This window comes from Haliotis rufescens, unplaced genomic scaffold, assembly GCF_023055435.1.
Source record: "Haliotis rufescens isolate VD_foot unplaced genomic scaffold, xgHalRufe1.0.p SCAF_1, whole genome shotgun sequence".
Taxonomy (NCBI): Eukaryota; Metazoa; Mollusca; class Gastropoda; order Lepetellida; family Haliotidae; genus Haliotis; species Haliotis rufescens.
Window position 1 is genome coordinate 35,306,827 of NW_025963779.1, and position 144,179 is coordinate 35,451,005.

The window sequence follows — 144,179 nt, forward strand, 5'->3', positions numbered from 1 at the left end:
CAGTTAATGTGGAAGGGAAGCACAAAGTTATGCTGGTCTAAGACATAAACCACTTTGGTGAGCATGGGTATGATGCCAACAAACCAAGAATCTGGGATTTGAACCAACGATCATGGGATTCTGGCATGCTACTCTGTACAGCAAATTGAGGCTCCTAAGAGAACTGGGCCACCTGTGTTACTCTCGAGCCATTGAACACCATCCCAGATTTGCAAAACAGTACAACTGATTGGAATTTTAGTTTGGGTTTGGGGTTTAACGTCGCGTCCAAGGCTACTTCACTTACATAGTGACCTGCAGTATAGTACAGTACAGTACAGTATACTGACTCCTAGCCGACCAGTCTTGTTTTTGCCCCTTAATGCCGAGCACCAGGCTGGGTAACAATAAGTACCATCTTTTAATGTCTTTTGGTATGACACGGCCGGGGATCGAACACCCGACCTTCCGCTCTCTGGACAGACACTCTACCACTAGACCACGGAGGTGGTCCAAAGATACTTCTAAAAGAGATGGCAGTCACTTCCTGAGTGAAGCTGTGGAAGTAAATGGGTCCAGGGTATTTATCATAATGGAAAGGCGATCAAATGCACTGGATGATCAAGGAAAATAACTGCTTCCCCAAACCGCAAAACAATGCCCTGAAACATCAGAAAGACTATTGTTTCAGACAAGGCACAATGTGCAATGTTTGTCTGGAGTGTAACTACCTACATTGTTCATCAATCTATCTCCTTCAGTACATGTGGCCATTGTCACTTGCCTTAGGTCATTGATCCTTTAGTACATCTGGCAGAGGAGATTTGGGATGTTTGCTCTCAAAATGTTGCTTATACGTCTTAGGGTCTGGCATCTGGGACTAGAAATAAAAGAAGACATCTCAATCAGTTTGTTTCCTCATTGCAGAGCTCTACATGAAGGGGTGGGTTTGTGGATGGAGGTTAAGTCACTGATAAACTATGGCAACATCATCAGGTCTGGACCAGGATGATGGAAGTCAACAAACTTGTTCAACACTGCCTTGAACTATTTTTCGATTATACAATGTATCACAGCATGTCAGTTTGACATGGGAGGAAAACCTCAAAGTGAGCAGTAGAAATTGGCACTAGTCCTGTAGTCCTTGCCAAACTGCCAAATAGTTAAGGTATCATAAGGACTACCGGTAGTAGAAATTTGCCATTTTTAAGGGTTTTGCTTTATGTTATCATTATACAAATGTTATAAGGATTAGTGGACTAAAACTGTTAGTTTCTACCGTTGTACATCTTACATATCCACGAGCACTGGTATGGTGCTGATAAACTTAGAAACATGATCGGGGCAAACAAGGATTTGAATCCATGATGTAAAGGCTTCCGGCATGACTAAGTGATGCAACTTGGCATTGCAACGCCTTAGACAACAAGGTCACCAATGAATCCCATAACAGTCGTATACTCTGGTCTGAGCTGAAAGCAACAGTGCCACATTTCAGATGGTATGTGTCAATGCATTGCAAATTTACACCTGACCATATCATACACATTACGTCAAGTCGTCAACCCATGTAGCGATCCTGGTATTCATTCTGTACCAATTTTCCTCAGTAATATTCACAAAGTTTTGCAATAACCCAGCCTTGTAACTACTTAGGGTAGTTCCCCGTGAAGATAGGTCCTCAGCAACCCATGCTTGCCATAAGAGGCAACGAACAGGAGCGGATGTTCAGGCTCCCTGACTTGGTTGATGCATGTCATTGTATCTCAATTGCATAGATCGATGCTCATGTCAATCACTGAACTGTCTGATCCAGATTCCATGGTGTATTCCATTGTGTCACTCACACAGACCCTCCCTTCTGTGGTGTTACACATAAACAGACCTTCCATTCTATGGTGTATTCCATTGTGTCACTCACACAGACCCTCCCTTCTGTGGTGTTACACATAAACAGACCTTCCATTCTATGGTGTATTCCATTGTGTCACTCACACAGACCCTCCCTTCTGTGGTGTTACACATAAACAGACCTTCCATTCCATGGTGTATTCCATTGTGTCACTTACACAGACCCTCCCTTCTGCATGTTCTGTGGTGCTAATTATAAACAGACCCTCCATTCTGTGGTGTTACTCATAAACAGACCCTCCATTCTGTGGTGTTACATATAAACAGACCTTCCATCTTTGTTGTTGCTCATTAACAGACCCTCCCTTCTGTGGTGTTACTCATAAACAGATCCTCCATTCTGTGGTGTTACTCATAAACAGATCCTCCATTCTGTGGTGTTACTCATAAACAGACCTTTCATCTATGTTGTTTTTCATTAATAGACCCTCCCTTCTGTGGTGTTACATATAAACAGACCTTTCATCTATGTTGTTTTTCATTAATAGACCCTCCCTTCTGTGGTGTTACATATAAACAGACCTTCCATCTTTGTTGTTGCTCATTAACAGACCCTCCCTTCTGTGGTGTTACTCATAAACAGATCCTCCATTCTGTGGTGTTACTCATAAACAGATCCTCCATTCTGTGGTGTTACTCATAAACAGACCTTCCATCTTTGTTGTTGCTCATTAACAGACCCTCCCTTCTGTGGTGTTACACATAAACAGACCTTTCATCTATGTTGTTTTTCATTAATAGACCCTCCCTTCTGTGGTGTTACATATAAACAGACCTTCCATCTTTGTTGTTGCTCATTAACAGACCCTCCCTTCTGTGGTGTTACTCATAAACAGATCCTCCATTCTGTGGTGTTTCTCATAAACAGATCCTCCATTCTGTGGTGTTACACATAAACAGACCTTTCATCTATGTTGTTGTTCATTAATAGACCCTCCCTTCTGTGGTGTTACATATAAACAGACCTTCCATCTTTGTTGTTGCTCATTAACAGACCTCCCTTCTGTGGTGTTACTCATAAACAGATCCTCCCTTCTGTGGTGTGACTCATAAACACATCCTCCATTCTGTGGTGTTTCTCATAAACAGACCCGCCATTCTGTGGTGTTACACATAAACAGACCTTTCATCTATGTTGTGGTTCATTAATAGACCCTCCCTTCTGTGGTGTTACTCATAAACAGACCCTCCATTCTGTGGTGTTACTCATTAACAGACCCTCCATTCTGTGGTGTTGCTTAAACAGACCCTCCATCTATGTTGTTGCTAATTAACAGACCCTCCCTTCTGTGGTGTTACTCATAAACATATCCTCCCTTCTGTGGTGTGACTCATAAACAGATCCTCCATTCTGTGGTGTTACATATAAACAGACCTTCCATCTTTGTTGTTGCTAATTAACAGACCCTCCCTTCTGTGGTGTTACTCATAAACATATCCTCCCTTCTGTGGTGTTACTCATAAACAGACCCTCCATTCTGTGGTGTTACACATAAACATATCCTCCATTCTGTGGTGTTACTCATAAACAGACCCTCCATTCTGTGCTGTTACTCATAAACAGTCCCTCCATTCTGTGGTGTTGCTTAAACAGACCCTCCATTTTGAAACACATCCTCCCTCCACCCATGCGAAATGTTAAACTAACCTCCTCTACCCCCGAAGAAATAATAAATTACCCCCTCCACAATAGAAGAAATGCTAACTTGACCCAATCCCCCATATGGAAATGCTACCCCTTCACCCTTGTGGAAATGGCAAACTGATGCCATCTATGTTGGTTGTATCCCCCACCCGACAGTCACAGTACCACCCACCTTACACACTGTGCATGTGTGCACCAACGCCTTCATGGCAGCCTTCTTCTGATCAACACTTCCCTTTTTGGCATCCTGTATCTTCTTGGCATTCTTCTGCTGAGACTGAATCTTCTGCTGACCACGAGCCATGGTTCCTCAAATTGACTGTGCCTGAAACATTATGTTGCAGCAGCATTAGAAACATGTTTAGTCCACTAGTCCTTATAAATGGTAACTTAGAGCAAAACCCATAAAAATGGCAAATATCCACTAGTCCTAACAATACCTTAACTGTTGGTCAGTTTGGCAAGGACTACAGGACTAATGCCAATTTCTAACGCTGTGCAGTGACAAATTTCAACAATGAAATCATCTTAATACCTTAACGTATGCACTTTTGATTTGTATTTAAATGTTGATTAGGCTTTTATCACTCATCAGTCATCTAGCAGTGATCAGTTTTTGCACACATGATGTTTGTTAGTTCTTTTGCCACACCACAACAGTCCATCAATTTGAAGGTGTACTGTAAATAGGTCTAAACAGAAACAACAGTGATTGATATCATGTGCAATGTTCTGTTCAACCGGGGATGGATCAACAACACTATCAACCAAGTCACCAAGTCTAACCAACTGATTTATTAACTCACTTCGTACAACAAGCATAGGTTTCAGGGTATCTATTCCAATGTGGAATTCCCACAGGGTGAAAACAAGCAACGTGTTCTTTTAATGACATCTAGGCTGCAAGTGTGCCTTACCCTCCTTTACAGCCATATATGAGAGCTCAGCAACATTGAACATGTTCAAGTAGCATCGATTGCATGTTATTATCTTGCCTCTCAAAGAGCTGCCTACTCATATCACTTTAGAAATATTCACAAGTTAACTCTGAAATTTTCAACTGGTAGAATATAACATCTCATCCTACACGTCCTACAAAATCAATAATAACATTAACAAGTGTAATTATATCATTGATATTACACCTGTTATCAAAACACAAAAGAAAAGAAACTGCATTGTGGCAAAGATCAATAAGCTTAGAAAGCTTCTGAACAACATGTACAATGATTCTCTGAAACAAGGTGAGGTCATGGAAGTAAGTGAGTGAGTGAGTATGGTTTTACGCCGCTTTTAGCAATATTCCAGCAATACCGGTATCATGGCAGGGGGCACCAGAAATGGGCTTCACACATTGTACCCATGTCGGGAATCAACCCTGGTCTTTGGCGTGATGAGCGAACACTTTAACCACTAGGCTACCCAACCACCCTCATGGAAGTAAGGTTAGGTTTGACACATAAGTTAAAAATGCTAAACATTGTCATTAGACAGTAACAAACAAGCTACAATATGATCATCTGTTACATTTGTGAATGAATCCTTGACATCCTAATGCCTAAGCTAGTGGCAAGGGACTTAAAGCATCCAAATCTAATCATCTGCATGATCTGTAATTCAAAGTTTCGAGTACTTGATCCCATATATTACCCAGTATCATCATAAATGTCTGAAATGTCAAACCTACAAGAGACAGAATACATGTTATTTAAGGAGAACGGGTGATCCAATAGATACTAACATGTCCAAATATAACAAAAGTTTATTTAATACTCATATTTACACATGAACAATATGTAAAACATGTTTTAATGCTACTTCAAAAATATTTGTCATAGCACTGATCTCTGCAATGAGCATGAGCATGAACATGGCCTTGTTCTGGTGCTCGTAGATGGTGTCTTTCATCGGGCATTTTGTCAGAGGTCAATTCCCTTGGTTACCATGATGGACTGGCTCACTTCTGCTTGTCCAACCTGCCATGTTTCATTGTGTCACGTCATGGTGATGCACAAATTTATTTAATAAAGGCATCAATCTACACATTTAAAGTTCTGTCATGAGAAAACTGAAGTGTAGGTTCAGCAACACCAGCATTAATTGACAAATAGCATGAGAGTATTGAGAATATATATTTCATATTAAACAAAAGTGTGTGAGACTGTATAACATATGTAACAATTGACCAAATCACTGCAATGTACACTATCTCAATAAAAATTATGTTATCACATCTTATTATCATGGTTTTAAGTGAGTGAGTTGGGTTTAACGCTGCTTTTAACAGTATTCCAGTTATATCGCGGCATGTCAGCTTAATGTGGGAGGAAAGCCCGAAGTGATGCAGGTCTCAGACGTTTACCACTTCAGTGAAACCCATGAGCATGGGTATGGTGCTGACAAACCTAGAAACATAATTGGGGCGAGCCGGGATTCGAACCCACAATCATAGGTTTCTGGCGTGCCCAAGGGATGCAACTCTTCACAGCGAATCGCTGGGCCTTAGACGACTGCGCCACCTGTGCCCCCCATGGTTTTAAGAACAGAATGCCTTTAAAAACCTATTCATTCACAACATTTTGTGAAATAAAGTGACATATGTATGAAATTTAATGAACGTTTGATAGTATGGTGATATGATTTTTATGATCATGATAATTGTTGCAAATATATTTGATTTATAACGAAAATACAACACAAAACTTGCAACAATGATTTTATACATAAGACATATTCAAGATAATACATACATAAGAAAGTTTGGTGTAAGGGATATCTCACTGTATATATGAATGTAAATGCTATTGGTACATGTAAATGACTGAGCATCAGCCATGCCCAGCTGAGGATCAACTTGCCTTGCACAACTGACAACCTTCCCAAGCATTGGTTAACATAGGCAAATTGACTACATGTACCTCACTTTTGTGTACCTGGCCAAGCATCGGTCAGGCCCAAGCTGTTGGGATCAATTGTCAAGAGTGATACAGAGAATTACTGTTTCGATAATTGACTACACATCTATCATTCTAGGGTTAGAACGCATTCGATGATAAATACATGGAGGTCAAGCATGACCTATGTTCTGACAACAGGCATCAATGCATCCTATCCCAAATTATGACTGCAGGGGGTCATCATACGTAACCCAATACAAATAAGTGAATACTTCAGGGTGAATCCAGAAGCATGAAATAAATGTAAAACAAGGATATACATGGACAGGGGTAGGTGATGGAGGTGGGATTGCTTGTCATTGTCTACAAACCATGTGCAAGATGGCTGACATTGAAACACTGCTGCGCATGCTCGTACCTAGGCATGCTGGGAAGTTGCCTTAACTATGTTACTTTAAATAGCATCACACATGATATACGGATGTATTACTGACAGTTTTGCCTTACTATAGATACTCTATAATATGTAACTTGATGGTTAGTGTTACAATTATCCGCTAAGAAACAGCAAGAAGATTGCCTTCTCGTTAATCATGTTAATACTGAACTCAAGTTAAAATAATCATGAAACAACAAAAATATGCTAATTGACGTGCTGGTATACAAAACGATGATGGAATTAATCCAACATATACATACCGTATTCGACATAATAAGCGCCCTGCTCTAATAAGCACCCACGGCAATATTTGCATATATATTGGCTAGTGAACAATCCAAATTAGCACCCCTTCCGATTGATCAATGTACACAAGACTCATTTATTCGGGTCTAATACACACTCGTGTGTTATATGCCCCCTTTATTATGGGCAATTAAATTCTGAAAAATATATCTGTCCTGTATAATACTTTATATAACACAGACTTTTCTTTTGTAGCATTTCAGGCTGTCAGCAAAAACCACGAAATTCACGATCATTCAACTGGGGTTTTTTTCAACCAAAATAATATTCTAATAAGAACCTACTATTTCTAATTTTGAGAGCACCCTTAGCGCTTATTACGTCGAATACGGTAATACTCAAATGCCAAAAATTAGAAACCTGTATATAAGAAAATGACAAACATAGCAGAATACTTTTTTATTATGAACTCACTCAAAATACATTGAGCAGCAAAAACATATAACATAAAGACAGAACTGTACAGTGTTGCTTGTGCTGTCTTCCTTGTGTATTGTTTGATCCTTGGACATTTTTTCAGAGGGTGCAACAAATAGAGAACATTTTCGTTCTTTGGGATTATCACTCATGAGCAATTTTATCTATAAATAATAGGTGCTCGGATGACAGGAAGATTAAGTTATCAAGGTGTCTATATATGTGATATGATTCAACTAACATCAAGGGCGCTACTTCATTATGATACTGCTTTCGCAATGTACATTTAATTTACAAATTTATTGCTAATAGGGGTGAAAAGTGAGTTCACAAAAGTTCTTGCAAGTTTATGAAACCATCACTTTCATGCAAAGTAATGCATCATTATGTTTCTGGATATGGAGACGAAACATAGAAATGCTAGGCATTAGATTTTCATCAGTGTGATATAGGAGCATGTAAAGAGATAACATTGTGGAAATGCATCCCAAAGTGCTCCCTGCCCTGATGCTTGGGTCCAGTTTCAGCCAGGGCCCCCACAGATCATTACCTACTAAGAAATTCACTACTGTTCCGGTGACATAAGTTTACTTGGTTTGTGATGCCCGGAATCATGTGAAAAATGATCTGAACAAATGCAGACGAATGAGATCACTTTGTTTCAACTGACCTATCAGCATCAGATCGGAGAGCCACTAAAATACTACTAATTCAGAGACTTTAAAAATATTACTGGATATTTCAACCTTCATATGTTATATTCAAGTTCTATGAAGCAGACAAGTAACTCCCAAATCGTCTATTTCCTTAACCGTAAGTGTTATTAAGTGTTAAGACACATGATTTCAACACAATTATGCAATCAAATTGTAAACAAAACGCTGAAGTAATCAAATAATTTATCTTACAAATATAATTCTTATGTCACTTTGTTCATGTTGTTATTCTTAGTCTTAGGTGGCATGTGCAAGAGAATAATTTCATTGTAAAATATTCCTCTCATGTGACACTTTAGATATGGAAGAATTTCATTTAAAAAAAGCTTAATTTCTGAGAACCTTCAGAACACTATGACTATACATTATCATAATACTTGTTCTAGTGACAAGTCAGATTTAATGTACATAATGTATTGAATATATAAATTATTGATTTTGTCTTAATGTTGAATCAGAAGTAGTTACTCAGTAAAGAAACGAAAACATCACATAATTATCAACATTGTGAAAATGATCTTATCATGCTTATATGTTACTCATGTGCATTTTGCCGAATTAAAAACAAACTGTTGGTGAAAACAATCTGAGGTGATTTCACTTCTTTGAAACTTAATAGGAAGAGCTAATCATTGTAAGCCATGTATCCTCATGGTTAGGGAGGTTTGTAAGCAAAGCCATATTATTACTCCAGAGCAACAACGTGATTGTTGTGGGATTTGTACAGGTGGTTCTGGTGGTATATAAAATAGTTGTATATCATCTGATCATAAAACTCACACGCAAGTGGTTGAAGATTAGCTTCTCACGTCGTTGTTAGAACGGCAATGACGTTTGTCGATAAAAATAACACTTAACCTGAACGGCATGTGCGACCAACAATGTAGCCTATCATGCAAGCCACTGCCGGAATAACACATACAATCAATGACGAATTTTTTGTAAGACACGTCATGATGACTGTACCATATGTCACAAAGTAAAATTAATGATTGGATATATTATTAAATTGGAAAAATTCTCATATTTCAAGGCTTACCCAAACAACTCTCAGATATCCCTGTTGCCCAACTGGTTGAAAATACCGGAAGCTGCACAGCAATTTGCACACGACACGACGCGGCTAGGTTTGAACAGTCGACTGGGCAATTTATCTTGTCTGCGCTTTCGCGATTTTGCCCAAAACGATGATATTGGAGACTTCAAGCATCTGTGTAAGATTGTTTTACTGGACATGTTTATGTTACTGATAGGTAGTATATAATTCTATTCGTATTCATATGATACACAAATGATATCGTACTATGAATATGAGGGAGTCTCTATTAAATCGTATATAGACTTACTCAAAGGCAGTCTTTGATAGGGACGAGAATTCATGGATGTCAACTTCTTTATTGTGAGGAACACAACTATTCGGAGTATATACTGACTCCTTCATTGGGTGAAATCATTTGGCATCCATAAATTCGAAATGCCTTTCAAAGATTCTTTGACAGGCATTTAGAAGTTGTCGGAACATGAATACATGACCCTTTTTTTATGGATAGCAACTTCTTTTATTCTTTGTACGACGTTTCAGAGCTACTTCCTGCTCCTCCACCGTGTCTATTCACTTAAAGGGGCACTGATCTAACGGACTGGTTGTTGCCTTTGTTATTGTTTTTCCCCCGTGAGTACCCGGATGATACGCAACGCAACTGAGCGTGACCAGAGACTGGGGTACCGTCTGCAAGGACAGCTAAATAAACTTGGAGGCTGGAGGCAATATTTGTTTTACGCATTTTTGAACACTGATTGGTTAACTGTGATCTATAAAGATTTCGACAAAGGGCGCATGTTAATTCATTTCTTCAGCCTAAACAAACAGAAAAAAAGAACAAGGGAGCTCATGGGATGTCGTCATTTGGAAATACCCCAGATGGTTATAGTTTATACTAAAAACAGTATCCATGCAGTGAAAGCATTTTCGGATTTCGGCTTGCGTCGATAATACGATTACTACTCCCTTGTTGTCATCCACGTTTTCTCGTATAACCCTACACTTGTGTATTTGTCGTCATTCACTTGATGCTCAGTTAATGAATTTATTACAGGTACAATTAGTGGTAGCACCACTTATATTACCTGACAAAGGTTCCCATTTGGCATTTATTGTGTCTGGGGTAATTATTCAATCTAAATCCAGGTTTGAAGTGAGGTGAAATGTGTGTTATGTAATATGCACGTGGCAGCCCAGCAAGAGATGAATGATCAGTTGATTTACTTTTTTTGTAAATCAACGGATCGTTCTAGTCATCAAAGGATTAACAGAAAATACGTTGATTGATTAATCACTGTTATCTTGCACAGTGGATATGTCAAGAGTGAGTGTTTACATGTCTAGGTTTACTAAAACAAAGGGAATACACTCATATCATGGCGCGAAGTGCCGATGTAAAAACAACATACTTTGTTCAAAGGGTTAACTGATAATACGTTGATTGATTGATCATTGTTATCACGTTATCATTGTCACGTGGGCTTTCTCAGCCGACCACTGAGACTTGACACCTATGTAAAACACCTGAAACAATCCAAGCGATCAGTTGAGAAACGAACACGGGTTATAACATCCCGAAACGATAAATATCTTTTAAAATATTTGATTGTTACTGAGACACGTGGCATCGAATAAGTTTCTTTGTACAGCTGCAGACGAGTGGGATATTGTTCCTTTGTGTGGATATTCACGGATACATTCCTCGAACAAGGAAGCTGTCTAAAACTTATACACATAAATTTGGTAGGTTGTAATTATGATATCTGCATTTTGTTTTCCTTCATTTGAACCGATTCGTTCTTGTTTCTCTACGTCTTGGTTGGGAAATTCTTCAATGCGCGATAGACGTTGTTGTCACAGGTCTTTTCCTTTGTAAGCGTGTAAATATTACAGTCAGTTTGTAAAATGTGATTCTCTCAGGCAATTTATAAAATGTGTAAATATTTCAGTCATTTTGACTAAAAAATCTGTCCAGATTGATCAAGACGATCAAAAGGGCCTACAAACATCACAACAGATTATTATGTAGGATTAAAAGCCAAACAACTTAGAAATGTACTTTTCAACGTTACATTTTCAGTCTCTTGGTGATGACATTAAACATCAAAATGTTTGGAATTCGTTGTCATAATAATAAAGATGGAAATGTTTTTCAGTCACTTTGTAAAATAACTGAATATTTAGACGTTTAATAAATTTGTTACACATTTGACAGTAAAAAAATATACACACTATAAAAAAGCATATGCTCAGTAGAAATATATACTTTGTGTTGCAAGTCAAAATAGTGTAAACGAAAATCGCAAAATTACCAAGCAAGTGACTTATCAAATCTTCGACACCATTACCGATGCTATTCACAAAGATACCTACATTTCCTTATTATCTCGAAAACTGTATTTGATTATGTTGATCAATGTGACCATACGCCCTAATTACTACCCATAAAAGTGACTAATGCGCTTACGAATGGCGCAGCAGAGGTCGCGAACTAGTCTAGATTTCTGCTATACATCCGGGTACTCACTGGGAAAAAACAATAACAAAGGCAACAACCAGTCCCGGGGAATTGCGTTAGATCAGTGCCCCTTTAAGGCGTACATCTATGTACGTTACATCCGGGACTCACTGGATACTAATCCTGTCTGTTTGAATTTTTGACAGGTATCACTAATTCTACCTAAATCTAAATAAATGATTTCGTTTTACTTCAACTGGTCCTCTTCGTACCAAATAAGTGCTACTAACCACAGAGCAAATGACTTTTATTCCGTCCATGATTTAATTTATTCATTTCTGATCTACAGATATGTAGCTAGTTTTATGTTGTAGGCTACATAACCCTGATTGTTTGTTTGAGGTTAACACAGCACTCATCAATATTCTAGCTATATGACCGTGGGTTGTAAATAATCGAGTCTGGACCAGACAAGCCAATAATTGATATCATGAGCATCGATCTACAGAATTATGATACGATGACATCCATCAACAAAGTCTGCGAGCCTGGCCACCCGATCCCGTTAGTCAGCTCTTACGACAAGCATGGGTTGCTGAAGACCAATTCTAACCTGGATTCTCAAACTGACAAAACGTCACCGTGTTCAAACTTCACCAACAAAGTTTGGCTGGCACCATATTAGCTTAAACGGCAGTATATTTCGTTACTAAACCACAGTGAGTGAATGGGTTTAACGCCGTTTTGAACTGTAGTCTGTATAGCCAACTTTAACGTGTGAGGCAGGTCACAGAGATTTACCACTTTTGTGAAACCCACGAGCATGGTATGGAGCTGACAAACTTAGAAACATATTCGGGATGAATAAGGATTCGAACCTACAATCAAAGGTTTCTGACGTGCCCAAGGGACGCTACTCTGCACACCATATGGCAGCACCCTAGGCGACTGGACCAATATCATTAAAATCAGATCTTAGTTCTCGCTATCGCTAAACTTTGTTTAGATCTAATTTTAATGAGATTGGCGGCTGGACCACCCAGCCCATAGTACACCACAGGTATAGAAGCTCATCTATTACATAGTTCAATCCTTGAGTGAAGATGTAATGAAGAAGTTTGTTATAAATCATTGTGTCTCAAGTTTAGATCATCTCAACAGTACATTCCAGCTATATATTGTGTGTCTGCATGAAAGGGTAGACACTAGTCTGTCTTACAGACCCTGATACAAATATATCAACTACAGCCCATGCAAGTCTATAATGTTTGGCAAGTCTAGATTACTGCAGTATCGGAGAGAATCACTGGGCTCCCTTTTTATTATATTTTTATTAAGATAGCTGAACAACTGTTTTTTCTGTACGATATGTTCATTTCAGAGACTATATGTTAGTCTAGGTAGACACGTGTGGTAAAACCTATGAGCATGACAATATTGCTGAAACGCCGTTGATCATAGTTAACGTGAATCAGGGATGATACCCGCGTCTGAACCCTTTCAGTAATTCATTTTCAAGGCTGGTTCCTCGATTTTACAAGACGGTGAAAAGCAAATACGTTTGGCATGGAATGTGTGCTTTGAGACAACCATTATCTTTCACAGCTTGTGGCCGGTCCATTTGTCTTCTGACAATGACATATGTTTAACTAAAAGAAAAATAGTTAATAATCATGATAATTGTATCCAACCAGCTGTCGGAACAGACTTTGCGGTCTGGGAAGGAGGAGATGTTAGATGTCACCACTGCTTTGACTGTTGTTTAGTCTTTGGCTGATTGCGATGAACCCAAGACTCCCACGGTTACAAATTGCTCAACAAATCCATCTGGGTCTGCTTTAAAACGAAGTAAATTATCACGAGAGATGGAGAACCTGGAGCATTCTCGCCAGGAATCGGAAGCCTTGGACCACAGCGCTCTGAAACCTTGTTCATTCGTGATTGTCCTCAACTGTCATGAGAGATGCCTACTGTGTTGGCCATGAAACGTGTGGTGAGTGATCGAACATCCATAGTCATATCATGTATTTTATAAACATATTCCACAGTGGTTGATCTTCCTGATCTTGGATCACCTTCGAGGCTGCTCTCACACCCACCCAGCCCCTCCCCTTGAACTCCGCTGCCCACCTCTTTACAGTGGCAAAGGTGGGAGCACCATCCCCTAAATTTGACACCGTGTCCGCATGGTTGACTTTTGTGGTTAGCTCTCATCAGTTGGAGATACTTGATGACAGCTCGCTAGCCACTTTTGTCCATTTCCGTCAACAGAGAATATGTAGCCTGAAGAAATATGCCGCCTGCATGTCTCGTATATCTGGTTCAAATGCAGCAGTGAAGCATGGAAGGCATTGTACTTAATACATACAAACTCTTAAGGGGGCACCTTCGTATAGTTAGGCTGAGAACCCCTCGTAACAGGATATTGGAGATAAGTGATATTATGGGATTGTCTTGGGACAGCCTCGCTAACATGTCATGAATTCAACACGCTAAAGAATGTACTTGTAATGATAAGCAATTTAACTGTTATAACAATTGCTTTTGTCTCCTTTTTATACATTATTGAGTTACAACCTAAATAATTTACATCTTTAAAGCTAAATTTAAAAAACAACATTGTTGATGTTTGGAGACAATTATAAAGTCTCCACATTATAAGGGTGTACGAATGGCGCCATAAGTCATTGTGCAGTTGCTATGATCATATGGTCAAGGCGACCAGTCCTTGTTGTATCCCCTCAAAACCGAGCGCCAGGCAGGGTAACAACAAGTACCATCTCTTGACACGTTTTGGTATGACTTGGCCAGGGGATCGAACCACCAACCTTCCACAATCCGGGCAGACACTACCCACTACCCGACAGAGGCAGTCGTATTGTGAATGACAAAATAGCTGAGAGCTCTATAGCTGACAACAGTATATTCCAACTGCCGTACATCAACAGCCAAAGATCCTTACACACAGGAACTCGATGACAGCGTGTACAGCATAATATATTCGTATAGAAAAATATAACACCTATCTATACATATAGACAAGGCGTGACACCCGCCATCTTGGTCCTTATTCAAGATTTCGTACTCGGTTCGAATCACAGCTCGATATCGCATGAAATAATGAATGTCACTTGTTTCAACCTACTGGCCCTTGCTAAACAAACCATAGGCTACACAATCGTGTTCCTCTGCGGTCACCTTACCTCGTATTTATTTTAAAACAAACATCAAATCTCAGCTCTAAGCTTCGCCGCCAAGGTAAACAAGAAAAAGGTGGCCGGAAATTACGGCACTTCACGGGCAAACTTCAGTTCAGCAAACGTTTCTGATTGGTAGAGGGGCGTGATTTTTGTTCCTGTGACCTTACACTTACGCATAACCATCCACTCTTCATTTTCATTGTACTGCACAGAACCTCTCACACAAACCGAGACCCGTGAAGATCCGGGGTAGAATAGGCCTTCAGCAACCCATGCTGGCCGTAAAAGGTGACCATGCTTGTCGTAAGAGGCGACTAACGGGATCGGGTGGTCAGGCTCGCTGACTTCGTTGATGCATGTCATCGTATCCCAATTGCGCAGATCGATGCCCATGATGTCAATCACTAGATTGTCTGGTCCAGACTCGGTTATTTACAGACCGCCGTCATATAGCTGGAATATTGCTGAGTGCGGCGTTAAACAACAAACAAACACAAAACCGACATCATTCATGCATGTATGCTTTTTGTCGTTTAAGTTCAAGTAAATTCATTTACAGTTCTACCTTCAATAGATAAATCCTGAATACAGTGCAGTAAAAAAATATATTCAAAAGGTGGTTCAGACTTCAATGAGCAGTGTCCAGAATACCTGCCTGTCTAGATTACATTGTGAGAAGTATCTTGGTTGGACCATAGAAATTTAATATATTCAAGTCGCCCACATCCCAGTCTATATTGACACATTTCCAACTTGTTCTACGTTGAGTATGGCAATATTCCGAATTTCTAACTTCATCATAAGCACAACATAGAGTGATACAATCACGTGAGCCCATAGAAATATCTCCACTGTCATGACAGCATGCCAACAATGTGTGTTTGTGTCCTCTGGACCATGTTAGTGTTAGGGTCCTAGTGAGACATACGAGGATCCAGCCAGACTACACAACTACATGTTAAACAATATTAAATTCGTGTAAGCGATGACTTAATAAAGTTCATGTATGGATGATGTAGAATATTGAAACCCACGCAAAAAAACGGACAGTGCTTTTTATTTTTTATTATTACTGTTGTCTCGGAGATCTTGGCTACAGGATGGAGAGCAGTGCAGGCACATAGTAGTCTGTCTCAATATTAACAGACCTATAGAAACGTTGATTTTCAAATGTGCAACATGACATGCTTTAATATGTCTAGGTGTTTCCTTTGCAATTTACTTGTAGACAGAATTGGACATCTAACTGAGTACAAACACCATCTTTCAGAGCACTATGCCATTTTCATCTTTATTTTCAAAATCAAAACCGTTAAAACATCATTGTAATGAATGATCTCATGAACATTCTCTAAGGGAGAGAAACTATGCCATGTACCACACGGAAAGACAATATTTACTTATTGCTGTCCATATAACAACATATTACGTAATTCTCCCAAATTTCTCACTGTCGAACCAGAGTTTTATAATAGTGACAAATTTCTATAAATGGCTAGCCAAAATGTTTTTTTGTGTGTGCTTTTTTCGACCATTGAATCAAATCTACATGATCCCGAGATCTCTTAACTCATTCACGATGAGAAAATCTCAACCCACAAGTTCTTGTTATTATAAAAAAATGGGTCTTTAAGGTTGAGATTCCAAAGAAAAAAACCGTATCTTAATTGTGTCATATATAATACATACAGATACGGATAACGTTTAGAGACGGAACCAAGTTATATTGTTTGTATGCATGTTATAAAATATGGACGGAAAATGATTTTCAAAAGCGAAACATGATTAATTCAATATTGCGAGTAATGCGGATATGGAATGATTAGTGTTTATTTTGACGTCACAAAATGGTATTTGTACATATTAAATCGGGGCGTGTAGGTAAATTACCATGAATCTTACAAATACTTTATTGTACTTTCGCGTTCTTTCGCCCTTTTGTCTTTTAAGTTAAACCCAAGATGTCAGCCCCCTGACCCATTGACTGAATGGAAAGATCAACACGTTCCAGTCAAGTTTATTAGAGTTTAAAAAAACTAAGGTATTTCATAATTTGGCAACAATGCAGTTTACCGGGCGCAGACCGAGCTCTACCATCCGCTCAATTACCGCGCTATAGTGCCACCGCTGTTTCGTTATACGGTTACCGTGCCTCATGCTCTGGTGACTCTCGCTTCACGATCCAACACCCGTTTTCGGTCATAGGGAAACTTACACATCTTTACAATCAAACACCCGTTCTCGGTCTTAGGGAAACTTACACATCTTTACGATCAAACACCCGTTCTAGGTCTTAGGGAAACTTACACAACTTTACGATCCAACACCCGTTTTTCGGTCTTAGGGAAACTTACACGTCTTTACGATCCAACACCCGTTTTCGGTCTTAGGGAAACTTACACGTCTTTACGATCCAAAACCCCTTTTCGGTCATTAGGGTCAGTGGGTTTGGGCAAGGGTTAGCCATAAATTCTTACCTTTTCAAGCGTTAATCCAGTTAATCCCATTGGCCGGTCATGTTGACATAAACAATTGCGGGTGTGGTTTCAAGAAAAGATGAATGGGAGAGCGGGCATGACGTCACACGCATGCGCAATTCATTGTTTACTGAATTACGCATGCATGTCAATGGGGATTCTAATGACCTGTTAAACGAGCACTGATTACATGTGATAGCGCCTGTGGTCCAGTGGTAGAGCTTAGGGTAATTAACGCATTAATTAGCAGAGCCGGTGAGCCGGCGAAGCGCGTTCGAGCCCCCACAGCGCTAATTGGATCTGAAAAAGTGCACCCGGTAAAGTGCACTACTCCCCATAATTTTGAATTTTGTGCATGTAAACTTAATGGCACAGATCTGCATTTATATATGTTTTATGATTGATGACAACGCCGTTTCATGTACTAAGTTGGAATTTAACATCGAATGGAAGTTGCCGGGTGTGCTTCCTGCCTGATCCATTTTCCAAGATTCTTGCGACGGCAACACATCTTGTTTCTCAGCCTGGGATGCACATATCACACTCCACCTTCTATGTACGTATTGCTCCAAATATTGTGTGTTTTCAAGTGAAAGTAATATTTTTTAAACAGTAACCACTGTCAGTGTAGTTTTGACGAGCAAGAAACATTTCAAGTTCTTTGATTCCCTACTTATAATCTGTATATGGTGATGACTGGTCTTTTGGTTTGACCTAAAAAGATGCATCAACATATGTTTTTTTTGTTTGCTATTTTAGACAATCTCATATGAAGGCAAAATGTAGTTGTCTTCAGTATTAATATGTCCCTTTCACAGATATTCTAAATGTTCTGTAGAGTGATGTCAAGCTGCACTCAACAAGCCCAGATATAGCCTTACAATGTTCTCCTGAACGTACAAATTGTCTATGCAGGTTGTGTGATGGGTCACACAACCTGCATAGACAATTTGTACGTTCATTTTGGGGAAAGCTGTTTAGTTACCTGCTCCTGGTTACAAAGCCTGAAAATGAAAAAAAACCTGACATGGATGGTTCAAAAGTGGCAAAAGAGAAATTTGTTTTGTTTTTTTACTTTTGGCTCACATCATGCCATTCATAATGTGTCAGATTCACAGGGGATTAAAATAGCTGTAGCCATGGCCTATGGCTCTTCATACTTCAAGACGCAAGATGTGTGTCCAAAAGAAACAATGTGGTACGTTATAATCAAGTTCAATTTGACAGATTTGTGACCTACCAAAAAGTAAGATATAAAAATAAATGTTCTGTACAAGTCTGTATTGAAAATTTTTTGAGAAACAAAAAAAAATTTTAATCGCCCTTACCGAAAAATGGTTTGCTTTCAGGATGAACATGCTGAACATGAACACAAAGCCTTTTGTGTGTGAAATCTGCAACAAAGCTTTCACTGTGAAGTCTAGTCTCACAGTTCACCATCGTGTGCACACTGGGGAACGCCCAGTCCAGTGTGAAGTCTGTCGGGGGGAACCTTTTTGACTCTCCCGGGTTGCATAAACACATGAAGATTCATACAGGGGAGAAAAACCATCATTGTGGGATCTGCCTGAAGAGTTTTGCATTGCGATGTAGCCTAAAGGAGCACCGTCAGTGCCACACCGCTGAGAAGAAATTTAGACAGAAAAGTTTTACACTTCACTTTACTACCCATTTCGAAACAGCTGATAAGAAACTCCATGACTGCAAAAAATGTGGTAAAGTTCTTTCATCGATATATGCATTGAGGGATCATGCTAGAATTCATTCTCAAGAGATAATATTTCAGTGCATGGTTTGTTCTAAGCAGTTCAGAACTTCTAATGAACGGTCAAAGCATAAACTGACCTATTCCATGAATAAACCATTCACCTGCCAGATCTGCAAGAAGCAGTTTGCTCGAAAAAGAGATTTACAATCACATACCCATACCCACAGCACAGAGAGAACGTTCAAGTGCAGTTTGTGTGCTAAAGGCTTTGCCCAATATGATTACTTGAAAAGACACATGAAAAGTCATCAAAAGGAAGACAAAACTTCACCATTAACAGATCAAAATGCAAAACCATACAAATGTGATCAATGTTGGAAACATGTTTTTTCAAAGAACTCACAATCAGAAGGCACATTCTTGTGATATTTCTTCTAAAAACATTTGATGCTGTTGGAAAACTAAATCTGCTTATGGAGTTGCGCTCATTATGTTTATCAGAGTCAAATGTCAGTGGTCTGATGAGCTGCTCAGCCCTGAGAATGTTATTTAAAAAGATTGTGTGAAATAAAGTGTGGACTGATTACATGCAAATACTCCATGTTTTATAGAATGTCATTAATGAGCATTTCACTCTGATCCAGAAACTTGATGGTGATTTGTAATTGAAACGCTTCAGTTTCTATAAAATGTTACTAATTAGAACGACAAAGAACAAGGCATTATGAGGCATTAAGGGCCCTCGCCCACAGAGTTTGTATATTTTAGGAAGTGGGTGTAGCAGGGCGTGGAGTCATCCCACAGATGACATCCTTACCTTGTGGGGCCCCCGTTGGGCGCCAATGTAGCGGCCATTAAGTTTTTGAGTCCTGTGATGGCATTCGAACCACGGACCTTCTGATCCGAGGTTGGACGCCTTGTCCACATGACAAAAGAGGTTAACCCTGTCATCAAGCTGACAAGGTAAGGATGTCATCTATGGGATGACTCCACGCCCTGCTACATGGGCAAAAGAGAATGTCATAAAATTAATGATTTATCCGATGTGTTCATCATTTTCATATGATTAATAATGAGAAGTGTACTTGTTCATTTTTACCCTGGCAAGGTTTTGGACTTAAAAGCCACTGAATGTTCAGATAGACTATGCCAAAAGGTTTTGACAGGTTTTCAGGAAGTGTTTTGTGATATTTATTCACAAGTAAGTTCACTGATCATAGATGCATTAGGAGATGTAGATAAAGACAGTGGAAATGTAAAATCAGCGAGTCATCTTGGATCACAGACTTGGTCATAGTTCATGTTGATACATGTACTCATAAAGTTTGGCCATACTCACGTAATTGATTATGTCCGTACTCAAAGAATTGTACAGTTAAGAAAGACTATTTGGCAGCATGTTGTACATCATCTTCCTGAGGCAAGAGAGTTAACTGAGTATAAAAGTCCATGATTGTACATGTCTGATAATCTTGATGTTGACAGTTCAAAGTTATCCATGACTTGAAGATTTGATTTTTCCAGTGGACCAATATGTTATAATTCAACATCTGTGAACATACAACTGTCGAATATATTAAATGTTCGCAATCATTTCCCTACATGTTGTGTTTGATATTATTTGCCTGTTCATTCAGATCAATGATCATGATCAGAAATTGATCTGCTACAGTGTTGTCATCTAACGAATGGTAGAAGTGGTAGTCCACAATTAAATATCATTCATACTTCCTGAAACTTATTACTAGTCTCAGACTAACAGGCTCATGTTAATTTGGAACTGGTTACCAGATCATCACGCCATGAATACACTTGAGTCTGTGTTAAAGGAGGACAATCTGACTCTCTGGTGAGCAGATCATCACTGCCATAATGAGACTCAAGTCCGTGGTAAAAGAAGACTATGCTCCACATCCTGGTGACCAAGTCTGATTGTTGTAAATGCTGCCTTGTGTGGAACTGACAAATTGCCTCTGAGTAGTCAGGCTCCACATTCTCCCTTGGAGATTCCATGTTAGAATTGGTCTCCAGATCTAGGCTTGGGCAAACTGTAGTCCTTGTTGGTTTGAACTTGGTGTCATTCAAACAACACATTTCTTGTTTGCACCCAACACAATAGAGCCTTGTTCATGCTGTCCTTGTGGCAACCCCTTCTTTGCCTAGGCCACATATAGCTGGAATATTGCTGACTGCTGCATAAAACAACATTCACGCACGGAGCATATGCTGAAATAGGTAGTTAAAATGTCAAGAAATCAACGTAATGTCCAAAGCAAATGAACACTCCTGTTGGACACATATTAATTGAAGTGTGTTTCTTATTTTGACTGACCGCCTCTGTGGTCTTGTGGATATAACATCTACCGAGCAGATGGTTGGTGGTTCAATCATTCCTAAAGATGTTAAAATTGGTACTTTTTTTTTACCCTGCCTGGTTCTCCACTCTAAGGTAAAGAAGCAAGAACTAGGGGGCACAGAGTACTCACTCATGGATGCATGCAAGTTGTTGTATGACTGCAATAATCTTTAACATGACGGTACACCCCATTTCTCCTTATTCTGACTATCTTTTTACATACTAGTAGGTCCAGGGTAGATAGGTCTTCAGCAAACCATGCTTGCTGTAAAAGGCAACTATGCTTGTCGTAAGAGGCGACTAACAGGATCGGGTGGTCAAGCTCGTTGACTTGGTTGAAGCGTGTCATCGATCCCAATTGCGTGGATCGATGCTCATGATATCAATCACTGGATTGTCTTGTCCAGACTCGATCATCTACAGACCGCCGTCATATAGCTGGAATATTACTGAGTGCGGGATTAACAACAAACAAACAATAAGGGTTATGTAGCCTACAACATAAAACTAGCTACGTATCTGTAGATCAGAAATGAATAAACTAAATCATTGTTAGCAGTTTGCTTAAAGACCAGGTTGAGCCATGTCAGCTAGCTGCATTTTTATTGATTCACAATCTTTAGCAAACATTAACTAGTAACTAGAATTCTAGAACTACCCACATATTCTTTTATCAATACATATATATATGATTCATAGTGTGGTATAACATGGTATAAGGGGAGGTAACTTTGTTACCATATATGTATGGGCAGTGTAAGGGGGATAACCCTAAAAGGATGTAAGTGGGTGCATGGTAAGAATAGAATGAAGGAGAGGGCAGTTAGACCCTTAGGACAGTTGAATTAGTACAGTAATGAAATAAAGACGTGTGTTGATTGTAGCAGCGACTTGCATGTGGTCTCTGGAAAAGTTTAATGATAACAATATATCACAGACACAACAGAAAGATCTCCGATTTGCTGGAGGAACAATGCAACAAGTACAAGTCACTTGTCTGTTTTCAGTCTTGAAGGGCAGGGCTCAGTCACTGTACATGCTGTATGTTAAGGCACAATAAATTAGTTATTAGAAATTGGGAGGCAGGATTCATTTTATTTTGTTTACATTATTGTTTAATTATGCATAGCATCTGTGTACATTCTTCGATGGATGTGAGGGGCGGTCGGGTTGCCTAGTGGTTAAAGCGTTCGCTCGTCACGCCGTAGACCCGGGTTCGATTCCCGACATGGGTACAATGTGTGAAGCCCATTTCTGGTGTCCCCCGCCGTGATATTGCTGGAATATTGCTAAAAGCGGCGTAAAACCATACTCACTCACTCGATGGATGTGATTGTCATGATCAGTGTATATGGTGCATTTCATCAAGTAACAAAGAATAGAACTTGCATAGGAATTTCATTACCCAATACACCTATTGCTGTTATTCTAGAACCATCTCCATAGTCTAGTGGTAGAGCGTCTGCCCGGAGAGTGGAAGGACTGCTTGCTTAGAAAAGAGCTTGGGCCTGTTTTGTTAAATAACATTTTGAACTCATGACTCAGATAGTGTCAACAGTGTGAACTGTGAATATGTCACTCAGGTGTTGGTGACTCAGATGAGGAACCTCTGATGATAGAGTTGCCCCAATTACGATTCTGTGCCTGTCAGCACTATGGTTGTGGTCACTGGAGCTGTCTAGGGGAGAAACAACACATGTGCACGAGTGCATTGTGAGTTTTCATGCAGTGATTCGATACACGATGCATTTAGTCTGTGTCGATGCATTTGCTAATATAAATTACTTTTTGTTTCATGACACACACCCCCAGCATTTTTGTCAGTCAAATATCGCAAAATGTATTGTAATTAGTTTTCTAGTTCATTTCTAAAATAACCACTATGAACATGTGTACCGCTAGCTTTTCCTTTTGAACCTTCTCTGAAATACTTATAGTCAAGAAGTTTCCAAGCAATTTGACCTAAACATCATGATACCTATCATATCGTGACCTTGCTGTATCGTTTCACCGCTAGAGTTGACACACCATGATGAACTAAGATAGTGTTTAACGCTAGACTCACACATTCACAATTTGGAATAAATGATCTGATATGAAGCAGATATACATGCCTAACCCAGTCTGGTACTAGAGGTAGGTACAGGCATAAGGTGAGTGAGTGAATGTTGTGTTACGCCACGTGGTGGCACGTGGTCCTGTGCACACCGCACAGATCGCAAATCAGGTGAAGTTAAGCAACGTCTGTCTCGTAGAGTAGTTGGATGGGTGACCACGTTCAGCAGCTTGACTCCTGAGAGTTTCTAGGGCATCGGTCCTGCCCCACACTGAAGCACATGTACCACATGTGCTGTCTCCTTAGGCAAGTGACTTTGTTGGAAATGTGCCTCTGTTCACCTACCAGTGAGTGGGTACCCGGTAGGATGTGATGGTAGGATGTAGCTGTTAACCTTCTAGCGCCTCACAGGCAGCTTGGGTTGTATACTCCCCAGGGAGCTGAGAATGAAAATCGAGTGCTCACTGATCCATTGACCGGGGTAATAATAGTGTAGCGCTATGAGCATCCACTTGGTGAATGGAATCTGGTGCATTATAAATGCACTTATTATTATTATTGAGACAGCAATGTTCCAGCAGTGTCATAGTAGCTGTTACTATCCAGGTTAAAATTGGTCTTCAGCAACCATGCTTGCAGTATGGGGTGACACATGAGATCTGGTAGTCAGACTTGCTGACTTGGTTGATGCATGTCATCGTATCCCAACTGTGAAGATGGATGCTCATGATATCAATCACTTGATGTCTGGACCAGACCGGATTATCTAGTTTCAAGTCTTACATACAAACAATGTAAATGTCTCAAAGCACATTCATTGAATGTAAGATCGATTAAAGACATGACAAAATTCTAAACTACGCACTGTACACAAGCGACCTTCAAGTTCCACCCAGCTACATGAGTGGAAGAAATATTTGAGATGGAAATGAAATTCTACATTTCTGCTGCCCAAAGATTGTGTGTTAAGGTCTGTCATTGTAAGCCTAGAGCGACACCGGGCTGGCAGTTTCATAGTCTTCAGAGAGTGACAGCAATGCTTACAGTGTCAACAATACTTTATAGCCCTACACAGTATTTATAAGCTGAGTGTGAGGGTAATTAAACTCACATAGATACGGAAGTTGGAATTAACTATTTATGATAATAATTGCTATATTAGTCTCAGAAAGTCTTGTGACCATAGTAACTAATATAATTTCTCCAATTTCTAGATTATCATTGATTTCTAAGGTTTTGGTAGAAAAGAATCTCACTAGGATAATGAACAACTTATTGACAAAACCAGACATTTGTTGAGGATCAGTATAGCTTGGTATACAGACCATACGTACCAGCGAGAAATGCAATGTCAGTTCTTTTTCCATAGGTAACCTCCATCTAATGCTGCTGGTTCTAAATGAAATTCCCAGGCATCAAATACTCAATGAAACCCGCAAATCTGAAAAACCTGTTTATCTCCTAAATGCAAGTACATGTATATATCTCTTCAGGGAAAAGTTTCTTCACTTTTGAGATATACCCCTAAACCATTGCACCCCCACCCCATCTATGGAATCTGTTGTGTTAGAATGAAGAGGAACTATCAATGTTTTATTTATTTTGTTCAGAATGGCTCGTGTAGTGCAGAAGTTTCTATCCCGTCATCCAGACTTGATCTCCCAGCATGCACTAGTGATGACTTGCTGTCGCCGCAAAGGAACATGGAAACAGAAGATATTGAAGCGCGAGGACAAGAAGGATCGGGTGGTTCAGTATGCTGCAGAGAATGCTAGACAAGCGGAACGTGTGTATGTGTGGGGATGTGCTACTACTGGGGCGCTCGGTATGTTTTATTTCTATGATAATGATTCTGTAGCAACTTGATTTCCAAATTGAAAATAGAGGTTTTTCCAGAAATCAGTTTGCACAGAAATAAATTGTGAAATCAGTAAATGACCACACAAGATCAATGATTTATATTTAGACACAGTTTTAGGTTTACAGTAAATAAAGACAATACAATGTTTGCTGCTGTGGACTGTAATTCAAATTAAGCCACTTGGTATATTTTACTAACATTTCAAAAAAATTCTGCCACTGACAATTGCTACTAATATATTCACACAAACATTACCTCCACAAAACAAAACTGTTATATCTCCATCTGGCATTACATTACTCAGCACAACAACAAATGCTCTTTCTGGTTCTTTACTCCATTTTAACTGTAATACAACTGACACTCATCCACTGACACTCATCCACTGACACTCATCCACAGACACTCATCCACAGACACTCATCCACAGACACTCATCCACTGACGGGGGCACAGGTGGCCCAGTCGTATAAGGTGCAGCGATTCGCTGAGCAGAGTTGCGTCCCCTGGACACACCAGAAACCTATGATTGTGGGTTCGAATCCCGGTTCACCCTGATTATGTTTCTAGGTTTGTCAGCACCATACCCATGCTCGTGGGTTTTACCAAAGTGGTAAACGTCTGAGACCTGCATCACTTCGGGCTTTCCTCCCACATTAAGCTGACATGCCGTGATATGACTGGAATAATGTTAAAAGCGTCATTAAATCAAACTCACTCACTCACTCACTCATCCACTGACAACCCTGTTACATTTTAATTCACATCCCTGTATGCTGCTATCTTTGTTGTTGTCTCCTAACTCAATTCTTTCAGCTCCAAAATTCACATGACTCCAGCCATACAATAGTATTGTCCATCAAGATATTATCATTCTACAGGCTCTGTGGTCTAGTGGTAGAGCATCCACCTGGAGAGTGGAAGGTCCGGATTTCGATCTCCGGCTACGTCATATCAAAAGACGTTACAGGGTGGTACTTGTTGTTACCCTGCCTTTGCTCGGCATTAGGGGCTAAACGGTATACTGTGTCTGAGTGGGGTATTCATGTTAAACTGCGGCATGGTATCTCAGTGGGCTATCATTATAAAATCGGCATTATTCCAGACTAGTACAAGCAGCCACACACACACGTTTGCACGTCGTTATATAAGTGCAATAATCTTGAACATGACTTTAAACCCCATTTCACCTCACCTCTTTCTGCAGTTTCTGTGTTTTGAACATAGAATATGTAATCATGGTAATAATCAGAGATAATGGAGGCCCTAATTGACCACAATAAGGCCATGTTATATTTTTGTGTTTCTTTTTGCCCTTTTATATATATCAACTATAGTTGATCAGGAATTCCATGGATGTTGAACACGTGTGTCTTCTGTAGGGATCAATATTGTCATCATGCTGCCTTCATTAAGTTAGCTTAATGATGTTCTTGACTCCAGGAATTCAGACATACATGAGGCCAGACAACAGACAGGCTGCTATACCAAGACAGAAGAGACCTGCAAGATTAAAGTTCACAGACATCCACAACATCAAGGTACTGCCCTGCCCTGCCCTGCCCTGCCCTGCCCTGCCCTGCCCTGCCCTGCCCTGCAACACCCTGGTCCTTCCATCCCCTACTACAGCAATAGCTGTAAAACAACAACAACACACAACACCAATATTCCATCACGCTCCAAAGTGACAGGATTTATTATATTTCCATGACATATACAAATATAACACTGTCTTTATTTTTTTCCATTCAGAACTACCGGTTTATGTTTGTTTTCTGAATTACCCATTTAGATTACTTCGATTACTTGTACTGATAAATTAGAAACTTCAATGCCAATGGGCGATAAGAACGCTCGCCTGACACAACGTGTGAAGGGCATCAGATGTTAATGCAGAGAGGTATCCTATGAGATTAAAACATGTAAATGAGAATGAGCTGCAATGCTTCTGCAAGTGACAAACAACATCATTCTAACTCACTATTAGTGAGATGGACTCTCTCTCTCTGCATGTCTGCTGCATGTCTCTCTGCATGTCTGCTGCATGTCTCTGCACGTCTGCTGCATGTCTCTCTGCATGTCTCTCTGCATGTCTGCTGCATGTCTCTCTGCATGTCTGCTGCATGTCTCTCTGCATGTCTGCTGCATGTCTCTGCACGTCTGCTGCATGTCTCTCTGCATGTCTGCTGCATGTCTGCTGCATGTCTCTCTGCATGTCTGCTGCATGTCTCTCTGCATGTCTGCTGCATGTCCCTCTGCATGTCTGCTGCATGTCTCTCTGCATGTCTCTCTGCATGTCTGCTGCATGTCTCTCTGCATGTCTCTTTGCATGTCTCTTTGCAAGTCTGCTGCATGTCTCTCTGCATGTCTGCTGCATGTCTGCTGCATGTCTCTCTGCATGTCTCTTTGCATGTCTCTTTGCAAGTCTGCTGCATGTCTCTCTGCATCTCTCTTTGCATGTCTCTCTGCATGTCTCTTTGCATGTCTCTTTGCAAGTCTGCTGCATGTCTCTCTGCATGTCTCTTTGCATGTCTCTCTGCATGTCTGCTTCATGTCTCTCTGCATGTCTCTCTGCATGTCTGCTGCATGTCTCTCTGCATGTCTGCTGCATGTCTCTCTGCATGTCTGCTGCAAGTCTGTCAGTTTGTGCAGAACATCTTTAGGTTCATTCAAGTTGTTTCGCAAATGTAATTCTCAATGTGCCCAAGTTACAGTGAGACTCTGCCTGTACAGGTGCAGAGTGTGGCGTGTGGGTACGGCTTCACAGTGTTCGCAGCCAGGACACCGAGTGGACACAAGCTGTTCGGGACGGGAATCAACACAGACTCACAGCTGGGGTACCATGAATATCCACGAGGTTCAGGTGATTGTTTGCTTCTGAAAAGTTCACTGTTTTTTGTTTAGATAACTGCTTTTCAGCTAGATGTTTACCAATGGGAGTTAATGTGGCTTACTTATGCATTTGCAACGCTCATACACTCTTTACACAATGATTGTTTAACAAGTGGTCCAGTGATCTAAGGCACTGCTGTGGAGAGTTGACTCCCTTGGTTGTTCCAGGATCCCCTGAGCATTGGCACAAGTCACAGATTTGACCTGATTACTGTCCTAGATTTGTCTACGCCATGCCCATACATGTATGTTTCACCAAAGTGATAGGCATTTATGAGCTGCATCACTTCAGGTTTTTTTTCCCACATTAAGCAGTTACACACTGTTAAGAGCAGTGTTAAACCAACCTTAACTCACTTTGACTTTGTCTGATTGTTATAACAGATTACTGAGATGGCCATACCCAAACAACATTTGATTTAGCTCATAAATCAATCTCATTAAAAGCAGATCTTAGTTCTCGCTACCTCCAAACAAAGATCTGAGGACATCCGCTTACAGGTCAGGTCAGAGCGGCCATTCATCTGACCAATCTGAGCGTCGCTTACCAGATCATGAAAGTGACAGTCAGAATGTGTTTTCTAATCATTCACCCTTGAAATATTTAACATTGAATATTCCGAACGACAGTTCTGGGCTTTATAACTGAATCCATACAATGTAGGCCATCTATTAGCCATTCCAGAATGTTCTTTTGTTCTGTTTTCAAATTTGTAATCAAGAATTTGTCACAATATGTTTCTAAGTGTAGTTGCCAGTTTGAAACTAGCCCCATAAAACACAAGATAGCTGCTTTCTGATTGGCTAATGTTGACTTCCTGTCAGTCGTTCCATTGGTCAGTCAAAGTTCGCAAAAGGTCGTTCTGACGTGACCTGTAATAGGATTTCCTCAGATCTCATGTTTAGTGGTAGCGAAAATTAAGATCTGATTTTAATTAGATTGCTCATTAAGCTAACCTCTGATTTGTCAGGCCCAGAATCAATTATTCACAGGCCACAATGATATGCTCCTAGTGCTGGAATAGCACTGACTGGGACCACCACAAACAATCTCTCATTTACTCTCACTCGTGAAGTGAATGTTATTTTGCACAGACCTGTTACTTTCAAACTGCTTTGTTTCAGGCCGAGTGCTTGACATCATAGTAGAACCTGTCCCTATTTCTCTCCCCTTGTTGTCCCCGGACACCACCAGGGTGCGGGACGTGTCATGTGGTCGCTCCCACACTGTTGTCATCACAGACAAGGAGGGAGGTATGACATTCTGTTCAAAATACAGTCAAACAATGTTGTTTCAAACTTTGATGTGTCAAAACTACAGCTTTCTCGAAGTAATAGCTTGGTACTTCTTCTTTATTCATAATTATTTGACCTCTGATATGTCTGATCAGATGTGTTGAAGGTAAGGTTGTCTTGAAGTCATTTTCCAATCTCAAGCATTTACTTCCATCCCAGTTTTACTTAATATTAGTCGACATTTATTTAATTTCCTCATTGTTAGTTGTCATTCAATTGTCATGCCAGTTGGTAAATGTATGCCAAGTTATAACTTGAATTGTTTACGTAGGTCCCCTTCACTTCGTCACAACAGTGTTTGACTGTAAGTTGCTTTTAGTATCGTGTACTGGAAGAGCCGACCCAGAGTTTTTTAGAAATGTATGTAGTGGCTGTGTTTTAGCTGGTGACTAAATATCCAGGTGAGCTACAGTGCCCTAGCACTAAGTAACAACAATTTGAAAAATTAAAAAAATTCTACCATCAGCATTATTTGATATTCTTTTTAAAACACAAACAGCCTGAAATTCGTCTAGACCTTTGATATTAGAAGAGCTGCAGAATAGGTTCATAGTCAAAGCTTTTTTACTGTAATAATGCATAGTGTTAATCGAATACTGGAGTGAAAGGTTGGTCACTGTACTGGAGTGAAAGGATGGTCAGATACTGGAGTGAAAGGATGGTCAGATACTGGAATGAAAGGATGGTCACTGTACTGGAGTGAAAAGATTGTCAGATACTGGAGTGAAAGGATGGTCAGATACTGGAATGAAAGGATGGTCAGATACTGGAGTGAAAGGTTGGTCAGATACTGGAGTGAAATGATGGTCAGGTTCTGGAGGGGAAGGTTTGTCAGGTTCTGGAGTGAAAGGTTGGTCGGGGTTCAGGAGTGAAAGGTTGGTCGGGTTCTGGGGTCAAATGTTGGTCAGGTTCTGGAGTGAAAGGTTGGTCAGATACTGAAGTTAAAGGTTGGTCGGGTTCTGGAGTGAAAGGATGGTCGGGTTCTGGAGTGAAAGGTTGGTCAGATACTGAAGTTAAAGGTTGGTCGGGTTCTGGAGTGAAAGGATGGTCAGATACTGGAGTGAAAGGATGGTCAGATACTGCAGTGAAAGGTTTGCTAGATACTGGAGTGAAAGGATGGTCAGATATTGCAGTGAAAGGTTTGCCACATACTGGAGTGAAAGGTTTGTCAGATACTGCAGTGAAAGGTTTGTCAGATACTGGAGTGAAAGGATGGTCAGATACTGGAGTGAAAGGTTTGTCAGATACTGGAGTGAAAGGTTGGTCAGGTTCTGGAGTGAAAGGATGGTCAGATACTGCAGTGAAAGGTTTGCCAGATACTGGAGTGAAAGAATGGTCAGATACTGGAGTGAAAGGTTTGCCAGATACTGGAGTGAAAGGATGGTCAGATACTGGAGTGAACGGTTTGTCAGATACTGGAGTGAAAGGATGGTCAGATACTGGAGTGAAAGGTTGGTCAGGTTCTGGAGTGAAAGGTTTGCCAGATACTGGAGTGAAAGGATGGTCAGATACTGCAGTGAAAGATTTGCCAGATACTGGAGTGAAAGGTTTGTCAGATACTGGAGTGAAAGGTTGTCAGATACTGGAGTGAAAGGATGGTCAGATACTGGAGTGAAAGGTTGGTCAGGTTCTGGAGTGAAAGGATGGTCAGATACTGAAGTGAAAGGTTGGTCGGGTTCTGGAGTGAAAGGATGGTCGGGTTCTGGAGTGAAAGGATGGTCAGATACTGGAGTGAAAGGATGGTCAGATACTGGAGTGAAAGGATGGTCAGATACTGCAGTGAAAGGTTTGCTAGATACTGGAGTGAAAGGATGGTCAGATATTGCAGTGAAAGGTTTTCCACATACTGGAGTGAAAGGTTTGTCAGATACTGGAGTGAAAGGTTTGTCAGATACTGGAGTGAAAGGATGGTCAGATACTGGAGTGAAAGGTTTGTCAGATACTGGAGTGAAAGGTTGGTCAGGTTCTGGAGTGAAAGGATGGTCAGATACTGCAGTGAAAGGTTTGCCAGATACTGGAGTGAAAGGATGGTCAGATACTGGAGTGAAAGGTTTGTCAGATACTGGAGTGAAAGGATGGTCAGATACTGGAGTGAAAGGTTGGTCAGGTTCTGGAGTGAAAGGTTTGCCAGATACTGGAGTGAAAGGATGGTCAGATACTGCAGTGAAAGGTTTGCCAGATACTGGAGTGAAAGGTTTGTCAGATACTGGAGTGAAAGGTTGTCAGATACTGGAGTGAAAGGATGGTCAGATAATGGAGTGAAAGGTTGGTCAGGTTCTGGAGTGAAAGTATGGCCAGATACTGGAGTGAAATGATGGTCAGGATCTGGAGTGAAAGGATGGTCAGATACTGAAGTGATGGGTTGGTCAGGTTCTGGAGTGAAAGGTTGGTCACTGTACTGGAGTGAAAGGTTGGTCAGATACTCGAGTGAAAGGATGGTCAGATACTGGAGTGAAAGGATGGTCAGATACTGGAGTGAAAGGAAGATCAGATACTGCAGTGAAAGGTTTGCCAGATACTTGAGTGAAAGAATGGTCAGATACTGGAGTGAAAACAGAACCTGACCAACCTTTCACTCCAGTATCTGACCATCCTTTCACTCCAGTATCTGACAAACCGTTCACTCCAGTATCTGACCATCCTTTCACTCCAGTATCTGGCAAACCTTTCACTCCAGTATCTGACCATTCTTTCACTCCAGTATCTGGCAAACCTTTCACTGCAGTATCTGACAAACCTTTCACTCCAGTATGTGGCAAACCTTTCACTGCAATATCTGACCATCCTTTCACTCCAGTATCTAGCAAACCTTTCACTGCAGTATCTGACCATCCTTTCACTCCAGTATCTGACCATCCTTTCACTCCAGTATCTGACCATCCTTTCACTCCAGAACCCGACCATCCTTTCACTCCAGAACCCGACCAACCTTTCACTTCAGTATCTGACCAACCTTTCACTCCAGAACCTGACCAACATTTGACCCCAGAACCCGACCAACCTTTCACTCCTGAACCCCGACCAACCTTTCACTCCAGAACCTGACAAACCTTCCCCTCCAGAACCTGACCATCATTTCACTCCAGTATCTGACCAACCTTTCACTCCAGTATCTGACCATCCTTTCATTCCAGTATCTGACCATCCTTTCACTCCAGTATCTGACAATCTTTTCACTCCAGTACAGTGACCATCCTTTCATTCCAGTATCTGACCATCCTTTCACTCCAGTATCTGACCATCCTTTCACTCCAGTACAGTGACCAACCTTTCACTCCAGTATTCGATTAACACTATGCATTATTACAGTAAAAAAGCTTTGACTATGAACCTATTCTGCAGCTCTTCTAATATCAAAGGTCTAGACGAATTTCAGGCTGTTTGTGTTTTAAAAAGAATATCAAATAATGCTGATGGTAGAATTTTTTTAATTTTTCAAATTGTTGTTACTTAGTGCTAGGGCACTGTAGCTCACCTGGATATTTAGTCACCAGCTAAAACACAGCCACTACATACATTTCTACAGCCCACAGCTGTACACTTGACCAGTGTCCGTCAGGAACAAGGTGTGGTCCTGGCCACACACCACCTGGACAAACCAACACAGGGACTGTGTCAGATACTCGAGTGAAAGGATGGTCAGATACTGGAGTGAAAGGATGGTCAGATACTGGAGTGAAAGGAAGATCAGATACTGCAGTGAAAGGTTTGCCAGATACTTGAGTGAAAGAATGGTCAGATACTGGAGTGAAAACAGAACCTGACCAACCTTTCACTCCAGTATCTGACCATCCTTTCACTCCAGTATCTGACAAACCGTTCACTCCAGTATCTGACCATCCTTTCACTCCAGTATCTGGCAAACCTTTCACTCCAGTATCTGACCATTCTTTCACTCCAGTATCTGGCAAACCTTTCACTGCAGTATCTGACAAACCTTTCACTCCAGTATGTGGCAAACCTTTCACTGCAATATCTGACCATCCTTTCACTCCAGTATCTAGCAAACCTTTCACTGCAGTATCTGACCATCCTTTCACTCCAGTATCTGACCATCCTTTCACTCCAGTATCTGACCATCCTTTCACTCCAGAACCCGACCATCCTTTCACTCCAGAACCCGACCAACCTTTCACTTCAGTATCTGACCAACCTTTCACTCCAGAACCTGACCAACATTTGACCCCAGAACCCGACCAACCTTTCACTCCTGAACCCCGACCAACCTTTCACTCCAGAACCTGACAAACCTTCCCCTCCAGAACCTGACCATCATTTCACTCCAGTATCTGACCAACCTTTCACTCCAGTATCTGACCATCCTTTCATTCCAGTATCTGACCATCCTTTCACTCCAGTATCTGACAATCTTTTCACTCCAGTACAGTGACCATCCTTTCATTCCAGTATCTGACCATCCTTTCACTCCAGTATCTGACCATCCTTTCACTCCAGTACAGTGACCAACCTTTCACTCCAGTATTCGATTAACACTATGCATTATTACAGTAAAAAAGCTTTGACTATGAACCTATTCTGCAGCTCTTCTAATATCAAAGGTCTAGACGAATTTCAGGCTGTTTGTGTTTTAAAAAGAATATCAAATAATGCTGATGGTAGAATTTTTTTAATTTTTCAAATTGTTGTTACTTAGTGCTAGGGCACTGTAGCTCACCTGGATATTTAGTCACCAGCTAAAACACAGCCACTACATACATTTCTACAGCCCACAGCTGTACACTTGACCAGTGTCCGTCAGGAACAAGGTGTGGTCCTGGCCACACACCACCTGGACAAACCAACACAGGGACTGTGTCAGATACTGGAGTGAAAGGTTTGTCAGATACTGGAGTGAAAGGATGGTCAGATACTGGAGTGAAAGGTTGGTCAGGTTCTGGAGTGAAAGGTTTGCCAGATACTGGAGTGAAAGGATGGTCAGATACTGCAGTGAAAGGTTTGCCAGATACTGGAGTGAAAGGTTTGTCAGATACTGGAGTGAAAGGTTGTCAGATACTGGAGTGAAAGGATGGTCAGATAATGGAGTGAAAGGTTGGTCAGGTTCTGGAGTGAAAGTATGGCCAGATACTGGAGTGAAATGATGGTCAGGATCTGGAGTGAAAGGATGGTCAGATACTGAAGTGATGGGTTGGTCAGGTTCTGGAGTGAAAGGTTGGTCACTGTACTGGAGTGAAAGGTTGGTCAGATACTCGAGTGAAAGGATGGTCAGATACTGGAGTGAAAGGATGGTCAGATACTGGAGTGAAAGGAAGATCAGATACTGCAGTGAAAGGTTTGCCAGATACTTGAGTGAAAGAATGGTCAGATACTGGAGTGAAAGGTTTGTCGGATACTGGAGTGAAATGATGGTCAGATACTGGAGTGAAAGGTTTGTCAGATACTGGAGTGAAAGGATGGTCAGATACTGGAGTGAAAGGTTGGTCAGAAACTGGAGTGAAAGGATGGTCAGATACTGGAGTGAAAGGTTGGTCAGATACTGGAATGAAAGGTTGGTCATGTTCTGGAGTGAAAGGATGGTCAGGTTCTGGAAAGAAAGGTTGGTCCTTCTTGACATTGTCTGTATCTAGTTTTCAGCCTGGGCAACAACTCGTGTGGTCAGTGTGGGCGGTCAGTGGTGGAGGACGAGGTGTATGCCAAGAACCCAAACATCAACAAGATTCACGATCTTCCAGACAATGTTGTGAAAGTAAGGAGGCATGTTGAGAAGTGGCTGTGGATGTTCTTGCCAGTTTACTGTTATCAATACATATCAGGTCTCCAGATAGGAATCCAGTTGCATACTCCTCATTAATATCTAGCTATTCATCATTTTCTTGTGCAGTAAATCTTTCTGTAAATCTTTGGTATTCGGATAGTTATTATTTTGTGAGAAGTATGGGACATATCTACTGCTGTACCAAAGGCATAAAAAAACATATTTATCAATGGATGTATGCAGCATGATAAAAGAGATCAAAGTTAAACATCTCTCATGACATAGAAGTGTAACATATTTGTGTCCAGATATTTAGTGTGTCATCAATAAAGTGTATAAGATACATTATTTTCTTGGGTGTAATGATTCATCCATCCATCAGTGCATTGTAAACCCTACTATCAATTCATGTTTTTATTCTCTATCAGTTTTCAAAAAGTAAAATTTACATTTATGCAATATTCCAGCCCAATAACAGTTAATTTCTAAGGCTAGTCTTATAATTTTACTGTCTTTTGCAAAACATAACGCTGAATCAATATGATTGCATAATACTATTAGAAAGGGCCTATATTAATCAGTTATTAAACAACAACCTTGTGTCAGAAGGGCTATATTGAACATGGAGACTTTTACGAAACTGAGCATATTGTATTGGGACTGAATTAATACAATATGTTTTCGATACATGAGGCTGACATAATGTGACAGGCCTATAATTTCTCTGCCTGAGACCAGTCCCTGTGTTGGTTTGTCCAGGTGGTGTGTGGCCAGGACCACACCTTGTTCCTGACGGACACTGGTCAAGTGTACAGCTGTGGGCTGGGTGCGGATGGGCAGACAGGTCAGTGACTCCATGACTTGTCAACCTTTTCTGCTCATTTGTTCAAATATTCATTTCAGGCAGGTGGCGAGGTGATTGTGATCTTAATGATTCTACAGGACATCTGGCATGATTTTGTGTTCACATCAAAACATGGGATAGGTTTTATCAAAGATATCAGTCAAACCGTCAAATATACAGCATTTTGTATCAAACAGGTCCCATATTGCTATGGCAACAGTACATATGAATAGTGGCTCAGCATTCTTCAAACTGTGACATCACTGCATTGTAACTTCACTGCATCATAGCACAGTACATTCAAAGATAATATGATCTACAGACATTATGATGTTTCTCTTAGGATAAAGAATGTGTCTATATGTGGCTCAGTTATGTTGGTTGGTTTGTTGTTTAACGCCACACTCAGCAATATTCCAGCTATATGATGGCGATCTGTAAATAGTCGAGTCTGGACAAGACAATCCAGTGATAGATATCATGAGCAACGATCCACGCAATTGGGATCGATGACATGCATCAACAAATTCAGCACCTCAATTATGTAATTATTAATTATGCTTTTATGCAAAAGTGTTAACAGAGTGAGTGATTTCCCTATGTGCCTCTGTGGTAAAGTCTCAATCTGATGCAGTATATAATAAGCACACCTAGCACAATAGAATGCACATAAACCCCCTCATTTTTTCAATTGGAAACTTGATTAAAAAATACTTATCTTGGAAAAAGATAAAGACTCTCCACATGGACCAGGGGACATCATTCAGGTACTATGATCAGCCATGTTATTTATTACTTGTTGGTTAGAAATAACCGAGTCCATAAACATTGTATGTACGCTTCACGTGCACCAGAGTCTTGTTTACATCATCCCAACGGCATTGTTGACGCCATTCTAATCTTAATGTGATGTAAGGTCCGAATGATGTCACACTAAAAACAATGTCACAGCTGAAGATTATTGATGGCACTTGACAATTGCTGTTTTCTAAGACACCAGTCGTGATCAGTGCATCTTTCTAAAGGGGAGCTCAAAAGCATTAAGCTCTAATGGGTGATAAAGAAATTATTATTTCTCGCCAGGGAGTTACAAGAATTCTGACACTTGTTTTATACAATCAGTATGACAGACGTGCTCATATAAAAATCTCTGTACATGTATGTGCAATTATGGTCAGATGTTATTAAGAAAACAATGAATGTCCCTATTAAAGGTTATGACATGAATACAAAATAAAGAAGTTTGAATTAATAAATAAACAGCATAAACAAACATACAAGGCATACAAAAGAATTATTGGGCATCAAATGCAAACCGTGAAAATGCTCAAATTAAAGATGGAATTGTATTTTGTGCAGGTTTGATCAGCTTACAATGTTGCATATATGATCAATGCATGCACAACACTAGGGTACATTCATGCATTGATTGAATCCATATGCACATGTCTGTGTGTTATCATATCCTGACTGGTTTATCATAGGCTCTCACTAAAATGTGCATCAGGTGTTAGGTGATGACAATGTGCCACATGTCCGTGTGTCACATGTCTGTGTGTCATCATATCCTGACTGGTTTATCATAGGCTCTCACTAAAATGTGCATCAGGTGTTAGGTGATGACAATGTGCCACATGTCCGTGTGTCACATGTCTGTGTGTCATCATATCCTGACTGGTTTATCATAGGCTCTCACTAAAATGTGCATCAGGTGTTAGGTGATGACAATGTGCCACATGTCCGTGCGTCACATGTCTGTGTGTCATCATATCCTGACTGGTTTATCATAGGCTCTCACTAAAATGTGCATCAGGTGTTAGGTGATGACAATGTGCCACATGTCCGTGTGTCACATGTCTGTGTGTCATCATATCCTGACTGGTTTATCATAGGCTCTCACTAAAATGTGCATCAGGTGTTAGGTGATGACAATGTGCCACATGTCCGTGCGTCACATGTCTGTGTGTTATCATATCCTGACTGGTTTATCATAGGCTCTCACTAAAATGTGCATCAGGTGTTAGGTGATGACAATGTGCCACATGTCCGTGTGTCACATGTCTGTGTGTCATCATATCCTGACTGGTTTATCATAGGCTCTCACTAAAATGTGCATCAGGTGTCAGGTGATGACAATGTGTCACATGTCCGTGTGTCATCATATCCTGACTGGTTTATCATAGGCTCTCACTAAAATGTGCATCAGGTGTCAGGTGATGACAATGTGTCACATGTCCGTGTGTCATCATATCCTGATTGGTTTATCATAGGCTCTCACTAAAATGTGCATCAGGTGTCAGGTGATGACAATGTGTCACATGTCCGTGTGTCATCATATCCTGATTGGTTTATCATAGGCTCTCACTAAAATGTGCATCAGGTGTCAGGTGATGACAATGTGCCACATGTCCATGTGTCATCATATCCTGATTGGTTTATCATAGGCTCTCACTAAAATGTGCATCAGGTGTCAGGTGATGACAATGTGTCACATGTCCGTGTGTCATCATATCCTGATTGGTTTATCATAGGCTCTCACTAAAATGTGCATCAGGTGTCAGGTGATCATATCCTGACAGCAAGGGAAGATGGTCATGCTATCAGTCACTAGTAAATTTAGTCCAGACTTAGTTGTTTCCACACTACCATGACATAGATGGAATAATGCTGAATGTGGTGTTAAAAAACATTCACTCACTTAATCATTTAAGTGATTGTCGTGTAAGGCACCGCGATTCGTGGTTTGTCAGCACCAAACCTGCGCTCCTGAGTTTCACCGAAGTGGTAAACGTCCGACACCTGCATCACTTTGGGCTTTCCTCCCACATTACTCTGACATGCCGTGATATAACTGAAATACTGTTAAAAGCAGTGTTTTACCCAACACACTCACTCACTTTAGTGATAAGGGGCCCAAAGAAACCTTTGAATTATGCTGGAGGTGAGTAGGGTTGAAATGGGGTTTCACCTTGCATTCAATAATATTGCACTTACATAGTATCTTTGAATGTCTTTTGATATGATGCAGCAAGGGAAACACACCACATTCTTCCACTATCCACTCTCTCCACAAGACCTTTGGAACACTTCTGTTTCACATCCTGACTTGTCTGTGGAATACGTCTGACTGTAGCAGCTTTGTGATGTTGGTCATACGGTCTCTGTTTCAGGATTGGGAAGTTACAAGAACGTGTCAGTGCCGACCCTGGTAGGCGGGGATATCAAGAATGAGAGGATTGTGAATATAGCGTCTACTGCCGACTGTGTGCTGGCTGTCTCAGGTGGGTGCACAACTGATTTTAGGCTTTGTTAGGCTAAACAAACTTTTGCTGTTTGCTCAAAAAGCACCTGGATAAAAAGTATATTATGTCTGTTTTCGGATAGAAACACCAAAGTAACACTGACACAAATCTGCTGTTTTTTGGCCCCACCTTTTTGTTAATCATCCTCCCAAGCAATCAGTTGGGCAGTGATGTGAGGTGCTGCTGAGTCGATGAAAATCTGATGATTAATTTAACCAAACTCCATATCAGTTTGTCATTGTTTCAGACAAGGGAGATGTATTTGGATGGGGGAACTCTGAATACAACCAGCTCTCCATGGTAACAGACCATGCTCAGGTTTCTGAACCTAAACATCTTCCTGTGAGGAATTGTGGGAAAATTATCAAAGGTGTTGCAGCCGGCTCTGCATGTGCTATACTCAACGGTGAGTGGCAACATGTCTTTGTATCTCATACTTTGTACCTTGTGAACCACCCACAGAGAACCCCCTGTTTGAGGGCAAGCGAGTGAGTGTGTTTGGTTTAATGCACCTTTGAATTGTATTTCAGTTTTGTCACAGTGATGCAAATTCTTAGACATTTACTGCTTCGGTGAAAACCCTAAGTGCTTGGTGCTGCTGCAAACCTAGATTAATTATACCTGTCAAATCTATGAAACAAAGCCACCACTGTCAGATTCTAGATTCAGTTTGAGATGGGAGGAAAGCCCAGAGTTGTGCATATGGGTGGAAAGCCCAGAGCTGTGCATATGGGTGGAAAGACCAGAGTTGTGCATATGGGTGGAAAGACCAGAGTTGTGCATGTGGGTGGAAAGACCAGAGTTGTGCATATGGGTGGAAAGACCAGAGTTGTGCATATGGGTGGAAAGACCAGAGTTGTGCATATGGGTGGAAAGCCCAGAGTTGTGCATGTTGGTGGAAAGCCCAGAGTTTTGCATATGGGTGGAAAGCCCAGAGTTGTGCATGTGGGTGGAAAGCCCAGAGTTTGCAGATGTTAGACCGTTACCACTTTGATAAAACCCATGTGCACAGATATTGTGTTGACAAACAAAAAGACATAATCAGGGAGAACCAGTTTTTAACCAGTGATCATAGGCTTCTGGCATAATTAAGGGATGCACCTCTGCACAGCAAATTGCAGCTATTGTGATGACTAGTCCATCTGTGCTACCAGTGACTAAAGGAAGACGAATTGTCAATACACTGGTTTGATATTGGTTTGATGTGATATGGATATACGCACCTCAGTAAATATGCTAAGCGGTGAGGCAAAAGAAAGAATTGAAACATTTTCATTGTCTCATTAAAAGATATTTTCAAACTGAAACATAAAAGGGATCGGTCATTTATTACAGGAGTGGATGGTTCAGAGGTTTTTGATGCACTGATGTACTGAAAATAATGCTTTACATATTTTGGGACAATCCTTCCCATGACCTTGTGCATTGTTTTGATGACTCTCCCTGAAAAGACAATAGCAAAATAACTTTATGTTTCATTTAAGATGTTTATTCATCATGACCCTCCCCAAATATGTGTATTATTTTGTATGCCCCTCCATTAGAGACAGTCATATTTTTTGGTGACCCTCCCTGATTCGCTCTAAGCAACCCCATCCTATGATAAATAACTGTTCCCTCATGCAATAACTCATCAATAACTCATCATATGCACCAACCCTTCCACCCCCCTCTCCCTACCTCACTCTCACCCAAAACCAATGCACTCACTCATTCACTCACTCGCCCACCCACTCACTCAACAGCCCGACCACCCAGTCACCTACTCCCACACCCACTCCCACACCCACTCCCACACCCACTCACTGCTATATTTGTTCCATTGCAGACAAAGGGGATGTCTATGTGTGGGGATTCGGGATCCTCGGCAAAGGACCAGCTCTGGAGGCAGCAGATCAGCCTCAGAGGATTCCACCAACATTGTTTGGCCGGCATGAGCTCCAGCCTGAATCTAAAGTTGTGGATATTGTGTGTGGAATGGGTCACTTTGTCGCCAGGACAGGTTAGTTTCCTCATTCTTTCAACCCCTTGGGGGAATCTGGTTGGGATTGTTCCCTAAAAGTACTCACGGAAATGAAAAAAACCTGTTTTTTCGATCTCAGATTTTAAATAAATGCAGTTAATATACAAAATACATAAATATTCAAACAACTCAATTAGTACCAAATGGCCCTTGGCACAAATACAGCGTATCAAAGGTTTTTATGTCTTTTTACACGTAAAAGTGTGTAAAAATATGAACAAAACTGACTATTGTGAAACTGAGCATAACCAGGTGTTGGTAGATCAAGGTGAATGTCCATGACCTATGACACCTTGACGACAGGTGAAAATAGGTGCTTGAAACCCACGTGCATGTGATTTGTCAGTGGTTAGTGATTTGTCAGTGGCATTGTGGGATAGTGAATCATCGTCAAAATATCAGAACGCAAAAGTAACATATTCCCTTCTCAAACAACAACTTACATGTCATTATTATTATGTACATAAACATAGCTGTTATTTTTATTGTTGTTTTGATAACTTTTTTCCAGGCTAATTTGCATAATGCCTAAAGCCTGTTTCTGCCATGTCAATTTGGACTTAGTTTTATTTTTGAATGTTGAAAGTGCCTACAAATTACCTCCTGTAAAGTACATTTTGTATTGAGCACTGAGATAAAACTAGCAAATCCAGACTAGTACTTTTCCAGTTGTTTTGTTATTTCGTATTTACATCTACGTAATGCTTTGTGTCGATTATTAAATCCAGCAAAACAGGGTTTTTTTCATTTCCTTGAGTACTTTAGCAATCCATGTTTTTTCATAAGAGGCAGTTAAATGCCTCATATAAAATGGCATCATATACCTGGTATTTTACTGAGCATGACTTAAGCAACAAACAAACATTCTTTCAAATTATGAGGAACAGGTGGCCCAGTCGTCTAAGGCGCCGCCATTCGCTGTGCAGAGTTGCGTCCCTTGGGCACGCCAGAAACCTATAACTGTGTGTTCGAATCCCGGTTTGCCCCGATAATGTTTCTAGGTTTGTCAGCACCATACCCGTGCTCGTGGGTTTCACTGATGTGGTAAACGTCTGCCCCCTGCATCACTTCAGGCTTTCCTCCCACATTAAGCTGACACGCCGTGATATAACTGGAATACTGTTAAAAGCGGCGTTAAACCCAACTCACTCAGTCTTTCAAATAAAAGGCACATAAGGTGTTACAGAAACTATTTCAAGCAGAGTAAAACCATGTTCACTAATTCATATTAGTGCTGGCATGTTGTATGTCTAACACAAGGCTGAAGTTAAGTAACGTGTGGTTGGATGGCAGAATGTGAACAGCATGATGAATAATAAATTACAGCAAATTGTTGTCTTTTGTAATTGATATGTGCAATAATGACAGAAGATTTCAAAACTGGTTATAAATATTTGCTGCATCATCAGTCAGTTTGGGGTATGGGTGGCCCAGTTGTCACAATTCCCGGTACAGAGTTACCTCCCTTAGGCGTACCAGAAACCTATGATCATGGGTTTAAATCCCAGATTCACTCTGATTATCCTTCTAGGTTTGTCAGCACCATATCCATGTTCTTGGTTTCAGCAAAGAGGTAAACGTCAATGACATGTATCACTTTGGTCTTTCCTGACACAGTGATAGAGCTGAAATACTGTTCAAAGTGAAAATAACCAAACTCGCATGCTCAGTGATCAGAATATGGAACATTTTATCGTTGAACTATAGCATTTTTGCCATAGGTTAAAAGTATTGTTGTTTGTGTAAAATAAACAAATAAATTAAATTTTTAAACATTCTTTTGTCATGACAAATTCCTTCACTATTTCGACCTACTTTGAATTTCTTGAATAACCTTGAAGAGAAAAGGACTGTTCTCAAGATAGTAATTTTATCCCACATTTGTGAAATTTTGCTATCGGATCCATAAAGTATGTATAATTAAACAACACACAGCAGACTGAAGGAACTAAATGTCTGCTACAAGGGACGTGTTTACTTAGCCCTGAAGCTTCAGTGAGGATGCCAATGACATGTTTCGCTACTTTTGTCTCCAGACACTGGTGATGTGTATACATGGGGGAAGAACAGAGAGGGCTGCCTCGGGCTCGGCAAGACAGAAGACCAGTTTTTCCCTCTCAAGGTAGGTCTGCATGCACTGACTGCAGTCACTAAGACGGCCACTGTGACAAGAAAACATGGTGTTCTTTACTTGGGATGTCACCATTCATTGAGTTGACACCTGACGTTATGATACACCATACCGGTACATCTACCCATGTGTTGATTCATGTTTGAAGTCTATCAATTTTTAAAAAGTTAAATTTACTACGTTTTGCAATAACTCCATTTCCTTACAAGATGTGCAGAAGAAAACAAAATGCTAAATCTGATATCTGCATAATACTATCGGAACAATCCTAAATTAATCAGTCATACAAATTGAACACAAACTAGATGATAGCAACAGTTCCTGTTAGACGTGCCACATAAAACATGGAGAAATTCATCCTAAAATGATATTGCGATATGTATTAATATATGAGACACCATATTTGCCAGAATAAACGCCCCAGGAGGTGCTTATTAAAACCACACACAACAAGTTAAAGTTTTCAAAGGTCAAACAGAGAATGAACTTAGTTCAAATATCGGTAAAACTAAACCTATTTTCAATAATAGTTAAGAGTTTAATTTTAAACCCCTTCTACACTGCTGTGTTTTCTGTAAATAATATTTTATATACACCAGAATACAGACAGTCTTGGAAATGTTTGGTCTAAGTATTCGGTGCTAATAAAGATTACTTAAAGTTTATACCCCTTCTAGTCTGCTGTGTTTTATGTAAATAATATTTATTTACAAAGAAAATACAGACAGTCTTGAAAATGTTCGGGCTAAGTATTGGGTGCTAATATAGATTACTTGAATAGTCTGGAATAAGTGGTACTTATTGAAGTGAGGTGCTTAACACAGCATATAACGTAACCATGAAAATTAGGTAGATGTAATTCACAGTTTTATTGAGGGTAATTTCACCTCATGAAAATATTATCTTTGTTTAAAGCAAGGCTCCGGAATATTCTATATTTACTGCAAAAAAGTCCCTCACACTAGCTTGCACCGTTTACACAAGTGCCCATGCCAGGTGCTCGTCAATGCATGCCCATTTGAAGGAGGGGGCATGGGTGGCCCAGTCGTCTAAGGCACCACAATTTGCTGTGCAGAGTTGCGTCCCTTGGGCACGCCAGAAACCTATGATTGTGTGTCCGAATCCCGTTTCGCTCCGATTTTGTTTCTAGGTTTGTCAGCACCATACCCGTGCTCATGGGTTTCACTAAAGTGGTAAATGTCTGTCACCTGCATTACTTCCGGCTTTCCTCCCACATTAAACTGACACGCCACGATATAACTGGAATACTGTTAAAAGCGTCGTTAAACCCAACTCACTCACTCACTCATTTGGAGGCCATACATGTTGTGACTTGGTTTTAAATAAAATATATAATAAAATATTGCTGAAATTGTATTTGATATCATATTGTTTTCTTCCTGAAGGCAGTGTCTTTGTAATATGTTTCTGAATCAGAAATTTGTCTTAATTCAGGTTTACCACTGTTATTACTGAATAAGCTATGCATATTTAAATTATGGTTATTTGGTTTTGCTGTTCTTGACATTTTGTTATGTTTTATATTTTTACCCTGTTTACAATCTTCTGTGGATTCCAATATTACTGTGGACCTGTGAAGATCTGGGTTAGAATAGGTATTAAGCAACCTATGCTTGCCATAAAAGGTGACTATGCTTGTCGTAAGAGGCGACTAACAGGCTTGGGTGGTCAGGCTCGCTGAGTCGTTTCATTTATGTCATCATATCCCAAACTAGTGGATCGATGCTCATGATGTCAATCACTGGATTGTCTTGTCCAGACTCGAATATTTACAGACCGCTGTCATATAGCTGGAATATTGCTGAGTGCGGCGTTAAACAACAAACAAACAAACAAATCCAATTCCTGTGATCCAATACTAAATCTAAATATAAAACTAATGGAGGAATCTTGTAGTGATTGAAGCACCCATAAAATATAGCGTCGCACCACACTGCAATCAAGTCCAGATGCTGAGCTCCTTGACTAGAGCATGTTATCATTAGCCTCCTCTGATACCTGAATGTAATAATAAGTTCAGCTAATAATGGTCCATACAATTACACTAAAATCTTATGAAAATGGGGGAAGAGACAAGTTAGTCTAGTAGCTTTAGATTCTGTATGCCATGTACATGTTTGTGCAATCAGGGGCCCTGTTCCACAAAGCAATCTTAGCGCTACGACTGTCGTAAGTCAGTGTTAAAGAATGGGAGTTACAATCACCTTAGCGCTAAGATCGCTTTGTGGAACGGGGCCCAGATGTCTGTGGTAACAAGTTACTGCCACAGCACCAATATCATCTACATTTGATGTCGTCATTCAATTTGCATTTTGGGCATGGTTGGATGCAGAGAGGTATAAGGCACCATGATTCACTGTGTAGAGTTGTGCCTCGCCTCTCTTACACGCACATATTTTTTAACAAAGATTCACCCACTCTCATCCTCTTGTCGTGTCTAGCAACCTATACAGATCCCCATTGCAGCTCCTGAAATGAAGAGGATTGAGGGTTCCTTTAATACTCATGATTCTTTTTGTGGTATAGGATAATATTGGCTAACCTTGCACATAACTTTATTTCAGGGACTGTATGTCAGACAAAGTTACGTCCTTTTGCACTCAGCTAATCAGTCACACTAACTCACTCACTCACTCACTCACTCAGAAGGAATGCATGCAGTCAGAAACTTTAGTGACTCATAGTGTTACCATGAAGTCATTAAACAATATATCACTTGACTAACCACATTTCCCACGCCTACCCAACCCATCCCTACCCCAGTTACCCATCCAGTCAAAACTGCTCTCTTCCAATAGCACAGATGTGTGGATAAAAGGAAAGCAAGGGGGAGGTAACCCTGCTATTTGCTAATGGTATCCTGCAGAAGGAATGTTTAGGAAATCATCAATCAACATTTTCTCTTTTCAATCAGAAATATTTAGAATCGATCCATAATATACTGAACAGCATTGAAAACGCACCACCATGAAAATGGATGTATTTTTATCCGGGCTTAAGTCATATGAAAATATATAAGTGAATGAGTAATATACGACGTTCTGGAATAAGCATGAAGAAGAACAGCTCGTCAAAACACATTCCTAAATGGTTTGTGAGTGACATCGCTAAAACGCAACAAATTGCGTGCACATCATGGAAAACGTGTTTTGTTTCACGGGAAGCATGCAGAATAGGGCTATAAAAGACAGACTTTTAAAAGCCACATCACTTGTTGCTGCAGACGTAAAGGGTACTGACACAAGAAATGCCAAGATTAACAGCAGAGGAACGTGAACGTGCCTTGGGCATGCTTCAAGTTGGTACGTCAAGTAGAGTCGTTGCACAATGGTTTCAATGCCATCATTCAACAGTCCTCAGGCTACTGAGCAGATACCAGCAGACAGGAACCACCAGAGATCGACCACGTCCGGGTCAACGTCGTGTAACTACACCACGTCAGGATCGCCATATTGTTCGTCCGCATCTTCGTGATCGTACACTTCCGGGTACCAGGACTGCAGCAACCGTACAAGGCCGACGGGGTTTGATCAGCGCTGACACCGTACGTTGACGTCTCTGCTCAGCAGGGCTACGTGCTCGACGTACATATGTTGGACCCATACTCAGTGATCGACATCGAAATGAACGTCTTGATTGGGCCAAAAGGCATCGTCATTGGAGATTGCGGAAGTCGCATGGTGTGCTGTTCTCTGATGAGTCCCGTTTTCATTTACGGAATGCTGACGGTCGACTGCGAGTGTGGCAACGACGTGGAGAACGTTACCACAATGACTGCGTTGTACAGACAGATCGATGGGGGGGAGGGAGTGTCATGGTGTGGGGCGGCATCAGTCATAACCATTGAACAAAGTTTCATGTTTGTCGTGGAAGAGTTAATGCCCTTTACTACAGGAATAACATATTGGCAAATCACGTCATCCCATTCTTTCATCAGCACCAGGATATGCACACCTTCCAGCAAGATAATGCAAAGAGCGCACACAGCACGTGTTTGAACACAGTACCTAGCGAACAATAATGTGCCTCTGCTTCCATGGCCAGCCCTGTCACCAGATCTATCGCCAATTGAACATCTGTGGGATTACCTGGGTCAACGCCTCTCACATCGTCCGAAAGTACAGAACCTGAGAGAACTTGAAGATACACTACGTCAAGAGTGGAATGCCCCAGAACACTATTTGCAGACTTACTCGATCAATGAGAAGACGTTGCATGGCCTGTGTTGCTGCCAATGGCAGACATACCAGATATTGACTTTTCATTTTAACCCTATGTGTCTTCCTTACACTGATGACGTAAATGTAATTACTGTGTGGTATTCCTGTTCCCTTTGTCGTCTTTCCTAATAATCCGTCTATGTCTGTTCTAATTAAAATCAGTCATTGCTCAAGTTGTTTTTGTAATATTTCAAGATTTATTGCTGGTGCGTTTTCAATGCTGTTCAGTTTATATGCAGATAACCTCTAAACAGCTTACCTGTAAAAACTATGGTTTTTAATTCACTGCATGAATTGTTGTGGCAATGTAGACTAATATGTAAGTATATTGTTAAATGTGGGTTGCTGAAACACCAAACTCACCCACTTTTAACACTAATGGAATAGAAGGACATGGCAGTAAGGAGTAGTCTTGATATGTGACACTGGTTTCTATGGTTCAGTGTTTTACATGATATGTGCATTATAGTATCATATATGTCCGTGTAGGTGTGATCTACTTTCAGCAATAACCTTTGGTAAATAGATTAGGTGTATTGATTCACTGGAGTGCTTGTCTGTTTGAAATGTCAGCGGGGTTTTGTTACTTTTCTGTGAGCAAAACATTTTATTGTTAATCAATCATAGATATTTACTTACCTTGACTGCCATCAGTGTATATAAACATAATCAGAACCAGCTTCAGTTTCATAATATTATTACCCATAAGGATAGAATAATTGTGTGTTAGAACTTTACATTTGCACATGTGCATTTTAGAGATTTTAATGCTGATTGGTCAGCTGAAGCCATATGACATCACAGTCCTTTATTGTTGAAATATATATGGTATCATCCATTGTTCGTGACGTCACAAATTGATTGCAGTACGTCATCTGAAGAATAGGCTGCCTTCAGTGAAGATTCTTTTTAGTGTTGACATTTCATATGTATTTTGTTTCATTTTCTCTCTTCCAAATGCAAACTTGTGCATTGTCCAAAAAAAATGTGCACGCAATATGTTTGATATTAAGAGAGGATTAACTTAAAACAATGCAGATGTGGTGTCAGACAACATTTCCTGTCAGTAGAACAAAAAATCAGAAAGATTTGTTTTCATCCGACTGTTACACTAAGATTTATCCTCGCAGCTATGTCTGAAACATTTGTCAGAATCTCTTACCCTGATGTGGGTAGTTGACGCAATCTGAAACAATGCCACTAATAAAACAACATTCACTCACTTGAATCTGCTTTATGATCAACTCCATAAACTTTCAGATTCTTTTTTTTTTATATTCTTGAATACATTTATGAATGATGGTAATAGATGATCACATTTTAATCAGGTAATTCAGTCATGTAGACAGTTCCCGAGTCACATATATTCGATAAAAATACTCCAAAAAAATGTTTCTGCCCAGTATGGTATTTAGAATTAGATGTGTTTTGTCAGCAATATAAACAGTGAACATGGTGTATACATAGTCTGGTGTGATTTGGACTGATAGCCTGGAAAAGTGTCAAAACTCAGGGACTGACCCCCAGATTTTGGTGGACGTGTTGATAGATTGGCAAGCACATCTGCAGAATATTTTGGCAGACCAACTGACATAGTTGTGAGGGTGTTTACATGTGGTGGTTAGGTTTCCCTGCCATCATACACAGATTCATTCACAGACAGATATCACAGTCTGGATTCATGAATTAGAAAAACAGGATGATTAAACTGTATTGATAATCTGCTTGGGTGTCACTTTTAAAGAGACCCTCGTGTACCAGCAGTGCTTGGGCTGTATAACTCAATCAAATATCTTAACCAAAACATTTGGACACACCTTTTTTATTACTTGATTAGGAAGTCTGGGTTTTGATAATTTGGGTAAAACTGACATTTCAAAGGATATTTTTTGTCCAGCCAAATATGCCATTCAAGCAGTGTTCATTACATTTGTCTCGTCAGTCTTACTGAATCATCTAATTGTTATTTCTAGATGTACATTTTTTTTTGTGTGGTTAACAAATGCTGCCACAATAAATTTATTTATAAGATTTGTGTTCAAACGTTTCAAGAAATGAGAACTGGGAAACTTGCTTTATATTTTTTTCATATTACTGTTCAAGGAATTAATAACATTAAATGTTAACCAATATAATTTGCATGAAGCCTGAAAGTTTGGTAGGACTATGGTATATGGTACATGGTATATGGTATACAAGTCATCAAGTAAAGAACCAAGGAAACACATATAAGAATTTTCTTTGTCTGTAGGTCATTGGAGATTGGAGTGGTGATTTGTAGGCTGGCAAGAATTAAACTCTAATGATTCATTTATTATGGCCTATGTTTGTGGTGGGGGCACGGGCGAATCGTTTAAGGCACCGCCATTTGCTGTGCAGAGCTGCATTCCTTGGGCATGCCAAAAACCTGTTAAGTGTTCAAATCCTGGTTGCCCCGATCATGTATTACATTTGTCAGCACCATGCCTGTGTTTGTGGGTTTCATCGAAGTGGAAAAAGACCTGCATCACTTCAGGCTTTCCTCCCACATGAAGCTGACACGTTGTGATATAACTGGAATACTGTTCAAAGTGACATTTAACCCAACTCACTCACTTCCTCATGACTATATAAGGGTTTTGTCCTGGAACACATGCAAAAGGTATCTTAGCATTATGTATGACTATACTGTCAATATTAGCAGAATGTTACGGGAATCCTGATAGTCTAAAACTGCTTTGTGCATGTGGTCCTGGTAGTTTTAATATCTCAAAAATTCTCACGAATTTGTGTCATTGTACCACAATCGTTGGGTGGATGTTCATGCTATCATGGTAATATTGCAGACTGGGGTGCTAGACTTGTGTTCCATAATCTAGGTCACCAAGTTTCTGTATAAAATTAAAGACAAGAAGTGTTTTAATTTCACATTGTCATTGTACTGCAATAGTTGGATGGATGTTCATGCTATCAACCCCTAGTTTGTCCGGTCATGACTTCATTCCACAATATCATGGTAATATTGTAGATTGGGTGCCGAGACTTGTGTGCCATGATCTAGTTCACCCAGTTAGCATACAATTAAAGACAGGAAGTGTTTTAATTTCACGCAGGGCTTTAATCACAATGTCTAGACCTTCTTTGAAAGACTAGGCTCCAATGTCCACTGTCAGTTGTCGGTCTAGGAAATTAGAGCCTTGCGTGAAATTGAGATGTTGTGTGTAGATAATTAGGCTAACTTGATCCTGCCACTTTGATCTCGATAATGAAATCTGAGTAAGCTGATGACGTCTAAACAAACTTATTCCAACTTCGATTATCACCATATATAGCCCTCTGACTGCAGTGTATTATTGCACAATCTTGTATGTCAAATCTTATAAATAATTCTTCGAACATTGATATGTTTTACATCAGAGACATTAGATTTATGTTTATTTGGTAGATGATTCAGGATGAAATGACATTCTTTTATATCACCCTTCCAAGCAAGTGAGAGACAGTAGGTTGTTGTTCATTGTGCAGTGTTTATTTGAAAACAAGCAAACAAAGCATCGTACATCAATTCAGGAGTTGTACAATTTTTCTGCTGTTATGTTATGGAATTATAATTTAGATTTTTTTAAATATTATGTGCGGCATTACTATCCAATGAAACAGTTCGTCGGATGAAAAGTACCATTACATATTCATGTCTTTAGAAGGTTTGGAAGACACTTAAAGAATAGTGGGAGTCATTTGGTTTAGACGTCAATCATGTCTGTTGTACTTACATGATTTAAACTTTGCATTTTTTGGTATAAAGAGATATACTTTTTGTTATTTTATGGACGTATTCAAAAGGGCAGAGGATATAGATGACCTGTATTTATTGTTATTTCTGTTTTTGTAGCAACCGATTCTAAGCCATAGTATTTACTGCTGTGAATTAGAAACAACTTGCAGCTTTCTACTCCATCAACTGAACACCATTAGCTTTATCATTTCAGTGTATGTTATGTTTTGTACTGTGGTACATGTTATCATCAACATTATTTCATGTTGGGAGTCACATCTAAGATCAGGATCAGTCATCACTTCAATACAAGTGTCCAATGTTTGACTGCGGATCGATCTTGACAAGACACCTCAAATCAAGTGTGAATTAATAATTCAATCACCAAATGTTTGTTTAATCAAGCAGTAAATCATCCAGTATGTCACACATATTTCCTCCCGTGGGGATTCGGGGTAGAACAGGTCCCCAACAACCTAAGCTGGTTGTTAGATGAGAAACCCGTGAAGATCCAGGGTAGAATAGGTCCCCTGCAACCTAACCTGATTGTTAGATGAAAGACCCATGAAGACCCGCGTTAGAATAAGCCTTCAGCAAACCCATGCTTGCTGTAAAAGGCGACTATGCTTGTCGTCAGAGGCAACTAACAGGATCTGGTGGTCAGGCTCGCTGACAGGTTGATGCATGTCATTGATCTCAATTGCATGGATCGATGGTCATGTCAATCACTGGATTGTCTGGTACAGGCCGCCATCATATAGCTGGAATATTGCTGAGTCAGGCGTTAAACAAACAAACAAGCAAATGTAAGATGAGACTAAATGGATCAAGTGGAAAGGCACTGTGACATGGTTTATTGTGTGTCACCGTACAACACCAACATGGATCGTTGCACTCTATGTCAATCATTGGATTATCTGGTCCAGACTTGATTATAATTTAAGCAACAAACAAAACAGAAGATGTATTCCTTGTCTAGTCTTGCACATCTTTATAAAACTTTCATGTATCAAAGAAGGTGTAACTCACTGATACAAGCTTACTAGATTACCACCCTGTATAAAGAATGTATTTGTAGTATAAGTCAAAACATGTCCATGTAAAACCTGATTGATTATTTCAGTATGAAAGTTTAACAACGAGATGTCGACTGTGATCATTGGGACCACCACCAATTCTATTTCAATTGTATTAAACGAAACACAGTGAGGATGCTATTATTTTAATACCAACAATTAAAAATGATAGTCAACCTGCCCTTGATAATTCCCCCTACCCCACTGATCATACTGAACATAAGGATGCCATATTCTGTTTTGAAGAGTTATCTCCCTTACCACATGTACCAGGATCCTATGATCATGGCTTGGAACCCAAAATTTGCCCTGATTATTACCTAGGTTTGTCAGCACCATACCCATGATCATGGGTTTGATCAAAGTGATGACTCAGAGTTGCCTCCCTTAGGTGTGCCAGAATCCTATTCATCCTGATAATGATTCTTGCTTTGTCAGCCCCATGTTCGTTGATTTCACTCAAGTGATAACCTCTACATCCTGCATCCCCTCTGGCTTTCATCCCACATCAAGCTGACATGCCATGATATAACTGGAATACTGATCAAAGCAGTGCTAAACACAATTCCCTGACTATTGTCAGAACCCTGTCTGTCTCACAGCCCCTGAACCATATTATGTTCCCCTCTGCCCTGCCCTTACTGTAATGCTGGGTCCTAAGTAAAGTAAGTCTCGGTTTTCCCAGGCCCCGAATATGCCATCTCAATGGGAGCACCTTTTCAATGTAAATTATATGTTTTTAGAGACTTAGCATTGGTCTATCAGAACCCCAGGAACTGTGTGTTTTTTTTCCACTCAAGTCGGCTGTCTGACAGTAACCTAGCTATGCTGGCCTGCTGGTGGAAACAGTCCCCGGTGACCCATGCCTGTCATGGTTGCCTCTACAAATTACAATAAGGAGACCATATATCTGGGCAGGGTCTCTAATTATATTGGCGACATCTTGGTTTGTCATAATACTCCCCCAGCGTAGTGGATCCATTCTCACTTCATTGGCTTTATATCTTTTGGGGTTTCTCACCCATGACAACCAAAAATGAAACAATTGTGTAAAAACTGGATATAAATGCTGTAAGTTAATTCTGCCACTGGCCTGTGAAAGTTGTCCCTTCAAAAAGATGCATACACGAGAGTTAACTGATGACATAACTGGAAACTCTTTTTTTCTCACTCACTTTCAAGCCTCTTAGAATGAATAGTTTTAGTTCTTGAATATTGATGAAAATCAAACTTTAATATTATTCATTTTTTGAAAAAAATGCAATCATTAAAATAGGATAATTTAGAAAACCATGGCAGACAGCTTGATTGTGGAGAATGTTGCAGTAAATCAATTCATTGATTATATTTCTCAAGATGAAGTAGGAGCCATTTATTTTGATTCTAATAAAATCGGGTGGAGGGTTTATAAAGTGAGTGGTTGGTAGTGCAAATTTTAATTAGTTCCTCATGGGCTAATCAACCAGAAGAATGCATATGATCATGCCGTGTTCAATATGGATCTGCCAGAAGCCTTCAACATCACATCCCCAGCACATCTTGTTTATGAAAATATGTTTTAAATTCTTCTGGATTATTAAGTACAACTACCACTTTGGAATTTAATTTCGAGTAAAAGAAGATGCTCTTTTAAGATGGGTCTCTTCACGTTAGTTTAGCCCAACTAAGACCAGAAACAATACATTTGTAGATGGCCAAATTAATGCGTCTCCAAATTAATACGACTGCTGACCCCTAGCCAAAAGTGAGACTCAATATCAATGCGATGCCCCCCAGCCTATCTCCAGTGGAATGATACATATCCTTACCTTAATCCAATCAAACAGCAAATAGCACTGATTATTAATATTGCTGAGTAGAACACTTGCGTAAAAAAATAAACATTGTTATTTTTCTAAAAACAACACACAGTTGATTTGTTTACTCTGTTGACTGGCATAAAGGAAGTTCAAAGGCAATAAACAACAGTTCACTGATTGGTATGTGGAGAAGGTATCAACAAGCTTGACATGAGTGGGAAGAACTCTTGACCCCAGCAGTGATAACTCACCGGATGCCCATTGTTTAATTCCTATTCTTTGAATGATATTGTTATGTACTTGTTACAACTGCTGCTCAATAAACCGTATTTGTGTTTATATTCAGGTTGGTATTTCCACTATCCAAAGTGTGCAGTGAGGCCGTCTTATTGTTGATAATCATTTGGAGACATAAATGCGAAGTTAATTAATGCGAGCAAAGACCACTCGCATTGTTTGCATTTAATTCACGCTTGCATAAATTCCAAGATTTACAGTAACTCAACCATGTAATAAATGAATAGTTTTTACTCATTTTTATTTTATTGTGATGCAAACCATTTTTTATCACTTTGCCTATAATTCCTCAAATACTGTTTATGTGTAGGATATTTATCGTAAAAAAGTGTGTTGAATAAGTAATTTATTTTTACCTTGATACTAATGATGAAGTTTCACTATTTGCTTATAACATATACTAAAAATTAATGAGTCTATGTTGATTTAAGCCAAATCAGTAATATGTGACCTATTTCAAGGAGACAGATAAGTAATTGAGTCTTGAGCAGACAAACCAATGACTGAAAGCATGAAAACCAATCCACAACATCAGGTTATAATGACAGTCAGCTATGTTTCTAAGCCAGGCTATCAGATCAATTTGAGTCAACTCTAACAAGTTACATGGGACCAATTCTGCTGAGAAATATCCACGAGGCAAAAATATTAAAATCCAAAGCTGAGTACGAACGATATTATGGAAATAATTATGACATTATCTTCCCTAGTTTTCTATGGCATATTTGTGTCTTCATGTGACTATTTTTAGTAATAATATGCTGTATATTTGGTATATGAAAGGGTAATGTAGGTTTATGCTGCTTTCAGCAATGTTCCAGACAAATCATGGCAGCTGTCACCTGAATGAGCTTCACACATTGTACCAAACTTGGGTATTCAGCATGACCAGCAAAGACTTTTATCACCAGGCTGCCCCACAGTGTCCTCTGGGGATTCAGGGTGGGTACCCTGCACTTCATGCTTGTCACAGGGGATTCAGGGTGGGTACCCTGCACTTCATGCTTGTCACAGGGGATTCAGGGTGGGTACCCTGCACTTCCTTCTTGTCACAGGGGATTCAGGGTGGGTACCCTGCACTTCATGCTTGTCACAGGGGATTCAGGGTGGGTACCCTGCACTTCATGCTGGTCACAGGGGATTCAGAGTGGGTACCCTGCACTTCATGCTTGTCACAGGGGATTCAGGGTGGGTACCCTGCACTTCCTTCTTGTCACAGGGGATTCAGAGTGGGTACCCTGTACATCATGCTGTTCACACAGGATTCAGGGTGGGTACCCTGTACTTCATGCTGGTCACAGGGGATTCAGAGTGGGTACCTTGTACATCATGCTGTTCACACAGGATTCAGGGTGGGTACCCTGCACTTCATGCTTGTCACAGGGGATTCAGGGTGGGTACCCTGCACTTCCTTCTTGTCACAGGGGATTCAGGGTGGGTACCCTGCACTTCATGCTTGTCACAGTGGATTCAGGGAGGGTACCCTGCACTTCATGCTTGTCACAGGGGATTCAGGGTGGGTACCCTGCACTTTATGCTTGTCACAGGGGATTCAGGGAGGGTACCCTGCACTTCATGCTTGTCACAGTGGATTCAGGGAGGGTACCCTGCACTTCATGCTGGTCACAGGGGATTCAGGGTGGGTACCTTGCACTTCATGCTGGTCACAGGGGATTCAGGGTGGGTACCCTGTACTTCATGCTTGTCACAGGAGATTCAGGGTGGGTACCCTGTACTTCATGCTTGTCACAGGGGATTCAGGGTGGGTACCCTGCACTTCATGCTTGTCACAGGAGATTCAGGGTGGGTACCCTGTACTTCATGCTTGTCACAGGGGATTCAGGGTGGGTACCCTGCACTTCATGCTTGTCACAGGGGATTCAGGGTGGGTACCCTGCACTTCATGCTGGTCACAGGGGATTCAGGGTGGGTACCTTGCACTTCATGCTGGTCACAGGGGATTCAGAGTGGGTACCCTGCACTTCATGCTTGTCACAGGGGATTCAGGGTGGGTACCCTGCACTTCATGCTTGTCACAGGGGATTCAGAGTGGGTACCCTGTACTTCATGCTTGTCACAGGGGATTCAGAGTGGGTACCCTGCACTTCATGCTTGTCACAGGGGATTCAGGGTGGGTACCCTGCACTTCATGCTGGTCACAGGGGATTCAGGGTGGGTACCCTGTACTTCATGCTGGTCACAGGGGATTCAGGGAGGGTACCCTGTACTTCCTTCTTGTCACAGGGGATTCAGGGTGGGTACCCTGTACTTCATGCTTGTCACAGGGGATTCAGAGTGGGTACCCTGCACTTCATGCTGGTCACAGGGGATTCAGAGTGGGTACCCTGTACTTCATGCTTGTCACAGGGGATTCAGGGAGGGTACCCTGCACTTCATGCTTGTCACAGGAGATTCAGGGTGGGTACCCTGTACTTCATGCTTGTCACAGGGGATTCAGGGTGGGTACCCTGCACTTCATGCTTGTCACAGGGGATTCAGGGTGGGTACCCTGCACTTCATGCTGGTCACAGGGGATTCAGGGTGGGTACCTTGCATTTCATGCTGGTCACAGGGGATTCAGGGAGGGTACCCTGTACTTCATGCTTGTCACAGGGGATTCAGGGTGGGTACCCAGTACAATATGCTTGTCACAGTGGATTCAGGCTGGGTACCCAGTACTTCATGCTTGTCATAGGGGATTCAGGGTGGGTACCCTGTACAATATGCTTGTCACAAGAACCAACTAAAGTGGTTCTACTCTAAGGTGGGATTATACCGTCTACCAATAGTTTCCTGAGGATTTGAGGATAAGATTGGTTCCCATCAACCTGTGCTTGTTGTAAGAGATGATATAAGGGACTGGATGGTGAGGGTCATTCACTTGATTGTGTATCATCATACTCCGATGGTGTAGGACATTGATTATATCAGTCACTGGTTTATCTGGGTGAGACTCAATTATTTACAGTCTGCTGCCATAGAGCTGGAATACCGCTGAGTGCAGCGTTAAACAACACACAAATAAACAAAACAGTTTGTCAGTCCCAGACTTGATTATGAACAGACCATGATGTACGTGACTGACTGTGTCATTAATCAACAAGCCGATAGTCAGGTGATCCTAGACACAATACCACCACAGTTAAAACTGCCTGTAGAAAAGCATGCTTGATGCAGTTACTTGATGAATACTGCAGAAATGTTTAGAGAAACATGAAAATTGCATTTAGCTTGTGTTTCAATATATGTGTAATATATATGTATGCCTGGCAAACTGATGCAGTAAGTAACTGGTGTGATTGGGAAAATCAATAAAATGTTTCATGCTGTTTCATCATATAAGTTTCATTCAATCATTCTTTGTCAATTTCTACAGATGATGTTTCAAATTGGCTTTAGATATTTCATCTTGTGACATAAAACTATACATTATTACTTTAATATTGACAGGATTTTGAAACTAAACTTATGTTGTTAAGCTCCAATGGTGCCAACGCTGGCCTTGCAGGAGATAACATATTATACATTAACGTTGTGTGTGGATACTTTTATCACTATCATTCTGACTTTGCTTGTGACATTATATCACAGGGGGAAAAAAAATGTTTTTTGAGGAAAGTGCAGAATATGCAATAAAATATAATTCATTCATGATTCACAATTTCATGATTTTAACATTTTTGGATAGAACTTGCATCTATGATATTCCTAGTTTCAAAAGCATCTTTAGAACATTTTGGTTAACATTCTGCCTGAGGACTGAACCGGTCTTAACCCCTGCTATCTTAGCTATTCAGAATGGAGTTTTAAATGTTTTGTTTTTATTGAAACTTTTTTGTCTTCATGTTCAAAGAAAATCAAGAGAACTCAATAAGTGAAAATATCATATATGATAGTGATGTGGTCCCCATATTATCAAATGCATATCTGTGGCACTTGATATCTCTTTGATCCATGATGGACGATTATGTTAGGACCCATTTAAAATGTCTGAGTTTCTATCCTTTTTTTGATGGAGTAAAATTGATGTGATGACTTTTTCATCTATCCTTTTAAGTATTTATTCTGAGTGACACCCCATTACATGGAATGTAAATTAAGGTTCAATTGTTACAGAAATACTTGCTATGCCTCTGAAATCTGGTTAGCGTTATCTTCCCTAGATGTGAATGAAAATCTTTGGAAAGGTATACGATGAATAGCAAGAAAGTGAAAGTTTTTTCCTTGTTTGACCTTGTCTTTTTTTCTGTTCGTCTCTCCAGAATTAAGGGCAGTAGAGTAGCCTAGTGGTAAAAGCATTTGCTAATCATGCCAAAGATCCAGGTTTGACTTCCCGCATAGGCACAGTGTTTGAAGCACATTTTTTATCAACATTGCAATGATATTTTGTTTTAGTACTTCGTATTTTATGAATAAGTACCATAAATGTTAGGTTAGGTTTTCTAACAGTTATAGTTTTAAGTATATAGCATCATTACAAAACTTATGGTCATATCTAACGCCTAGGATAGTTGAATCATAACAAACATTTTTAACAGGTCTCACAAAGTATGCAGAAATCGGATCATGATGTTGAAATCCATATAGGTTTATTGCAAACAGAACACAGCACATACAAAAACAGGCCATTTAAATTCCCTAAAATACAATGTTTACTACTATTAAGAGTCTGCTGGTAACACGTATAACTTCATACACATACGCTCAAAGCGCTGCTTTATTATTACCCCTGAAAATTGCACTAAATTTTTCATTCTCAGCTCCCTGGGGAGTTTACATACCTAAACACATTTTAGTTTTAGTTTTTTTAGCTTTTTTTCTTTACAGTGTGTATAGGCTATTCCAAAGACATTCACAATAAATGCTGCTCCAGCAGGATCTGGTGGGGATGTTAAATAACTTTATCTTATCCCATATTACATTACCATCCTCTACACAGTTTATCTTCCATCCCGACAGACTTGTGGTCCTGAATATCCCCCATCTGCCTCCAGGATGTGCTCTGTAGATACACAGTGGGGCTGTTTTGTATAAACCACAACCACCGCACAGAGCAACTGTCAGAGAGGGTGTGTGTAATCTCGCCTGCATCTGTCTGTATCTTGTATAAACATGCAGGGTCAGCTTGGAGGATGCTGCAAGTGGGGTGTGGGGAGTCTATCTAGTGCACAGCTCTCCAGATACCTGCAACTCTGGTGGAGATGGAACTGGGGATCACAAACCGGTTGCCTTGGCGAAATTAAATGGATGTTGGCAGAAACCATATAATAGATTTTATTGTCTCTGATGTTGGTAATATTGTGTTTATATGATAATTGAATCAAATGTTGTCGTAACTTGAATTTCTCATGATGGATGCGAGGTATGTTGGAGGGGATGTGGGGAAGCCTAGTTGTTAAATTATTCGCTCCTTTAGCTCATGATAGCTGGGCTCCATGCCACACATGGATACAATGTGGGAAGTTCATGTTTGGTGTCCCCTGCCATAGTGTTAGAGGATGTATTGCTAAGATCATGGTGGAGGGCACGACTGGGTGTTGAGGCATGACATGGTCACATGACCCTCTTACTGACACTGTAGCCTGGTCACATGACCCTATTCCTAACACTGGTACTTAGTCACATGACCCTCTTACTGACACTGTAGCCTGGTCACATGACCCTATTCCTAACACTGGTACTTAGTCACATGACCTTCTTACTGACAATGTAGTCTGGTCACATGACCTTCTTACTGACACTGTAGTCTGGTCACATGACCCTTTTCCTGACACTGGTACTTAGTCACATGACCCTCTTACTGCACTGTAGCCTGGTCACATGACCCTATTCCTAACACTGGTACTTAGTCACATGACCTTCTTACTGCACTGTAGCCTGGTCACATGACCCTATTCCTAACACTGGTACTTAGCCACATGACCTTCTTACTGACACTGTAGCCTGGTCACATGACCCTATTCCTGACACTGTTACTTAGTCACATTACCCTCTTACTGACACTGAGCCTGGTCACATGACCCAATTCCTCACACTCCGGCGCAGTGGTGACTCAGCATAACACCACTGCCACAGGCTTATTTGCATATCACGTGACCGGACTTTTCTCTTGTTTGTAAACAAAGAAGCTTTTTCAGAAATCAGTATAGAATGGACTAATGCAAGTATTTGAAGGCGCTTTACATATTGTTTTGCATAATTATATAGATATCCTACTACAACTTTGGCAGTGAGTTGCATGACAATATATATTTATACATCAAAGTGACCGTATTGCTAGCTCTCCGTTGGGCTTAGGTGACAGCACATGGAGCCGTACAACCAATGTAAACAAAGGATAACTACGCAAAAACAAGTAGATTTTCGCATAAGGGATACTTTCTTAATGAACCGTAACCATTCTTTGACATTTATTATGAAAATGTGCAGACTTGTCAAACATGAAACGGATGAAAAGCATATTCAATATCTTGAATGGACTGTGAAAGATGTCACGAAACCGCATGGAACTCTGGATAGGAGAGTGCCAATTCCTGACACTGTTACTTAGTCACATGACCCTCTTACTGACACTGTAGTCTTGTCACATGACCCAATTCCTGACACTGGTACTCAGTCACATGACCCTCTTGCTGTTTTATTTGCATCTGTAAGAGTATAGCAACTGTGATATCATTCAAGCCAAGCAGATCAGTGTTTAAAATCTTTCCATGTTTACCATTGCTGCATGTAGCTAGACTTCACCATGTTTATTGCGTATGGTAGTTGTATCAATTCAGTGTGTACACCATCAACATTGCCTAATTCCTTGAAATATGCTTGGAACATTTTTTGAATTTGGAGTTCCTCATGATATGAAGAATAACAGTCGTGGCACGAATGTGAGTCTGAGAAGGAGAAACGTGAAGGATGTTTGCTATTTTAGGATGTTTAGATTGATTGATTTGCCAAGTTTCATACAGAGTTAAGTGGGATGATGTGTTACCAGTAGAACATAGGTCTGTGTATATAGACACATCTAAAATAGCCCTGTCTACAATACACGCCTAGAATCTGCTTGATATGTACTTATGTCATGTGTTGTTTGGTTAAGTTTATGCTTTTGGAGTTCATTAGAAGTGTCATGTAGAGGTTTATTAGGATGGCATCTTGGACAAAACTGTGACCAACTGCTGGATCTTGGCTGTTCATTGTCACTTTGATCATGAGTTCAGATCAGGCCAGGCCAGGCCAGGTCACTGACATTGTCCTTCATTAAGCTGCACTATGTACTATTAGCTGTAGTGCTCTGGTTTAGTACAGCAAATTACAAGATGGCAGAACACAAGGATACACTGCCTTGAGTGTGTGTACCGGCTGAAGTCACTCCGACCAGGCCTGGTTGTTCCACGAGGTGAAGTGTTCTTGTACCACTGGCTTAAGGTGTTCTGGTTGTACCACTAGCTAAAGACATCAGGTTGTACCACTGGCTGAAGTGATATGGTTGTACCACTGGCTGAAGACATCAGGCTGTACCAGTAGCTGAAGTGATGTGGTTGTACCAGTAGCTGAAGTGATGTGGCTGTACCTGTAGCTGAAGTGGTGTGGTTGTACCTGTAGCTGAAGTGGTGTGGTTGTACCTGTAGCTGAAGTGATGTGGTTGTACCTGTAGCTGAAGTGATATGGTTGTACCACTGGCTGAAGACATCAGGCTGTACCAGTAGCTGAAGTGATGTGGTTGTACCTGTAGCTGAAGTGATGTGGTTGTACCTGTAGCTGAAGTGTTGTGGTTGTACCTGTAGCTGAAGTGATATGGTTGTACCACTGGCGGAAGACATCAGGCTGTACCAGTAGCTGAAGTGATGTGGTTGTACCTGTAGCTGAAGTGATGTGGTTGTACCTGTAGCTGAAGTGATGTGGTTGTACCTGTAGCTGAAGTGATGTGGTTGTACCTGTAGCTGAAGTGATGTGGTTGTACCTGTAGCTGAAGTGGTGTGGTTGTACCTGTAGCTGAAGTGATGTGGTTGTACCACTGGCTGAAGTGTTGTGGTTGTACCACTGGCTGAAATGGTGTGGTTGTACCACTGGCTCAAGTGATGTGGTTGTACCACTGGCTGAAGTGATATGGTTGTACCACTTGCTGAAGTGATGTGGTTGTACAACTGGCTGAAGTGATGTGGTTGCACCACTGGTTGAAGTGGTGTGGTTGTACCACTGGCTGAAGTGGTGTGGTTGTACCACTAGCTAAAGACATCAGGTGGTACCACTGGCTGAAGTGTTGTGGTTGTACCACTGGCTAAAGTGGTGTGGTTGTACCACTGGCTCAAGTGATGTGGTTGTACCACTGGCTGAAGTGATATGGTTGTACCACTGGCTGAAGTGATGTGGTTGTACAACTGGCTAAAGTGTTGTGGTTGTACCACTGGCTGAAGTGTTGTGGTTGTACCAGTAGCTGAAGTGATGAGGTTGTACCACTGGCTGAAGTGTTGTTGTTGTACCAGTAGCTCAAGTGATGTGGTTGTACCACTGGCTCAAGTGGTGTGGTTTTACCACTGGCTGAAGTGTTGTGGTTGTACCACTGGCTCAAGTGATGTGGTTGTACCACTGGCTGAAGTGGTGTGGTTGTACCACTGGCTGAAGTGATGTGGTTGTACCACTGGCTGAAGTGATGTGGTTGTACCACTGGCTGAAGTGATGTGGTTGTACCACTGGCTGAAGTGATGTGGTTGTACCACTGGCTGAAGTGTTGTGGTTGTACCACTGGCTGAAGTGGTGTGGTTGTACCACTGGCTGAAGTGATGTGGTTGTACCACTGGCTGAAGTGTTGTGGTTGTACCACTGGCTCAAGTGTTGTGGTTGTACCACTGGCTGAAGTGGTGTGGTTGTACCACTGGCTCAAGTGTTGTGGTTGTACCACTGGCTGAAGTGTTGTGGTTGTACCACTGGCTCAAGTGTTGTGGTTGTACCACTGGCTCAAGTGTTGTGGTTGTACCACTGGCTGAAGTGATATGGTTGTACCACTGGCTCAAGTGTTGTGGTTGTACCACTGGCTCAAGTGATGTGGTTGTACCACTGGCTCAAGTGTTGTGGTTGTACCACTGGCTCAAGTGTTGTGGTTGTACCACTGGCTGAAGTGTTGTGGTTGTACCACTGGCTCAAGTGTTGTGGTTGTACCACTGGCTGAAGTGTTGTGGTTGTACCACTGGCTGAAGTGTTGTGGTTGTACCACTGGCTGAAGTGTTGTGGTTGTACCACTGGCTAAAGTGTTGTGGTTGTACCACTGGCTCAAGTGATGTGGTTGTACCACTGGCTGAAGTGTTGTGGTTGTACCACTGGCTTAAGTGTTGTGGTTGTACCACTGGCTCAAGTGTTGTGGTTGTACCACTGGCTCAAGTGTTATGGTTGTACCACTGGCTGAAGTGTTGTGGTTGTATTACTGGCTGAAGTGTTGTGGTTGTACCACTGGCTGAAGTGATGTGGTTGTACCACTGGCTGAAGGGATGTGGTCGTGCCACTGGCTGAAGTGGTGTGGTTGTATTACTGGCTGAAGTGTTGTGGTTGTACCAGTAGCTGAAGTGATGAGGTTGTACCACTGGCTGAAGTGGTGTGGTTGTACCACTAGCTAAAGACATCAGGTTGTACCAGTAGCTGAAGTGGTCTGCAGTGAAGTAGTTGCACTCTGCAATGTCTATTGCAGGCTTTATGATGGCAGCCTGTAAACAATCAAGTCTGGACCATTATATGAGACGGGGGATCTACACCTACTACACCTAGCGTCTTCAAACTAAGACAACAAGGCTCAACACTCTATTCTTAAAGGGGGACTATGCTGCAGCCAATTGGCAGTCCCAGTTTAAGTCAAACCCCACGTTGTTTGTCTGCCAACTCTTATTATGCATGAAAATCTATCAGCTGATAATTGCCCCTATACCTTGCCATGTGGTTAAAGAAAACTTTTCACAAAGTAAACAAATTAAAAACTTCTGTTTTTGTATTATGTTGTCAGATTGTCAAGTGTTTGTCATCAACTGCCTTCCGTTTCTCATAAACTTTTACATTCCTAAATATCAACTGAAACAACAGGAACTGTGAAAGTGAGACTGCTTGCAGTGTGTGAAATAGTTTCACAACACAACTAATCTTGTTGACCTGTCAAGACTATTACACTGATCCTGCGTGAAACTTACTCCACCAAACAAATAGGCCGTGGGCTAGGTATGACCCACGAGCACCTCCCACCCCCCACATCCAAACCCAACTAATGTTTTTAAAGCCCATACTAAACATGATTTTGAATGTTAACAAGAAAAAAGTTGGGACGAACTTGTTGTTACAGCCTTTCAAAGTATGGTTCCCTATATGGCGTTTTCGCCCCGTTTTGCCGTATATCACTTTGGGGTATGATTACCTTTTGGGTTGTCATCTCACTAGTGATCCACTGATCTTCAAGTGTGATATACCACTGGAAGCCCTATATAAGTACTGTAGAAGGATGGCATAACCTCCAGAAACGCCAAATCAAATGTCATGTACAATCCTGCCGGCAGTTCTGGAAGAAACCCATGGCTATCACAGAGAATATTATCAGCGTTTAACAATGAACCATGACCGTTTGAAACAACCTGAAATTGAATCTTTGGAACTAGCTTGCCGCCCAATTCGGTGTCCATCCTATGAGCCCATCATCTTCCAACCTGACTGCATCTTTTGTATTTCGTATTCATGAAAGAAATTCAAGTCAAAAGGAAGCTGGACAACAGAAGGCCTCACAAACTTCAGTCGGGATGGATGGCACCATGTCATTGAAGTAGCTCAACGTCAAAACGATGAGCCTCTCCTGCTGTGGATCAGAGGGAAGGACCTATTTACCTGTGAAGCAAAATATCACAAGTCGTGCCGAACTGGTTACAAACAGATTCCTGAGAAATGGCGGAGCTCTCAATCGTCGGAAGTTATCAACTGCAAGATACTGAAAGAGAAGAAGATCTACTAAAGGTGTATACCGATTGTTTTCAGGACACTGCACACCAAACCCAGACAACAGGAGTACCAAGTTAAAGAAGAAAATTGAGAACTATGAGCCCTACCAAGACAAATTGGCATTTTGTCACATGGGACATTTCCAATCATTCATCGTGTACAACAGATTGATGATTACTCAATGTTGAGACAGAGACAATTTCACACAGGAGTATTTAATTAATCTAGGTTTAGATTCAAATTTTGGCACCAAGCATTGAAACATCATTTTTCACCTTTTTTTGTTCAGCCTTTAAATTGTTTACACAAGTCATAAACAAACCTCCAGGGTATACCTTGCCATGTGGTTAAAGAAAACATTTCACAAGTAAACAAATTAAAAACTTCCGTTTTTGTATTATGTTGTCAGATTGTCAAGTGTTTGTCGTCAACTACCTTCCGTTTCTCATAAACTTTTACATTCCTAAATATCAACTGAAACAACAGGAACTGTGAAAGTGAGACTGCTTGCAGTGTGTGAAATAGTTTCACAACACAACTAATCTTGTTACACTGCATGATCCTGCGTGAAACTTACTCCAACAAACAAACAATAACAAGCATAAACAAACTGCAAACTAGAATGAAATTTGGACATTTGGCTGGATCATTAATTCACAAGCTACACAGTGAGCCCTTAAATTAAACTTAACTTTCCAACCCAAGCATTCAGCTGCAACAGACGCTGGTTTGATACAGCCACGACCAATGTGACAAGTCACGATCTGTGCTATTCTGACATGGAAGTTTAACTTGACTGACGGATACAAATAGCAGTGGATTAGCTGTTAGCTAGGCACCTATTTGTACACAGTGTGCATGGGTGAATACAATGGTGTCAATAAAATCATTTCAGATTTTAAACATGGCCACCATAGAGGCCATATTAAAATGATAGTTTACCTATTAAGTATCCACTTTTGGGTGGTTTGAATTGCAATAGATGTATAAAAGTGACTATATATGTATACCATATTTGACGTAATAAGCGCCAGGGGCACTCTCAAAATTAGAAATAGGGGGCTCTTATTAGAATATTATATCGGTGAAAAACAACAGAGTGTGAATGATTGTAAATTACATGGTTTATGCTGACAGCCTGAAATGTTTATATACAACAGATATATATTTCCGGAATTTAATTTCCCATGATTAAGGATGCATATAACACACATATTATACACGAAAAACAGAGTTAAAAGATTGTAAATGTCGTAGTTTATGCTGACAGCCTGAAATAATACTAAAGAATAGTATGTGCGTATCATACACGACAGTTATATTTTCCAGAATTTAATTGCCCATATTTAAGGGTGCATATAACACACGAGTGCGTATTATACACGAATAAATAAGTCTTGTGTACATTGATCAATCGGAAGGGGTGCTAATTGGGATTGTTCACTAGCCAATATATTAGCAAATATTGCCATGGGTGTTTATTAGAGCGGGGCTCTTATTACATCAAATATGGTGTATATATATATATATATATTCTAGAATCCATAGACAGAAAACAGCTGCAGGACATATATGTGATACAATAACGCTGACCCATTTATTGATTCCTGTTTTAATTCTGTATTGACTCAAAAAGTAATATTTACAAAGTTTTGCAATAAGCCAGCCTGATATCTTCCCACACTAGCATAACCTTACAGCCATTCATGAAACGAAATGCTTAAATTATATGCATAAAACCATTTGTTAGGCAGACTGCATGGAACATGATGCAAATCTAGTTTCAATATACATATCTTATCATGACTCAAGTATTGAAATACATGTATTCTAGGGTAGACTTGGTTCACTGCAGTAACCAGCACTGAGATGATCATAACTCCGAGATGTTAACAAAGGTTTATGATAGGTGTAGCGCTAAGATTGCTTTGTGGATATGGAACCCTGCATGATAATATGAGAAAGGGAGCCAAGCATGAGATGCAGTTGGACAGTTTTCTCATTGAAAGGAGATGGATATAAATCAATGAGCAGATGGCGAGATATTTGTCATTCATTTACTGTAGTTTCGAGAAATGGAATGCTTCTCCACTGCATTGCAACTTGAATCACGATGCAACAAGTGATACGTGATTGTGCATGTTACAATATGCAACAATATTACAAAGGTAATAACTTTTTAGCCTTCAGCCTTTATGTGGATGTTCAGGTACAATGTGAATGTAAGAGCCAGTGCTCTGTTCTCATCACTATTGTTGTTGGACTCCCTGTCTTTAAAATAGACTTATGATCAGGGGTCCGGAAAATATAAAATTTTATGAACTATGACCGTTTTAACACCCTGTTTTTAACACAGACTCTTAATCATCATAGCTCTACGACTATTGTAACACCCAGTCTTCACCTGAAATTACAATCGTCATAGTGCTTTGACTTTTGAAACTACCAGTCATCACATATACTACGATCGTCATAGAGCTAGGACTATTGTAACACCAAGTCTTCAGTCTTCACATAAACTTACGACCGTCGTAGTGCTAGGTCTATTGTAACGTCCAGTCTTCAGTCTTCACATAAACTTACGACCGTCGTAGTGCTAGGTCTATTGTAACACCTTGTCTTCAGTCTTCACATAAACTTACGACCGTCGTAGTGCTATGGGCTATTGTAACACCTCGTCTTCAGTCTTCACATAAACTTACAACCGTCGTAGTGCTAAGGGCTATTGTAACACCCAGTCTTCACATAAACTTATGACCGTCGTAGTGCTACAGGCTATTGTAACACCCAGTCTTCACATAAACTTACGACCGTTGTAGTGCTACGGGCTATTGTAACACCTTGTCTTCAGTCTTCACATAAACTTACGACCGTCGTAGTGCTATGGTCTATTGTAACACCTTGTCTTCAGTCTTCACATAAACTTTTACGTTCGTTGTAGTGCTACGGGCTATTGTAACACCCAGTCTTCACATAAACTTACGACCGTCGTAGTGCTATGGTCTATTGTAACACCTTGTCTTCAGTCTTCACATAAACTTACAACCGTCGTAGTGCTAAGGGCTATTGTAACACCCAGTCTTCACATAAACTTACGACCGTCGTAGTGCTATGGGCTATTGTAACACCCAGTCTTCACATAAACTTACGACCGTCGTAGTGCTAGGTCTATTGTAACACCTCGTCTTCAGTCTTCACATAAACTTACAACCGTCGTAGTGCTAGGTCTATTGTAACACCTCGTCTTCAGTCTTCACATAAACTTACGTTCGTTGTAGTGCTACGGGCTATTGTAACACCCAGTCTTCATATAAACTTACGACCGTCGTAGTGCTACGGGCTATTGTAACACCTTGTCTTCAGTCTTCACATAAACTTATGACCGCCGTAGTGCTACGGGCTATTGTTACACCCAGTCTTCACATTAACTTACGATAGTTGTAGTGCTAGGACTATTGTAACACCACGTCTTCAGTCTTCACATAAACTTACGATGGTCGTAGTGCTACGGGCTATTGTAACACCCAGTCTTCACATTAACTTACGATTATCGTAGGGTTACTACTTTTGTTCCCCACTCCCAAAGTGTTTTACATATCATTGACAGCATTGTGTAACTTGACAGTGGATGTTTAAGCTTCAGATGGAATCGTACCATGTTCTTCTAGACTAGATATTTCTGGGACTTCTAGGCTACCCCACCGCCCCTTAAGACTGCAACATGCAGCTACCGGGGTATACTATTGTTGACTACCCCAATAGTAGACATGTGAGTGTATTCCATTTATAAACTAATTTTCTCAAAACTTTACATGAAGCCTTTTTTCATTCAGCAACTATTATGTGATTTAAGGAGTCTGGCTGAGAAGTATGTTAGAAATTCAGCAGACAAGAAAATGTTAACTTGTTTACGGTTTGGCTGGAAGCTTCTTACTGGGTTATTCTAAGTGTTCAAAGAATTGTTAAGCTGATTTGACACAATTTTGGTAGCCATTTTGTTTGGGGAAAAAGGAATAGGATGGTCAATAGCTATTGCTTTACAGCAGATTACTTTTAATTTTAGAGGAATCTTTTATGGTATTTAAGACAGTTGGAAGATTTTACAGATTTTAGGCAGTAGTCACTTTTGCAGAACTGTATTTCAAAGTCTTTGAAGTAAATATTTAGGTTTATCTGATCGTTTTACAATAAGGAAGATTATAAGAGGGGGCGTCCTAGTCAATACATGTCTCTTTTTTCTTGTTAAGTTCTAACCATTAATAGAACAAGCTTCCACTTTGCAGTGATTGCATCCCATTTGTAGTGCCAATAACCGGTTCTACATTGAAATGGTAGAAATAACGACCAAAAATAATTCAAAAATAATTTGTTAATTTTCCTTTATAATCTTATACCACACAAATTAAACATCTGAAAGAGAAGCTTATTATATCCTTGGTATCAAGATCAATTTCTCTTTATAACGCACAAACATGGACATGACTGAGTCCATTTCACGCAATAATAGAAAACTAATAGCCATCGTTTCAGCAGTAATGAACGTGTTAATGCATTCCGTAATTTTTTCCAACAACATTCTGTTCCCAAGGGTTTGTCCAATGATATCCAATTTCCATTTCAATATGATTCCATAGAGGAATATTATTGATTATTTCATGCAGGCTGTATTGACTCATCGACTGGGTAAATTGTCCGACAGTTTCCATTTCAAAGATCAAACAATCACTAATTACCAGGTATTTTTATCTACAAGAGATGGAATCCTTGGAGGGAATTGTGATGGAATTTCTTCATGGGAAACTACAAAAAAGTCCGGACTGTCAGGAAGGTTTTCCCATCTGCGACTGGATGTGGTGTATTATTAGAACCAACTTTCATAATAGATCTAATACTTTTTCTCTGTCGTAAGACTTAAAAAAACATCTCTTTGAAAATTACAGTATATCTTTGATTTAACGAACAAGGGCTATAACAAGTTATACACCTGTAACATATTGTCTCATTCAAATCCTTCAGGAAATTATTTTGACTGTCAATCTCAGAAAGAAAAAGAATCTTGGAATAGTTACTTTTATTCTCAATGCAATGAACGATTCTTAACAGTTCTCCAGTGTTGTTCATGTTGTTTGATTGTTGTTTCCGTGCTGCCTCTGGGTTGCAGATGGTGCTGCGTGTCAGTGTTTGGCAACAGCAGACAAACAGAGTAATGCTGTAAGAGATTAACGATCACTTTCGTCTGGCACTTCAAAGGAGCAGTTTAGTTATTTGACAATGGCAATTGTGTTTTTTAAATATGTCAAAGCTTTATGTTGTAAATAGGATTCCACCACTTTGATGTGACTTGAAAGGCTACATGATGTTTACTGATGTTTTTGCTAATATTGATGCTACCAATTTACCACTACTGATAACTTCTACTACAGTATTTGACATAATAAGCGCCCAGGGCGCTCTCAAAATTAGAAATAGGGGGCTCTTATTAGAATATTATTTTGGTGAAAAACAACAGTGTGAAAGATTGTAAATTTCATGGTTTATGCTGACAGCCTGAAATGTTTATATACAACAGATATATATTTCCAGAATTTAATTTCCCATGATTAAAGATGCATATAACACACATATTATACACGAATAAATAAGTCTTGTGCACATTGATGAAACGGAAGGGGTGCTAATTGGGATTGTTCACTAGCCAGTATATTAGCAAATATCACCATGGGCACTTATTAGAGCGGGGAGCTTATTGCATAGAATATGGTATACTACAGACAAAAAATAAGGGAACTAATGATTTGAATGCAGCCATGAGTGTACATTTACAATACTGTGGCGTTGCATTTAGCCCTGCATTTGAATGCACTCATCTAATCATAGTGAAATTTCACATCATGTATGAACAGCATGCGATGTGTGTAAGCCAAAGTGTGTGGTCCTATTAGGGGAATGTCACAATCACTAATGCAATTGAGCTAAGTACATGCTTAGAAATGCCTCAGTAACTCACTGAACAGACGAAATAACGAATTGTGGGTGCAGTAGAGGGGGCTATGTCCATATCCCAAGTTGCCTGAATGTTTGGCAAATCAAAAAGTCTAAAAGTGTAATTTCTCACCTGTGAGGTAAGGTGAAATTGGGTTTAACGTCACATCCAAGATTGTTGCATTTATATGGCGACATGAATGCAAGTGGGTGTGGGTGTGTCTGCGTGGCTGCTTGTACTAGTCCAGACTAATGCCGATTTATAGTGCTAGCCCACTGAGATACCATACCACAGTTTAACATGAATACCCCACTCAGACTCAGTATACTGACGCCAAGCGCCAGACAGGGTAACAGCAAGTACCAATTCTTTTAACGTCTTTTGGTATGACGTGGATGGGGATCAAACCCCGGACCTTCCGCTCTCAAGGCAGACGCTCTACCACTAGACCACGGAGGTGGTGTCTCACCCGTGGGACAGGTGCTGTCAAACTGGGTGGGTGGGGGGTGCTTCAATGTGACCTGGGCGTGGCAGGCCTGATTAACATGGTTTTTTTGTAAAGTCAAAATGGTTTCTGGTGGGAAAGTTTTGGGGTCATTCAGGAAAAGATACTGATGAGGCTGTTCTGTTTTGGCATGCGAATGTTGGTTATGGTGCCACTACTAATACTTATGCTCCAGCTACTAATACTAGGTAATAAATCAGAAGTTACTGTTACTACCACTACTGCTATGCTACTATGATCGTAATACTGAAGCTCTTCATAATAAACTGGGGGCACAGGTGGCCCAAGCATGTAAGGTGCGGCTATTCTCTGTGCAGAGTTGCGTCCCTTGGGCATGCCAGAAACTTATGATCATCTGTTCGAAGCCTGGTTCGACCTGATAATGTTTCTTGGTTTGTCATCCCTGTGGTGTGAGTTTCACCAAAGTGTTAAACGTCTGAGGCCTGCATCACTTGGGGCTTTCTGGGCAGAATACTGTTTAAATCGATGTTAAACCCAACTCACTCACTCATGATAATCTGCTTTGTTTGTTTGTTGTTTAACGCTGCACTCAGCAATATTCCAGCTATATGATGGCAGTATGTAAATAATCGAGTCTGGACCAGACAATCCAGTGATCGACATCATGAGCATCAATCCACGCATTTGGAATATGATGACATGCATCAACCAAGTCAGTGAGCGTGACCACACGATCCCGTTAGTCGCCTCTTAGTCTTACAACAAGCATAATCGCCTTTTTTGACAAGCTTGGGTTGCTGAAGACCTATTCTAGATCCAGTTTGTCTGGGTATTCTGGGTAGCAACCAATTCTTGTAGTAAGAAGGGACTTTGGGTACATGTACTCGACTATGAGATTGACAGTAGCCATTTTTCCCTTCAGTGTGTCCTTTCTCATGTGTCATGAACATTATAGTTACTGGGACTGGCAGTGGCAGTTTGGTTTATGGATCCCCCGACGCAAAATATTGAGTAATAATCTTTTTAAAAATCTTATTATCACTGCTAAGCCAAGAAACTTTCGTTTGAGAATAAAAAGAATTATTTCTTGAATCTTGCAATGCAGTAACGACATGACATTGCCAACAATGCAGTGTTGACACTAAGGGGTAATACGTCCAGCCACACCGAGGTACCTTGTCAGAATGTTTTGGGTTTTTTCTCTCCTACAGAACTGAATTTTTGAGTGGAACAATTTGTAAACCGACTATAAATATAGGTCCTAACAGAGTCCTGGTGCCCTTGTAATTTGCTCCAATTTTATTTGCATCTGGGTATCCCATTATTCACTAACTTTCAAAATCAGCTTTTTGACATGGACATTCGACTATCATTCGTAAATTCTATTACTGACAAGAAATTTAAACCCAAATTGTAGTAATGCTTCAGTAGAATGCATTTCAGACAAGTACAGACAAGTAGGAATTAGCCTTGTGTCTACCCCTGCTGTACATGACTGCACCTCTACTTACTGCACGAGACATCCTTACTGCAGTCACCAGTCTCACCATGAAGCGTCACTCAATCCAGGTCTTGAATGAAGTCGTAGGGACTTTGGCTGACAGTGGAAGATGATAGATCTCCCTTGACAGTTTCTTAACATGACATCCATAGCCTCTTGGGGAAGATATTGACAAGTTAAGTATCTAACATGAAATATCAATAATTTCCTTGGTACCCGTATCAATAGCAGGCTTCGATCAGTGACCACAATCTGAAACATCAGACATGTTTTAGAGGATTTTTGATGTTTCTACGCATTAGGTTTGGGAACGATATGATTTGTAAAAGTAAAAAAGGATGAGATACTCTGCTTAATGAAATAGCCACTGATTACTGTGTGTTAGTGTTTGTGTGACTTTGAAAGGAAGAACTTTGTGGCAGATGAACAGGTAAATCTTAAATACCGCATATTCTGAATTTATCAAATTTTCGTCTGTATTCCTTTTTAATTGACCATCATGTAACCTAATCTAACTGTTTTTTCTGTTTACCAGAATATCCATATTATTAATAATAAGTATAGTAATAACATTGATTTGAGTTGATGTAAATGATGCTGATATCGACTCAGTGGGCACAGACCCAGTATTTAGCCTCCCTCTCCTCTTTGAAAGGCACAAAGGTAGTTATAGATGTCTCATTAACCACACTGTGTCCCACTGTATGGGAGGAGGTCGAGGGGAACCAAGTGCTTAAAAAGAACGCTCAGTGTACAGACTGAAATGAAGACCTCTACAAGTTTATCACAGTGTATTGTGGGAGACTGTCAATCTGGTTGATACTGGTTGATACTGGTGACAACCACATGTTGTTGACACTGTCAGGGGTAGCTAGCTAGAATTCTTCGCTGTGGCCAAACAAAATTGGGTTGTTTTTTTCAATTACTGATTGGCATTCCCAAAAACTATTAAAATACTTATTGTCTCCACATTCTTGCTGGTGTTTTTCTGGTTTGTTTTATCATTATTTCCACTACTTGTCTTGAAGAATACAAAGAAGTATTATCTATAGTTATTTAGAATCAATGCTGCTGATTGCCAGTGTCTCACTGACCCCTGTAAAACACTACATGTTACTCTCCATTTCTGAGCCGTCTATTTCTGTACCTGACGTATAATTTTTCAAGGTGGATTAGTGTCTCAGATGTTCAAAGGTGTTCTGTTGTTTTCCTTTCTACTTTGCCATTGATTTCCGGTCAGTTCTAAAACAAATGCCTCCAGCATGTTGGTATAAATTCTAGAAAATCCATATTGTGAACTAAAACTACTCTGATTAGATCTCTCTCACTCACTCACTCACTCACTCACTCACTCACTCACTCACTCACTCACTCTTGAGTCACACTTGTCTCTTCCCCATGCACCATGTATACAGATGGAGGAAGTCATATGTGCTTCAAGGCCTGTTTTACATGTACACTGCACTATCCACTGACTCCATTGATCATGCTGGTACAGCAGACCAGACCTTTGAGCCGAGACAGTCACGAGGCAAGTTCTTCTAGTCTCAGTGTAGATAATTCAACATATCAAGATCCATGGCACTTATTTGTTCTATCAGTATCATAGTTAACATCATCTGCTTCTTGTACTAGGTTGTATGTATTTACAAGGGTCTACATGTTTACTAGGTTCTACAAGTTTACTAGGTTCTATGTTTTTACCAGGGTCTACATGTTTGCTAGGTTCTATGCTTTTGCAAGGGTCTACATGTTTACTAGGTTCTATGTTTTTACTAGGTTCTATGTTTTTACAAGGGTCTACATCTTTACTAGGTTCTACATGTTTTCTAGGTTCTATGTTTTTACAATTTAAGGTTGTATGTTTTTACTAGGGTCTATGTTTTTGCTAGATTCTATGTTTTTACTAGGTTCTATATTTTTACAAGGTTCTACATGTTTACAAGGTTCTACAAGTTTACAAGGTTCTACATGTTTACTAGGTTCTACATGTTTACCAGGTTCTATGTTTTTACAATTTAATGTTCTATGTTTTTACAAGGTTCTACATGTTTACCAGGTTCTATGTTTTTACAATTTAATGTTCTATGTTTTTACAAGGTTCTACATGTTTACTAGGTTCTTCATGTTTACTAGGTTCTATGTTTATACAAGGTTCTATGTTTTTACAAGGTTCTATGTTTTTACAAGGTTCTATGTTTTTACAAGGTTCTATGTTTTTACTAGGCTCTAAATGTTTACTAGGTTCTACATTTTACTAGGTTAAACTTCATTACAATATATATATAACCAAAAACAGATGGATATCTCTCAGTGTATTATCTCATTTCGAACTTGATTTTCTTCTGTGCCTAACAGTGATAATTATTATTTAATTAGCACAATTATCGGGGAGAAGAAGCATTAATGAATATGATCAATGATTCAGCATGATCATCAACACCTGTTTCAAACACAACGTCCTTTTTTTGATAACGTTGATTAGCAAAAGTGTTTTCACAAAAACAACCAGAGTTTTTTTGTTATGTACAGTAGCAATTACAATACATACATCCATGTAAGTATCAGAAACAACAATCTCTCGTTCATCAGCAATGAGACAGTGGTGGTTTACTTGGTCGTTACCACAATATCGATCGCTGGGAAATAAAGGTCTCCTGTGCAGTTTTTTATTGGGACGTAAATAACATTGGGTAGACAATTGACTGAAACTTGGAATATGAAGGAAGGAACTGAAGGAGGACAGAAAGTGGATCATCATCCAGGAAATGTTCTGATATTTGATATTGTATGCCATAATATGTATCATGCTTTTTAGAGTGAATGAGTATGTTTTTATGCCACTTTTAGCAATATATAACGGCGGGGGACACCAGAAACCAGGGTTTCACACACCTACCCATGTGGGGAATTGAACCTAGGGCTTCAGGGATGGCAAGCTGACACTTTAACCCCTAGGCTAACCCATTTTTGTTGGAGAAGGAGAGACATAATCTACCACTCATAGTGAGTGAGTATAGTTTTCTGCTACTTTTAGCAATATCCCAACAATATCTTGTCAGGGGACACCAGAAATGGGCTTCACATATTGTACTCATGTGGGGTCAATCGAACCCAGGCCTTCAGCATAACGAGCAAAGACTTTAACCTCTTAGTTACTACACAAACCCACCATTCATAGAACCTCATCAGTCTTAAGAAGGGGGCATGGGTGGCCCAGTCGACTAAAGCACCGCATTTCGCTGTACAGAGTTCCGTCCCTTGGGCACGCCAGAAACCTATGATTGTGGGTTCGAATCCTGGTTGACCCAGATTATGTTTGGTAGGACTATGGAACATGGTATATGGTATATGGTATATGGTATACAAGTCATCAAGTAAAGAACCAAGGAAACACATATAAGAATTTTCTTTGTCTGTAGGTCATTGGAGACAATGTGAGGAGGGGTGATTTGTAGGCTGGCAAGAATTAAACTGTAATGATTCATTTATTATGGCCTATGTTTCTATCGGGGCACGGGCAAATCGTTTAAGGCACCGCCATTTGCTGTGCAGAGCTGCATTCCTTGGGCATGCCAAAAACCTGTTAAGTGTTCAAATCCTGGTTGCCCCGATCATGTATTATGCACCATATCCCGTGCTCATGGGTTTCACCAAAGTGGTAAACGTCTAAGACCTGCATCACTTCGGTCTTTCCTACCACATTAAGCTGACACGCCGTGATATATCTGGAATATTGTTAAAAGCGGCGTTAAACCCAACTCACTCAGTATTAAGAATGTAGAATTAAGAAGTGTCCACTATCGGGTATGATGTGAGAAATGACCAGTTATATTTATATTATTTATATCATATCATAAAAATCTAATATTATTATTATCACTTGAAAAATCTGACTGAATTAAGAATAAAAATGTTAGCAAACACTTGATGGTTAAAATCCCCACAATGACAGGGCTCCATCATTGTGACTCTTAAATTATGATCCTATGTTTGTTCTGAATAATAAACATTTCATTCTACATAAACACAAACTGTTTGATGACCTGTGACAACTGGTGTGGGGATGCAGTTTGAATCGGTCTCCAGTAACCTGTGCTTACCATGGACAGCGACTCTAAGGGGCATTGGTCACACCCGGTGACATGGTTAACTGCATGGCTTCAACCTTGACAGTATTGGACATTGACGTTTATTTTTCTGGTCCAGACTTGATTATTTACTGGCCACTGTCATATAGCTGGAACACTGCTGTGTGTGGCTGTTAAGAACAAATGATCAAAGTTATGATAGGGGACAAAATAAACTGACAAGGGGGAGTGAAGGGGGAGTGGGCAGGTGAGCCATCATGATTCAAATTGAGTTAGATTACATCATGTTGTCATGGCCATATGTTTTTTTCTGAAAATGTATAAACATTTTGTGGGATAAATTATTTAAACATCAAAGAAGGCAGCAACCAACTTTTTGTACATTTTGGTGACAAACTATCAAGGTGAGCCATAAATTCATATCTGTAACTACAATATAACTACCAGTGCATCAGTGTCTTTGCACATTTTTAACTTCTTCAACACGTTCATGGGAGAGCTAAAACTTGTGCATGTGTTCTTGATGTATGGGGCTTGACATTGTGTAGGTGTTCTTGATGTAATTGGGCTTGACATTGTGTAGGTGTTCTTGACATGTTGGGCTTGACATTGTGTAGGTGTTCTTGACATGTGGGGCTTGACATTGTGTAGGTGTTCTTGACGTATGGGGCTTGACATTGTGTAGGTGTTCTTGACGTATGGGGCTTGACATTGTGTAGGTGTTCTTGATGTAATTGGGCTTGACATTGTGTAGGTGTTCTTGATGTATGGGGCTTGACATTGTGTAGGTGTTCTTGATGTAATTGGGCTTGACATTGTGTAGGTGTTCTTGATGTATTTGGGCTTGACATTGTGTAGGTGTTCTTGATGTAATTGGGCTTGACATTGTGTAGGTGTTCTTGATGTAATTGGGCTTGACATTGTGTAGGTGTTCTTGACGTATGGGGCTTGGCATTGTGTAGGAGTTCTTGACGTATGGGCTGGACATTGTGTAGGTGTTCTTGATGTAATTGGGCTTGACATTGTGTAGGTGTTCTTGATGTAATTGGGCTTGACATTGTGTAGGTGTTCTTGATGTAATTGGGCTTGACATTGTGTTGGTGTTCTTGACGTATGGGGCTTGACATTGTGTAGAAGTTCTTGACGTATGGGCTGGACATTGTGTAGGAGTTCTTGACGTATGGGGCTTGACATTGTGTAGGTGTTCTTGACGTATGGGGCTTGACATTGTGTAGGAGTTCTTGATGTAATTGGGCTTGACATTGTGTAGGTGTTCTTGATGTAATTGGGCTTGACATTGTGTAGGTGTTCTTGACGTATGGGGCTTGACATTGTGTAGGTGTTCTTGACATATGGGTCTTGACATTGTGTAGGTGTTCTTGACATATGGGGCTTGACATTGTGTAGGTGTTCTTGATGTAATTGGGCTTGACATTGTGTAGGTGTTCTTGACATATGGGGCTTGACATTGTGTAGGTGTTCTTGATGTAATTGGGCTTGACATTGTGTAGGTGTTCTTGACATATGGGGCTTGACATTGTGTAGGTGTTCTTGATGTATGGGGCTTGACATTGTGTAGGTGTTCTTGACATATGGGGCTTGACATTGTGTAGGTGTTCTTGATGTAATTGGGCTTGACATTGTGTAGGTGTTCTTGACATATGGGGCTTGACATTGTGTAGGTGTTCTTGATGTAATTGGGCTTGACATTGTGTAGGTGTTCTTGACATGTGGGGCTTGACATTGTGTAGGTGTTCTTGACGTATGGGGCTTGACATTGTGTAGGTGTTCTTGACATATGGGGCTTGACATTGTGTAGGTGTTCTTGATGTAATTGGGCTTGACATTGTGTAGGTGTTCTTGACATATGGGGCTTGACATTGTGTAGGTGTTCTTGATGTATGGGGCTTGACATTGTGTAGGTGTTCTTGACATATGGGGCTTGACATTGTGTAGGTGTTCTTGATGTAATTGGGCTTGACATTGTGTAGGTGTTCTTGACGTATGGTGTTGAACATTGTGACAGACACTATAATTGCAAAACTGAACATGCCACAAACCAACCAGGATGATCATTTAAAAATGTTTTTGACCAAAGCCCACAAGCCCTTTGGGATTGAAAGTAAAATGGTTGACATGTATTTTATAATTTGTTCAAAACATTTTTATTGTGGTATATGGCCGCAGGTAGTATTGGAGGTAAAGAATGAAAAACAACTATATACAGTTGTTAGAAGTAGCTTTACTAACTCATAATTGAGATAGGTATGGTCTAGTTTGTGAGGTCATAGAGTCACTTCTGAAAGAGTGTACTATGTAAAGTAACTTTCAAAGTAGCTTCAAAATTTAAGAATAATCATTTCAATTTCAACTCTTGAAGTAAGTAAAAGGGAAGCTGTCCCCAGCAACCAATGCTAGGCTGACAAGGCAATGTAATATTTGGGGTGTAAGGCTTGCTGACTTGGTTGATAGCATGTCAGTGTACCCAAACAGCGTGGATTGTTGCTCATAATATCAGTCACTGGATTATCTGGTCCTTAATTATTTATAGACCAGTCATGTAGCTGGAATATTGCTGAGTGTGGCATTAACAACCAACACACAGACACATACACATCGTCAAGGGTTAAAATTAGTCTCGGGTACACTAGAGTAAGACTTTTAGATTGTTTCCGTTTATGAATGGACAGGCCAGAGCAAAACCTATGAATGGAAAATGATGAAATGAAGCTATCTGTATATCCATTCACTTTTGAAGGATGAAAAACACAAGGCTGACAAGAATATTTGAAATGCAAATGTAATAAATGTTTAATAATAGCTAAATACCTATGTAGGGAGTTTACCCTTTTCTATCAGAAGAGGGGCATTTAGGTAGTCTAGTGGTTAAAGCGTTCGCCCATCATGCAGAAGACCAGTGTTCAATTCCCGACAATGGGTACAATGTGTGAAGCCCATTTCTGGTGTCTCACGCCGTGATATTGCTGGAATATTGCTTAAAGCGGTGTAAAACTCATACCCCCTCACTCTAACAGAAGACTCCACGTGTGAAGCCCGTTCAGGCAGACTCTCCCAAGGTTCACACACCATGAATGGAGTTTGGGTTAGAATTGTCAAAAGAAGCAACTTCATGGAAGAGATGGTTCCCTCGTGAATTAATGTTGCAAGTTCCTCCCCAAGGTTCAGAACTAACAAAATTAATTCACTCGAGTTATGTAACTTCTCATTGCCCGGAAGATTTTCTCTACACATGTTCCATGGATGTTTGTTACTGTAAGGTGGGGTCAGTGGGGTAGCCTAGTGGTTTAAGTGTTCACTCATCATGCTAAAGACCCGGGTTCGATTCCCTACATGGGTACAATATGTGAACACCATTTCTGGTGTCCCCCTCCGTGATATTGCTGGAATATTGTTAATTGCGTAAAACTATGCTCACTCACGCCCTTCTATAAGGTGGATGAATATGTCATGTATTCATTCACATTTTGTTATACAATAGTGTGCCTGTTTGCCACACTACGTCACATTGTTGAAAAACACTACACTACAACACTACACCCTTTGTTACATTGTTATACGATACTGCACTGACATTGTAATATTTCTATATGGTACATCTTTTTGTTCATTCAAATGCTAAAAGTCGAGTAAGCTTATGTCACAATCTCATTAAAATCAGACCTTAGTTCTCGCTACCGCTAAACAAAGATCTGAGGACATCCCATTAGGGGTCACTTCAGGACAACCTTTCATCGGACCAATCAGTGCCTCGCTTACCAGATTATAAAAATGACAGTCAGAATGTAATTTCTAATCATGCAATCTCGAAAACTTTAACATGGGGTATTCCGAATGATGGTTATGGATTTAACGACTGAATCCTTACAATCTAGATCATCTATTAGCCATTCCAGAATGTTTTTTTGTTCAGGTTTCAAATTTGTAATCGAGAATTAGTCAAAATATGTTTCGAAGCATAGTCGCCAATTTGAAATTTGTGCCATAAAGCAGCTGCCTTCTGATTGGTCATTCCATTGGTCGGTCAAAGTTCGCGCAAGGTCAGTCTGACATGACCCATAATGGGATGTCCTCATATCTTTGTTTAGCGGTAGTGATTTTAATGAGATTGGCTTATGTCATGGTCTGTTTGTCCAGCCTCCGGCATCAGTCATCCGGTATGCATCATAAACATCTTCTCATGAGAAACCACTGGACCAAAGAAAATGAAACTTCATATACTTGTTCCCACTTATGATGACTCACCAATTTGTTCAAGGTTCGAATCTGAATTTCAAAATGACCACAGCAGTTGTATAGAAAAAAACATGTTATGACTATTACTCAGCCATATTTGTTGAAAATGTAATGAAATTTGGTGCATGTATATGTATAGTTAGTAGTGGGGTTAAATACATAAGTTCTGTTTTTTGCGATTGGTTAAAGCGTTCGCCTGTCACGCCAAAGACCCGGGTTCGATTCCCGCCATGGGTACAATGTGTGAAGCCCATTTCTGGTGTCCCCCGCCATGATATTGCTGGAATATTGTTAATTGTGGCGTAAAGCCATACTCACTCACTCACTCACTTACTACAGGAGCCTTATTACTAAATCTATTTATGGCCATTACAGGGTCATTTTCGTAACATGAAATAACATTTGGTATTTGTTTAGTTAATTGTAAAATTTAACACACATGTTCTGGTTTTTTTTGCTGTATTTATAATATTGACCTTGTTTTCACCTTCTCTTGTATTCTCTCAAACTGCATGTTTGGCTCTGTAAATTCTCTACGAACATTTCCATGACTGAAGTTTCCACTTATGATGACATCATAGCGACAAAACCCTTTCCATACTCATAAGAAATCTCTGCTTATTGAGAGCTACAGTGCAATGACACTAGTTTTGAGTTTTTCACCCCATACAGTGTTGAGGTGTTCCATTTCCTTGCAGATAAGCTTGTGTTGTCATTGCCATGCACAATCATACAGATACAATCTTGTCATGCATTATCAATTTCCGATCTCAACCAGGTAACATCGTTGAAAGTGTCAGGAAGCAGGCAGCAGGATCTGGCCTCTCCCTGCATGGGGTGTATGACTGAACTACGTCAACACCACATTGTTAGGACATGGCAGTTGGAATCTAAACAAACAAAGAATAATTTTCTGTAAACACCAAACAGGATATGTTTTGTTTTTCTTTTGGTCCTTTTTTTCCTCCGTTTCACTGCATTTAACATCATCTTCAGTTTTTGCGTGTAACATTTGGGTTAGCTCTGTGGAGTGCATGAGAAGACAGAAGCTGTTTTTCTGGGAATAGTGTTATCAATATTATCAGTTCCATGCTTGTTATGAATGGTTATTAAAAGTATGCTAGTTCATCAAAGAATTACATATATTAGTGAATTATAGCCTGTTTCCGTTTGTTTGACATGCTTGTAGATCACCGCGACCTTCAACAAACAAGATCAGGTTTGCAGCAGGAATGATATCTACAGAACTGTCAAACTATCCTGCGTTAGTGGAGTCATTCTGAAAATAGCTCCATAACTCACAGATTAAGATTGCAAGGTGGATTTTCTAAATTCTTTACAAAGACATAAAATATGTGCTTCTAAAGTCTGTTTGCAATCGTTTCTGATGAGTCTATTTTTAGCCAATACCCCTGCTAGGATAGCCAATAAAATTTGGTTTATTGATGTCCTATATCTTCGCACAGAGCTGGCAAAATCCCACATCAAACAGAAGTTGAGATAATTATTGAAAAACACTGAGGGTCTGTTCTTGCTTCTTTCTTTGGACCAGACAGTTCAAGATCTCGGTGGATGGATGTGATTAGGGAATATAAAGTTTATTAGCACTATGTATATATTGTATTTCATCTAGTAAAGATTTGTGGGAATACATGTCACAATTTTCTGAAAATCATGAGTGAGTGAGTGAGTTGGGTTTAACACAGCTTTTAACATTATTCCAGTTATATCACTGCTTGTCAGCTTAATGTGGGAGGAAAGCCCAAAGTGATGCAGGTCTCAGACATTTACCACTTCGGTGAAACCGACGAGCACGGATATGGTGCTGACAAACCAGGAAACATAATCTGGGCGAACCGGGATTCAAACCCATAATCATAGGTTTCTGGCGTGCCCAAGGGACCCAACTCTGCACAGCGAATTGCAGCGCCTTAGACGACTGGGCCACCCATGCCCCCTGGAAAATCATGAAACTCAAAGGAAAATGATATGATTGATTTATCAAGTCCTTAATAATAATAATGAGCTTCTTTGTAATGGGCAAGATTCCTCACACAGCATGCTCAAAGTGCTACACCAATATTACCCGGTCAATGGATCAATGTCCTCTCAAATGTAATTCCCAGCTTCCTGGGGAGTATACAACCTAAGCTGCCTTACAAGGTTAACAGTCACATTACCATCTCATCCTGAGGGTACCCATTCACTGCTAGGTGAACAGGTGCATTTTAAATACAATCACCAAAGGAGACACTACATGTAACAGTGGTCATGTTTTGAGTTATCACACCTCACAGTGCCTCGGTGCACCAACCAGTAGAAAAACAGATAGTGTATGAAAAAATTATATAAGTTCCACTCAACAATAATTGGCAATATCTTTTCATTTTTACATTTGAAACACTTTGAACAATCTCAAATGATGTGTTGCATGATGGTAAATCTACCATGATAAATGCAATGTCTACTCTCGCCACATCCTCCCGCGACCACCTCATACATAATGTATTCCACTATGCACGTTGTTTGTATGATTTTGTCCGCCGACTGCTCCATTGCTTCAGTCTCGCTGTGACTGTAAGTGTGGCACTGTGTTGCTCATTGTTTAATCATCAATAATGCACAGCCCTCTAGCGTGTTGCGTGTTGTTCGCGCCAGCTACAAGTTGATGTGCTAAGGGTTCCGGACCTTTATAACACAGCAGCGCAATATGTGTCGAGTGGTTCCGGACTAATGTGTTAACTATACACTGTGACCACTAGTAACGGATTAGTTGGTCCTGTTGACAGACTGCTTGGCCGCCTCCAGTAACGATATATTACTGTCTTGAAACCCGACTAAAATAAATAATGGGTTATGTGCTGGTACTGTGTGGAACGGGCTCTCTGATTGTCAAAGTCGTAGGTTGAAGACCCTATATAGCAATCAATACTGACATGAAGCAAGTGTGGTCCCTCTTGGCTCATGTTTCAGAGAGATTATGGACCCGTGTAGTGTCCATGGAGCCGATTTTATTGTCAAAGGTGAATAAAATCTGGATTTGATGGTCACAATGGCTGCTGGAAATGGATAGTCCTCTGTCATCACAAAATACCTGCCAACATGATGTGGATCAATGCTTACTCAACTTGGCACTTACAGGATTTGGGGACTCACTGTTCACTCACCTCACATCACCTCACCTCGCCTCACCTCGCCTAATAGATGGAGCTGTGAATGTTATTATTTTGTTGATAGAGTTTATTGAGTACACATGGATTTTTAAGATTCTGGATTCCAGCCTGTCAATCATTAAATTTTAAATAATGTTCTCCACTGAAACCACAGGGTTAATCAGGCTGAAATATTTATCATCACTGGAATAGTGTCTCTAATTCATATGCTTTACAGAATGCAGATCAATTTTAAACATTACCGTCACAGCAACCATATTGTACTTCTCACTTTTGTCCAGTTCTCAACCACTTTTGTGCGAATCAATGAGCAGTCTGATAGGCACAATGACATACATTATTCTTGTTTCATGTTCTAAATTTGACCCTGTACTATTACCATTAGGCATGTTAAGAATAGTCATGTGACTTAATCCTCTCACATCAGGTGTCCATTTGTGTATTTATATCTGCTCAGTGTAGTTTCTATCCTTTGTATGTGTATGATACCATTATATTAGTTATATAAAATCTGCATATATAGTGTTTGGAGGAATATAAAGTGTGAGGCTATTATGCATTATGATAAAAATTTTGCTTATTTTTAAATAAATAATTGTGTAACTATTTCACAATGTTGTTTGTGATTTGGTCACATTATGATGTAGGTTTGTATGCATAAACATACATCCCCAAACATCTTGCGATTACATCATTTTCAACATCTTTTCGACCCGTGAAGGTCCCGGGTAGAATAGATCTTCAGCAACCCATGCTTGCTGTAAAAGGCGACTATGCTTGTCGTAAGAGGTGACTAACGAGATCGGGTGGTCATGCCCGCTGACTTGGTTGGAACATGACATGGTATCCCAATTGCGTGGATCGATGCTCATGATATCAATCACTGGAATGTCTTGGCCAGCCAGACTCGATAAGTTACAGACTACCATCATATGGCTGGGATATTGCTGAGTGCAATGTTAAACAACAAACAAACAAACAATAAACATCTTTTCTGATACTGTTTTGGGTAAATATTTCAAAAAGCAAAACAATCGTTATTGTGCATATGATGACTCTTTAATTAATGACAGAATTATCAGTATTGTTTTTGCTGATTTCTGCCCTTCTTTAACCTTGATTTTGAGTCCAATAATTTGATTTATTATATAGCAGATCTTGTAAAAAGATTCAGTTGAGCCAGACCCTCATGTCTCCATGTTTCTTCCTGTTCTTGTTTGCCGTGTTTCATACATAAATGTATTGATCCGTGCTCAGTGACATTAACTTCAATAAAGACACAACTTTCAACTTTCTCCATTCAAAAAGACAATGTGCTGTTTTTGCCTCTAATCCTATCCCTCCTCCAGCACATAACAGTGTTACATTTACCAGGATTGATAGCGCCAGAAAATGGAACGGTACTGATGAGTCACCATAGTTAAATCAAATAAGCTTAGTTGTAGATACAAGAAGACATTCTCGAGTTACGTTGCGTAAGTGATTGTGTCTGTATATCACAATAACTCCGACCTATGGGGACGGAGATTGGTCTTTTTGTATAAGATGTAGACAGATATCGTCTAAGTGTGTGCTAGGCACAGATTCTAGATGTGTCAGGATTTGAGATGAACTAGTCTACGCTGATTGGATTGTCGACGATACCTTGGGTTTGGGTGACTGTACATTCTGTCTTTGTCACGGATCACCCTTTGTCCCTGGCCAAGACTGAAAGTGATATCTGTGAATACAATGTACAGTTGTTGTATTCCTGTTTTTATACAACTGTGTCAGTTTCTACATAGTAGTTTTGCTTTTTCTTATTTGGTCACAAATCAGGAAAACAGCCTAGTTGAATGAAATAATTGTTTAATCAAGGAATCCAAGTTAATTACCTTCTAATGATATCCTCAACATGTGGAATAAGAAAAAGTAGCATAAAAACGTGAATTATTTAATGTTAAGTAGTGTCAAGAACTGAATTATTCAATGTTAAGTAGTGTCAAGAACTGAATTATTCAATGTTAAGTAGTGTCAAGAACTGAATTATTCAGAATTAATCAGTGTCAAGAATTGAATTATTCAATGTTAAGTCAGTGTCAAGAACTGAATTATTCAGAATTAATCAGTGTCAAGAATTGAATTATTCAATGTTAAGTCAGTGTCAAGAACAGAATATCCAATGTTAAGTAGTGTCAAGAACTGAATTATTTAATGATGAGTGGTGTCAAGAACTGAATTATTCAATGTTGAGTAGTGTCAAGAAATGAATTATTCAATGTTAGGTCAGTGTCAAGAACTGAATTATTCAATGATGAGTGGTGTCAAGAACTGAATTATTCAATGTTGAGTAGTGTCAAGAAATGAATTATTCAATGTTAGGTCAGTGTCAAGAACTGAATTATTCAGAATTAATCAGTGTCAAGAATTGAATTATTCAATGTTAAGTCAGTGTCAAGAACAGAATATCCAATGTTAAGTAGTGTCAAGAACTGAATTATTTAATGATGAGTGGTGTCAAGAACTGAATTATTCAATGTTGAGTAGTGTCAAGAAATGAATTATTCAATGTTAGGTCAGTGTCAAGAACTGAATTATTCAATGATGAGTGGTGTCAAGAATTGAATTATTCAGTGATAAGCAGTGTCAAGAACTGAATTATTCAATGATAAGTGGTGTCAAAAACTGAATTATTCAATGTTGAGTAGTGTCAAGAACTGAATTATTCAATGTTAAGCAGTGTCAAGAATTGAACTATTCAATGTTGAGTAGTGTCAATAATTGAATTAGTCATCCATTGTTGTTCTATGCTTTGTTGCTGAAACTTTACTCACTAACTCAATCACATCAACACAGAATGTTTGACTTATGAAACATTTTTGTTATTTATTTAATTGTTGGTATTTCTTGTTGCCAGGTGTCAATGCCGGCTGAAGCCCACACTGTCTGCTGTGGGGTGGATCACACTGTCATACTCTGCAGGTCTTTCTGCTGAGTGGAAAAAAATAGGTGTTATACTGTGATTGACATCATAAGAACAACATTGTGCATGACAGCCTTCTTAGGGATACACTATGATTGACTTCATGCGGACGACACCATGATAGCCTTCATTGGGACAACTTTGGGACAGCCTTCTGGGGATGACATCATGACAACTTTCAAGGGGACGACATTATGACAGCCTTCATGGAGATGACATGATAGCCTTTATGGGGACGACATTGTGACAGCCTTCATGGAGATGACATGATAACCTTCAAGGGGACGACATTGTGACTGCCTTCAAGGGGACGACATTGTGACAGCCTTCATGGAGATGACATGATAGCCTTCATGGGGACGACATTGTGACAGCCTTCATGGAGATGACATGATAGCCTTCATGGGGACGACATTGTGACAGCCTTCATGGAGATGACATGATAGCCTTCAAGGGGACGACATTGTGACAGCCTTCATGGAGATGACATGATAGCCTTCATGGGGCCAACATTGTGTGGCCTTCATGGAGATGACATGATAGCCTTCAAGGAGACGACATTGTGACGGCCTTCATGGAGATGACATGATAGCCTTCATGGGGACTGTTGGTTAGTCCTCTCAGCATGCTCAGTGGGAACAGATATGACATGTGGTATCCAAGTGCAAGAGACACGCTTGACATTCCGGGCTTGTGTTTTCTAGAACTAACCCAAATAATGATAACAAGGACATGGATACCAGCTACAGCAAGGGGGAGACTTCTTCAGTGCCTGATGGTTCAGTTGACATTTAGGAATAGTTTCTGTTGAGAGAAATTATTAGATAAGTTGAAGATGTTTGCTCTAAATTCAAAGTATTTAACATTTTCTAAGATTTGTATTTTTATTATCTAGATGTCTTATTCTAACTTTCAAATTGATAAAATGAGGTGGTTTGTGTATATTCTATTGAGCTTTGCACACTTATTGAAAACCATGCTTAACTCATACTTGACTATAGAGGCCTATAGGAAAATCACTCATGGTCTTTACACTTACATGCAGAAAGGTTCTAATGCTGAGGCTGTATGGTACATGAAACGTGGTTACAATGCAGTGACAACATTGCATCACTACTCTTGTTCCCTCTTGCCATAAACAATACACAATCTGTAATAAATTCACAGTTTGTTTGAAGTCACACTGTTTTGATGATTTGTCTTTTAGTCTATGAGGGGGCACGTCTAAGGCGCCGCATCTCGCTGTGCAGAGTTGCATCCCCTGGGCACGCCAGAAACCTATGATTGTGGGTTCGAATCCCGGTTCGCCCTGATTATGTTTCTCGGTTTGTCAACACCATACCCGTGCTCGTGGGTTTCACCGAAGTGGTAAACGTCCGAGACCTGCATCACTTCGGGCTTTCCTCCCACACTAAGCTGACACGCCGTGATATAACTGGAATACTGTTAAAAGCTGCGTTAACCCCAACTCACTCACTCACTCTAGTCTGATTCGCTGTAATTAGCAATAGATTACCGTACTTGCCTTCTGATTCACAACTGTTCGTGTTGTGCAGTAAACACAATTCCAAACCTGCAGACATCCTAAACAGTCCGTTCCAAGGTACTGATGTTTGAAAAATGTAACTGGAGATTTGGGCTGGAGATTGTTGTTAGTATGTGACTGTCAAATATATTTTTATTCTTTTGGTCTAATGTAGATATATGTGTTTGTTTATTGTTTAGTAACATTATTGTTCAACAGTCTTCCAGCTATATGACAGTGGCTTGTAAATAGTTCAATCTAGACCAGATAAAACAGTGATTGATAATATGAGCAATGTCTCATGTTGTCAGGGTACGACACACATCAAGCCAGAACTACCCAATCTATAAAGTCACCTCTTATGACAAGCATAGGTTGCTGGAGTTGGAGGAAATGGGGCTTAACTTCCTGTTCAACATTATTGCACATATATAGAGACGTGTGCATGTACTAGTCTCGACTAATGCCAGCTTTATAGTGCTAGCCCACCATTTCAGACAAAGTATCACTGGAGACCCGGGTATAATGTGTGCAGCCCATTTCTGGTGTCCTGAGCTGTGATATTGAGGGAATATTGTTAAAAGAGGCATAAAACCATACTCACTCACTCACTCAGTATAGAGAAAAGAGACTCCAAGCCGACCAGTCTTTTTTTTACCCTGCCTAGCTCTCAGGGTAAAAGAAAGTATTGGCTTGATGCAGCCAGGGGATCAAACCACCGACCATCCACTCTCCGGGCAGACATTCTATCCACAAGAATGCTCAGGGCATATCATTACTGATGTGCTGATACTGTGCCCAGAGAACCATACATAATTGTTGGAATAGAGGCATCACTAGAGTAGCCTGAATTATTTTTGTCCTATTTGATATGGGGAAACTAGTGAAATATGACATTTATTACATAGCTGTGTGCTGATAGACAAATGTACTCAGGTATAAGCTAGAAATAGACTCATCAGATTATCCTGAGATAAGATCACACAAAAATCCATCGCTACAAATTCCAGGAAGCAGTTTATATAAATACCAAGATCCAGTCACCATGTACTTTCATTGTTTAAGCTGAGGAGCCTGTACAGAGTGGGATGTTTGATGGAGCCTTGGGCACACCATGCAGTGTTCGATATCCATGAAGATCCGGGGTAAAATAGATCTTCAGCAATCCATGCTTGCCGTAAAAGGTGACTAACAGGATCTGGTGGTCAGGCTCACTGACTTGGTTGATGCATGTCATCGTATCCCGATTGCGTGGATCGATGCTCATGATGTCAATCACTGGATTGTCTGGTCCAGACTCGATTATTTACAGACCGCCGTCATATAGCTGGAATATTGCCGAGTGCGGCATTAAACAACAAAAATCAAACCAGTGTTTGAGAACGGAAGTGTAATGCAGACTTGATGGTCCCAAAATTTCAAAGAATGATTTTCTTTCTGTACAATACTGAAATAACATTTAACTATCTGTCAGCAGCAACAAACTGGGCTGATGCAGTTCACCAAAGTAATTAACACTGAGAACGATACTTTCATCCCGCTTGGTGGTATCTTGACATGACTTGGATCACTCACTATGTGCAAATCAGAACTTGTACCCTTGGAGATACTGATGAATCTTCATAATTATTATTAATTGTTGAAAAATCTATTTAATTGTTTTGGATGATTAATTAAGCGTGCCTTGATGAATGTGCATCATTAACAACAGCAGGTGTAGTGTCACCTGGATATACTTGGTTCCCTCTGCTCTGAAACATTTACTCACTCGCTGTCACCACAGCATTTGAATCATGACATCACCATTTTTGGTCCCTGAACCCCATTGTTACAGGCAACCTAAAATATATCAGGTGTTGCACTTATATACCACTCCAATCTTGATTGTTTTATGTATCATGGAAAGGTAAAAAGCATATCCCAGATTCTCATATGTGAAGTGTATGTTTCAACAGAATGACTTATCTGATTATCCCTATCAAAAGATAAGAAGTATATGTGATGAAAACAAATACTTCAAATACATCATGGTCCAAATGATCTGCTGTCAGGGTATGGTATGTCCAGTGAATGAAGAAGTTCTGAAAGTGATGTGTGCACACATTTTTAATGGCCTACTTGACCCATCTTCGGCAGGTGGTCTACCACTAGACGAAGGAGGCGGTCGCACAACTACGAGACAGTTTGGCATACTAGAGATGGCTGCAAGTGTTCAATCACTGTGCCCATTCATTATGGTAGTAAAATGGGCAGTTGGGTCAATTGAGTAGTGTTCACTCATCACGCTCATGATCAGGTTCCATCCTCAACACATTCCTGCAATACTTCTACATGCATCAAGAAATAAACACCCACTTGAACAACAATTGATGATAATCAAAGACAAAACTCTTGGAAAAAACTGTTTATTTCAAATTACATGTTTTGAGTTTCAAAGTTTAGATGAAAACCAATTATGTTACATACTATAGCAGTCTGAGAGGATAACAATTGGTCACAACCAAACGAAAGATCTGATTGGCTGCTACACTTTAACATGAGATCTGATTGGTAAAGAACATCCTATCAGGTCAAAAATAACATGACTCGTATACAGATACATTTCTGAAAAAAAGGAAGATATTCATCACATTTTATCCATTGTACTTATATAATGAAGAATTTGTATGTGACCACTAAGAATAAACTAAAGCTTGATGATGCTGTTTTGATTGTTAAATATCTATATTTTGACTAACATTGTGTTAGTGTCAACCGTACAACAGTACATATAATACGATCAAATCTTGTACAAATAAAATATGTTCTAAAGAGGACAAGACCAGAGTTAACCTTCAGTAAGATGCCACATTTTTAGCCCACTGAATCTGACCTAGCATTTTTGAGCTGTAATTGTTAATGTCTGTTTTTGTCCTCTGATAATGTGCTAAGTCAGTGTGTGAAATACACGTTAAATTCCCAAGTGTATATATGTATACAGACCTATTTACAAGTATTGATGATTTCAACTTTCACATAGAAGAGCTTGCAGTAAATGCATGAAAATCATATTAGCTTCACATTCAAATATTATACAATGACTCAAGAACCCAAATCAAGAATTCCAAATAACTGTTGTAAAAGCTCTGCTATTTCATAGCGTCAAAAATTAACAAAATAGTTCAGAATTTAATGAATTAAAACAACTGGAAGCATACTTCTCAACATTTTTCTGATGAATATTGGCCTCACCGTCAGAAAATATACAACCTGCATACCCGGTGCTGCAAGGAATCACACCGACCAATGGCCAACTGCATGTCATCAAACATCAGTATCAAGTTCTTAAAAATGTCTTCATTCACTAAATCCAAGGTTAAAACTCCTGCAAAAATATGAACACATGCAATTGCACATTGGTCAATTCAAGATTCCTTGTCCTTCCTTCTTGTCTTTAAAATAAGTATATGCCTATCTAATGATGCTGCCTGTATTTCAAGATGGCTCGTCAATGACAACTTCGTACAGATCATACTTCATCCCAAGATGTTAACGAGATCCATATTTTCTTTTTTTTCTGATGCCCTCTTCTTCAATTTACCACTGAAATAGGGGGAGAACAAAATTATTGTTACATTGTTGCTTTGAGGGACTGGCTAGGTGTCAGCATGCACACATCAGAGTTGTACATTTGTTGCCTCACTACTATAAATATATATAGTTGATGAATATTCTGTCAAGGGTACTGGGTCAGCGTAGGCATAATTTATAGCAAAAAAGACAGAAGTTTGGAGACCTATATGAAGTGATCAGTATTTGCCAATCCAAAATAAATTCGAAGCTATGGCAATATTTACATTGACCTACAAAATCAACTACATGTGCATACACACAGAACTACCTGTACCTATTAGGAAATGATACAAGTAACAGCACAGAGAAAAAAATTCATTCTCTCATTTCCATTGCCATGCAAATTTCTCTTAATCAGCAAATATGTCTCAGCTTGAGAAACTAGAAAAAGTTGTATTTCTAGTTACAAGTAGCCTTAAACACACAGATAATGTTTAAATATTTCACCATGAATCAAAGTCGTTGTGACACCAGGTGTTTGTTTAAGGGACTCTGATGGTATTCTCAGTTTCTAAAGCTTGAGCACCAACTACGCAGGTCGTAAGAAGCAAATGTGTTACATGTATAGATGAAACAGTTATTGCAGTAGACAGGACAAAAAACAATCAATATACAAATGTTTGCAGTCCGGTAACGAGACAATTAAGAAACACCTGCAACCTTTGATTAGCAAGTATTTTGTGATTCGGGAAAACTTCGTACAGTTACAAACATCGGATTTTTCTCATGCAAAAACGACCATTTTTCTTCGGGGACAGGTGAAACTGGACAAAATAGAGTAAGATATCCATGACAGAATTCCCTCAAAGTGTATGTCTGCCCTGGAGGTCTACAGCATAAATGAGACTTGAAGACATCACTAAAGACCACACATAGTGCTGTACTGAACACAATATACACCATTGTTGAACTGGGGTTCTTCCTGATGGACACACACTGAAGACTTCATCCTAATAACAGCACATGAGGAGCTTGGTGAACATTGTCCACCACCATTAACGGTGTGCAGTTATTTGCATAAGACATGGTTAAATCTGTTTCTAGTATCACACCATGCCAATATGCAAAGAGAAGAACCACCTGCTGCAGTTTTACTCCACTCAAACTGAGTCGAAAATGTCAGAACACGAAATTATACACACATTTGAAAGAACATAAGAAATGTGTTGAGTCAGCAAAATGTGTGGACTACGTATACTACATACATTAAAGCTGAAGTTGCACCACAACATTCTCACACACATCCACCCTAATACATCCACATCATAAGAAGCTCTGAAACTACAGAAGTAGGCCTCTGGACAACACCTTTACACTGCTGCTATCAGGGAAACATTTTGGCATCTAAATTCTAACCATGAAAATACCATTTGATAAATTTCCTGTTTAACCAAGACAACTGATCAGCTAATATGAAATATGGGGGCAATGGTTCTAAATGTTGATTTGACCACAATGGCTTCCTGATAGAAGAAGTACCTCTAAAATTCTCTGTGACACAGAGCACTTTTAATCTGAATCCTGATCTAGGGCAAATAGTTTAGCACAGCAAGACAGCAATAACAATAATAGCTCTTCTATTCCATGAGATAATTATACAATGTACAAAGTTGTACTTTGTTGTACAGTTTGTGCTAAGGCACCCCATATGACCCATCAGATCAGGATGGGCACAGCGTGATAAATGCCGCAATGCCTGGCTCCCAGTAAACAATACCTCACCAGAATTCTTCACTGATTTCTTACCACTTACATGCTGTGATGAGACTCATTGGGTCACAATCCCACTATTTCCTTGATGGTTCCCTACCTATATCCAACACAGACGTGTACAGATTACTTCAACCTATCAGAAGCACCACACACATGAAAGAGAGGAAAGTACAAGGGGTCATGTCAAAAGTTGGCCTTACTGTTAGATGAAAAGGAAGTCATTACATGTGTCTACAAGCAAAAATACTATGAACTCTTGAAATGACCCCTGCAATATACAGAAGATATTTTCGAACCTGGTCAAAATTTGATTGCATGTTATTCATGTCAAATGACAAAACACATTCATAGATAAGAAAAACTTGTCAAATATCCCCAAGTTCTCAACATCACTTCTAGTGCAATGAATGAATACGTACTTCGAAAAGTCAATTCATAGTCCTATTAAGCAGCCCTATGAGCAGTCATGACATTTAGTCTCAATGAGCTATATGGAGAAAGGTCTACGCATATTGTACAAGCAGTCTAGAATATCTTAATAAATGAATTGCAAAAATAAAACGGACCTGCATGAAAAAAATCTCTTGTAAAATCGAATTAGCACTACAGGGCAGCTTGGGTTACTTTGTACAGTGACATAATTATCAATATATTCTGTATCTAGAGATAGGTAGAGATGAACAAAAGAGACTTCAGCTTTGAAGCCAGAACAAAACACAAATTATTTACCAAGGTGGGCAAGTATATTATATACAATGTAGAGTTAAACTCAAAATAAGGACAATGTGCCGATTTAACGTACATGTTAGGCCACAATAGATTAATTATTAGATTAATATCCTAATATCTGCAAAAGGAGACGCAAGACATTCCTTAGATCTATTTGACAGAATTCAGTGGAAGTCCATGACCCCACACCTTTTGGATCATGCAATGACCACTGGTAATCCTGATAAGTTTAATGCAAAAGGTACTAGGATGACGACCTCATGATTAACCCATTGTGACCTTCATTTCGGTGGGGTTCTTCTCGATGTTTTCATGGCTCATATTGTCCTTGCAATTCGCCCGTTTTCTTGCATTGTACACAAGGCAGTAATGACTTAATACATACATAGATTTTATTAAGTGATAACTGACCCATGTGTTGTGCTTATAAGACAAACAGATTTTGACTTATACTGCATTTGTTTCCAATTCAAACCCGTATACATAATTAAAGGGGAACTACGCTCCAAAGTCTTTCTCTGAATTTGAAGTTCAGGTGATGTAATGGAACTTAGGAGAAACTGTAACACTGTGCACTTAGGCTACACATTTACTGTTGGATTGATATATTTCATTAAATCTAGGACAACATAAGTGGTGCTTGAATGACCTTAATCACACTGGGACCGACTATTTGCCTGAGCCTAGTCCCCCTTTAAGGGTAGTGCTGGACAATTATTATGAACATGATTATTCAAAAGCCATAAAGATTAACTATGTTCATAACATTCAGATTCATCCAAAAGCCGATGGGAATTTCTGATAGTATATAATAAAAACCTTTTCTTGTGTTACAGTTATTTTCATAGTAGCATGATGAGTTGACAGAAGCAAGTTCTGCAGATATTTCTCCTGATAATGATTTGTGTTACATTTCAATTATTTGGTTAAAATTGAGCAAATAAGACAATAGTTATTTCCATGGAGCCTACAACTGTTGCACTTTGGGGTATCAAGATTTATTACATCATAAATACTGGGGAAACACCGCCATGTCATACAATAATTGGTAAATAAAATGCTGCTCTAAAATAGCTTAAGATATGAAGAACAATCTGTGCGGGTCATGTGACATCGTTGCTATGGCAATGACCTCCCTGACCCGAACCAGTCCAAGCTGGCAGAGTGGAATGTTCACATCAGACAAGTTGTCAAGCCACATGACCATTTTCAGAAGAAGTGTCACCATGGTAACAAAGACCCAAGAACATCACTCTACCAAATCGAGACCAAGTGAAAATTATGACTTCTTGAAACAAGTACAAACACTATATATACTGTATCAATTATTCCTCAACTCATACAAATATCTAAAATGCAACAGCACAGAAATCAATATTCAGCACCATTATTTGCTTTATTGAGAATTATTTCTTTTCCCACCTGGAGATGATCAAAATGTACTGTAATAAAAAAATAATTTCACTCAAAAAAAACAATCTCTGAACTATATGAGAGCAATTGTCTGACAGACCCATGTATTTTCCATCATCCAAAGACTCAAACACTAGTTCAAGTTTTACTGAAAACCACAACATGGCCGCTGACACCTCCAGATAGGAAAAGGCAGGTTTCTTCTAAAACTAGTCACAATTTTCACCTGGTTTCTGAGGTATTTCGTCAAACCGCTGTCCTTGTGATGTTGATCTATGGCTTCTCAGCAACATCTATACACGATGCTCAGTAAGAGTTCACGTAAACGCCTACCATCAACATATGTATGTACAACCAGGCTTCGCAGCCACTGCATCCATGTTCAACGCAACACTTCAAGGAAGACCTACGTTCAACATAAGTGCATATAACCACCTGTAACGCAAGCACCCACAGCATCGTTAAATGTACACACGTACAACTGTAATGCTGCTTGCAATGGAAAAATATATCGGCCACAAATTTTCAATTGGCAACAGTATAGGTCCCTTCCTAGGCCAGACTTTCTGCTTTTCAGATATAAAAGTTAAAGTTTCAACAGGTGACATCCTTTTTTAACTCATGCATAGTACTCCTTTTCTGATTGGTTGATTGGAGAATATGTTGACTTTTTCCTTGGTTCGTCCAATGCATAACTTCCTTCATCCTTCTTCCTCATCCTATACACTATGAACATGACGAGTAGTATTGCACACAGTAAACCAACAACAGCTCCGCCAATGATGGCTGAAAAACAAAAATAACATAATCTGACATTTTGAAAGTTGTATGTGATCAAATAAAAATGTTACATGCAGGTCAGTATGGCTTAATGCCTACCACCCAATCATATCACAGCAGGGCACACCAGTATGGGGAATCTAAGCTAGGTCTTGGCTTGATGTTTAAACATGTTAACAACTGGGCTACCCCAATAGTAAAACAACTAACATGGCAGAATTGTACTTAATGTAAGAAATGACAGCTTTGACGTTTCAGTAGCCCCCTTTTTGTGAAAAAGCGCACTATGCCTGCAGGCAATTTGTTTTTCTAAAGCAACTGCCTGTGTGTGGGGGTGAACATTGCTTACAATGGGGCCATATTCCAAGTGTACCACAAGAAGTTGTCCGCCATCATATAGCTGGAATATTGCTGAGTGTGGCATTAAACAGCAAACAAACAAGAGGTTGTACTTGAGTCTGGGCCAGGCATACAAAGGTGTCTGAGTGGGGTTTAACGTCACATTCATGATTATTGCACTTATCATGCTTATATAGCGACGTGCATGTGCGTGCATGTCTGGCTGCTTGTACTAGTCCAGACTAATGTCGATTTCATAGTGCTAGCCCGCTGAGATACTATGCCATAGTATAACATGAGTACCCCACTCAGACACAGAATACTGACTCCGTGCCAACCAGTCCTTGTTTTAGCCCTTTAATGCCGAGCGCCAGGCAACACATACCATCTTTTGGTATGACACCATTGTTATCGAACACCCGACCTTACACACTCTGGGCGGATGCTCTACCAGTTGACCACCGTAGCGGTTCAAAGCATACAAAAGGTTGATGACATGAACAAAGCACATGACAGATGGACTGACACGTGTCACCATCAGCCTGATCACACATTGTCACCTCAAATTCTCATTTTAATCGCCACTTATCACATACGTGGGGTGCAGGTGCCTATTCTGTCACCAAATACCCACAGGTTTCAATTGATTGGGAGCCAGTAGAAGTCTTTCCCTCAGCCTCAAACACCCAGTATGCAACACTGACCTGCAAGAAGTCCTGGCTGAGTCATGATGTGAGCAGAGGCCACAGAAGCCTTTTCTGGATCATCGCCTGTTTCATTATTCTCATCATCTTCCGCTGAAATAAAGGATAACAAAATAAAATTGATGGAAAAAATCTGTTCTTAAGCACGAAGGTTTTAACAAATGTCGTTTGTTTTTGTATTTGTCTTTGTTTTACTAAAAACCTAAGATTACAGGTCTGGTTCCACTAAATCATGTCTCTGATGGGTGCACATTAAGTTAGGTCGACAGACAAGGAATTCCAAATGTGAACCTGACAGTTGAGTAGATTGCTGTAGGTAGTCAAGTACTACATACATTGAAAGACTGTCCAATGCTTCACAAATAGATGTGATTGTAAACAGAAGTGGGGCAGAAAGGGCTGTGGGTACCACAGGGTCACACCAAGATACAGTGATGTATACAGGAGGGTACCCAGCTGAAACAAGCAGACACTGGGGTTTCTCACTACCCAGGTATACACAACAAACTAAAATATTTTGTAGCGCCTTTGAGAATAGCTTTGGTTGAGATCGTTACAGTAGCTTTCTTGACACAATCAACTCGAAACATGTTTTATTTCCACTATTACTGAGACAATTCATGGATTTGAGCCATGGTTACAGTAATGAAAGCAACAAAACATGGTGCCTAGTCAGCTTGGTTGCATACCGCTGGGACCAGTATTTCAGTCATATCATGGCAGCAGCTACACATGGTGGGAAACCTGGAACAATACTTGACATTAACCACTTGCCGGAAACCCTCGAGCATGGTGCTGACAGACCAATACACAGTAGAGCAAAGGAGGGAATGGAACCCACAACCAGCAGATCGCAGGCAATGCTGCACAACAAATTGTGAACATCGACAGCATGTGTCCATTGTCAATGCAACTGAATTCCATGTTCTCCTAGAACTTGTATTCATAACATAGCTATTAATATGCATTATAATTTTGCCATACTTTAGGAAAAAATAATTTGTTATATATTCTTAAGAATGTCATTTTGTAATACATAATTTTAGGTTACTTACGTATTTCATTATTGTCCTTGTGATCCAGTTCTGTATCAGTTGCAGGTGTTTCTGGGGCAACAGTGTACTGAAACAATAAATATGATTCATGAACATGTTCTCTAAAAACCATAATATGGCAAATGGCCTTCTACTAAGAGAGATGCAGTATTCTACCGGATGGCAAAACTCCTTACCCCTGGCTCCTGTGGTTTGGGCTTGCGTGGTTTACCTCCCTCCACCACGATACCGCTATCTGGCTCGATCAAAGGTGGGACCGTTGCTTCCTGGGTTGTGATTGCTATAGAAATAAATGCAGTAAGTTAGTTGGATGTCCCTCGTAGCCTTATTGCACTAACACCAAATAAGGGCACAGCAAATTGTACTCAATAGAGAAATTAACTCAGACCTCGACCCAAAGAGGAAACATGTTTACTATTAGTTGGTATAGCATGTCCTCCTCAACTTTATAGCAGCAATAACAATGAGTAAGAGCTAAACAAATGCTTATCCTGTTGGAGTCTAGAAAGAGTTAGGACTTAGCTGCTTTGTACGGTTTTCAAGATATATCACAGCTTGTCAGCTTGAGCAAAACCTGAAGTGATGCAGGTCTTGGGCATTTACCACTTTGGTGAAACCCACAAGCACAGATCAAGCCATTGTACATATAAGCCACAATCCTACTCGATGACCATTTTTACCATCAGATTCCCTTCTAGCTGGTTCTTGTAACAAGCATTTCAAATTGGGGAGCTATTCAGTCGTGGAATCCCTCAAGTATGCAAGATAACAGAAATGACAACATGACATCCACAACCATTACTGATATAGTGTGACAATTCAAAAGAATGCAAGGAAACACGTACCTGGACTATAAACGGATTTTAACAAAAATACTATGCCATTTTTCAGCATTTCACCAAACCATAGAGCAGTGACCAGGGATAGATAATATCCAATCATATCCAACTAGTCCTAAAGATAATTCAGATGTTATTTATGTAACAAAATCAGATTTTTGTGTAAAAATTAGGTCCTGCACAGTTGTTCACTTGTCTTAGTGCTGTGTCTTAACCCTGTCACAGTAGCCTTTATAGTAATGTAATGAACAACTGAATGCTCAAGCTGACACAGAATGATTGACTAAAATGGCAAACACCAGATACGTTGTTTTACCTGGTAAGTCAAATGCATCATTTCAAGGGGTTCATCATTGTAAAACCCACGATGCCACAGCCTCAGAAGACCATTGCACGAGGGCTAAATGTAAAACCTTCAATGTTACAAAACTTACTAATGCATTTTTCCGTTTGACCATCATGGATAGGTACTTCAGTTCCATATATTTTTTCACCTCTGGCATCAACACAGAAGCATTCTGATCCGTGGCACTGAAGTTCCTCAAATTCTCCATTCATCTTACACCGTGGACGGAAAGTGCCATACATTGGAGAACGGATATGCTGCACAAGCTTGAACACACATGGGTGTAAGTTATCACCTGGGAGTAAGGAAAAAAGAAAAAGGAACATAATAAGCATAAACAAATAAGCTGATGTCAATAATCACTGATTATAAATAACAAGGGAAAAGGTGAGCAGGGTCCACAAATATCCCCAAACTCGACTCCAAGATATTTGTAAGTTCAAAACAAGAAAAAAGAAATAAATTTTTTCAGAAAATCCACCAGAGAATCCATGTAGTAGTCATAAAGTTATAGGCTGCACAAATGATTCATTTTCTTTAATCCAAATATTGAGATCAAACTTCACACTACATATCTCCCATTGGTATAGAACATTCACCAAGTTTGAAAAGAATCTATTCAGTACTGTCCAAGTTGTAGGACGCACAAGAAAATGTCCTCCAAAGAATAGATGACAGAATTCCTTGGTATAACTACATACCCCAGCCCTTTTAGGTCGGGGCTATAACAAAGCACTGATGTTGCATTTCCTAACTGCTGCTGAGGCTAGTTTGTCTGTACCAAACTAATACATATGTCACAAGACCATACAGTAGCCCTAAGAAGTGAACATGGGTCTCAAATCAAGAAATGTTACCACAAAGCTACTTCACAAGTCTAAATATCATCAGAATAAATTAAAACAGTAGCCTCCCCTTTTTAAGCTAAAGCGGGTTTGCTATTCACACTTCTAATCTCAGTGATAGTGCCAGAGACACACAGCATTAGGACACTTTTGATGCCACATTCTTCAATTCATAACCAAATTTGAATGAAATTTTGATGATCAGCAAATGTCCCAGAAAATGAACGGCCCTTAATCGCTGCAAATTGGCTTAACTGTTCTTGCACATTTGACTGATGATTATACATAGCATATTAAATATATCAAGCCCATTTTACAGGGTCTTCAAGCTTTTCAAAAACAAAACACTATGTTCAAAATGTCAAAAGATATGTTCAGGAAATGCTGAAGTCAAGCTAACTCTTACACTGAAAGGCCATGATTATACATACCATTTTCACAATCTGGTGCCCGTGGTGGGTCAAGTGCAGTACCGGGTATTTCTGCACCATTACTGTCGGAGCACCAACATTTTCCTGTGCCTGGGTGTCCACGGCACTGCATCGGTGCATACTGGCCACTGGGTGTACAACGGGGAACATAGTTTCCTAGCAGGTGCTTGCTGGCTTCCCGGAGGTTCTCGCAAGGTGTCAGGGGCTTAGGTGTGGTAGAGTCTGAAACAAGAGTGTATTGTGTAGTGATTGCTGATTAACAAGGACTCCTGGGGCAGTTGTTTGAGCAAGGATTCTGAATAACATATGCTCCTGTAGCATGATGGAGGTTCAAATTCTTAAAACCATCAGTGAGTGGATTTATGCCGCTTTGTACATTATTTCAGCAATATCATGCAGGAACACCAGAAATGGGACTTCACAACTTGTAGTACCCAGTGTATGGGCCCTTATGGCCTTCAGTAAATTTACAAGTTGATTTAATTGTCACAATAAGCTGCAGGTTTTGTTGTTGTTTTTAAATAAAGGCGTGAACAGTTTAGTTAGGGCCTGTGGCTTCTAAAGTCTGATGGTCTTGATGTTAGCCTGGCATTTTTCTTTATGTCAAATGCTGCATATAGGGTACAATGTACCCAATACACAAGGGGTGAGTGAGTGGCTATGGTTTTATGCATCTGTTGTAATATAACCATATCACAACACCAGATGTCATCACTGATTGTCAGGGATTCATTCATAAACTTTCATCGCTATTTCTCCTTTTACTCCCAATGGAATCTGTTCCGGGGGGATAATTGAGACTGGTTATTCTCTGGCATTGACATTTTCTATTTGGGAATCAACCTGTGTCCTTGGTGTGCCAGGCCAAGCCACTAGGCAGTCCAACCATCCTCATCAACATGGAAGACGACTCAGTCATCAATAATTCAAACATAGGTAGCGCCCAACAGAGGGAGATGACCCTGCATCTACATTTTGTATGGGACTGTTGAGAACATTATGTTTTGCTGGTGCTTCTCCCACCTCAATAGGACTACTTTGCTCTCTGCAATCATCTAACCATGATTCTGACAGTTAACATTGATTACTGCTGTAATCAAACAAGGAGACTAGGGATATATTTTTTTAATAACTTAATCATTGATGCTGATGACTGATTGCTGGTACCTTGATACGACTTTTCGGGGCACATACACTGCTGAAGTCATTTTTGTGGTTTGGTTGACACGGATGATGACCGCTGTGCACCTGAATCCGGTGACATCTAGTCATACATGATTTCTAGGGAGGCCTGACAGGTCTACGCCTACGGTGCAGATTTAAATATTCTATATGTTGCTTTTGATGATTCAAACATTTCAGATAAACAACTTTGTAATTACTGATCTTGTAATCTCTTTGACACAATACATTTCAGTGAATGGACAGAATTAAAACAATGTGAATGCCACATATACTCCAATCCAGTCTTTACAAAGATAGATTCAATTGCCAATAACCATGTATTTGTATTACCTTTAGCACGCTTATCATCTAATAACAGTTTGTAAAAAATATAAGAGACTTTAGTTGCTTTTCCTGACACATTACAGGTCGATATATTTGGATATAAAGGGATTTTCTGCCAAGTTCTCCGTATATCATATATGATGGGGTGTTCTTTCATGAATAAGTCTAAATGATAAAAGTTCAGCAATTTTCACATGATTATGATTTCAACTCATCAATTAGTGCATGCGATCAGGGCTAGCACTGCTCACCAGAAACTGACTATAATTAAGCCCTCTATTGTTCTACGGTCTACAGCTTGCTGTTGTTTTATCAATGTTGGGCATGCTGGGTTATAACCGGCTGACCATGCATTCACTTCCCAATGTGATTCCCAGTGATGTATGTGTATGCAGGATTGAGTAACAACGGGGTCAGGAAGTGACCCCATCCCACATCCTACTGTGACATTTATTGCCACGACATTCCCACACTCCTACAGCCCGGGCCACCTACCCTGTATTAACTCTGATGCTCATCCACCTCAGTACTCACACCATGCTCAAAAAGGTCTCATACAGTTTACCAATCTATACATCACTTATATGCTTATCATTTATTTTGTTATTGTGAAAAACTACTTGATTGTAAGGAACACATCTGAAATTACAAAGTGAATAACAAAAATAAACAGTGTAGGTCTGTCGGAAATGGTTCCTCAAATGTCAAGGCAGGTCATTCACACATTCCTGCAATTACATATCATCAATAAGGGCTACAGCTAACCAGATACTGTATTACCGCTGTTATATAGCTGGAATATTGCTGAGTGCAGCGTTAAACAACAAACAAATAAATAAACATAGTGTACTGTCCCATATTTACATGACATCTACCCCAACAATCCATTCATTCACCACTGACTTTAAACTCCAAAATATCAAAATTCATAAATGTTTCTAAAAGTAAATACTTCTACATATCGTTCATAACACAGTGAGCAAGCATGGTAACATACAACATGCAACAGAAGTGCACCTCCATGACAACAAGTGATACTACCATGGACGCTAAATATACAATCGTATTAAGTGCCCAAGATACTACCATGAGTGAGTGAGTAAGTTGGGTTTAATGCCGCTTTGAACAGTATTCCAGTTACTGTATATCATGGTGTGTCAGCCTAATGTGGGAGGTAAGCCAAATGTGATGCAGGTCTCAGACATTTTCCACTTTACCTACAAGCATGGGTATGGTGATGATAAACCTAGAAACATAATCAGGGTGAACCACGACCTCAGCCCATGATCATAGCCAACCCCTGCCCACCCCAATACTACCATGAAGAGTCGGTACAATTCACTGATGCTTTACAATACTCAACAGGGCATAAAAAACTGAAAAATGTGTTCATGAATTTGAAAAAAGATATGTCAGCATAAAACAATTATGTACATGTATATTACGTGTGAGGTACCTTTTAAATTATTTAAACTAAAATAAATCATAATTTTACTTTGCTGCAGGTCCTTCAGTACATAGTGCTTTGTTTGATTCATTGTTACATGGTAAGGAGTCAGTAGGTCAGATGAACGTGTGATAAGCCAGGAGAACCTAGGATGGTCTGCAACAAAGCCTGTTACTGTTGACCTTTCACTCAGAGCAGGAACACCAAGGTCAGGGATTGTCAGTCCTGGTGTTTGACTGTAGCGTCCTGACATCATCACTTGCATTGGAGGATAGTGTATTAGTATCACCCAGGGTGCAGGTAAACCCATGCTGAGATAAAACTGAGCAAATTGGCCAAGTAGCTATTGCAAACAAATGAGGACCAGTTCCTTGTGTCTCCATCTAGAATTAACTTTCTAACATGACTGTGCAAGGACGTCACAATGGTATCAGTACATGTATTGTGTGTATGGTTCTACCAATATCATATTTGATGCAGGTGGACCCTTGCTGTTATCAAACCGCAAATTGGCTCAAGTATCCGTCATATTGCAGTCGGATGAAGATTATACTTGAACCTCCAGCTGTGTTAAGTATACCAATATGCAAACAGTTCATTTCTGAACAGAGTGAGCTCTGTTCCATGCTGCTGAGCTGTGCAGTCACAAGGAGTTAACTTGTAGGGAAGATGAACTGCATCATAAGTACAAAGTGATAATTACACCATTTGGCATAAGTTAATGGGTACAATCTGAAACAGTATCTATCGATATTGCAGCTGTATCGTGGCGGCACACAACGAATAGGCTTTACTGTTTGTATCAATGTGGTGGAATATACCAGCGCTTTAAGAACCTTGGCTTGACAAACCAATGCTTTGACCAAGGCTACACCACTCCTTCTGACACAAGTCAAAACACAAAGAGGTGGGGAATCAATCCCAGGCCTTCCGAGTGACAAGTGTGCACTGCATGGCTACCAAACAGTCCCCAAACATTGGAACAAAGCAACGCTGACAGAGTGTGTGAGTTGGGGTTTACGCCACATTTCACATTATTCCAGTCATATCATGGTGGGAGGAGATGAAGAATGTGCTTTACACATTGTATCCATGTGGGAAACAAACCTGCATCGTTTGTGTGAATAGCCAACCAGGCTAACCCTACTGCCCCACATCGGTAAGATGCCACCCAATGAATCACAAAAACACGAGTCATTGATTCATAAACCTTCAATTACTGCATGAACTGTTCTTCTCTCCATGCATGCACACCAGCCTCTGCATCATTAAACAATATGCAGGCCGACCACATCATGTGAAAACAGCTAAAACCATCAAGACTGGCTGGTGTTTCATGCTATAATGGGCAAGGGTGACAATCCAGGGATTACAAAGGTCTGCTTTTTGTACAACATGTTCATAAGTTAATTACATGCCTGTAATCTGATCTTGTTTACCATCAGACAACTGCATGAGCTTCATCTATCTGACAATCATAAGTGATGTGATACTGTGCTTGCACTGGTAAAAGTAACCCTCTGGGTCCTGTTACAAAAGAAGGTTGAAGAGAGTGTATAAACCTGCCCTGACCTACTTCAGTTAAATGGCTGTATTGTCTAAATGCCGTCACCGTGTTCAGTCTGCGACAATACGTATGTATGTATCATGTAACAAAGTGGAGGAAGTCAGCTGACAGGTGCCGCTCAACTCGACCTGGTCCCATAAATGCAGGTGCTGACATAATATGTCATGTCTCTGTAGGAGGGTAGGGACTACTTGGTCTCATGTCTCACACAAATGTATATCAGCAGACAGAGTGCTTGCACAAAATTAATGTCCCTTCATATCTCATGAATACACAAACTGATCGTGTCTCATCATATAGCAGGTGCTTGCACAAACCAGCAATGTCTCTCCATAGCAGGTGCTTGCACAAACCAACAGCGTCTCTCTATATAGCAGGTGCTTGCACAAACCAGTTATGTCTTATCATATAGCAGGAGCTTGGACGAACAACAGTGTCTCACCATAGCAGGTGCTCGCACAAAATGAGTCATCTCTTCACAGCTCATGAATACACAAACTGATTGTCTTATATCATATAGCAGGTGCTTGCACAAACCACTGTCATATACATATTACACATTTTGGCATCTGAATTCCATTTATATATCAGTATCAAATCTATGAAAAAGGTAATAAAGGGAAAATACTGCTGGTTAAACCACTGACCAAAATATAACGTAACACTAACATGGATAGAAGAACAGATGAAATAGAACATATGAACCTCTAAATGGTATACAAGATATTTACTGTAACCTGAAACAATATGACCTAATTGAGACAATGAGGGGACATCTCGTTTTCCTGGCAGATAATGAAGCTAGGTCAGTGTCTAACATCCCTACACTGACCCATTTCCACTCTGGGTCAACCCACATACCACGTTAAACAATCAGCTCTAATTGATTTCTTTTCCATTCCTCCCCCTCAGCCAAAGCAAGCTATCATAGCAATACAACAGTAAGTATAATGTCACACATGCTAATTGCATACCCCTTACACTTTTCGATTGTTGGATCATACATCTACAACTAATTTGTTTTTTGTTTTTTACCATTCTCTTATCAAATTGCACAACTTGTACATGTTGTAATTAGAAAATATTCTTTCCAACACAAAAACTACACCTTCATAATATCAAATCAATTTCAATTTTGAAAAGTTTTTCTTAATGGGCACAAAACTGTTTCCGTCAGAAGACATCAACGGTGATTTGACGGAGACAAAATTATTTGTAAGAAAAATCTTTAGATTATATTTGTCACACTTAACTTTACAAGCTATTGATCTTGGATAAATAACCTTCTTTAATTTAGCTTGGAAGATCTTTCAGGCAAAGCACTTTCTTTAAATACAGGAAATAAATAACTGATCCAAAACTTTGTTTGCAGAATATCACTGAGCGACAGCCTGTCTCCACTTCTCATAGTTGAAGTTCATATCAGGTTTCAACAAATACAAAGTTTTAATCTCACAAATGCAGAAGATGGGTGTAAATAGACATTTCGAGAGGAAGCTAAAGCATTCATAATGTGATCTTAGTACACTTGAGAACACTTTCAGCTTCAGCAAAAATGTCCTCTACATAAACTAACACTGCATGGCTTGAAGTCAAAACTTCCACAAAGATTCTTAACTAACACTGACCCACAGAACCTTCCCACAATGCCTCAGAACTTACCTGTTTCTACTTCTTCAGTCATACGGCTGCCACTACCTGACCCTGAAGATTTATCAAGGTCATCGTCATCATTTTCGTCTGGATCTATTCCCGAACCACTTTCTTCAGGAACTTCTTCCTGTAATACAAAAGAACATCATCTTGAATTCTTATTTATTTACAGGATATAAATACAGCAGGCAGACTTGGTGAGGCAAAGTAATGCACTGTAGTTCCAGACTTGAGGTGCTTGTGTTAATGTGCAACTACTAACTAACCACACAGCATCCAATCTGATGTAGATTGAAGGGACCAGCTATTAGAAAATTCAGCTCTTGGGCATAGAGCTCCGAGAGCAATATGGTTCTTTTACAGGACAACAGAGCAGCATCACTTCAATATTAATGATACATCCTGAACACAATAGGAAATCTTTCCACAACTTATTTTAGACTAGTCATAGATACACATCACTGCAAAATTAGTCCTTACAGATTTATGCTTGTCTCGCACACAAGTGGAGTTGTCAACTACCGATTTAGCTTCAAGTTATGAATACTTTACTAATGCAGGCTTTACCAATGGGGCTTTAGCCTGCAGGCGATTTGATGTATGCAGACTCTCAAAGAGACCTATAAATGATTCCAGATAGGTAGCAAAGGCCCAAGTTTTTAATTTAGGGCCCTATTGAAGTGTAAGGAGGGCTTTTTCACAGATGTGCTATCCGTTTCTTCTAACATATGATAAGAGATTTGGGTTTAGTTTATTAACACTGCTTGAACTGTATTTCAGTTATACCACAGCATGTAGGTTTTATGTGGGAGGAATGCCATAAGCAAATAAGGTCCTCAGCATTTATTGCACAAAGAACGGAGTAGCTGATCCTGACATAAGTAAGGCTCCACACCACTTGGCCCATCCAGGGAAAACAGGTGTATTTCATCCAGAGGTCAGTTTTTACTCAACTTGCTTCTTCACCTTTCCAAATCCTATTGCTTCCAGAAGGAGTTGTCACTGCCCCTTTGGACATGAGTGAGTTGGGTTTAACGCCGCTTTTAACAGTATTCCAGTTACATCGCGGCATGTCAGTTAAATGTGGGAGGAAAGCCCAAAGTGATGCAGGTCTCAGACATTTACCACTTCGGTGAAACCCACGAGCAAGGGTATGGTGCTGACAAACCTAGAAACATAATCGGGGCAAACCTGGATTCGAACCTACAATCATAGGTTTCTGGCTTTGGACATGAGAAACATTGAAAAGTACAACACAGTCAGCAATATTGCAGCCACATCATGGCAGACTGTAAATAATCAACTCTTGGCAAGGAAAACTTAATAATGATCCACAATGATCCACATCATCAGGGTACAATGACACCTTCAGCCAGGTCACAGTGTTTGTTGCTTAATGCTGCACTCAGCAATATTACACACAGCAATATCAAGATAACATCAAGACATTGTTGTCAACAGATGACAAGTCTTGCCGTGATGAGGAATACCTCTGGGCTGTCAACACAGCCTCTCACTGTGAGTATCAGAAACACCACTTCTTCTGGACCTGTCCTGGAACCTATTTACTGAGACTGCTTGTCAGTTCAAAGTGAGATCACAATATTGATTATTTAAATTCCTAAATCTTCCCTCTGCAGATAAAGTATCATCTATTTCTGAGGACTCCCACAGGGGAATATATTGGGTTAATTAATTAATCGTCTTCAGTGAAACTTCTTCAAAATCCTTTCAAGGAAAAATAGCTCTGTGCTGTTGAAAGACACATTAGAAAATATTATTCTTTTTAAGAAATCAGGAAAAGGTTCTGATTGTGCTTGATGAGAAAACAAGAACAAAACATTCCCCAGTTTTCACGTTTTTTTAGTTTTCTGTCAAGACACATAATTAAATTCAGCATGAAAATAGAAAACAAAAATTTGTTAAAATACACAGTTATTTCATTAAAGGTATCTCCACACGGAATATTTGACTTCTTGCCAATCAGTTTAACAACATATCTTACCAGCACAACCACCCTCTTTCTGAAACTTTCAAGACAAGATTAAACTTCACAAACTGAATTTAGATAATAAAAAAATAATTTTGAACACATCATAAAGAGTGAGACTTTTTTCTCCTGAATTATGCAACCAAATTATGATTATTTTAAATTCCAATACTTCAAACTTAAGCATTGTGTTAAGTGATATTTCACCCACTCCTCAAAATAGCAAAATATGAATATTTCCTTAAAGTGTGAATAATTAACTTCAGAGACCCTGAAAACGGCGTTATTGATAGGGAGAGTAAAGGTGACAGAAAAACGTGATTGTGCGGTAATAATGAGTGTGTACAGTGCGGCAACATGACCCTACGACCCACCGTTTCCCTTTCATCTTCACCAATGAAACTTCACACTGAAATGTTGACCTACAGGACATCAAACGAGTTGCTTCATAAAGAGTGTCCACATTTCCACCGCTAGCTGACACACGCTGTTAGTTAGATCTTAGAAACTGTTTCAACCCAAAAGCAAAAAAAACCCACTGGAATTGAAACATTAACTACTGGAGAGAAATCCTGAAATGACCTTTACAACAGATACATTATTTTTAACATTTCTGTTCACGTCAGATAAAATAGTCAACTTTCATCACATCCATCAAGAGTTTATTTCATGTAAAAAAAATATGAAATATTTTTAGAATAATCTGTCTCTTCTAAAAACAGACAGAATTTGCTACATAGTGACAATCTGTAAAAAAACAATGTTTCATTATAACAAGAACGTTCTGGGAATTGAGTTTTCTACAGAAGGAAGCTTACAAACAGGAAGGTATTTTATCCATGTCATTTGGGTCTGATTTTTTACAAGCTATAGAATTTTCAATGGAGACAATGCATGTGTCAAAAAGGAACTTCCAAGATTTATTCTGAAACTTCTTCATCTCAGTGTGAAGGGCTACAAACAACAATGAGGAGACAGGACACTGAGTCTGTCCTCTTTCCTTGGAGGGTCATCAAGGCTTGTGAGCAATCATGTCGACACTCAAACAAAATCATCGAGTTGGTATTGAAAATGAGAAACTGGAATGTTTGATTGGACATTTTCAGTCTTTTTTTTTTCAACTACCAAATAAGGCATTAGGCATTAATTACAAGATCTTCACTTAGGAATATATTACTGGTACATATATAAAACATTACCATATGATTTCTGGACCAGAATGGGGACGTGTGTGTGTGTGTGTGTGTGTGTGCGTGCGTGTGCGTGTGTGTGTGCGTGTGCGTGCGCGTAAGTGGAGTGTTGTGAAGGTACAAGCGAAGGGTTAGCGGTAAGGATGTGGATAGGGTTTGGGAGTTGAGGTATGGTTGAGGCTAGGAGCAAGAAAGGAGCAGTGGTAGGAATCGGGTTGAGTGTTGAGGTGTGTGACAAACAGGTCATTTGGTTTGAAATCCTAAACTGTTACATGGGCATTTTGATATTTCTGGTCACATTCAGATAACAATATCCTTCATTCACCCTAGAAATATGGAAACAATAATCTGTCCCAACGACTTCCTGCATGTTAAGTGTGTGCGTTTGATTGCTCTATCTGTGAAGGAAGTGTGACGTACCCTTTTCACCACAGGTAGCGTCAATACACTTGTGTAAATCTTTATTAAACATTTACATATTAGAATGTCATAATGGCGTGAATGAAACTGTCATCGATGTGCAACGTGAACACTTTCCTACTGAGAGGGAAATCAGAATCAAATGGGGAATTACTACAAACTTCCTGTCATGACTAATGCGTTTTAGTGGCTCACTTTATAGAAATCTTAAAGCCATGAATCTCAAAATACCTCTCATTACTGTGACTGGTTCTATTTAAGTGTCTCTTCAATGACAGGTTTGATTTTATTGATGATTTTATGAGTGCTTAAATTAACACACAAAGTTTCATATCATCCGATGCCATGAACGATCCTCCCCTTCCTGCTACCATGTGTTGAGAATGTCAAGTTCAGAAAGAAAAAAACAATCTTCCAAAGTATCGCCTTTTATTCTTCCCTCTCGTAAAGGTCAACCCAAGAAACATGTGTACATCGGGGCCTTGTAGAGGGAAAGTGTCAAAATAATAAACTCAATTTAACTTTTTCCCAATTTTCAATTTGCTCTGCTTTCAGGAAGAACGTCTTCTGTTTCTCCCACATAAAATGAAAGATGACAATGGCAGAATCCGACAAACATGAAAACTATCTCAGAAGTTTAACCAAAAAAACCACTCTACACTCATTTCGTTTTAAATCCGACCCCAGCAAATTTACAATCTGAGCTGCTAGCAAATGGCTACCAGGATTACCATGTTACCAGGTCTGCTAACAGATTGGCAAATAATGCCTGTTTTACTGGCTCCATGGGTGTAAATCCTGGAACAAAAACACCAGCTAGTTACTTCAAGGTGTAATCCCAACAAAAACACCAACCTAGACCTCAGTGAGGCTGGAATTACCATGCTTGCTGCTGGGTGCACTTTTTACCTTCTTTGAAATATGGCCTGAGTGTTCCATGGATAGGTTTTTTCGCATCTGTTTTTGAGGAAAGGTGGCGAATGTTTTACTCCTCTATCTCGCTTAACACAGGATGCATTTGATTCAACCATGTTATGAGAGATAGTCATTTGACCTACCACCACAGATGCTTCCGACCTACATGATGATAGTAAAGACCCCCACACAGCTTGGACACAATCATGGAACATATTTAAAGCAAGCTGCCAAATAGAGTTACTATCTGATTACAAAACAAGTTTAGTTGATGTTTGATCAGCCTCCTAACCCATTTACATAATTATTCTTGTCACATAGTACATCACATTACTCGTTCTGCTGGGAGCAAAGCCCAATGGTGAAACCAACAAGTAAGGGTATGACTGACAGACCCAAGGATCATAATCGGGTTGAATTTCTGATTCGAACCCACAATCAATTGATCCTGGGATCAAGGGATGCAACTCTGTACAGCGAACAGCAGAGCCAATGACCACTGGGCCACCTGTGCTCCTAGAAATTTACAGACAAAATCACATTATGGTTACAACACAGATGAAAGACAAAAAGTAATATGGCTGACATGATGATGATGGTGATGTAGACGAATATGAAGAATATGATGATGATGGTGGTGGTGGTGGTGGTGGTGGTGGTGGTGGTGGTGGTGGTGGTGATGATGATGACAGAGCAGTATTTGGTATGTAAGTACAGGTTATCTCATAGACATACATGAACACTATCTGCACATGCAGGCTATCTTCTTCATGATTAACATAAATACAAATAAGGTAACAATCATGATAGATATACTGTATTTAAACTGCATCATTATCATCTAACAATGTTACTGGGAAGCTAATTGCAACATCTAAATAATATCTAGATCTTGTTAATGGCAGCTGTGATAATTTCAAGTATCATATATATTAATATTTATTACATAGTTAACAGATTCAATATGAACAAGTTTGGAATACAATCAAAATATAAGAACAAACATTTTCCTTTTTCAGAAATAAATATGACGATTGAAGAAACTTTTCAAGTAACAAACCTTCAAGGCAGCATATTTCTTACATTACATTCTTCTAATTCACCCAACACAAAGTACTTTTGCGGAATAATTTTTATTTACAACTAAGCATATGATTTTGAAAACTATATCTTTAATCCATGAAATAAACAGATGCCTAAAATAGTTAAAAAGAAAGACATTTTCTGCACAAGATTGTACTGGTATGCTGCACCAGCATAACATCCTGATAACGCTGAATTGGTAAACAGCAACTGAATTCAATGTGGAACAATTTTTTCACTTATTACTGAATATTCAAAATTTGGATAATTGTTTTCCTATGAATATTAAATATTCATTTACTAAACCAAGTTGAGTCCGCATGAAATATCGAAATAGCCCACTATTAACTTTTGTTCCAAATTGACATTTCGATTTACAGAATACCAAAAACTTTTCCTTCATGAAACCAGGCCATACAAATCATATCCACCATTAGGGCAATATTCCTTACATAATACCACACACACACTAATACATGTGTTAGCAGTTTTCTAGCACTGAAGTTCTGTCAATATGCTAATGTTCATAGCAAACATGTGCATGAGATTCTGACAATATCAACTCAATAACACACAGCTGCTGACCAATCTCTCAAATGTGTACGAGCTGGAGTCCATTTTCGATTTGAAATTCAACATCATGCTCATAATTTGAGAGAAAACACATTTGTTGAAAGATGAAAAGAAAAAACACAAGTCAATGTGCATTGGAAGTGGTTTTCAGAAACAACTGGTACTGTTACCCAATTTCCTGAAAATGTTACTGTGTACAGATTTTATGATCAACAGACATCATCTGATTAATGATTATCACATTTTAAGTTTTCATATTCTTTTAAGAAAAAAATAGATTAGCTCTGGAAAACATAGAAATACTTCTTAATGTACTTTCAGTTTTTGGCTGGTGATCTTTATGATTTCATTGCAGTCACTGAACTATTTCTTTAACAAACAGATTTCATGCATTTTCTGAACACACATTAAACACTGAAACAAGATATCATGGGTAAAATGTTCACACATGTTGAACTGCAAGCTGTACTCAAATATACAATCATCTAACGAGAATATAGCATGGTTGGTGAAAGGCAATAATGCGCAAGCAGGATAACCAACATGCAACAATACTTACTTTTTCCTTCCCAATCTCGGTATCGATGTCTATTAAGTTCCCTGGTGGCTGAAATGAAGAAAACGAAAGTGCATTTAAAAAGGTTAGTTTCATGCACGTGAGGTTAGTAAAAAGTCACTGTTCATAATGATTGTATTGGTGGGTTTTTTTCCAAATATTTTGACCATAAATTCCACCAGTCAGTAAATGTCCAAAGAATGTCAAATTGTTTAAAATACCAGCTTATATAATTTACAAGTCTGTGAATAACACTGTGCCTTTAACATGTATCAGTGATGTGGTTCAAGTGCATCTGTCTGATACACAACTATCTGTATCAGTAAGAGGCTGATAACAGTTACACAACCCAGTACAAGATTGTAACTGAAATTCATTTAACATATGATGCATTGAAAAGCCAGTCTACCAGTGCATTCCTATTTTACCATCCTTCCAGTTCAGACCTATCATGTTACCAGTAAATCAAAAATGATATTTTTCATCTGTTTAATCATTTTTAGTATTTCATGCTCTAAAGCTTGAAGCAAGTTTATAAAAGATTTCAAAGTATTAGGGAGGAAATTGTAGAGAATGAATGAAGAGTCGACAGTATTTACCATGGTAAGGCATAGTGATAGTCATAACATGCGCACCTATTTATAGTTTCCACTGCATGAAAACATATCATGAATATTTATACATTTGTCAATACTAAATAACAATAAATATGAACAATGTGTTTCACAATGACGCACCACTGATTGTGAATACTGTACATGATGTACTTTTTGTACTGTGTTGCAACAGATGGTAAGGATGTAGCAAAAAACATAAAATTATTGTAAACACAGCTTATGTTGGGTGCAATTACAGAACAGCTAAGCACCGTATTTGTGGCATTAGGAAGTTTCTTGAAAGGGGAAAAGAAAATAATGACAGCATCTACATCTGGGAGAGGATCTATTCTACAGTTCCTGATGGCATTCCTATAGTATAAGTGTTGCTCTTTATCCATTTCTTCATATGACTGAATGAGTGAGTCGGGTTTGATGCCACTCTTAGCAATATTGCAACAATCCTGTAGTTATGTGTGACGAGTGAATGCTTTAAACACTTGGCTACTTCCCTTGGCACCGAGGGAACAAGGTTTTTATCAACAGGATGACATATTTAAGAAACATGACAAGACCACTTCAAATAAATTATTGATCAGGGTTAGTTTTGTCAATGTTTTAATTTTTTGACATAGCTGTTATAAAAATATCATCTCTTTTGCTAGATGTATACATCTGATACAACCAAAGGATTGTCCATGTATTCCTTGTAGGTCAGGAAAGTATTTTTGTACTTAAAATAGAAATTGGTCCTATTTGGAATAGCTGAGCTTTTCCATTATAAAGTCAACTTGCTGTGTCATTCTAACATAAGATATGAAACAAAATCAGCTATTCTGCTATCTTGTTACCATCATGAGGAATTGACAGTGTTTTCAGGCAGGTGGGTATACAAGTTCAAATACCATCAACAAATTGAAACTGTATGACCCTCAGCCATCGACCAAGTGAGTGAGTTAGGGTTAACACCGCTTCTAACAGTATTCCAGTTATTTCACAGCGTGTCAACTTGATTTTGGGGTGAAAAACACCAAGTCATGCAAATCTCATTTTTGTGAACCTACAAGCACAGACAGAGTGCTGACAAACATAGAAACATAAGCAGGGTAAACAGGGTTCGAACCCATGATCACAGTTTCTGGCACAATTATCTGGACTCAAATCTGAACAATGAATTGTGCCGCCTTAGATGACTGGGCCACCAGTGCCCCATTAACCAGGGAAATATGACCCCAATGACTATTCCGGATACTTGAAAATCATATCACTACTTGACTTTCATCAGACTGCAAAGTAATTGAATACCACATCACTAGAATGGGAACACTGACGGAAGGATCATCAAAGTAAAAACAACAAGGATTGAAAAGAGACTAAAAAAGTCAACTCCAATTGCAACGTTCCACATCACTTCAACTGCATTATGTATCAACTCTGTAACAATATCACAAATACAACGCAACTTATGGAGGCTGACAAGTCTTTCATCCCATTATTCTGACCTATTTCACTTGCTGCTTTTACAGTGCTGCTAGATGCACCGTATGGCATTAGCTAATAGATGTGGATCTGTCCTGGATACAAACACAACTTCCTATCTCACAAAACTCGTTCAGAGATCAATTATTAAGGTTATTGCCTCACCAGGAAACCATCATCAGCAAAAAGCAGTGCTTTTTCAAGATTAAAAATATGTGATGCAGAATGTATGCTGAAATACATATTGATTTCGTTGGTCCTATTTCTGAAAGAGCAGACCCATACTGAGATGACAAGCATCGCGTACAAGATTTAGACACGAGCCTACGGCTCGAACTATCATGAATTGCCCACACCCGATGAGCACACACATATTTCACATACATAAATCATCATCACCATTCGCTGCTGAATCACACGGGAACAGTTGGCTTTAATAATTTCAACTGAAAGGTTGAGTAATCATACCATTAATGCTTAGGTAGCAAACAAAGCAATGTCTACTTTTTAATCTAACTAACGAGTCCAATATCAATTGTGGTGCTCTTATCTAAATGAAAATCAGCTTTGTAATGACAAAATGTTGCTATAAACAAAGTGATTCAGAAATAATTTGCTCTGAAACATGTCAAGCAGTATTTTATAATGTTGCAAGTTATGGTGTTGTATTTACTTCTACTCAGAAATCTTCTGGTACTTATTTTCTTATGTTATCTTGATATGAAATCAAAAAGGTATTTACTATTGTTTAGAACTTCATACTACAACTGAAACAAAATATGATTTCAACTTGAAGTATCCTTGAAAACCTGGCATAAAATGTCAGTGTGACTCAATGTCGATGTTTCGCAGTCAACAAAATTAAGGCTGTATAAACAATATGATATTTGGATCCTGCAGACCAGTGGCTGATGAGCAGCGATCTATGCAACATTATCCACCAGGTCACACATGGTCAGCTCTCACAACATACAAGGGGTACTGGGTACAACTTCTGCTATGGAATTCCCACACCTTGTGACTATGTTTTCATGGTAGAGCTAAGATACCTGTAGATTTACAGCACTAACTTGAATTTGAAACCAAACGTGCAGAATTAGGTTTCGAATGTTAAATTTAGCAAGGTTAAATCTACAGGTAACCTATCTCTACAATGAAAACACAGTATGTTTATCTCCATTCTACCATGGCTAAGTAAAATGCGAACTCTTTGGTGTTTGCAAATATATTGAGTGAAGCGGCATGGAATGAGTTCAGTGTTTTGAGTGAGTTGTCATTCTGAATTACGAAATCACAGACAACAGCCATTAAACAAAATATGGCACTGTATATGCTCAAGTAGTAGGTTTACATCGTAATACTACACTCGAACATATGACAGGCATTGAAAGCATATAAGCACGGTAACAAGCTAAACTTACTTGAGGTGGGCACCCTTAAAGAAAACTAGGCAAGCTTTGCAAAGCTTTCGTTCTACAGTGCACGTCTCCATTATGAAGTCATATTTCTCATTGTGACACAAAATATATAACATCATAGCCGTATGTAGAAAAGCGACAAATTCCCAGCTTTCAATTGTCCCCTAAACTTAAAATGCATTCTCTTTGTAGATTTCTATGTTTTCTACATGAAATGTATTGCCACACATCTTTTGAATATTGTAATAACCATAACTTTGCATTTTGTAACCTATAATTGTAGACATAATTATTTAAATATGCCTACCGACAATGACTGAAAAAAGTACTATTCTATGAATTTTAGCTTCTGTTGTGATGCGGCTGTCAAATCGGCTGTTTCAATCAGAGGGAGTTTATTGTGATTTGACAACCTCTGATTGACCAATCAGAATCAAGTAATTTCCAAATTCATGGTAGAATATATTCAAAGCCCCTCCTATGCTCCGTTTTAGCTAATGCTAAAAACTCAGGATGCTCTTTTACTGAGCCCATAGGTTTAACTTAAGAAATCAATTTTGACAGAGTGGCAGTATTACACAGATAATCTAGACTGTGAGAGGCTTCAATATCTATATGACACACTGGTCTCCTCATTCAAATGTGTATTTATCATAATAGTTTGGTGTTTAAGAAGAGTTGACTCATTATTGTTGACATTAAACTTAAATCAAAGAGTCTTTAGTCATGTTTGCACATTTTCTGTACTTAATTACACAGGTCTTAATTTTGGATGAAACATTCAGTACTAAACATGCTAAAAGGTGATATAACCCATTATTAGGCTGTGTGCTTAAATATGTGCATTCAAAGTACCCACCTGTCTTACACTGTTTAAGGGGGATATGAAACACTCATTTCTGACAGTAAGTCAAGGGAGTTAACTGACCAGAAAAGTCTAGTTTCAACCCTTGTAGAACTAGGCTGGAATTCGAGTTAAATTTTGGCTGGACTAAAGAGTCTATGCACAGTCCAATCAAAGTCGCGTAATGAAATCAACATCCGGTTTGCAAACTGCAGTACAGATTTCGCCGATTGCAGGATTTGCAAAACATTTGTACCGCCAACTCGCTATCAACAGATATTTTCCAAATCTTTTCATGTTTTTAATCAAGGTGTTCATGTGATTGGATGCACTTCGCGAAGTAAGACCCTTTATATTACAAAATAGATTTTCATTATCGGTGAAATCGTCTTGACTGGGGGCTGCCATTTTGTTTCTAGCAAATGCAAAAGATGTGAGAGGTGGAATCAATTGGGAGGTTACAGAAGGGACATAACTCATTACAGCCACAGGTGATGCTTCGATCAAGCCCAGAAAGCCAGCCAGTTCAGTAAGGGTCAAAACTGGACTTATATGGTCAGTTATCTGCCTTGCCTCAGGAACATGGACAGTATATGAAAACAATCTCAGTCCATCATAGTTCTGCTGACTCAAGTTTGCTAATGCTGGGCCCTCAGTCACTCCCTGAATGGTAAATACAACTCTTGTTAACTTAACAAGCATCAAGTGACTGTCACACCATCTATCAGATTGCAGCCATGAACAGTCAAAACACATCATATTACAAAAAAAGTGTAGGGTTACAGCTGCACTTGTAAACAGAACTAGTTCCTTATTTTATTCAACTCATATTTCACAATAGTTTCGTAGATGTTGTCATGTGTACATGGTGTACCGTCCTTTCATTTCAATTGCAATCCTGAAACACCAACAAGTAGTCATAAAAACGACTTTCATGTCATCCCAAACATATATGTCTACATTATTATTATTTTTTGTGGTTACTAATATACCCATTCCCAGTCACCCAAGAAGCAGTGATGACACATAATGGACAATGGATCGCACACAATCATTACACATAAACGTTTTCAATTGACGAAGTGTCTTGAATCAATAACAGTATTTCTACCTTTATATCTGAGACATCAAATTATGGATACCTACATACGTTGGCCTTTCTACAAGAGACAAGTGGACGTTTTCAATCTATCTCAGGTCATGCATCTCACTGTCCTCGAATTTCAAAACCTTTTAATACAGCTCAATATGAAGTGACATGGGCTGAACAGCTGTCGACCATGATAATCCTTACCATGGATCCAATACAACAATAATGTTAACACATTGTCATCAAACCACTTAATATTGACAGTATTTGTCAAACAGCTGTCAACTCTGATCAACTATAATCCAGCATTTCTGCACGTCTCAATTGAACTCTCTCTCCAAACATGAGTACAAGGAACGTGTTCTGTCCATGAATCTTAATTGGAAAGTTCCTTCTGGAGTGGCATTCGGGTAGCCCAGTCGTTAAAGTGTTCGGTCGTCACACCGAAGACCCAGGTTCGATTCCCGGCATGGGTACAATGTGTGAAGCCCATTTATGGTGTCCCCCACCGTGATATTGCTGGAATACTGCTAAAAGTGGCGTAAAACTATTCTCTCTCACTCACTCCTTCTGGAGGTTTCTTCAGCAATGTGATATAGCCTGAAACGGCTTGGATGAACTAGTCACCTGTAAACTAAGCAGATACTACTCAGACAGATGTAACACCCTAACAGCCGAGTGAGTAATTTGTGAATCGTAAGGCATTAAACAAACTTAATCTGTCTCTTGCATGTCTGGCAAAAATGCAATTTACACAAATTTGGATGAGGCCTTAAAAATTTATGAGGACATCTGTTAGACCAGTTTCCTGTTCAATTTTCACAAACAGGACCACAATTGTGGCCAATGAGGATGCATTCTGAATCTTTGGCATCCCCAAATATTAATATGTTTTAAGTATACAAATTTTCCTTTAAGCATGTTAAGATTTCTAAAATAGACACTGACAGATAGGATCACATATTTTAGGTTCGATGGAATCTCCTAAAGCCCACACAGCACTGGCTTACTCGAGACCCAGATAGCAGACGGATAAAACCACAGATACTACTTTCCTTTCAAGCACAACTACCTCTCACCTCCTTGAAGTTGGTTGAAGGCATGAATAAGGCCGGCATGCTGGCAGCAAGCCAGGATAGATGCTTGTAAGTATGATGAATGAAGCGATAACTCTCCAGCCATATGTTTCTGTCGTGTTCACGCACATTTTGCTGATGCAATTAACCTAAACTACACTTTAACTGATGCAGATACTTTTGTACTGTTTTTGTAGGTGTAATAAAGCCCTCAAGCCTGTCCATAACAGATCATCAGCTCAGGTTGAAAACAAAGGCTGGTATCAACTTGTATCATGGAGCACAATAGTTTTTCTGCTGATGGAATCTGATGGTATTCTCAATGTGTACATAAATTTTGCACGTGTGCTGGAAAATCCATCAAGGCATGTCTCAAAAGTCCATTATGGGGAATATGTTACAAGTCCTGAAGGAACAATGAAGTTCTACCCATCATGTTTTGCCCCGGAGAGAAATGTTTTGGGGACATACCCCTGTAGTCTTTAGGGTTGTTTTGGTTTTAATTCCTGCTGATGAATGCATCAAAATGTAACTTTTCAAACTATTCTATATGTATATAATACACTTACCATAAATACTCTCCTTCGCTATGGGAATGATTTTGAACAAAAACAATATTAAAAAGCAAATGGAAATCAGAAATTATTCCATAAAAATATCAAAATATTTCCCAAAAAAACAAGTTTGATTTTCTTATTTTATAAGATTTTTAGTATTTATACGCCTAAACAATTAGACATTTACCAACAATAATATTAGTCACAAATATATCTCTACATTGTCTAGATATTAATTTGTTAACCCATTAGCACAATTAACTACACCATTCAGAAGGAAGGCTCACAAGCAAGAAAAAGGCTGATCTGACGCCGATTTCGAGCCATGCTTGTAAGCAATGTCATGGATCACAAAATAACTCATGCAATCACTTCACTAACAAATCACAAGCAGAGACCAACATGACGCTCTGATAATGATGGACAATGTGTATGGGGAATGTATGATTCAATGATACAAGACATAAACAAACGTGGTGGACAAGGACGAGACTGTTCAATAACTTGTAAACATGAAATCTACCATAACATTCATGACATACTTTCACAAGAAATAGAAATTTCAAAAGACATTCAAATTAAATTTTAAATTGACAAACAAACACAGGACTAGACCATATTTATCACTGAATAACACCAACATCAGCACTATATGACTAAGATAATATTAAATATATAGTGTAAAATAATTAGGTAACTAAGGTCACTTACCCCTCGTCTCAAGTTATACTTCAAAATGACACAAGACTGAGATTAACATATTTATCAGGAAGAGAATCACATCAAAAGTATGAATAAAAAAGAGATTCATGACAAATCTATCATTTAAAATGAAAACTAAACTAATTATGGATTCAATGATTGTTCCTCTTGACAAAAGGACTCTCAAACCTTTAGTTTCCAACATAATATAACCTATCTTTTCTGCTTTTTTAATATACTAATGACCTTTTCAGTTAACAGGCACTAACATGTATCTAATGGCAACATACCACTTTTCCAAAGCAAGATGTACACAAGATTAGATGGTACTTGTACTGTGTACATTGCCACACAATTTTATTTTGCTTTAGTGCCACTTTGGGATTCAGGACTGTGTAGGTGTCCAGACAGTTAACATACTTACATCAATGCCTACCTCCCACAAACACACACAGCCTCCAACTAGTTCTCTACATCTATACCAGCATTCTTTAAACAAAAACCCCTCCAAAAGAGGCATCTAACACTTCAGTGCTACCAAGCAAATACTGTAATCTATATTTTGTATGACAATAAATCACAGCCAATCACCTTTCATACTACCAATGGACTTGCACAGTAACATCAAAGAAATACATTTATAATTCACAAGATATTGGCAGACCCTCTACATGTTAGGATTCCTATTTACAAAGTAACCGCAACTCTGAATAATTCATTGCACCATTTCTTATCAATGTCATTCTTTTCTTTTCTGAGGTATACTTACAACAAATATAATTGAGGTGTTTTTCAAAAGGTACATTATGCAGAAAGCAGGCTGTGTGGTTATCATATTACCCTTAATGGAAATTGGTCTGGTAAATCTTTAATATCATGATCATTTAAGACAAAAACTCTTTCCGGGTTTCCTCACAGTAAGATCATGATGAAAGACAAACTCAATTTTAATGTTTAAAAACCGTGAAAAAATGCCATCACGATACAGTGGGTGACATCGTGCATCGCTGATGTGAAATTAAACTATCGGCATCAGTAGGCATAGGCATATCGCTCGAGACAACAGAAAGAGTATAAAATGATTTTCAGAGAAAACTTCATCATAAAGCCATACAAAAAAGACATTACAGGTTTCACACTGCAGGCACAGCTTCGAAAACGTCTCAGAGCAGTAACCACTGAAACAATCATGAAGGATATTTTCTAGATGAGCAAGTTTGGAATCGCTGAAAACCTACAGATATTCTCCATCAGATGTAATATATTGAACAAAAAAATGTTATGGATCATGAATATTTTGGGGGATATGTTTTTGTAGTGAAGACTGAGCACACAATTTTATCAAAATAACCCTAAATATATTAATGAACGCTCACTTTTTGGTTCAGTATATATCATGTCACATGTTCCAGAACAAGTGCAGTGGGATGGCATTACCATACTAGAAGAAATTTATCACTTCCAAATAATGTAGCCACAGTTCAAATCTATTGAAATAGACCCAATATACCAAAAGAACTCCAACCATATTGGTTTTTCCCTGACATTTCAAGAATCCTGTGCCCATGCACTGAGCCTTCTGGAAGTCTTTAACTTCGAATGACCTCATTAAATTCAGTTAAGGTTGCAATATCAATATGAGAACATAGGCCTTCTTTACACTCAGAAAAAAGACTTTCACCATTCACAATTCAACAGTAGGACAGTATGATTGAAACCCGCAGCTAAATCTTTTTCCCCCGGATGAAAAAGCCTTTCAGCCAATTGGTTCGAGGTCCGGAGGATCACTCTAGGCCCATACCAAACTTCTTGAACCAGTGAAGTGCTGGAAACAACTGTGGCTGCATCAAATAATCGGAAGTGATTCTGTAAAGATGGACGTGCAAGGTCCTTCGTCTCCAGGCCTAATTCCAGCCGCTAATATTGTTTGATATACGCAAGTCAATAAGGGAGATAACCCCCAGTGTGTTTAGACAAGCGGACAAATTTGTGCAAGGCAACAGTAAATGTTGACGTTCCACACAATCAAAAAGTGTTTCATTTGAACTCTTCGAGAGCAAATTTTGTGTAGCTATGTTCGTGGGACTACATGTTTGTTATTCTCTAATATATGACAACTGTTTCCTCATTATCTGGGTAGTCAACGTAGAGATCAATATGGGAGACTCTAGTACTGTCTAACCTTGGAAATATACGGCAGATTTTGGGAGTAGATCTGGCTACCAAAGCTCTTGCATTCGTAAGATTTGATGATAACAGCAACACATGATAGCAACATCATATGTATACTGTAACACCCCTTCATATTCTGGTTTCAGAGGCATTTAAACATTCTTTTGTAACATTGCATTCAATGTTGTGTAAAGGTTCTTCCGCTTTATTGTCCTGTTATCAGCAACATACCAGTCACTTGGAGCAAATCATCACATACCATGTTAATGTAAACTGGGAAATTTCTAACTCCCATTTGGAAATTTTGCTGACATTTGCTGCAGACTTTGGACCTCCCTTATAACATCAGTTTGAGGTGTATTAAAGTCATTGCTGAGAATGCAATTAGCAGTATCTCGCAACATCTTGTGAGAATTAACGATCAATGTAAACTTCTCTAATTGAGGCCCTAAGTAGAAACTTTACAGTGTAATGCAATTTTTCTTCAAAAAAGAAAATCGTCTTGGCCAACGCAAAACCACAATTTCTCAAATAAGAATAAAAATCATCCAAGTGATAAGCTACTGCAAAACATCAAGAAAAAATTACCCCCAAAATAGATCCAGTAAAGCTGATCGCCTGTCTCCCTAAACAGGTAGAGAAGTGGCATATGATACATGTGTATCATGAAGCCTATTTACAGCACCATATCAATCGTTTAAGTGTGTAAGTAAGCCTAACATCATGTCTCCGAGAAGAAGGGCCTATTCACAAAACACCTTCAGAACACTTGCATAGTGTCATGCAGGCACATATCCAATCACCTCAATCTTCACATCAAATTCACTCTACTCCCAAATCTCCATGGCTTACAAAATAAGGGAGGAAAATTGGCCAAAGGGTTTACATCATGTACATCAGCAAATATTCATTGACAATTTTTTTTTATTAAATTCTCCATCTCAACTGGGTTTGAAAATCTCGTAAACAATTTCGCCAAGTGTGATATGCCAAGAATGATGAAAGAAGTTATTGGTGAAGTGTAATCCAGCCATACTCGTTTCAATTTAAAGACGAGAGCCTATCACTGATGGAAATCGATGTGGTGTTGTTTTTTTTCTTGATCTACTCAACTTGTGTGTTTTACAGTCAGGAAGGAGGCTTCCGATCCACTTCTGTATGCAAGAACGAGATAACAGTGATTACTAGGTAATTGTCATGGCTGATCATTATTGAGGCAATTACACCATCACCATGCAAGTAAGAACGAAAGGCTGCTTGTGAAAGACCATAGTCTATCTCAACCACTATCCTGAACAGAAATGTTCATTTCACAAAAAATCCACTTTCACAAGATGCCTTTGTTGCCCTCACCAACAGTAATTCACGTCCAGGGTTTCCTGAAGAAAAGCCACAAATTTCCCAGTTTCCCAACACTGAAGGATCTCTCAAAACATTTACTCTCTTCTAGAAAACACAGTACCATTATGCTATAAATGATAGAACTTGCAGTGAAGCTAATGTGATATTTTTGCCATTTATTGTGCTTCCTAATTCCTGACCTTTCAAATGCAATGAGACTTTTTAAAATCTGTACTTGAAAGATTTAATCGCCCACTATGATCCCGAGCATATATTACCTTACAGAGAAACATTCAATTAAGAAATTACATCAGGAACCTACCTCATCAACAAGTGAAAAAAACAACTCTCACACACCATGTGTGACTTCCTTCTGTGTCAATGAAAAAGGAAGGCAATAATTCACATATTGGCTGTGATTAACTCAAGTTTTTATCATGATGATAAGAAAGGTGTATTGTCAGTGTTGTATTGATGAATAATCCGTAAATCTTATATATCTAAGGTCAGAATTTGAAATCAGCTCTCCAAATTGTGAGAGTAAATGTTTTATGCCATAATCAGTCATAACCACAAGTGGCGGGAAATGCTTACAGATCTAACATCATTTAGGGTCATTGATCTACTTATGTCCAGTTATTACTTCAAGTCTTCTGCCTCAAATGATGTAAAGGATTGGTTCAAATAACAAAAGAGGCTTCACAAGTTGAACCTTCCTTACGCTAACTTCACAAGGTCAATCTTAAGATATCTCAATTTGTTAATCGTTCTTGAGGTATACCCACTGAACATTGATGAACTTGATTAATTGGAACATCATGATTACAGCAGTGGACCCTACCCATCAAGTCTGGACATCACAGTGTTTGACAATATGGGCAACAGGTCATGCTGTCAAGGACATTGGCAGGTAGTCGTCTCTCATGGCATTGGTAGGCATAAGGAATTCATTCAACTTGTTCACAATTCATTTGGAGAAGCACACAAACATTTTGTGAGTCAACTACTTTACAACTGAAATAGAACATAAGCAAGCATACCAAGCAAATTTCAGATGGGTATTGAATTGAATGATTTATCAACTTCTGCAGACAATGATACAAAACTAACTGTCCTTTTTCCAAAAGCTTTGTTAAATATTTGAGGAGACTAATAACCAGGTACAATGTCACTTTTCACAGATAGATCCTCCAAACAAATCCATATCCAGACTCCACATTTAAGAACCGCATTTGCCCCGTGGCCTACTTCTAATGAAATATCAAAGAGACGTGGATTTTCCCAAAATACATATCTTTTCTTTGGAAGATTGGGGCAAAAGCGTCTGCAGGCTAGTGGCATTTACAACACGATGCCACCATTGCCATATTAAAGCAAGATTCCAGACCAAAAGAAGAACTCACCATTTGTATGCTTGGGTAATTATTAACCCATTACTGTCCACATAAATCCGATTGCAATTACATTTGAATTGAATATACATGTACTGCCCATTACAGTCAAAGGGTTAAATCAGACTGCAAGCAATGTGTGATCAGGCAACCTCTGCCCTGCTTTGACCCAATACATGCTTTGAGGACAATCAACTGTCTGGACAAGGATGATTACAAACCTGCTCAATACACATTAACCCCTTCACTGACAAAGAATCATGCCCATACACACTTCCATGGAAATATTCTCCAAAGCCTGCCAATCCAAACATAAGACATCCCCTTGAAGTTGACACTGCAGCTAACGCTAGATTATTATTAATCAAAATAGTGTGCCATCAGGAGCAGGAGTGAACAAAAGTCTACTTTAATGGGGTACACAGACCCAACAAGAGTCTAGTCAGGTAGCAGCTGCAAGGTAGTCTTCCTGATAGGCAATCATTAAGCCTTTCCCCCCCGATAGCACTTCGATGATTGCTTAACTGCATCCTGATGTAAAAATAACTTCTTGACGTTAGGGACTGCACTTGCTGACCAATAATTACCTGTGTAATCTGTCAGTTATGATGCACTTTAATGTCCCTGGCTTCAAAGTACGGCATCTCATAACGCCATTACCAGCCAGTTCCTTATCCTCACTGATCAGACAACAGAAGATACAACAAACAGGCTTACAAAAGTGGATTTATCCAAAGCCATCTTTAATCCAGCTGTTGGATTTGCCATGACCACTGAGTGAGTGACACAGACCAATAAGAAAGTGCTTCACACATTGCATCCATGTCGGGAATCGAACCAAGGTCTTAGGTGTGGTGAGACAGACAGACAGACAGACAGACAGACAGACAGACATATATATACATAAAGGCAAGTCACGGCAACCCAAGACCTTGTGGTAAGTAGTTCTAAGAATGTAGGCGACATGATAGCTGCTAACATAACGGTTCCAGAACAGGAGAGATCTATACCCTTCATTGTCAGATTTTAGCAGACTACAGCTAATTGCTTACATCCCGCAAACATGTCCAGTCTCAGCTGGTCATAAAGACAATCTTTCATTATAGGAAACCCTTATTCACAAGACACAGGTGGTCAGAGATAATGAATTCAATACGACAGTTCCATTCTTGAATATATCATGTATATGGGGCAGTCTTAATTGAGAAAAAATGTCCATCTCTGATTGAGACAAATAAATTTCTTAGAATATCTTAGAAAATAAAATGGAAGCATGAAAGACAAAAATGTGGGCTTAGGAAGATCCAAATGTCTTTGGAGAAAAACTGTTTCCGCAACCTTGTTTCAAAACCATTTGAAAAGGTAAAGTCAGTGGACAGGTAGGCCCTACATTTAAGGAGACAGAAAGGCATTCACGATCCAGAGTGTTTTCGTTGCAAGATTTTTATCACATGATGGACTGGGTACAGTATTTTCAAGTTAAATACAAGTACAAATGTCAGAGATACACATTTCCCCACTGGAACCTGTTGACCCTACACACTTGAATTCCTCAAACCAGCATAATGTTCCTTGAGGATGACAAGGACTTGACTGCTGACTGTAATATGTGACCTTCCACTTGCAACTACATAATCGATTCTGTCAAATGTTTTTACATCTGTTTCAGAGGGACATACCTCATTATTCAATTTACGACATGGTTATGACTTCAGCACTTAAAGGGTGAACACTCGTGGGATCACCACCATCGGACAACTACAAGGACTATTTATATCAAGCTTGAAGGTGGTTATAGAGGTGGCAGGGTCAGCCATTCCCAGAGGAAGCTCGACCCAAATTGAATGTTGGTCTGCATTGAAATCAGTGATAATAGACTCCCATAATGACTTCATGAAGAATGTCCGGAATCATCCAAGTTGGGAGAAAAAAGCTTTGGAGGAGTCACGGTTAATAGTGCCTTCACCATGGATGTATGTTGCTGGAATAATTATAGAAAACCCTGGTAATTTCATAAGATTAAACAATTTGCTCTTAATGGAATAATGTTTTGTTCCAAAGGACACCCTATTTCCAGATCCTAAAGCATATTAGATTTTATAGTAAAACCCATCATGTTACATAACCTGGATTATTCTGTTAGGCAGAAAAGCTGTCTTCTTAATCCATACAAAAGCTGTCCTTTTAATACAATCTGCTGAGAACATGATGAAGATGGAAAACAATGTCTGACGAGTCTGCTTCTGATATATGTCGAAAACATGAAACTTTCACCATGTGAAGAACTATGTGCATGTTCCTAAGATATATTGTCAGTGAATTTTTTTTTGTGGCAATATATTACACCTCTTGGTCCTGTCAGGATTTGGGCTGAATAGGTCCCCAGTACTCTATGCATGTCATAAGGACTGATTAATGAAGATCGGGACAGTACAATGTGTGTGCAGTTTGGATGATGGTGTCATCGTGCCATGACTGTTCGGCTCATGCTGTCAACCACCCGTCGGCTTGATTATTTACAGAACACACTGATATAGCTCGACATATGGCCTACCTTGCCAAGCTGAAATGTGGTAATAATAGTGCTACCAATGTCAAATGTGATGTTGGGAGTAAATGATGTCACATCAAACATTGTCAATGACATCAGACAGTGTGGGTATTTACACGACAGGCCCTGACCAATCAGACAGCTATATTCTGTCATGACCAATGCTAATACTACAATATGTTGCATTGTGAAGTGAATCAAACCAGGACCGTACTATCTGTGCACAGAGCAAAACAAAAGGCCTTCACAACCCTCAGGATCAGCCCATTCAAGAAGATTCATGTTTAATATTACCGTAAAAATATGAAGCAATCTATGCCTATGGAAATGACAGCGTCATTTCCATTGTCATCCAACAGAGGCCGATCAATACCGAATTCATGATGATTAATGTTTTCTCACACCATTTTTAATTCTGTTCTGTCGCTGGGGTGTTACAGCAGTGTCATAATTAAGTGCGACGTTTAACCACATAAATCTGTTCAATCTTGGGCCCACACTTCTTCATGGTAACCAGTATTGATTTTGGCATCTTCTCCATGACTGTGATTCAAAAAGGTCATAAAATCACCTTCTTTTTCTTGGAACATGTTAACAAGATGTTTCCATACCTAAAGCTTTTACAATCTTTTCATTTCTATGCCCACATTTAATACCAAGCCCCATTAACGTCTTGCGTAATCTGCCCAAAGGGAGACCACCCAATATGTTGAGTAACCAATGAAAACTGTCTCCTTAATAAGCTATCCTGAATTATTTATTCACACATCTCATGTAACAAAATATACCAAATGAACATAAAGTGCCAGGTGTTGATGGCATTGGGAAGTAGATCCATGCCCTACAATTCGACATTCTCACCTGCAGTGTGTGAGTACCTGGATTAGCGCCAGCTTACACCACATACATGATGAGATACATTTATACTGTCTAGATCTGGACATGAACAAAACATCAAACATCAGATAATTATAAATCAGTTGCTGCCTTGGACAATCAAGCTTAGCATGTGGGACTCTAACTCCATCTGTGCAAAGGATTGGTCAGCTTTGTGGCGCCTTACTTGTCTGGGTATCGGAATATATGATGGTGCAAATCAAATCTTGTGTTCACGGTGTGTCAGCTTAATGTGGGAGGAAAGCCCGAAGTGATGCAGATCTCAGACGTTTACCACTTCGGTGAAACCTAGGAGCATGGGTATGGTTCTGAGAAACCTTGAAACATAATGGAGGCGAACAGGGATTCGAACTCACAATCATAGATTTCTGGCTTGCCTAGGGGGTGCAATTCTGCACAGTGAATTTCAGCACCTTAGATGACTGGGACACCCGTGCCCCCTGGATTCCTTGTGAGTGATAATCACATCCAACATGGAACTTTATTAATGTAATGCATATATTTTAATAGTAAAAAAATAATTAGATTATGTTTTTAATGATTTTTCAGTTTTGATGTATTTTGATATATTGATCACAATAGTTGCATAATTTTTTTTATTCTATTTAAAACAAAACTGAAAAGAGAGTGTGTGCCATGTATACCATGGTTGTGTAGAGTTGTGTTTGTAGGTTGGATGTGAAGGAGGGGAAAAGATAATATGCACTTGAAAATGTGATTTGATACAAAAATTATAAGCATTTTCAAACGTTGCTGAGTTAAAAAGTCGCCAGAACACTGCAGACTTAAGGTGCAAACACAACTATGATACCTGCAGCAATACATCTCCATCAAAATAGCCACTCTCTTGTTTCATTTTTCGCCAACCATCAAACATAGGTGTATACTTTCTCTTGCCTGGCAGTTTATGTCAAAACCACTGCAAAGCTACATCGAAGTACATTGGAATGATATCAGGTCATAATTTATCTCTATTTATCACCTCAACTTGTATGTGCATTGTTCAATCAATTAATAATCTTAAACATTTGCCACTAGATTTCAAACTGCTGACAGTGGAATTCCCAATTATTGTTCTTAAAATACTATTCACGAAATTGATGAATTCATGCTGTTGATTTCATTACATCTTTTAGAAATAACACTCTAAAAACTCAAAAGACTCTAACATAGTTTGAGAGACTTTCTGAATGATACTGGCACTTCTAATAAGGACAAGAACATACAAAGTTGAAGCATTATGTAACATAATCAATCTCTTATATCTGTTTAGACATCAAACAATCTAAAACCTCTACACAAATCAAACATGTTATTGAATCTGACAGAAGATTGCTAGTTCAGATTCATAATATCAGTAATACTCCCCTTCAGCTTTTTCTATAATCAAAATGGCCCATAACAAAACAGTCCAGGCACAGAATACGCAGGAAATAACAGTTGATATGAAAAAGTCAAAATTGGATCAAAATGAATGGTTTCCTAGTTCACTGAGCCGGTTGAAAACACAGCATTGCATTTGGAGGCCATGGGCTAAGCTAAGGAATCGATTGCCACTTCCAATCACATATTACACATTGTCGTGGTGCCATACCCTTCACCTAATCACATCAGATACAGATGGAAGTTGTTGTTCTGTATCGTAACTTAGCCATTAATCATATGAGTTTGTAATATCTGATGAATATGTCTTGTCCCCGTCTCTGTCTCTCTGACACAGGTGACAGTTTCTGCATCCGAACATACCATTGTTGTTTGTGCTATCATGAAGATTGTATCTACATGATTCAAGATATGAAACCCAGACAATTTGATTCTTGTACACCACACTGTGACTAATTGTCACAACAGAGGAGAATCTAAGAGAGTCAGTTTTGTTTAACACTGCTGTTAACAGTATGTAAGAGAGTGAGTTTGGTTTAACACTGCTGTTAACAGTATGTAAGAGAGTCAGTTTTGTTTAACACCGCTGTTAACAGTATGTAAGTGAGTGAGTTTGGTTTAACACCGCTGTTAACAGTATGTAAGTGAGTGAGTTTGGTTTAACACCACTGTTAACAGTTTGTAAGAGAGTGAGTTTGGTTTAACACCGCTGTTAACAGTATGTAAGTGAGTGAGTTTGGTTTAACACCACTGTTAACAGTTTGTAAGAGAGTGAGTTTGGTTTAACACCGCTGTTAACAGTATGTAAGAGAGTGAGTTTGGTTTAACACCACTGTTAACAGTATGTAAGAGAGTGAGTTTGGTTTAACACCGCTGTTAACAGTATGTAAGAGAGTGAGTTTTGTTTAACACCGCTGTTAACAGTATGTAAGAGAGTGAGTTTGGTTTAACACCACTGTTAACAGTATGTAAGTGAGTGAGTTTGGTTTAACACCGCTGTTAACAGTATGTAAGAGAGTGAGTTTGGTTTAACACCGCTGTTAACAGTATGTAAGAGAGTGAGTTTGGTTTAACACCGCTGTTAACAGTATGTAAGAGAGTGAGTTTGGTTTAACACCGCTGTTAACAGTATGTAAGAGAGTGAGTTTGGTTTAACACCGCTGTTAACAGTATGTAAGAGAGTGAGTTTGGTTTAACACCACTGTTAACAGTATGTAAGTGAGTGAGTTTGGTTTAACACCGCTGTTAACAGTATGTAAGAGAGTGAGTTTGGTTTAACACCGCTGTTAACAGTATGTAAGTGAGTGAGTTTGGTTTAACACCGCTGTTAACAGTATGTAAGAGAGTGAGTTTGGTTTAACACCACTGTTAACAGTATGTAAGAGAGTGAGTTTGGTTTAACACCACTGTTAACAGTATGTAAGAGAGTGAGTTTGGTTTAACACCGCTGTTAACAGTATGTAAGAGAGTGAGTTTGGTTTAACCCCACTGTTAACAGTTTGTAAGAGAGTGAGTTTGGTTTAACACCGCTGTTAACAGTATGTAAGTAACATTACAGCATGTCAGTTTGATGAAGGAGGAGTGCCCAAAGTGATGCATGTTTTTAGACTTTTATCAGTTTGGTGAAAGCCATGACACGAGCATGGTGCTGTCAATCCTAAAAACATGATCAAGGGAACTGTGATTCAAACCTTCATTTATTACTGCGCCACTACATAGGTCTTTAGCAACCCATGCTTGCTGTAAAAGGTGACTATGCTTGTCGTAAGAGGCGAATAACGGGATCGGGTGGTCAGGCTCACTGACTTGGGTGATGCATGTCATCGTATCCCAATTGTGTGGATCGATGATCATGATGTTAATCACAACCATTAAATTCAAAACAACCTCAATGTTATCAGAAATCATGATTTAGTCAACTTTTCTTCATACCCGTTGCTGGCATACGACATGTAGCAGAAATAATATAAAGTTCAAGGGACACTTTCTCCAGTTGAAGCCAATTTTATTACATCCAATGGAGAAGCTAACATTTTCAAAGTCCACATCTCCATCAAATATATCAAAATCGACAGCTATAACCTCATTACACCACAATATGAATTGGACTGGTAAGGAACGTTTCCCATATCAATAAGACCCTCTAACCTTGTGACAGAGGATGTGACAGAGGATGTGACAGAGAAATCTTGAACAAGCCTCCTAGCAAGGAAGTGTGCAAGTTTATCAGATCGTGTCAGTTGTGACTCCCAATGACTAACAATGCCAGGAATCAGGCCTCTTCCCATGGGGAGAGAAAATCAATAACACAGGGAAATAAAGTGTTTCTTAGCCATCATTAGCTAATTTAGGCTATGTTGCATATGCTCGTTGGTCACAAACGCAAACCAAAGGCAAAAATAATGAGGATCACATTAATGCTTCCTGTGGTACTGATCTGAATAAGTTTCACTCACGTTCACATCCTACAAGCTTAGGGACTAAATAGTTATTGACATGCTATCAATGCAAGCCCAAAGACAAAAGATTCTGAGGGCACTGAGTAATGGAATACCTTATTTAATGTAAACACAAATACTGAAGCAAATAATTTGTCTAATACAATTTGTGGATGGTTTAAATTTTCTGAAAAAATATTAACATTTTTGGTTGGTTTGTTTGTTTGCCACACTCAGCAATATTCCAGCTATATGATGGCAGTCTGTAAATGATCGAGTCTAGATCAGATAATCCAGTGATGGACATCATGAGCACTGATCCATGTCGGTGGGATACGATGACCAACCAAGTCAGTGAGCCTGACCACCAGATGGCAAACATGGGTTGCTGATAAAATAAAATTACATAAACACAGTGTTCACCGTAGTGCTATTAATGTGGCATATAATATATTGAGAGAACAAGAAAGGGGGAAGGCAGTAATAATGGTCTGGAACTTAATAGATATAAGTCATAGGAATAATAAGAATAGAATTATCTTCATCATTCAAAACTGTTTTGGAATATTTTGCCTTAATTTTTCTTTCTATTTTTGTCAATTCTTTAGCCAGCATTTCAAAATCGTCCCTTGATACGTGAAGTGTTATAACGGATCATATTGTGAAACTAGATAATGGAATATTACAACTCCAGTGTTTAGAGGCACAAAATAAAATATGCATGGTTCCGGTAACCATCAATCCATCAATTTCCTTGCAACCCCGAAATTATATAATTTGACTAGCAATCAAGAATAAAAAATATAAACTTGTTAAGCATGTTAAGGGCATGCTACCTCAAAACAAGACATTGTGGGGCCTAATGCATCTTATGAAGCAACACTGCTACATTTACATTATTACACGAATGAAGCAGCCTAGATATTCCCATTCTGTGTTCCCTGTGGTGATCCCAGGGAATGTCCATGTGACAACTTGCGTGTTCCAGGAGTTGACAAAAGAGGATTGGGTGGTTACAAGGTGACTGTTGATTGTGTCATTGATGCCACAATGGCACGGTTATGCCATCAACCAAAAGTCTGCCTTGCCCAGATTTTAGAATTTACAGGCTAATGTTTTTGTTTTGTTTACAATGTTTACCCTTGTTATGTAAATACAAGTGATTGACTTCATGAGCATCAATCTAATCAATTGGGAAACGATGACATCCATCAACCAGGTCAACGAGCCTGATGTGATACAGATGGAACATTGCTGGCCAGTGATATAAAACACTCTCAATCTTAATTCTGTGATTTTGAGATGCATCTAGTATAGCTTGGACCATAAACAGAAGGTTGACATATTGACATCAAAGCTCACCTCCCTTAAAATAAACACAAGCATTTATTTCTATCTATACCAGCATTCTCACTCACTATTTCTGTGGCATAATTGAGATGTACTGGTACTTCTAACAAAATGGTTCTTTGAAGATAAATAAGCCACAATCTTAGCGAGCAGAACTTGCACCAGAAGACATTGCATTGCAAATGAAGCCAAAGATCTCCTATTTATCACTAAAATATACACCCCTTCCAACACTGATTATAAAAGATAGCCTACTTGAATGTTCATTAATTTGTCATACAATCGTATCCTGTCCAAAGTCTTTGCATGAGAAGATGGAACTAACCTCATCGTAGGCACATTTCATTAATCAATGGAGATTTTTTAAAGCAACGGCTGGCGTGCTAATTAGAACCAGTCTATCACATTACCTCTCCCCCCACTAATGACTCCATATCAATAATGTAAGGGGAACTGGAATCATATCTCGATATTTTCACATTTACTCTATCATGAAGCATTATCAGTGTCGATCGAAGTACCACCATCCAATTTTACCCGATCGATGTGAATATGTCTCTCGTTTCATACCTACGCTTGCCAAAATTACTGAAGCACATTCACACAGGAAATTCTCCGTCCATCATACAGCGAATTTAACAAGACAGGAAATTAAAAGATTTGGATCTTGAATCACTGTCAAGGGGGGTATCTGGCTTCATATTTAGAGGTAGTGCAAAGAGTAAAACATTTTTTAACTATTACAGCTTTCGGAAATTTCAATTGAACTGATATCATCAACTGAGACCCACAAAAACGTGCAGCATAATTGGATAACAACATCTAGATTATTCTGCTAAATTTTCATTTCCTTTGATAGTTACAAGCAGTGTTGTGAAGGTAATACAAAATGCCTGCCTGAAACAACAGATACAGACAGAAGTGAGAGCAAAGTTCACACACAGATTGTATTTACGTCTTGCCACAAAACTGGCTTGTCTCATCAAAACTTAAAGTGAAAGAGACAAAATGTGAAAATTAAGATTAATTTCTAAAGAATGGCATAGTCACAATATTGATATATGTTTTTTGCAAAGCAAAACTAGACTCTTCATTAAAATAAGAAATAAAACTGAATGTCACAAGTTGCACATACACATACCAAAACAAAAAAGAATTTTTAAAACAGACATCAAACGGCCATAAATGAACATAATGCCATCTACACTTTTAAAGGAATGCTACAATTCCAAACTAGTCATAAGGGTAATAACATTAAAACTGACACTACATTCCAGACAACTGTTTATAGACAGAGCACTGAATGACCTTAGTGTGTTGGTGTCCACCTTAGAGCTACATCTACTGCTGTCTAAATATAGCCAGAGGCCCCAATGTATCCTTACAATGCCTGTCACACTCAGAGAAACAAGCTGACAAGCTTACTCTGCCAGCTACTTACTTCCCTCAACTCACCTGACATCAATAGCAGGCTACCAGGCTGTGTGATACATTACATATCAAGTTTCCAGGTGGTCAAAAGATATTCATCATCATACAATGCATGACATTTAGTGATATTGATTTATGCAACTGAGATTGAAATTAAAGAAGAAAGGCAAGGGGTCCTTGTCATAATCCTAATGTCATCAAGACAACGAAGCCATCAAAATCCCCAAACAATTTTAATATGATCACATTAGTCACAAAAAACATTAATACTAAAGTTTCTGAGTACAACTGGCTTCATGATGACTACAGTAAATGATTCACCCTATTCTTTAAATTCTTTCTGTACCTTCCAAGGATCTTCTGCAAAACTTGGAATAGGCAGGGGATAAAAATTGAATATTCAGATGTTCCTTGATTTAGGACAAAAAATAATGTAGGACACAGGAAAAGGAAAATTGATGACACTTCACAAGGGGGTATAACATGCTGATTAAACAGATTGTTATTCTTCTAAGAAAACATCAGTTTTGACAGTACCAGTACCATACAGTTCTTCTAAATTGGTGTTTCTTAGATAAAAAAGTTCAACACAATCTGTGGCCCTGTACAGGTGACTACCCTTTCTCAGACCTTCGTATGAACCGAGGGCTGAAAGAAGGGCCTCACTACTGATAATGATGTTGTGTGTAGGTGAAAAACAGGTACAGCAACTCCCACCAGAATTAATTCATGAGTCACTTTCTTCAATATCAGCTGCTCGCCTACAATACCGTGATCTCCCATCCCACTCCTCTCATATAATTTATTGGACCAGAAGGTCATTCTCATTACAGACTCCAACCAAACCTGGTATGTTTTCCTTGGGTCTCCTCACATAAATAAACAATGTAATGTACAAGCTTGTCTAGTACAGTTATTGCCTTGGACATTTGTAAGATCGTTCTCCTTGTTACAATGTGAGGAATGAAACCTTTATCCTTGACTTTAAGAAGTGTATTTTTTTATCAGTATGTGACCTCATTAAGCCTTTAAGGATACTGACACAATCAGAATGAATATCTGGTCAAATTTGTTTTGTTTTTGAATTTATAAACAAAATCATTCAAACTTGATGTTGGTACATCTATAGATACTGATACCATCAAGAACTTAAAAAGATGAAGTTATTATTGTGTGTTTTGTCTCTCTTAATCTATTGAATTCAGGCAGGTAACCAGCAAAACACAGAATGCACAAGTTCCAAAGTCAACATGCATAAAACAATGCTAAGATTAACATACTGTAACTCCACAAGAGCATATCCAGAACACTAACATTGGTTTGTGTATATGATCTCAGGCAGGCAATATAACTACAAATAAGAACAGTCAATGTGGCTTGGAACATATGGGAAGTCTGTGGTTCAAGCACCACTGGGTTAAATTGCTCACATGGGTAGTATGTGTAAAGTATTTCTTTTTATTCTCATAATTACAGTGCTACAAGTATGAAGAAGCAGCAAAAATGACTTTCACTCATTCTTGCTCGGGCTAAGCTTGAATTGTGAAGGGTAGCCCGAGGACAAATTCCACAAATGGCCATCAGTGGTGAATAGGTGCTATACAGGTATATAGGAATTCAGAAATGCTAGATATCAACAGTGAGGTTTATATCACAATTTGCATAGACAAGAACATATCATTTCAACCGTGGGCCACAAAGGGCAAGGGTGAGATAAGCCATGGATGTTTGTAGCTGGAAGTATGTGGGTAGCTGAAAGAATGTGGGTAGTGGCTAAGACAGGATTGTCATTCCGTATGGCGTCAAGGGGTTTCCACACTGTCATAAACGGAAATTACTCAAATTGTAATTTCCAGTGGGTATTATAATGATAAGAAAAAGGCTATGAAAGTTGATATATTTATGTTGTGGGGCATACCTATTCATGAACAAGCAATTCAGGGTTTCTCCACGGTGGACGTTATCTTTGACACCCCTTACATCCGACTGACAAATGAGCCAATGAGGATTACATTGACAACAACGATGAATCCCCTACCATCTATTTTGTAATTGTCAGCAACGTATTTCTCATGGATCTCAAAATTTATTCAATATAAGAATCTTGTTTCAAAGTATCATGTTTCCCTACAGATCTCAAATCAAATCATCCCAACAACAGCCTTGTTCCAGGACACCCATGAGGTTTCTACACCACACACGACCTGAAAGTATTTCCTTTGTGTGGGTCGGGCGCCATGTCATCATGTCTCACAATAGCCAACACGAGGGAAGAAGAACCATGTGTGTTTTTAGCTTTACCTGATAATACCTGTAGCCCCTGCCCAATCTAGGTCACACACACACACACTCATAACCCACCACACCTAACTCCCTATCAACGAGTTCTTTGCCAACACAATAACATTCATTTAGTATTGGAATTTGAAAGGCCTATGTTCAATTTGTTCAACATGTATGCGGGATCACATCATTTAATGTTGGCCGATATCAATACACTTAACACATGATACTCAACATTCGGATGAGAATATTACTATTTTGCACACTGTTGCCTGCCAAACTTTGAGGACAACTAATAACGTATAATTTCTTATTTCAACTTCAGATGAAACTGAAAATCTGGCCGTATGACAATGTCTCCAAAGAATCACATTCAGTCCCCATAGGGATACAAAAATAGCCCTATCATGTATACTTCACCTCATTATAATGAGCGACATATTCTGGGTTGTCAGATCACCAATACTGTTCCTTTCTTACCATCTATGACACAATGAACAAGGGTTCATCAAATGTTACCAAGTCAGCCAACAAGACTAGTGCCACAGAAAAATCACTGGTCCCACAGAAAAATGGCTTGACAATTATAAAACTTAAGTTCCATTTAGTTTAATTACATTGACCAAATTCAGTTAGTTCCTGTCCTTTCAATTTGTTAAGGAACCTTATTTCATGAATACTGGTCCTGATTAATTTGTATTGGGATTTGTCGTTTGATCCCTGATATAAACTCAACTTATTACACAATAAATGATTCCTTGGTGTTAGGAACCAATCAACTAATTGTAGGCCAAAGACGCATGTAAATCCTTTAAACTACACACTAACTTTCCAGTTTACACAAGTTTATCCATTCTTTTCACCTCTGTGTTTCCACATTTAAACCTCAGCAAAATTCTGTTTCCTTTTGAGGAAAGTGTAAAGTAATCTCCAAATTGTGTACACAAAGAAATTGGTGAGGACATAGGAAACACGTTATTATTCAATTATGCCAAAATACATGTAATAACCAAACTGGCAATATAATCAAGGAAACACAGGAAACCACATTCATATAAAAAACATATCTTCCTGCATTTAATATGTCTAGGCATACTAAGTATTTACACATGCAAGAAATGGCTTTAACACATCTGTGAGTTGTTCATCGGGATTACTTTAACACAGATAGCCTCTATAAAAGAGGGTTTCTGTCATGTGTATAATCACAGAGAACTTTGGTTGCTTTTTGTAAAGGGGAGTAGCTAGTAGGAACAGGGGAGGGTAAGCCAATCAACAGACATGTCCAGGGATTTGTGAAAATGTTGACTGAACCCGCTATGTCCAGCCAAAAAGACATTCTTTCATTAGTTCTCAAAACAAAAAAATATTGTTGTTTGTGTTGTTGAAGCAATGGGGTAAATGATATGATAGTTATTAAACAGGCAGGTTAATTATAACACTTATATTATTCTTTTCTAAGGACAATATTGTTGTGGCAATTTGTCAACAAGGCGAGATTGATGAAAGCAAATGAATGAAAAGTATTTGGGGAGGGCCGCCCAACAACTACATTCAGAAAAAGGCAGAATATCTGACTCCCTCCAGAAAGAATGACAAGTCTATAGTACCTATTCTATGAAGATCTGGGTTAGAAGAGGTAACTAACAGGATCGAGTGGTCAGGCTCGCAGATTTGGTTGATGCATGTCATTGTATCCCAACAGCTTACAAGATGTGAATCACTGAATTGTCTGGTCCAGGCTTGATTATTTATACTGCTGTCATATCGCTTGAACATTGCTGAGTGCAGCATTAAACAACAAACTTGTTCCATGATTGGCAAGCAATGTATGAAGTACATGTATCAATTATTCAAACGTTTCATTTTACATTTCTTGACTGTACTTCTGATCTGTTTTACACATAAAGTGAATGCACTATCATTCATCAACAGATAGTGTCTCTATCTGCAATGACAACCCATGAGCTGTGATTCATGTAGCACTGGGCAGTTGCCATCGATTTTTTCACAGAAAACCATCTAGACACCATTGAAGTGTCAAGCAGACATATGTATTAAAGGCAATATTACCCCCATACATCTTTCCACATTGAATTCCCACAATTCCTCATGATGATCCATCAACATATAATTGAAATTCAAAATTTGTCACCTGAATATCTCCCTCACTCACAGGTTATTCACAAATCAAAACATTTGATGCCACATCTCATTAATTCAACTAATGACTATATGTTCAAACGCAAGGTTGTTCAAAATCAAATTAAAAAAATTGTCAGTACCTGCCTCTCAGATATGTCTACTATCCATCCTTCATTGTCTAGACGCAACCTTCAACTATTGTAGTTGTGTCACGAAAAAAGGCTGAAAGACCAAACACATGCAATGGGAGATTATTATTACACATAATTCCTTACATCTGCAGAAATTTTAAGTGTCCATCCTTCAAGATCAAAGAAAATAACCGTGGGGATTCTTTATTCTAATGAAAACTAGGGTTTTGATGTTGGCATCGTCGAGCCTGTCGAACTGTTGACATCAAAATGAGGCTGATCATCAAACTGTCTCGACCGCAGGAAGTCACATATATCATACTGAACAGCATTAGCCTTTCAATTCCACGGAATATAAGTTCTGACATTACCAATACATTAGGTACAGGAATGAGCTCGAAATGGAATCATTTGATGTGTCTACATTATGTTTATTACCACAACCATATTGATGAGAATCTTCTCCCTAACAGGTAGATAGGAAGATAACAACGGTTCACAAGATCAAAAACACCATTATTACATCTTGATAAACTGACATATTAAGTTTCATGAGGAATTATCAGTATCATTAATATCAGGCATTTTTAGAAAAATCTTGTATGCTTGTTAGTGAATGGCTAATGCCATGGTTCTTAATTTAGAATTTCTTTTCCAAAAAAACAATTCTTACAAGACAAGTCTCCTGACAAAACTTGTGTCAATTCTTTTCTTTAAATATTAATCAGTAAATGGATTGTTCAGCCTTATTTCTAGAGCAGGAAGGTCATTCTAGACCTGGACATTGATAGGTCCTACTAGATCACCCTTGGTCTACTGCACATGGAGCCCTATCAATATGAATCTAAATGGACATATCAAAGTAAAAGCAGTACTGGAAAATATTCTGCCTTGCATGGATTGGTATCGGTATATACAAAATGATGTGATGTGATTTGTGAGATCAATATGTTTTCTGACATACAATGGAGTTGTGTGTTAAAGAAAACATTGAGGAGGATAAGAGGCCTCATTGATTGACAACAACGCTCCCTGTGTCTCTACCATCTCAACTAATGAAATGCAAGAAAATTAAATAAAAATACCTTTAAAGTAAATCTGTTACAAACCCTATTATTACTGAGCTGGGAGACAACAAATAAGGACCCATTGAAACAAAACAGTAATATTATTCTCTTCTATGATGAAATTAGAAGAACTATAGCCTCTATACAAACACGCACCAAGTTTATTTGATTACCTAAAACTGTAGAGAACGGCAGAGACCTGAAAGTCCGATGGGAAATGTTCCTACAAAGCTCAGCGTGGTAGCACCTCTGGGTACTGACAGCCAAGTTAAAATGGTAGTGCTGTCAAATCAATAGGATGCCCTGCAACTAAAGGACAAGCGTATCACTTCAGTAAGAAGGTCCTTCGGGACTTAATCCTTTAGCTCGGAGGTGTCA

General features: G+C 39.3%; 2 protein-coding genes across 3 annotated transcripts in view; one reads left to right on the plus strand and one right to left on the minus strand.

Annotated features, from left to right (window-relative positions):
- The first annotated feature begins 16,959 nt into the window (after nt 1-16,959).
- Nucleotides 16,960-89,406, plus strand: LOC124139495 (RCC1-like G exchanging factor-like protein). The gene is made up of 12 exons (XM_046506601.2): nt 16,960-17,051; nt 25,218-25,432; nt 26,912-27,009; nt 28,202-28,331; nt 29,486-29,614; nt 35,242-35,360; nt 36,129-36,213; nt 39,384-39,494; nt 39,763-39,921; nt 41,344-41,517; nt 43,575-43,660; nt 88,160-89,406. The coding sequence occupies exons 2-12, from the start codon at nt 25,219-25,221 to the stop codon at nt 88,235-88,237; spliced, it is 1,383 nt and encodes a 460-aa protein (XP_046362557.2). The 5' UTR covers nt 16,960-17,051; nt 25,218; the 3' UTR covers nt 88,238-89,406.
- A 2,733-nt stretch (nt 89,407-92,139) lies between these two features.
- Nucleotides 92,140-144,179, minus strand: part of LOC124139496 (syndecan-like) — a 71,779-nt gene continuing 19,739 nt past the window's right edge. Inside the window, exons 2-9 of one of the 2 annotated variants that reach the window (XM_046506602.2) lie at nt 115,463-115,510; nt 108,742-108,859; nt 102,557-102,778; nt 101,369-101,575; nt 100,272-100,375; nt 100,096-100,162; nt 99,041-99,133; nt 92,140-98,003 (exon numbers count right to left, since the gene is read on the minus strand). In XM_046506602.2, the coding sequence (XP_046362558.1) occupies nt 97,837-98,003; nt 99,041-99,133; nt 100,096-100,162; nt 100,272-100,375; nt 101,369-101,575; nt 102,557-102,778; nt 108,742-108,859; nt 115,463-115,510 (1,026 nt within the window). In that variant the 3' untranslated portion in view covers nt 92,140-97,836. The remainder of the gene's footprint in view (nt 98,004-99,040; nt 99,134-100,095; nt 100,163-100,271; nt 100,376-101,368; nt 101,576-102,556; nt 102,779-108,741; nt 108,860-115,462; nt 115,511-144,179) is intronic. The other variant, XM_046506603.2, reaches the window with a different exon arrangement.

Bases quoted from the DNA above. Each gene is read 5' to 3' on its own strand.
- LOC124139495 (XM_046506601.2), top strand. From the start codon at position 25,219: ATGGCTCGTGTAGTGCAGAAGTTTCTATCCCGTCATCCAGACTTGATC. The intron at 35,361-36,128 runs GTAAGGAGGCAT...TGGTTTGTCCAG, and splicing joins TTCCAGACAATGTTGTGAAA to GTGGTGTGTGGCCAGGACCA. The intron at 39,922-41,343 runs GTGAGTGGCAAC...GTTCCATTGCAG, and splicing joins TGCATGTGCTATACTCAACG to ACAAAGGGGATGTCTATGTG.